Source organism: Echeneis naucrates, chromosome 3, assembly GCF_900963305.1.
Source record: "Echeneis naucrates chromosome 3, fEcheNa1.1, whole genome shotgun sequence".
Taxonomy (NCBI): Eukaryota; Metazoa; Chordata; class Actinopteri; order Carangiformes; family Echeneidae; genus Echeneis; species Echeneis naucrates.
The window spans coordinates 9,037,115-9,180,119 of record NC_042513.1 but is presented as its reverse complement, the minus strand read 5'-3'; the positions used below and the strand labels follow the sequence as shown (position 1 = coordinate 9,180,119).

Genomic DNA, 143,005 nt, shown 5'->3' with positions numbered 1-143,005 from the left:
AGCGGAAACACAAGTGCCGTTCGGTCTTGTGAGAGTCTCATAGATTTGCAAATACATGAACATCCACGCGCAGCACAGAGATAGCCAAGAGTGTAAAGGTCGTTTTGCTGTGTGCTGTTTGCGACCTCGTCAGTTATTTCAAGTTTTGTCATGTTGCAGGCTGAAATAAAATATGTCAAAATCTGACAGTCAGTACTGTACCATGATTAATGAGTGATAAAAGTGCACTCACAGCCATTACTCATTCCATCAGTGGACAGCCTTTTTCAGGTCTTTGCAGGTCCATTCAGTTGGGTTCAAGTGAGGGCTGTGGTCAGCTGAAGGGCTTTAACAAAGGCTTTCACCATATGGCCTCAGCAGGGTGCTGGGAGGTGAACCTTAGGCTCAGTCTGAGGTGCTGAGTGCTTTGGATCAGGCTTCTGTTCAGGTTGTCTCTATTCAGCCTTCCCTCAAGCCTGACCAGTCTCCCTTTTCTGCTGCTCTTTTCAAACTAGGTCCAATCATCTAATCCAGCACTGGTGGACTCTAATCAAGTGGAGGAGCAGCTCAAAGATGATCAAGACAATGCTCTAGGTATATGGCAATAGGTCAAGGTTACCTACTTCCAATGGCTCTAAAGTGCGATACACTTCTTAGATGTTTTCTGAAACACTGGTAAATCCAAAGGGAGTGGGGAGGACAGCCTTTCTCTCTGCCCTGCTGTGTGTGGGTGTAAAAAGGATTGAGGTGATGTTGGAGAGGTCCTCTCTGTTGTGGAGGAGGGGTTAAGGGCAGACGTACGTGTGTTTTTTTTTCCTCGATGTGAAGGTCTCTGGTGGAAAAGGGAATATGTGGGTTGAAGTGATGGTAAGGTGAATGTGTGTGTATGTGTGTATGCGTGAGTGTGAGGCATGGTGTGGCTGTGTGTGATGGATGAGGTGTGCTCATGTGGTCTCTCACCACAGATATTATGGTCAAACAGACAATCCATCAGTGCATACTTGACTAGAGGATTCCTCCACACCCACCACTTCTGTGCACTGCAAAGTATGCATGTGCCCTCTATACACTCACCATTCTAATAAAAACAGGGTACCATGTCAAGTGCTTTCCTGTGTTTCTACAAGATACTTACAATCCATTTACATTTATCTCAAACGTCTTCAGGCATTTGGCAAGTGTTAGAATAAATGACAAAATGTTATCATGATTAGAAATAAAACAACTAAAGCACAATGTGTTTTTTATTTATTGCTTTCCTTTTGTTTTCTCAGGTTAAGGAGATATGCAAATGACAGCGTGTTTTGAAAATAAAGTCATAATTCATTATATGCACATATTCTTAATTTGCAGATCTTTTGATTTCTAAAACATGAAGCATTTTCTCTGTAGTAGTTACCCTTAAAATCTGAATTTCCTTAGATGTAGCACTGTTACTTTGAAACGTGAAGGTTGTTACGTTATTTCTTTCATTTGCAATATAGCAATATAGGCCCTGCAACAAACAAGCACAAGACTGCTGTGCAATTGCCAGGATAATGAAGTCTTCAGAGAGACATCATGGTAGGCAGAAGCAGTGTTGTCAGGAGTGAGTCAGGCTGCTGTGCTCAGGTGCCTGGTAGTGAAGGCCAATCATCACAGGGTTGTCTCTGCCTAATGAGGGGATCTCCATGCTCCAGTATCCGGGACAGGGTACCCTGACCCTCATTCACCGATCCTCCCAGCCCCGACCTCCAGCTGTGACCATGCCCTACTGGTACAGGATACATGCATGATTTAACAAAAAGAAGGAGAAGAGAAAAAAAGATGAATGCACACTTTGTTCATTGTTACATGACAACCGTGGAGGAAATTACTACCTAAAGTAAACGGATGCCACGCAAACAATGGAAAATTCAGTTGCCATGTTTGGTAAAGCATATGGAAATAGTGTTGGACCATAATGCAGACAACAACAAATGTGCTGATCAGATCCGACAGTTTGAAACAGCAGGGTAGATGTGTCTGAGAAGGTGAGTGTCTTCTACTCTCCCCTCATCTCCCCATCAGGTCCTCAGCTTCCTGAAACAATAGCGAAATTGAAAATATAAAATAATATTATATTCACATGAATGATTGTAGATTTAGTCCTTGAAATCCACACAGGGAGTCTCCTCTGAGTCTGAAAAATTAATTAACTTCAGCTTGGTATCTTTTGCTTTTTAGACAGTTGCTTTCTAGATGGAAGTCTTCATCTTCAACCACTTTTCCGTTTCCAGGTCACAGGGGTTCTGGAGCCAGTCCCAGCTCAGACAGGTCAGCAGTCCATCACAGGGCCAACACACAGAGACAGACAGAGACCAACAACCACTCACACTCAGACCTACAGACAATTTAGGCTCACCGGTTAACCCAAACATGATGTCTTTGAATGGTGGGAGGAAACCCGCGCAGGCACGGGGAGAAGATGCAGCCTCCACACAGCTAGGACCCAGAACCCGCCATACAAGTATTTTTTGCAATGTTTTACAACCAACCTTGAAACTACTATATTACAGGAATGGTTATTATTTTTGTTCTTGAATACAAAAGTCAAATTCTTTCTGAAAAGGAAAACCTTGAGGTGCTTCAGTGTAGGGAGGTTCATTATACAGTTCAGAGCATTCACCTCAGCTCAGAAATGTAAGATTTATTCACCATTCACCGTGTGGTCCTTTAATCAAACTGAAATTACCTTACAAAAAAATAATCTTTTACTGCAGCACATGAATAGGAAGAGAACAAGTGTGTGAAGCTGCATACACTTTCTCTTTTCATTCTTCTCAATGTCAGTGTGTTTGTCTTTGTTCAATTATTTTCAATTATTCCCATTTCAACAGATCTTTAAATAGGAATACCTATATGGCAGCATAAGTTTTCATTCACTTCCATACACACCTACAGTATGTGATTGAACAATGAATTCAAATAAATTTTGACTTTCAAACTATACATATGGTTGAGGTCTGTTAAAGATTAAACAAATGAAATGCTCTTAAAATAAAAGGTTTGCCATGAGATGCAACTTATGAAATGCAACATCTCTATCCTCAAAATCCCCAAAAACATCAATATGTTTGCAGGTTTTGTTGTATCAGTAATTATGAATAAATATTTTATAGTGTTATGATACGACAAAATTCACATTAAGAAAGTGCTGATTGACTCCCATGTGAATTCAGCAGTTTGCAGCCGTGTCACTGCTCAGCAAAGCTTAACCAGGTTATTGTAACAATGACAATAAAGATCATGTAATATTGAGGAAGTAGTTAGATTCATCCAAATCACAATCTTTTCCCAGACCTTATCAAAGAGCTCTGGTGTCTAAATCTAACATAACCATGACTGTGTTAATTTACCAATGGAGGGAAAGGAAATGCTGATTGCTGTCAAGGGGGAGCTGTTTCAGGAGATTCAGAAGCATCAGGGCGTTGAAAAATCAAACAAAACAAAACAAAACAAAAACCCCAAAACATTAACAAACCAACAAGGGTCAGTGTGCCTCTATAAAGTTAACTGCAGTCATCAGGCTGCAGAGCATGGGTTAACTTTACAGAGGGAACTGGAGGTCACAAGTTAATGAGTTTGTCAGAACCTGAAACATATCTTATTTTTTAAATCCCTATTCAGTAGAAAGTGTGCTTTAGATTTTAGTGTTATATAAATGTTGTGCCAGTTTCAGAAGGAAAATCTATGGCGAAATGCAAACTGCTACACTGCAGTGCTGCAGTCAAAAGCTCTGCCTTAAAGCAAGGTGTCAGGACAATAACTACCAAGTCATGAACAAGATTACAAGACAACAGTGCAGATAGTTAACAGGGGCACAGATGTTAACTACTTTTTTGGTATTAATTTGCTATTTGCTTTTAAGTTTTAACTTTTTTACTATATAATACTATCACTCAGTTACTGTAGTATTCAACCACCTGATTGTGGTTTTAATGTCATTTTATTTGTATTGCCTCACACACCATGAACTACCACAACTAAAAACATTTGATACAAATAAACCTTCTTTTAACTAAATAACCAGCTAAATAACTCAATAAATAAACATCCACTGAATAAAGAGGTTTTTATTGATGAATTTTATAGATCCATGTAGCCTTGAAAAACCATTAAGACCCATTCATTTTATGTAGTTTTAAAAAGCTGGCATTAGACAGAAGTTGCGCTGTCATTGAACAAGTTTGAAGGTTAGACAGACAAATCCAGTTCCCTCCAATATAGTCAAGTTTATCAATACCTTAACCTTCTAATTCACTTTCAGACATAATGATTATAACCTGAGCATAACTTGGGGCATAATCACAAATGCGATATGTTACTCAGAATGGTCTCCAAACAAAAGCAACACAAAACTCAGCAACTCTTTTAGAATGGATATATAACTATATTGAGCCCTGGTGGTTTGAATGCGAATTTGTTACCACCTTTATATACAAATGCAGTGTGAAATACATATTTGATCACAAACCAAGCTGGATGGGAAAAAAGATGACACCGATGATGTGGTGAAGGATTTATTTTGTGTGCTGAATGAATGCAATCAGCAGACACACACAAAAAAAAAAAAAAAAAAACACACACAAAAAAACAACAAAAACAGTTTGTTTTGTACTAGCTGGGGCCGCTGGTTTAAAATCAAATCAGCAAAACAAATCAGCTATATGATGCACAGGCTTGCTGATTGCTGCTGTTTTCTTCCTCTTCTTTTTATTGGCATTTTTTTTTTTTTTTTTTTTACCTCACTCTCTCGCTTTCCTCCTGAAGTTGCAGCTTTCTCACCACGAGGGTCCCTGTGGACCGGACCAGATGTTCCAGGCAGCACACTTCCCCACTCTCTGCCTCATGGAATATTCATGGGCAACCAGGCACCGCAGCACAGCAGAGCAGAGCAGAGCACAGCACCACGCCGAACAGACCAGAGACCGCTTATTCATTTATTTATTTCATCACCCTACCGCCTGGCTGTCTAATGCACAACAAGAGCTCAACATACGAAAGCCTCTCCTCACCTTCCAGTTTCACTCTGAGTCACCACAGCCTTTTTTCCTCTGTAGTGGCTCATATCATTGATATATGAACATTACTCTGATGGACCCTTCCCTGTCGCGCCCCTCCTTTCTATCGTTATTTTACCCTTTCTCCTGAACTCTTCTTTTTTCTCTCTGCCTCAGTTTTATTAGGCAGATGGGTGGGGAGTGTGTAGAGTGTTGAATAACTGATGTTTGTCTGTGAAGCCTAATGGTAGTGCTTAAATAGAATGCCATTATTTACAACCCTGCCTAATGCATTGGGACACTTAAATTCTTTGTTTGGTGGTGATAATTGGGCTAAATGCTCTACAGTAATGCATCCTGTTGGGCTGTTAGTGGCATGTTTTCCATGATGGATTGGCTGTTTGGTTGTTGTTTGGACAGAGGTTTAGAGGCCATTACTTATAAGAAGACGCCCAACTACCATTTATGATTTGCCTCTCTGGCCAAGTAATAGCAGCAGGAATCAAGGGAAACATGAACATATTGTTCCCCTAACCTTGATTTGGTTGAAATAGAGTGGTAAAACCGCCAAAGAGAATCTCTATTTAAGGAAATCAGGGTCAAGAGGAGAAAGTAAAAGAATGGCTGAAGCATGAAGAGCTAATTTTCAAAGAATTGGAAAAACAAACCAGCTTTCCGGGTACAAAAGGAGACAGGGAGGCAGGGAGCCAGGCGGTACCTCTGCTCCACTTGACTGCGGTCCAAAATGACAGCTGACGGCTGCCGCGCAGACATCATTGATGAGCAGATGTGGCGGCAGCTTTCCAAGTGCAGCAACACTTCATCCCTTCCCCTCTTACACTCTATTTCCCTCTCTTTCTCTTTCTCGCTTCTTCTCTAGCTCCAAATATATTTGTGCTGCATGCTCGTCTTATTAGCTCAACTTTAGCCCTGTGATTTTGCCCCCCCCCCCCACCTCCCATGTAGCGAAAATTGTGCCAATAAGAGGTTTGCATAATAATAATAATAATAATAATAATAAAAAAAAAACCTTTTCTGATTCCAAGCAGTTGTTTGGTTTCAGAGACTGATCTCCCCACAGCCTCCCAGCATACACCTGTGGTAAAGAGGCTATTTAGCTCTCTCCCAGCTGAGGCACAGCTGACTACTCTCTGACCTATATCTGGCACAATTTCCTTTCTAGATAATCAAATTGCTGTTACATCATCTTTTAATTCAAAGGTAATATAATTCTTCAGTTATTAGATCCCCTTAACATTTATTTTTTGAAAACTGGGAGAATTCTAGCCTCTATTCCTTACTTTCACTTTCTCTTCATCTTTGCAAGCATGTTTATCTGTACCTATTTAACTCTCTCCAGGTAGACTTTATTCCAATCATTCAGTGTTTTTATGGCCTCCTCTGGTCCTGAAGATAGTAATCCCCACACAGCAGCAGGGAAAGCAAAGCAGGGTTCCTCAGCGGGATGAGTTTATCAGGAGTGTGGGTCAACTAGGCCAGTTAATAATGCTGTTATCTCGGAGGCAGGGAGCACAGGGAGGAGGGAGGGAGAGAGGCAAGGATTGTGAAGATGAGGGGTAAGAGAGAGAGGTGGAGGCAAGAGTGTGAAGAGATAACAAAAGTAAATAAAAGGAAAACAAAAATTCAAAGGGGGGACATGAAGTCAAAAGGAGCTGTGCCCACATAGAGAGAGCCCTGCTGGGTCCATGCAGGGAGGGCAGGTGGCAGTCTGGAGGACTGTGTGTGTGTGTGTGTGTGTGCTCATGCATGTGACTGTTTTGTGTCTTGTGTAGAGTATGCAAAGGTAGGTCTGCCATATTAAATATTCCTGTCAGCCTGGACTTAGAATACCGAAACAACTTGTCTCAGAGTATACAGATGCTCCTGCCTCTCTACACCTTCGCACCTCTCCTCCTCCTCCCCTGCTCTGTTTTCTCCCCTCAGTCTTTTCACACATATGGCCCACCGTTTTGAGCGCTATTCCTCTGGCAAAACTGATATTTGTTTGTAATGGGGATTTAAGTTTGAATAAAACATTTGTTTTAGATGATCATTGATGTGTCCTACTAGATGAATTGTTCTAGCACTGCATTTTTTCTAGAGCAACATAGATCTCAGCAGTTGCACAGATGTTGCTTGTTGTAACAGATACAATTCACACATTTTGATCTTTGTCAGTGCTGGTGAATGGAGACAAAATGCTGTCTGTTCCTGAAGGCACAACTTTGCAGAGATAAGAAAGTAACAAGGTTTGCAATCTCTTGAGTAAAACCTGGAGAGAAAGAAACGGCACTTTTGGATGTGTTTTGGGCTTCTATCTGCTGCAGATTTGAACATGTGTGTGTTGGAATGGGGTGTGGGGGGCATCGCAACACTACTGTCGATTTTTCTTTTCTGCTCCCTCTCACATTTAGACAAACCTCATAAGATATGCTTGTAGTGTTGAGAAGAAGGCATGCTCTGCAGAACAAATGGTGTTAATTTGCCGCGCCTCTCTGAAGCTGCACATTAGAGAGAAGCCTTCAGGGAGAGAGGGAGGGAGGAGGAGATGTGGGGCTGAGGGGGTGGCTGGGGGTGGGGAGAGGATGGAGGGTGGAGGAGGAGGAGGCAGCAGCTGTGCTGGAATTAATGTCTGCATGCCAAATTAGAAACACCATGCATCTCCGTCAGAGATTAACAGGAAAAAATAAATAAATAAATAAATAGAAAAATTAGGGAAGGCTAGCAGGGAGAGGGACACAGACAGATGTGACAGATAGATAGATAGATAGATAGATGGATAAATAGATAGATAGATGGATAAATAGATAGATAGATAGATAAATAGATGGATAAATAGATAGATAGATAGATAGATAGATAGATGATTGATCTCATAAGCAACCTTTAATCCTCTTGTAGCACTTTGTCTCTCCGCAACTGTACCAACAGAATATCCATCATGTCACAGTCACTCCAGTGTGTTGTTTAGGTATGCGTATCACATGCCTCTGTGCTGGCAGGCTGGAAAGACAAGTATATATGTGTGTTGTTGATGGAACACCTTTACAACAGCAGATCAGGGCTGGTGGGGGCCACTGGTCCCAGTGGTGCCCCCTAGGGAGAGAGCATGCATAGCATTATCAGGCAGGGGATCAATAATGAGAGTACAGGCTCTCTCTAATGATAGCTGCAGGCCACAGGGCCAAGGGCCTCGGGGTACAGAGCTGGCAGGATAGCCCTCATGAATACAGGATAAGATTGGAAGAAACTGTATGTGTGTGTGTGTTACGTACAGGTTGAGTGTGCCTGTGTGTATACGCCTGTATGGGCCAATATGGGTGAGAGGTATGTCAGATGAAGGACACAGAGAGCAGATGGCTGGCTGGAGCTGTATGAGCACCTCACCTCATCACTCCCTGCCTCTGCGAATCATTCAACCTTTTTTTCAGGACTTCTAACCTCTACAGCATTGAGCAGTGTATCTCAGCATTCACCAATTCAACATTTCAGCACCAACAACCCCGAATGCTCCAGGAACCACACAGAAAGTGTAACCTGTGTCGCACACAGTAACTCTGATGTCCTGAGGTTGTCTGTGAGGGACAGTTTTCTAAAATATGTGCCAAATATACCCAGTTAACAACTTTATGTACTGTTGGAGTGCAGATGTATAGTTAGAGAACTATTAGACAGAATTAGCATTGTTGTCCTCCTCATCACACTCCACAGACACACGCTGCAGCAGGTCACAAAGCAGAGCGACCATATAGAGCGACAACAAGAACAACAACATGCTCATTAGCTCATTTCTATTTTTTCTCTTTTTTTTTCCTGCTGAGCTAAATTAACCATCCCATTTCTCTTCTTTGTGTGTCCTCTGCAGAAACAAAGCCATGTCCCCCCATCACAGCCCTCCTCTATATCACCCCTTCCTCCCTCCCTGCTTCGCTTCCCCTCCCTACTCCCCACCCATCCTGTCATTGTAAAGTGTGCGTCTCCTGTCTGACCATACTCTCCCCCAACACACGCACACACACACACACCTCACACCTCCCTCCACACCCAAACCCCCTCCCCTCCTTTCCAACTTACCCCAACCCCCTTCTCCCCCAAGCACACACCCAATCTCTCGCTCTCTTCCTCTCCCACCCTGCCTTCCAATCACCCCCCGGGAGGTGACATCTGCCGGGATGCGCTCTGCTGGTTCCAGATGCACCACTGCCTCTTCCACCACCACCACCACAGCCACCGCCACCCGAGTGCGTGAGCAAGCGAACGACACCCAGGCATTCATTTCAATTTCATCACCCTCTTCCAATCATCTTGGCTCTCCCCAGTGCAACATTAACGAGCCTCTTTCATTTGAATACATAATTAGCCGCCCAAGCACTCTGCTTCACTAATTTTGAGACAAAAGGATGGAGGAGATGAGGGGGGTGGGTGGTGGGGGTGGAAGGCAAAAGGGTGGGGGTGGCATGTGGGATGAAGAGGATGAGGCAAATGATGATAAAAAAATAAATAAAAAAAAAACATTTGCATTTTAATTTGGAAGCAGAGGGGGAACAGTTTTTTTTTTTTTTTTTTTTTCAATCAGGATTTTTTTTTCTTTGTCTTTGTCTCCTTTCTCTTGCCCTTGCTTTTGCCATCATCTGTGTTTGGGATTTTACGATTCATTCTCCTCTGTCTATAATCTCACAATATTTAACTGGCACTTCTGCCATTAGGTTTATCTTTGTGTGTACTGTTTGTGCGTGTGTGTGTGTGTGTGCTTGTGTCTAAATGACAGTGTGTCTGTGAATCCATCACCAACCCTGAGGGCATGTGGCACTCCCAAGCCAAAATAAACCCCACTTACTCCTGCACGATAAATCATTCTTCTCAATGAGCTGAAGCCAGCTGAGACGCTCTTTAGTGCATTACAATATCATCTACATTCAATAAACATCACTCCTATTGCCCTCACTGTGGGTGATTTCAGTTTGCTTGAAGTAATGGCCTTGAGGCTTTTCCGGTGGACTGAAGGCACATTCAAACAGAAATGAGCATGCATCAGATCTGCATCATATTGCTGACTTCCATTCCCATATTGAACAGCAGCCGCAAGACCTTTACATATATTTGAGTGTATATGTCTGTAAGAAAGGCGGGAAAGGCTGAGAGACATGAAAGGAAGAATGGAGATCAGCGACAAAGCGGGAGAGAAGTAATACTTAAGGGAAGGCACAACAAAGCACAACAAATTGAAAAGATTTTGACCACGTGTACTCATGTAGCCTGGGAAAGTGATGTTGTCTCACTTCCTTTTTGGTGGTGTGCCAGGCCTGGCCTCCTGTCAGCTATCGTGGGAGGCAAATGATAGCTTTGATCCTATTAGGATCAGCGCCAAATCAACACTTTGCTCATTAGGGGCTGCGCACGCCAGCTAACAACGCACCCGCCCTCTATGCCGCTCTGTAGTCGACCCTCTGTGCCAACCAGCCATGCCCTGTGAGTGCCAGGCTCACCTGTCGTCATTGGGTAAACGCAGCAGCTCAGAAGATACGCTTTGCTTAGTCAGTGCCAACTCCACAGATTTTACATAACATGATCTCTGTTTGCCAAATAAATAATATCACACCAACTGATATCTTTGGCAGTAACAGATCATTTGCTAATGTAAGATTTTTTTTTCCCCTTCTTCATAGTATATAATTATACCTTTACCATTATAATTTAACTGTTAAACTTTCAAAGAAAAAAAAAAACACAGCCATTAGGGGTTGTTGGTTTCCCTGTGTGGGCATCAGAGAGGAGAAAATTTGTGTGATGAAACACTAGGTAGTGCAAACCGTAACAATTACAAGCAATAGTAAAAAAAAAAAAAATGAAATCTGAAGTCATTTTTGCTGTGTCAGAAGGAAAATCAGATTTCCTACAACTACAGATACCACAAGAAAAAACGCAGAGACAATCCATACCAGGAAAAATGCTGCCAATGTGTTGTACAGGAAACCAAATAATAATCCTTTTTTTGATCACACATTTCTGGATAAACTATGTCCCAAGGAAAAACATTACCACGGCTCCCTTTCAGAAATAAACTCTGCACATACAATCTGAGCAGGAAATGAATGATCATGTAATTATTAACGTACATGTGCATGTCGGTGTAGGCGAGAAGCAGATTGTGTGAACACGGAACAGCAGAGGTAGTGTTAACTGCACAACAACTGTTGGCAAAGACAACGAGGTTAGAATCTGTTTTCCATCTTGCAGTCTCTACTAGTCATGACGGATGGGATCGAATCAGGAAGTTTCTGCATCATTTGTCAAAATCTCCCTCTCTGCCTACGAGGACTATAACACCACCCTGAATATTTCCAACTAAAACGCAGCAAAACATATTTGTGTTCATGTATCCTATCAATACCTTCGCTTGACCTTCTGCATAACGTTCCTCCAAACTGTCCTTGGTCAACAATAACCCTTCTACCATCCATTCCCAACTTGCCTTGCACACATAACTACACACTATTCCAAATGTACTCGTGACTACGCTCAGAGCAAGAGATGCAAATGGCTCGTGGCCATCCAAGGGATTTTAGGTTATTGTTATTATTATTTTCAGGCACACTAAATCCTTTTTCCTTTGTTCTAAGTTATAAAACTGTGTAAGGTAACAAACAATTGAACTTTAAAATAAGCAAACACATACTGCAGAAAGTTAGATGATACCAAAGGCTTAGTTTAGCCTGTTCACACAAAATCAAATTTGGGTTTTGGATATGGAAAATGTCTTCTGATGCAAGAGACCGCCAGAAGTGAGATTTAACGATCCAATTTAGCTGACGGAGTTAACTTGTTCAAAAGTAACTCAAAGCCTTGGTCATACATACCAGTGTGTTAAGACGCTCAAACACAAATACCGGCACTCCAATGTGATCTATCCACCAATACCCCCACCATCCAATGGAACGCTCCAGGTGACCGCATCATTTATGTTATTGGCTATTGACAGGTTGGGAGCTGGGTCAAGAGGGTCAAAGGGCAGAGTTCAGGTTGAACTTATATACTCCTGGGAGACCCACACATAGGCACACACTGCAAGCTCATCGCATCTTATTTACTGTTTGACCCCAATCTGTGTCTCTCACCTTTGACCTCTACCTGGGGAATATAGTTATGGATCCTTACAGCTTCGCTGACTTATTGAGCTGTACACATTCCTGCTGAAGTCTGGACACACGCATGCATATGCATAAACCAACACACACCCATGTGTAAAAAATAGGACACACTCACCCACGTGTTTGCACACAAGTCTATAATACACATAAGAGTTAAGATAAATGGAACAAAGTAGCTATAATTATCGTTATCAGCCAGCTTTATACATATAAACGGCTGTGTCAGTGAAGTGTATAACTGCGTCACAGTTTAACACTTAACAATTACTTTTTCAGACAGGTAATCTTTGCTGGTTTGGAGTTTTCTTTGTTTACAAGTCTGACTTAAGGGTTCCCTGTATTGGTAAGAAAGGGTTAAGTCCATTTTCAGTGTGTTGTCTGCTCCGCATCGATGTACATTATGTACTCCTAATTTGCATATTGCAGCGCGAGCTCAATTAAAATGAACTTTTAATTTCTTACAAGTAAATTAGTTTTGCATGCGATGCGTGCAAATGTCGGGATAATGGGTGCTTTTTAATGAGCTCACAAGCTGAGCACGCCCGATCAACTCCCAGGGTAGAGGAGAATGACGCAAGGGACACAGCATCCAACCACCTCACCTCGCTATCACCCACCCTCTCTGATTCTTGGCCCTATCCTCTTAAACTCTGTCAAGGAGCCATTTTTAGTTTTCCTCCATAGCCTTAAAACTGTTCCTAAAAACTTCAGCCCTTCTTCACTCCACATCTGTCTCGCCGTGACTCTCATTTAAGCCTTCAGCATCTCTTGACTATCTCTCACTGCTTCTCTTATCATCATGCGCACTTTACATCTGCTGTCTGCTTCTCCCAAAGCCCTAATTCACTCTCCCCTCCTGCTGCTCCCCTCCAGGGCTGCAGAGGTGGTCTTTGTATGCTGAGTGCTGCTGATGTGGCACGACGGCTGGGCAAACAACCACGCCGGAGGTCTGTTCTACAGTTCTACTGCTCACAGATACTCACATAACCAGCACACTGACAAATAGCTGAAGAACACTTCCACGCACACAGTGGTTTCACCAATCACACACACACACACACCAGAAAGCAAAAAGCACTACTAGACACAGTGTCCCCACAGTGTGGCCCTTGCTGTGCGACACATGCTCTCTGTGTGAACCCCTACATGCCAAGAAGGTGCTGAGGGATTACAGAGCTACTGTCCACATCGCACCTATTCTCTCTCACACACATGCAAACTTTGTGCCCACAAAGGTTTTAATCTCACACTGTATGTTAGCCTTTTATCCATTTTTTCTCCACCTGTCTTTAGTCTCCCTTTGTTTCCATTCTCTTTCACCTCCACATCTGGTTTTTTCCCTGTCCCTGTCTTTGTCTCACCATCATCCAGGTACAGGTACCCACTGTTTCTCCTACTCACTATCCTTCCCTCCACCTCTTTCTTCATTCTTTCAAGCCCTTTTCCAGCTTTCCATTCTGTCCCCCCCCCCCCCCCATCATTCCAATGTGCTGCACAGATGTGCAGAGGCAGATTAGTGTGTTAGTACCTGTGAGGCAGAGGCATGGCAAGCTGCATGCTAAAACCCAATCAGCTAATGTTGATAAAGGAGGTGGGTTATGGACATCTGTTCACACAAAACACTAAACTCATTTGAATCACAAGATAAAATGACTCACATCTGCTGAATTGGAAAATATCTTTTTGCCCTCCTTGTTTTAATTTGTGGGGATGTGGGCATACTCCAGATGCCAGGGTGATGTGCTGAGTGACAGGCCTCCAGGAAAGCAGAGGAATATATCCGGGTGTGTTTGTGCATCCATATGTGCTTTTGTTTTAATGAAAATACCAGTTTCTAAATGCAAAAATGGATGTGACTGCACAATTTAGCAGGATGAACGTGGTTCCCATATTGAGGATTAATTGGTATTCCAAATGTGTAGCTCCTCTACTGAGCATAATCTGGGACACAGATTTACACAGGATTGAAAGAGTAGTTGATTTTGATTTAAAATCCCTCTCATATACCATTTTCAGACCCACAAGTGGACAGTTACAACAAAAAAGATCAAGCCCAATGGACTCCTCCTTTTTTGGGGTAGTAAAGGAATTTGGCTGTTGAGCAAAAGGTCACACAGGTGGGATAAGCTTGTTTCTCTTTCACGGCACACACCCAGATTTCTGTCCTGTGTGTCAGCCAACTGAAGTCAAGCCAACTGAATCATTGTGAAATATTATATTCCCAATAATTGTTTTTTATACCTCTTTTTTTATATGTATGTCTTTGAACCTCCTTCAGACAGAAGACTGTGCTAAATAAGTCAAATTAAAAATCATCTTGGTTACACCTGACCAAAGGCTCTTTTAAGCCATTCAAACATACACAACATACAGGAAATCTGTACAGTGGTACTGGACATTTTGTACATTGTAGCACAGCGTAACACATTGAGTGAACTTTGAAAAAGGCAAAGCTGTTTTGTCTGGATGTGACTGAGGAGCAGTGCTTGCTGACAAACAGGCTGAAACCAGGCTAGTGATGACGGCTTTTATAAAAAATACTTGCAGTCTGTTTGTGAGAACATTTATAACAAATGTTTGTCAGTTTCTGTGGTATTTGAAGAATAGCATTTTGTGAATGTTTTTCCAACTGAAAAATCTCAACAGTTGCCATAACTGTTGTGAGTAATGCTTTTATCTCAACAGGATAATGTTTGATGTGTGCAGTGACTTGAACCTGCTCAAGAAGGCAGAATCTGTGAGCTGGTGGGTGTTTCATTGCTGTCACAGCAGATGTTAGCATGAAATGTGTCTGCAGATGTTTTGAAACTATTTCAAAGACATTCCCTTCTTTAGATGTTTCTATTAACACTGAATTCAACTAAATATGCTTGTACTGCTAAATTATCAATGAAATGAAACACACACACATATATCCATAGCTAGGTTGAAGTTTGGGAAATTAAACAAAGTGCAATCAACATATTTGTGTTATTTTCACAACTCCGTTATTCCCCTCAGTGATTGATTGAATTTGTTTTGGTGCCAAATTACCTGCAGTAAAAACAGATCTAAATATCTATAAAATTGTACAAAAAATAAAAAAAATATTGAAACTATTCCAATCATCCTACAGTATTGCACATTACTATGCAGTGTGGAAGCGTTAAATAAATAATGAAATGTGCCAACAGATGTGCAAACTGATACACGTATGAAAATTAATTATAAATATTTGTTGACACATTACTTATTAAAACTGAATAAAGTATCACAAATGGGTGAAGTTCAAAATTTCCCAACAACAGGAGTATGAAAAGGTTAGAAATGACAGTGGTCCTTTAAATCTTTGTTTTTTCATGCGTTTTTCCATCAACCATTGACATTATAGAGATCTTTAGGACCTTGAACTAAACAATTAAAATGAAAGACAAACACGAAAATGCATTCCTAAATACAGGCCATATGAAAGGCCAAAAAAAAAAAAAAATAATAATAATAATAATCTGTAGCATTGGGCTGTAAATTGAAATTGTAATGAATTCATATTATTTGACTCTTTTTCAAATTTTCATATCAGTGTTAATACTTGATGTCGTAGCCTTAGAGTAATTTTACTTCATTCCTGTTGCTCTAGGACTTGTATGTTCATGCATCAATTTTTGTGCATGTTTGTATCTGTCTCACTTCCGATAGTCTATTTATCTGAGCTGCTCCCCGCGTACCTGCAGCGGCTCCAGGCATACAAATTTTCTTTGTATATGAATGGCGATTAGAGCGGCTCTGCCAATCACTATAATTTACATTAAATTTGAAATTAATTTCACACTTTTTTCTCTCTGTAATTATGTCAACAGCTGCTGTGAAACCAAGCTGCAGACATGAATTTTAATAGTCGTTTCTTTTAAATCCCTCTGAACTTTGGAGAGAAAAACATAACATTATGGCAATATTTCAGTTATAAGCTCATGTGGATTTAGAGTGAGCAAAGAGGGGATGAAAAAAAAAAAGAAATTGATCATTACGTATCCCTGGCTTCAGTCTCACAACTCCACAGAATTGTCCCTCTATCCATCTGCTCAGCCATCTGTCCGTCAACCACTGAAGTCAAATCTTTTTTGACAAAACGAATTTTTTGTTTAAGCCATGGTCACGTCATACTGTTCACTGGTAACAGAATTTTTTTTATCTCTCAATTTAATATATATGAACTGGAATGATGGAGAAGGATTGAAAATTATTTAAATCCAAACAACCTCTCCACTGCATCAAACCATGCTTGGTTTCTTTTATGATATTGAAACCTGCTGCCTTGTATTAGAATATGAAGCAGCCCTTTGAAGTGACAGTGGTTACTGTTTGCTGTATATATCTGAATATCCATTTCACTGTTAGGCTTTAAAGATGACACCTAAAAGGGCCCACACACTCCTGAGCATTTACTAATTTGGCCTGACCAGCCGCAGCTCTGCATGTGGCCATCTCCCTGCTGGGCTAAACATTTGACTATTTACCACAGACAGCCATGTGTCTGTACAGTCAGTGCAGGTTTCACTGTGAGGGAAACAGGGACAATAATGGGGGTGGGGTGGGGTGGGTGGGGGTGGTCGGGTGGGCAAAGGACAGAAATTTATATGGAGTTGACAGTAAAAGTGGGAGAGAGGGACAGTGAGTGAGAAGAGAAAATGAGAGGTGGGATGAAGGGGTCAGGATTGAGACAGTCAAGCTCTCATCTCCACCCAACAGGGTCCCACAACCCCCAGCTCTGCAATTAGCCGGACACAGGGGGTGGGAGGCCCAAACCGAGCTTTACAAGCTGCAGCGTAAACCAAGCCCCCTCCAGAACACGTGTTAGAATAACAGAGACTAATGCTGACACTAATGCTGATAAATGAAAACATCTTTTTTGATGTTTTCATTTCACTGTAGCTTTAGTTTTATGGTGACAAAATGCATTTTCCAGTCTTGTCTCTCATCATGTTGTCCAGGTTATTGAAGGACATGAAATTTTTGGCCACAAATTGAAAACAATTTACAAATTAGTGCCACAAAATTGCCCACGAAATTGAAACTCTTTCTGGTCTGAAGCTCAGGGGTGCCATCAAAACCGTCCAAAATGATAACAAGTTATAATGTGAATCTAAATTATTTTAAATTTGTAAACAAAAGAACAAAGACCCGCCCTCTGGCGGTCCTGAAAGGAGTTTCACAGATGCCTCTTTTCTTCTTTCCTTGAAGAAAAAATATTTCCTTGGCCGAACTGCCTTTTTTATTTATTACTAAATAAAAATGCAATAAAAATGCAGCTGGTCACTGAGACAGTATGCCATCAAGACTGACTCACCATGCAAAATCCATTTCTGTTACGGTTAGACATGTATGATACGTCCCATAATACTGACACCATAAAGAATCTGTGGAAGTAGCTTACAGTGACTAATGGCCCGTTTTTAGATGTCACAGAAACTAAGGATTGGCTAAAATAGCAGACCCGCACTGTTGGTTTCTTGCCTTCCTGTGGCTGACAATCATAGTTCTGACTTTTGATATGAGAAGTTAAATATGATCAGATCAAATTTGACATCTAAATCATGGTTTTTGGACACATACTTAACCACTTTTTGTCCTTTATTTATGTGAACGAGCGTAAAGCCAGAAGAGGAGGGATATCGATGTGAGGTCAGCCGATGAAACAATCAGGTCATCGGCTTCTTCACAACTGCCTGGTCTGCTTGAAGACTCAATCGTACCCAATCAGACCAAAGATCTATTGATTAGCAGGGTAAGAAAATGAAGCGCTGCTGGTGAGTGGTGTACAGGGGGGTTGTGTTGCAAGCAGCAAAGCAAAGGTGATAATGAGTGTGGCCTCCTCTGCTGCCCTTCTGCGCACACACACACACAAACACACCACCCTCTGTGTGTCTCTCAAAATTAGTCACACTTACTTTCACAGAAATAAAGTACCAAGAACACTAGTGTTCCCCCCTCTTTAATCAGATTGCTGTGTCTTTAGATCACATCATAATCTCAGCCACAAAGATTACAGCGTGCTTTCATGTCTCAGATGTTACACACCAAAGTGACCCTCTAGCTCTGGTAGTTGGCTTGGATGTTGCTTTTGCGTGAACGTGTCACTACAATGTAGACAAGTCCCCTTTGCTTTTAGGGTTAGGGCTAGGTTAAATATTTAAAGGTTGATGCTGGCGAGCATGGCACCTCCAGTTTGGTGCTGACATACAACCCATTTGTGAGTTGTTGGTTTGTTTTTTTTTTTGTTTTTTTTTAATGCAAACTCCACACAGAAAGGCCCCAGGCTGGGTACTGATTCCACGACCTTCCTGTTGTGGGGCAACAGTGCAAAATACCATACTGCTATGCTGTCCCATTTTACATCAATTATAACAATTACATTAATATAAAATTAAATCATCTGCACCCTATCCATCTTTTACAATTTGTGGGTCGCGGGGGGTGATGGAGCCAATCCCAGCCAATGTTTCGAGCAAGGGCAGGGTACACCCTGGGCAGATAATGACAGAGACAAACAACCACTCACGCTCAGACCTACAGACAATTTAGAGTCACCAGTTAACCCAAGCATGATGTCTTTGGACGGTGGGAGGAAACTGGAATACCTGGAGGAACCCCCACGCAGGCACGGGGAGAAGATGCAAACTCCACACAGAAAGGCTCCAGGCCTGAGAACCAAACCCGCAACCTTCTTATTGTGGGGCGACAACACTAACCACTGCGCTGCCCCTCTGCACCACATTGATACATCTACTCAGGTTTTTTCAACACGTCCAGCAAGCAGGAGACCCAGATGGAGGAGCAAGAATGCTGACTACAGTCATCCTCATAAACATTAAAAACAGTACAGCGCAACAAAAACTTGTCATCACCAACACATAGTCCTGGAAACAAGCTCTTTGTGCTGCACTTGCATTAAGGTAGCATGTGTGCACGCGCACGTGTATACGTGTGTGCTATTGTGGTTTCCCAAATGATGCTCAGAACACCAATGGATCCTAAAGGAGTCAGCTCTTTGTTAGAGACAATTAAACTAAGCTTTGCTCTGTGTCCCCTGTCAGACAAAAACACATTTGCGCAGATGTACGCAACCCACCTATGCACACGCACACGCACACAGACACACACACACACACAGGACAATGGGTAGACATTGTAACCATAGAAGTGAGGTTCAAATACCACTCAACCTCACAGGGGAGGCTGGTGACCTTTACGACAGCAGCACAGTCGGTCCCTTTGCCCCCATCATTCTGTGGCTCCGTCTTGCCCTCCCTCCTCTCTTTTCCCTCCATCACTCCTCTCATCCACATACTCCTTATCAGACTTCATCATTGCTCTGTCTGTCTCCCCAGAGAGCTCTGCTCCTCCCTCTGTTCCACAAAACCCACCCATTCCCCTTCATATCTCTGATTTATACCTTGGACCTCTCTGACAGTAAGGGCAAGTTTTCTTCTATCAATCCGTCACAGCTGTCAGCATCACTTTAAACCCACCAACCCCCCATGTTGAGAAAAGGAGAAGCTGAACAACGAATACTTGTCATACGTATTACATAGTATGGTTTATTCTACCACATCACTCATTCATCTTCTACCACTTATCTGTTTCCAGGTCGCGGGGGGTGCTGGAGCCAATGCCAGCTCACACTGGGCGTGGGCGGGGTCACCATGGACAGGTCACCAGTCCATCACAGGGCCAACACACAGAGACAAAGACCAACAAACAGTCACACTCAGAGCTACAGAGAGTTTGGAGGAAACCTACACAGGCATGGAGAGAATATGCAAACTCCACACAGAGAGGCCCTAGGCTGGGAACCAAACCCGCAACCCTCTTATTTTGGGGCAATATGTCCCTGTGCTGCCCACCACATCACAGAAGTAACAATTAAAACAATGTAGTTGTTCCATGTTGTTCTCCCAAGTATGGCAGTTTGACACTCCACATGGCTCTGATAGGCTGGGATTTTCACACTGATGTGTTTTTGGTATTCCAATAGATGAAAAGTCATTCGTGTACACACGTACACACGTGTGTGTACGTGTGTGTGTGTGTGTGTGCATAGCTGAAATCTGAAGCTGTAAGCACACAAGAAATTAAATGATACGCTAACGGATTAACTAATTAATTTAGATTTTATTTCATCTTTAGGAATATATGAAATAAATACTATATAGTTTAGATATAAATAATATAAAATGACAACTTAGAAAAAGGATATTTCGTCGTTCTTTTTCTTACCCTACAACACAGAAATCAATTTCTACAGTTAACATGAACCGGAAGCAGTGTTTCCATGTCTACAACAAGCAACACATCGAAGTAAAAATGATCAGTGATCATAAAGTGAAGTTGTGCATGTTTGCCTGTGTGTAAAATTAAACCATGAGACCAACAAAGAAATTGTTGGACAATAAAATATTTAGCCTCTTCAGCCGTGGATATTCAAACAGATATGGTGACCCAACTCACACTGTTGGGACACCCCTGGGAGCAGCTGAGGCTTCCTCCTCTTTTCCTCTGCATGTAAACCTGTAATGCAGCCTATGGACAATGAAATGTAAAGAGAGGTGTAAGAGAGAAGGAAAAGGCAGTCTGCAGAACTGAAGAGGCTGAGAGAAGATGACAAGAATTCAGACATAGGCAGACAGCGGGACACTGTGCATCGAGGAGGTTTTGGGAGGGAGGAAGGAGAAGGAGTTGATAGTTTGAGGGGTCGAGCACCACCTGGTATTCCTTTACAACCACGGAAAATGCCTAGAGAAATGATAATAAAATAGAGAAAAGTCGCAGAGCCTTCTGTTGCTGACAGGAGCTGTGTATGTGCCCTGAGAGAGATGTGTGTGCATTTGTGCAAGTGTGTGCGATGAATAATTCATGGTGGTTCATTAAGGAGAGAAAATGTGAGTGGGTGATTGTGTGTGTGTGTGTGTGTGTGTGTGTGTGTAAACCCTTCGTTGCTCTGCACAACGTCGCCTGCCTTGTGGATGCCATCTGGCTTCATGCCATCCGAGTGCCACCCTCCAAAGCCCTCGCTCTTGCAAACATGGCAGGAGAGGAAGGGAAGGGGCGGAGGTGTGGGTGTGTTGGGGGCGTTGAGAGGATACTGTATCCAGAGAGGAAAGGACTGAGGACAGAGCCTCAGACTTCTCCATTTCTCTGATATCATGTGACATCTACAGTCTGGTAAAGAGAGATGCGCAGTTGGATGTGAGGAGTAATGACAGGCAGTCACATACTGTATGATCCAAAGAGATGCACTTTTTCTTCACTTAACCTAGACCTTTGCTTTCATTTCACATTGTCTCCGTCCCTTTTGAGTGTGCTGTTGTTTTGTCCTTTGACCTGAGGAATATAGACCTTGTATTGATGGATCAGTTCTTCTGCTCTTTAAAGGTTGCTAATTAATGCACGTGTCCAGTGGATCACCTCGTTTTATTAGCTGGTTGTAGACATAATGGAAAAAAGTCCTCAAGTCACCTGTGAGCCTGCAGATGTTTTGTCATACATGGAACGTAAAGAAGTACTGGTTAAAGCATGTATTACGGATGCACAGGTGTAGATTACATTATTAAGGATATTTGAATTCTCTTCAGTTCTTCTTATGTCAGGCTGGTGGTGTTGTACACGCTGGTCAACACATCAGCTCTAAAAAGGCCTGTGCCAAAAAAATTAAAAAGAAAACAACAATCATCCACAATTTTTGTGTAAACATCCATCACTCCACTGGTTTATTGCACTTGTGTACAGTTTCCCTGAGCAGTAAGAGATTATTGCCCACATTTCAGGTCCTTGCACTTTAAATTCTATTGCCAAATAAAGAGGTAAAAGCATCTGGCTGCTCCACAAATGTGAAACCCTCACTTTTTTTTTCTCAAAATAAACTGTAGTCCTTTTATGAATTTGCTGCGTACACACTCTCACAGGCATACTAGTGATGTTTGCAAAGGTAACTTGTACGCAGATATGCATGTACCTTTTTATATCATCCATCGCTTCACCTTGTCACCCTGCCAGCTGTAGTTCCTGGAGGACTGTGTCCTCCTGCCGGCACATTTCCCTCTGCTCACGTACATGGTGATTGGCCGTGGCACATGATTGAGCGTTTTTAAGGATGAACTGTATGCAATATGTGTGTACTCAACACAAGCAGTTACGGTTGCAATATAGTGTCCTAAAATGGGATGCCGTGTGTGTGTGTCCATCTGGAAGGGTCTTTGGGGTCACAGTAATCTGGCACAGCAATCTTGCACTGTAATCATCTCAGTGCTCAGCAGGTTGTCCAACAGAAGGCTGGGGAGAAAAGTTTCTGCACATTTCCTCAACCAGCCAAAGCCACGCTGCTAAACAGAACTGTGACCGCTTACACTGAAGACTAAAATGTGTTAGTCTATTTCTTGTGAAAAAATCGTAACCAAATGAAACAGGACACAATCATGCATATCTATAGATAGACAGACAATTTTCATATCACATTACTATCTGCAGCAGTGAGACTGACGTGTTGACAGTGTTGTTCCCAGCTTCAGAGCGCTTGACACATTACCCGAGGCTTCTCAACATGCGAACAGTGCCAACAGTGTTGAAAGGACAGCTCAGCCAGCTCAGAGAATACAGCAGGAGGTGCATGTAAGCAGGGGCAAAAGCATCATTATGACATGAGGTGCAACAGAGTGGCCTGACTATATCAGAAATCACATTTCCTGATAGTTGTTTACCTCTAGGATGAAAGCACCTTATTCTCCTGTAATGGAAGGTGACAGATAACAGAGCAGAGAGGATAATGATATACATTCTACCCCAGGTTCCTTTCTTTCTATTTAGGAAGGTCTTCACGCAATACTACAGCTATTTCAGGAGATCTAGGTCTTATCATGCCACCGCACACAGGGAAAATGAACTTGTCGTATCCTGGCACATTAGACACGTGATTGTGAGCATGGCTGTACGTGTGTGTTCTGTTTTAACTCAAGAGGACAACCCGTGTGTTGTTACGTGATGATGAGGGCCACTTTGTTATGTATACCTGGCACCATTATCTCATCTGCACATGTGACACCTTTCAATAACCCTCAATCCCCACTTTTCTCTCCCCTGCTATGCTAAAAATGGGGCCCAGAGAGATAATATTTATGTGTGTGTGAGAGCAAGCACATGCACATACATGCCATAGTTAGTAGGAGAGAATAAAAGTTGTGTGCAGAAATAGAGTGAGGAAAGAAAATTATATCAATATGAAGAGATCCCAGAGCAGCAGCAAATTACCAAAGCATATTTATGTGAGTATGAGACTTTTTTTTTTTTTTACTGTATTCATGTCTATCCATTTTATATATTTACTCTTCCTTACAGACAGGATGAAGAGTCTTTAAACTTGTAAAGAGATGCAGTCACATCACCAATGTCCCATGGAGGAGACAATTTCTAGGTATTTAATTTGTTCTTAATTTGAACCCATCTCACACCTCCACGACACATACTCACCGGCCACGATAACCACAACTGTGCAGGTGACCGTGCAGTCTAACACAATCCAATACAACCGCCTTCCAATAAATTATACATGAATGCAGCTCATAATATACAGTGTCCGCTACCTTGTTGGAAATGTGTAAATTCAATTCAATTAATGCAATATCTTTTTCTTATCTTCACACATGAAAACCCTCTGAGAACAATGCAGCCCAGAACAGTATACCACCACTAATTATGACCACAGTGATAAAACATGTGATTTAATTACTGCCTCTATCAATGTCAACAAAATGGACCATTATAGGCATCATAAAAGTTTATGGAACAGTGGCATTGGACTGCATTGTACAGGTGTGCCTAATAAAGGGGCTACTAAGTACAGGCACTGTATATCATTATACAGTGCCTGTACTTAGTAGTAGTAGTAGAGAAATGTAAAAGACAAGGTTAAGCCATCTCCCTTTGTATTTGTATCCACTACATTCATCTTTGTTAACATGACAGATTTATATTTTACATAAAAACAAAACAATAAGAAACAGCAGCTCATACAAAGATGTTTCAGTAATAATCTAATATGTTGTCAACATGTCCAAGTACATGTCCACATAGAAAAATATGGTTATTAATATTATTAATAGAGTTTAAGCCCATTTTTTGTTGTAATTTGACCATTAAAATTATTGACATTATTGTCAATAATTTTAACACAAATATCAGCAGGTGGCATGGACATAAAGCTGGTCCGACACTTCCTTTCCATAAATTCAGCTATACAACTCCAAGTGGTTTATCTTGCCATTCACTTTTTGTACCCAATGACAGTTGAAAGACTGTCATCCTAGCCACCAGGAACCATAAAAACAGGACCCAGGTTACAATAAACTAGAAGTACCCAAATCCAGAAAACTTGTTTATGTAGCTTTATTTGTGTTTGTTTGGTATATACTTTCAGAGTTGGTAAAGTGTCTGATTGCTTTTTCTTTACTGTAGTAGGTAAAATAGGACAGAATGAGCAGAGAGAGAGAGTGAGGAAGAGGCAGGAAAAGGTAAGAGAAGTCAGAGGGCTAGCTCTCAGGAGTGTGAATGGGCAAAGTGTAGAGCAGAGAGCCAGGTCTGTTGGCCAGTTTCCAGTGGGGATAGTGGGTATCCCTGTGCCAGCTGGCAGTCTGTCTTTCCCATCTGTGGAGCCTAGGAGAGTTTGCAGTAATCTCCTGGAGACAGCGGCTCAGCTCAGGCCAGATTTAAAGGGATATGGCCAGCTGGCCAGGCATGGACAGGTCTGCGCTACGGAGAGAAAGGAAGGGCAGGAGAAGGCCACTGAGAAGGGAGGGGAAGAGTGAGTGAGCCGTGATGAAGCAGGTCAGGTGTAATGGTGAGGATGATAGGGGAACTAACGATTGGTGGCCAGGGAGAAATAAAGAGCACTGGTAGGAATGATTATAGTCCAGCTGCCAGAAAATAATAGAACAAGCTGAATGTAATGTCCCTGCCTTTAACTGTGAAAACTACAGCAGGTCTGTGCCAGCTGCAGTGCAGAAGAATTACCTGGCTTTTGTAAGGCTCTACAGCCTCACCCCTCTGTGTCACAACTAATCAAACTAATTCAAGAGAGCACTCTATGTTTACTCCAGCAAAAGAAAGAGAAGAAGCTCAAGGATAATCAGGTCTTCTCTTCACTCTTAATGAACTCCTCTCTGTGATTGTTGCAGATAGTAGTCACAGCCTACAAGGCTAGTTGATGCAGCTTGAGGCCAACATTTATTCATTCATTCATCTTCTACCACTTACCCATTTTGAGGTAGCGGGGGATGCTGGAGCCAATCCCAGCTCACAGGTCACCAGCCCATCACACAGAGACAGACAGAAACCAACAACCACTCACACTCAGACCGATGAAGAATTTAGAGTCACCAGTTAACCCAAACATGATGTCTTTGGACGGTGGGAGGAAACCGAAGTACGCGGCAGAAAAGCCACACAGGCACGGGGAGAAAATGCACAGAAAGGCTACAGGCCGGGAACCAAACCCACAACCTTCTTATTGATGGGCAAAAATACATATATCAAGGTAATATTAATTTCAGCAAGTCATTTTAATCCAGCATTCACCTTTATTTATTAGTGGGAAAGAAGATTTCACTAATCCCAGATCAAATCACTATCAAAATCAAGGAACGTTATCTCCTCGGCATTTACTCTTCTTGTTAATGAAATATTGTTATCAAAGTGAAACCTTATTGAAAGTAAAAGAATGAGGAAAATACCTGCAGCTGTATTATGCTCTAGGTCACCTGCAATTTTACTGAAAATGTTGGTCTTGCAAGGAAAAATGTCTTGTTAAGGTGCCTTTTTTTTCTTGTGCGGGTGCCAGGTGAGGGAAGCAGGATGTTAAGAGGGAAACAGAGACAGATTCAAACCTACAGCTGGGTCCTGATTCCATATGGTAATGTGCGAGGACAAAAACACTGCACACAAACATGCTTGAACACACCAAAACACCTTTTGCAGCGATCAAAGAATAGTCATACATGCACATCTACGCACATGCATATCAGATATCTTGGAACAATATCATGCGCATAAATGCGTACACAGGCGTACGCAGCTCACACACAAACACAGGAAGAGCCTGCGGCAATCAAACAAGAAGAAGTGAAGCAATGCAAATCCCCAGATGTGTAGGGAGACAGGGAGAAGATGAAGAAGAGAGGATTGGGAGGAGGAGTGGAGCTGGGAAAGAGGAGGGGGGCTCTGATGGAGGGAGGAGGGGATGTGGTGGGGAGGGATGGGTGTTTACTACTATTTAAAAGGCAGTGAGTGTTGTGTGCAGATTAATAAACAGGAGGTAATAGCAGAAGGACTCTATATTTATTTTTTATCTTAAATGTTGCTTGTTTGTCGGGCTGGATGAATATTGACTGTGAAATTGGGATCAGGGTCGACACATGCCAGTGCTCGGCCTTATCTCTGGGATGCAGGCAGGCCTGGGGCTGTTATCGCCGTGCCACAGTGGCGTGCCGGCACTCCACCGCTCTCAAAGCCACCACATTCCCATTGTATCTGCCTGGAGAAGCCTGTTTACCTTTCACTGGCTTGATATTCCTATTAGAGCCGCTGACTATTTACTCACTGCCTCCTCCTCCTCCTCTCCCTCCACTAGGCACTGTGCTGTCTCTCATTTCTTCCTCTTTCGGTGTCCCCCTCTCTCTGTTTGGCTATGCCTATCCTGCTCCTTTTTACCATCTGTCTCTTTACAGTATATCCTTTTGTGCTGCTGACCTTCACTATGACATAAAGTTCTGGTGTTGCCTACCAAGAAGTAAATCTCTGTGAACCCAGGGGTTACATTTATAGTATTTTTTACATAAACAACAAGTGCACTGCTTGACATCATCAACAGCAGGGGATGGTCCTCACCAGTAAATGCCAGCAAGGGGCCATGTGTTTAATCACTTTAAACTTTTCCCTTTCTCAAATTAATAGTGAACATGTTTCTTTTAATCTTAATGGTGACATTTTCCTGACCTTACCCAAGTTGCTTTGTTTCCATAACATAATCAAGCCTTAATTATAGAAGAGACAGACTAAAAAAAAAATAAAAAAACATTCAGAAGTTCCTCAGTCATGGAAGTGTACAACCTGACCAGAGATAGAGCTAATAATTCAAAGTGCCGGCATCCACGCACCAATGCAAATTTTGACTATATATGCATATATATTAGGGATGCACCAATAAAGATAGCAGTATGGAGTATTGGTTTGATGAGTAATCGTTCTCAAAAATTTGCCGCTAGTTATGGGAATTTATAAGATTTTTCCAATTACAATTACATTTTCGATTCTGCTTAACGATTCGGTTCTTTATCATTCTCATCTGGAAAAAAGAAAAACAAACACGTCGATTTGCAATTTTGTTTTTAGTTTATAAGTAACATGACCCTACAAACCCAACAGGTCTTCAGAGGACCATTTATTTTAAATTCCACAGTATTCCACAGTGAAATATCCACTTTGCTTTCGGGCGGTTGCGCCGCTTGGGTGCCATGTTTCTGGTGAATGACGTCGCCACGCACGTTGCGTAGCTTGCGTAGGCCACGCAACGTTCGTGATTACGCCATTCGCGCCTACCGGACTCGATAAGGGAATCATTAGCAACATTGGCAAGCGATTCCAAGAAATTGAAGCACTAGGAACCGGTTCTCAACACGTATTTCGATTCCCATCCCTAACTGCCACCAATACCACTTTACCGCAGCGCGCGGTTTACAGAACTTGACTGCAAGGCGGGAAGCGAGGAGCCACATCAGCAGTGTGGAACTAGTTTCAGGTGAATGAGAGTGACTGAAACAAAGCAGGATGTGTATGTGTGACAGTGCCATGTTTAAAACACTTTTGTTGAATGTCAGTATGGCACAATTTTGTTAAATTTGTGTTTGTCGCAAGTTTCACTACAGTATAGTCAGCCATGTACAAGAAAATCATCATGAGGGATGTTCAATTACAAAAACAGCCATCTTTTTGGAAAAAAAATAAATAAATAAAAAAAATCAAAGTGACTTTATGTGTAATGGCGCAAGTACTCATACACTAGTTGTATCAGTGCAGCCCTAATACACACACACACACACACACACACACATATATATATATCTGAAGGGGAAACTGAGGAAAAAGTTTGATCTATTGACTGCGTGCCTGACTCATGTTGTCACTGAATGTATACATTTTTTAAACATTGCGTGAAGCCCACTACTTTGAGGAGTCTGGGTTTGGACCCAAAAGCTGGATGCCACTGACCTAAACCAGACTGGCAGGGAGCAAGCAAGGAGCAGACAATAGGTAAGGTCAGATTCAGAAGACTGGTCAGTTTTCCAGGTGAGAGACAGGCACAATTGGTAATGGTGGATCCGGCCAGTAAAGAGTGATAGGACGTCTTAATAAGGGGTAAGAACTAAATTGCAAGAAGCAATTGACCAGGAGAAACTTGTATACCAAATGACTGGTGATCAGGACCAGCTGTGTGCAGCAGGTTAGGAAAATAGTCCTGATGAGGAGGGAGCAGAGTGGCAGTCAGTTCAGGCGAGCAGTATCTTAACAGCGAGTGCGACAAGTATTTACAATTAAGAGTATAATCCTCAGGCTTTCGGTCCTGTCAGCTGTCCTGTTCTGTGACATTGCCATATTGTTTTTACTAATTGGGTCATGTTTTCCAGGAAAAGGGGAACACATCTGTCAGCTGTTTATGAAGGAGCTTTCAAAATTGAGGAGTCCAGTGACGCAATCGGTTTAATAATGCTGCGTCTGAAGGAGGTGACCACTAAAATGGAATACAGCCAAGGTATGTGATTTTTTTTTTATTTTTTTTTTCCCTAAGAAACTTGACCTAATAAAGTCTTAAAATGAGTAAGAAAGTAGACTTCAATATCAAGCAGTCCGGTGCTTTAATTTTTCACAATAGTGCAGTTTCTATCTTGGGGAGACTGCTCAGTGCTAGTTGTACATGTACAAGGACACATCTTGGAAAAGTCAGCTGAAGTGTAAGCACCAAGTAATAGCTTTAGTTTTTCTTGAACTGGAGGAAACTGCAACAGAAAAATCTGTGTTTGAGTCAATTACAGTGACAAAGTATCAGTGACACAACAAAACACAGCAGCTTTTCGTGTCCAACAGTCTCCTCACCTCTCCTTGGGGAAGGGCGCTCAGATTCCTCCAGTGATGCCTGCCTCTGCTGCAATCTTCTTGGCAGTTTTTTTGTTTTATCTTTTTACTCCATGCAGGCTACACTAAGGGGCTCGGGGTGAATTCCCCCCGCATGCCATGCCATGAGGTAGGATAAGGAGCAAACAAACACATGGCCAGCACTTACAAACTCTGATCAGAGTGTCTGCCAGGGTCCTGATAAGCTGAGAGTCAAGAGAGGACAGTGAGAGGTGGAAGGAGTAGGTTGTGGGGATGTAAGGCTCTTGACATTGCAGGGAGCTCTCCTTCTATAGACACTAATGTAAAAAAAATAACAGCTCCTGAGAATACATATACACATTTTATTGCAAACAAAAAGAGCGGAGTTGTATGTTCATTTGTCCCTGAAATACAGTTTCATAAATCAGTGAATTTTGGTCCACAAGAGGTTCCACAACTGTACAACCATATAGTCTGCAGAAAATCATCATCGTTTTTGTAACGTGACAGTTATACAGTCATTGTCCATAGGCTGGCCCACAGCATGATGAGCTTGCACCCTTTCTGTATTTTGTTTTGATTTTTCTTTTAACAACCCAACTCCAAGGACTCATTTCCATGGCAAAGTTGAACAGAAAAATTCTTGGATAATTCTATATATTGTTGGACGTCCGGAAGCCAATATATATCTGTGTTGCTGTCGGCAAAAAAGTGATGTCAGAGAACTGTGGCTGAAGTTTATTTTTCTGAAATAGTGGATTGTTTTAGTTCGAATGTGACTGGCTTATTTATTTATCAGTTTTTAGGATCAGTTGTAGGCTTCAATCTGTTACCTGTAGTTGGTCCAGGAGTGTGTCAGAGAGAACCAGATGGAACTATGAGAGGAGATATGAAACAGTATTGAGATGATCAATACATTGCATGCTTCAAAGCGTGCATGTTTCACATTAATCTTTTGTGTCTGTTAGATCATCTCAATACATTTTTGTTGAGATGAGGTGACATTAGCTCTTCCTATCACTTCCTCCTTTACCTGAATTTGACCCCAATTTAAAGTTATTTCTGAATCAAAATTATATATAAATATAATGTAATGTGTGCTCCAGGATGAATATAGCATGACATGTTTCGTTTCATGGTCTGGCTTCTCCCTAACCAAAAATTGCATTTTCATTTGATTCAAATATTTGAACATCTGCCTGTCTTTTGATAGTTGGTCAGTCCATCTGTCTGTTGATTAGTTAACATCTGTCTGTCTATCCAGCTGCCAGCTTTTGGAGCCAATCTGTATGGGACAGAAACATTACCATCATTCTGTATGGCAGCGGAGAGACAATGGTGGAAATAATGATGAAGAAGATGAACACAGTGAAACAGAGAGTAAATCTGAACACTTAGATATCACTTGAACAACATGTTGACCTGGCTTCATCGAAGAGAACAGGTTGCAAGCCACACAAACACACTGACCTGAAATTTTATCTTGCTGTCACAAGACTCAAATGGATATTCAGATAATTATTTTTAGAGTTATTGGCAAATATTTGAAATTCACTAGTTACACTACACATAACCAATTTATTTGCTTTTTTTTTTTTTTTTTTTTTTTTAAAGCTAAGATTACCTCAAAATCTGGCCAAGAAAACAAGAATATATTTCCCTGGCTATATAATAAAGTATTTCATATAATGATGGTGTTGTTATCAATATTAAATTATTAATCATTGATACAATTTCCAGGTATTGTTACTTGCTTGACAGAAGCTAGACAAAAGTAAGTGTAAAACACTGAGTTTTTACTCAAGTGCCTGGAGATATATCAGCAAAGCATTTAGTTTCCAAGCTGAATACATAAAGCACATATTTGCAAAGATTTTACCCAAGTCTGTTTACAGATCTGTGAACCTTAATTGATGCTGTCAGCCATTGCTCATTTCCAGACTATCCTTTTCAATATGGAGACAGTAACGACATTATGGTGCTCAATAGCTCATATTCCAATGTGGCAGTAATATCTAGATCCCGCGTACTTTAAGTGCAAATCAATGACGTGAGATGGCCTTTGGCTTAATTTCTCATCTTTACTATTGATTAATGTTCTACTCTGGAGTGCACAGTCAGTCCAATTACAGAGAATTTAATTGATTTTTTTTTTTTTTTTTTTCTTCACAAGCCGGGTTAGATTGGATCGGTTTATGCAAAGCAGATCAAACAAAAGCACTCCCTGGACTCCCTTCTATGTGTAAAATACAGCCCTAATGAGCAGGAGCACCCTGACACTTTGTATATCCCAGCCCATTCTCTCTGTTACTTTCTGTGAAAGAAAGTGACACATATGTGAACACACTCTCACACTAACACATGCACAGAAAATAGTTCAATATCACCACAGCAGCAGTAATTATTATAAGAATCCATTTTGTTGATTCCAATAATGTTACACTAATAATCATCTTCAGTACACTCATGCATTTGCTAAGAATTACTGTGCTCAATGGAGTGGATGGCTCCAAAACATCCACTGTTGTATTTTCTTCAGAAGGAGTTTAAACTTGGGCAAAGAGTTGATAATTCATATAATTATATGTGATGAATAAAGCAGGTGTCTCTTCATTTGAAAATTCCACAAGGACTTTAGAGGAAGCCTCCTCTCATGAAATATACATGACCCTGAACACAATATGTCACACAGCTAGACAGGGCTAATTAGCCACAGGTAAATTCTGAAGCCCTTGCACGCTCTTTTGCGTTTCCTCTCTCTCTCTCGCTCTATGTTTCTCACACAGACACACAAAGACATACTTTGATCAAAGCTGTGGTGTGAGCTCACATCTCTGTCTTGGACTTTGTAGTTGTTTTGGTTGCAAGCTATTCTCAGCTTTGTATTGAAATGATCCAGAGTTCCACCTAAATATTCATTCATTCGTCTTCTCCCACTTATCTGTTTCATGGGGGTTGCTGGAGCTAATCCTAGCTCACATGAGGGTGAGGGCGGGGTACATCCTGGACAGGTCGCCACTCCATCACATTACTAATCATATAAGCTGGCCGTATGAATCTTGAAAGGCATAAATGATGGGGGTCAAAACTTACTCACAAAAAAATAAACTGAAACTGTATACTTAAGTGAAAACAAAACTGGCTTCTGAATTAATTTTTTATTCAGTCTTTATTTAAACAGACAGAAACACCAAGACTTGAGGAGCTTGAAAAAAACGTGTTAACATTCAGATAGAACCCCCCCTGTCCATTTCATGAGAAATTCACACTTCACTTACTTTCATTCCCCGGAACTTGAGCTCTTCTCAGTCCTTCCAAGTCAAAGTTTTGTTTATATACAAAAACGGTGATGTCAATGAGTCACTGAGAAAATAATTGTTGGAAACTATCATTATTGCTAATACCACTAATACTAATATTAACACTACAATGGTCACAATGGGACACTTCTCCAGCACTGTACATCTCACTTCATTTCCAATTCAGTTATTATTGGCTGGAGGGCAGTGGGCTAATGTTTAATGTATAGATGTTTAGGCCTGTGTTAGCATATCTGTTCGTTTGGTTGCCATAGAGCAGGGAAAATATGTTGTGTCTATTGCTTGTCTCCTCACTTAAATGTCTACTTTCACATTCCTGGAGGCTAGTATTGGAGCTAACACTCCTCCTCTTTGCACCTTCGCACAATCTGCAAGTGTGTGTGTATGTATTTGTTTGTGTATAGCTGAGTGTGTGTGTCTGGGAGGGAGGGAGGGATGCAAGGGGTGAGATGGAGTTGGTGCTGTCTTCTATGTCTCTGGGTGCCCCCTTGCTGAGCTGTCATCACTCCATGGCACCGGGTACACAGCACAGCTGCAGGGGAACCACTCTGCAGGGAACCTTCGTTTCCATCTGTCTCCAATTCACAGTGGCACCTATTTAGAGCAGCGGAGCGGCTGTGCATGCCATGAGCCACAAGAGAAAGGAGAAACTGAGTTTAGGGGGGTCAAGTGAGGTGGTCATCAACAGATCACATGTTTGAGTTTAGGGCAAGCAAAATTGTGGGGTGATGTTTGACAGAGGCATAATGAACTTGTCTTACATGATGTTATCACACAGCATAACCCAGCAGCCTAAGCATGGTAACACAAGACAATAGAACATATTGCATTTTTCATTCTATTTCTGATAAAATCAGGTTGTCATCGGCTGTCAGATTTCTTTACCCAGTGGCGCAGAAAAGAAAAAATATAACCCAAACAAAATTGTCTATACTTGTCAAGCAGAGTCACACATTGGCAGTATTAGTGTTGAACACAGGTCTATTCTTTGTCAGATGATCAACCAGTGCATACACTAGACTATACAGACATTTATATTTCAAGTTATTACTTGTGAATTGGTCAAGGAGAGAGAGAAGGTGACACGGGGGAATGGTCCAGTTTGACAAAGCCCTCTTTGTGTGTGTTATACCAGGTGAGCCACCAGGGCACCACACATTATATATTTTTTATCTCCTTTTTGCTAATAAGATTTTCAAACTCCAGAGTAACCCTATCAATCCATATCAATTTAACATCATTGTGCACATATAACAGCATCTGTGTGTGCACACAGATGATTATGTGCGTCCATTTGTGCACATGCACTGCGTACTACTGAGCTTGTGTCTGCGTGTATGCAAGTATGAGAGTGGGCTTAATTTAGCAGGTGCGATTTGACAGTTCTTGAATGAGTGCCAAGTCTGCCGTACGTAGGCTAAGAAAGAGGAGGTGCTCAATGTGCATCTGTGTGGAGCTCCACTGCGACAGATGGGGACGGTTTAACTTATAGAGTTCTGTTAAGATCTGGAGGTTTTTCTGAAGCTGTCTGTGCCAAACAGGTGCACAGTCTAAAAACACCACAGAGAGAGAAGGTGAACAAGTCTCAACTGGCTTATTTATCTGGTTATGGTGTTTCAACTGATACAGCTAGTTTTCTAGTGCATACAGTTTTTTTCAGTTTGTTCATTATTTGTTTTTCGTTTTTTCTTTATGTTGGTCCAAATTCACTGCAGTAACTACCAGAAGAGATATTACTCTCAAGCGTCCTTACGCATCCTTAATTAATAAAGCCAAAAGGAAATAGAAAAGTGCTGTCACATCAATATTCTTTGGTGAAGTCCTCCATGAATTATTGTTTAAGCTTTCAAGGACATTAAGAGATGCTTTAGGATTAAAACATTTTAAAAATGGTCTGTGAAACTTTCAATTCTGCATCATCCAAACAGAATCAGCAGTTTTATTCCAGTCTACAAGTAACAATTCAAATATCAAAAGCTTCTGAAGTCATTCAAATAATGGCGAGCTGAACACATGTATCAGCTCTTGTAAAATGTTCATTACCACAGTTACAGGTGGCACTCTTAGTTACCCAAGTTATTTCCTATGTTCCAATTTTTTTCAGCCCATAAATGTGTACAGCCAAGAAAAATATCCACGCAGTCCCTCAATCTGTGTTAGAATCTAATGAATTAGCTGCTGTACAACTGTGGTGCATGCAGCGGCTTTCAGGGCAGCTACAGAGTTGAAAAGTTCAGCCAGTCAGTGGTGGCCAGGTGTCGCACAGGCTGGCAAGACACTTCACCATATGGCTGCTTCTCACCACCAGACGACAGCCGTCCCAACCATTGACTTTCACATACTTCACTTTTGTTTTACAAGCTGAAAACTAGTTTCTTCCCCAAACCCTGACCAACATGGTGAATGAGTTATTTATGCCTTAACATGCATAAGAGAGTAATGGTGGGACATTAACACAATTGATAAACAAAAATGGATGCTTTTATGAATCTTTTCTGGATTCCTGAGATACCAAAAAAGTTGCAAATTATTTTGCATCTCTCCTGCATCCTTATTGGAGTTTTAAAGATGTAATGAAGTCCTGGTGGGTCCTCCTGCTGGGTTTGTATTTGGCGAGGGGTGCCTGTGTGTCGCTGATAGAGGGATCTCTCCGACACAGTGGCTCTGGCCCGCTGCATCTGGGAGCCAGTAGTGGCAGCCGCTGGGGGGAGATAAGGCAAGGCTAGCCGTTCGCCTGTAACGCACATTTTGCCCCCCTGTGCCCTGCTCTCCTCTCCTCCCCTGCTTCTCCCTCCACCCATCCTCCCTCCCGTCATCCCCCTGACCTTATCTCAAGGGAGAAGGCACCACTGGGTTGCTGCTGTGATAGCACCTGCCAGAACTAGAGCTGGCCTCTGGTGATTATGGAGGAATCATTATCTCTCTTTCCCCAAAAACTCATTTTATACCTGCCAACATCTGAAGGGGAGGGGGCCCAAAGGAGCAAAGGCCTCTATAGCAGGTAATACAGGGAAAATCATGTGTATGTGCGTCTGTGTTTGGATGTTCATCAAGACCAGGTATGGGCAAAGGTATTTGCGCTAATGCATTCTTCCATGTAGAAATGAAGTTATTTGTAAATGTGATAAGACAAAGGTTATATGTGATAATCTTACTTTAGTTGATGGTTAATGATCATAAAATAGATTTGAATGTAAATTTTGTAATTTTGTACATTTAAATTTCTACTTTTAAGACCTTCTGCTTGATGATATGTTGGATACACACATTTTGAATTTAAATTCTTTATGTTTGTTCACTTACAAATTTGTTCCCACTGTCATCCCCTGCTCCAAAAATGAAAGAAGCTACACTCCTGTTCTCCTGTTTCTGTTCATATTTTGCCCCCCCCCACCCACACACACACACATTTATCTGATCACTTGAAAAAGTGTATACTCATCCTTGGTGGTTTACCTTGTCCTGTGTCACGGTGCCTGTGATGAACATTGCCTCTCCATCTGTTATGCTTTCGCAGCAGCTCATTGCCTACAAAAACTTTCATTTTCATTCATGCTGCTGCTTACTGAAGTTACAAGACTCTCCCAGTTAACTTGGAAAGAGTCTGTGTCTAAATTTGGGAATTCAAATTCTGAATAAAAATGTGATCTGGACTTGGATAGGACTAAATGCGTGAACTTGTAAATATGGGAAATCCCATCGGTTTAGCATCTGAGAAAAACACCTAACCGCCCATGTGCTGTATACACTGTGGGTTTATAGATAAATCTCCCTCCCTCTCTGTCTCTCTCTTTCTTCTCCCCATCCTGTGCACCCAGGGACAGAGAAAGCAACATGAGTTTCTCTCACTTCCTCTCTGCTGATGACCATCTGTGTGTTGGTTTCAGCCAGGCACTTGGCACATCTGTGTACTCACATCCCCTCTCACTTCTCTCATCAGCACACTTTTTGCACCAACAAAAATATGTAGCTGTGTGTGTGCATGTGTGTATGGCGGTTGGGAGTATTGCTGTCACATACACACCAGCCACGCTGTCTGGTTTAGGGGTTAATGAGTCCCGGGGGTCAGAAGTCAAGAAGGTGACAGTAACAATCTTTCTAGAGTTTCACGAGAGACACTTTCAGCTGTCTTAGCTTTGTAAAGTTTATTTTGGCATCATTGATGCCGTATGTGGGATGGCAATGTTTTAGCATATGCTATTTTGTCTTTCATTATGAACAGGCATTTGCCCACATGCTATCTCTCTATTTATAGGTAATTGCTTGCTTTAACCTACATGGTGCTGTATGGTTGGGGGTTGGATGGAACTCTAAATGCCAAACGACATTAGAAATTTGAAATGATATGAACTTTGATTAAAGATGACAGCACAAATCCATCACAAAGGTCACCATCCATCATTCCTACAGACAAGGTAATAATACAAGATTTATGTGATCATCATCAGCTTTTCAACAAACTCTAATGCAATTTGAATGCATTTTGTATTGATTATGTCAATAAAAAGATACTAACAGAAAAAATTATATCTATACAGCTCACATTCCACAATTTCTGAAGGTGTTTTTGAAGGCAGCATACAGATTTTTAAAGACATCATTGAATGACTGGTTTGTTTCAGTGTCAGAGAAACTCAATTGGCTCCTAATGTTTGTTTAAAAGGTCTTTCAAGGGGAAAAACAGTTTTGGTGTGTAAACAAAACTTTGACTTGGAAGGGCTGAGAAGAGCTGCCCACATCAAGTTCTGGGGAATGAAAGTAAGTGAAGTGTGAATTTCTGATGAAATTGACAGGGGGAGTTGTATCTGAATGTTAATAAGTTTTTTTCATGCTCCTCAAGTCTTGGCGTTTCTGTCTGTTTAAATAAAGACTGAATAAAAAATTAATTCAGAAGCCAGTTTTGTTTTCACTTAAGTATACAGTTTCAGTTTGTGTTTTGACCCCCATCATTTATACCTTTCAGTATTCATACATTTGCTCTGCAGCTGGAGGGCTGGCCCTTGGCTATGAATGTAGTGAATACTGATTCTTCCCACCGTCCAAAGACATCATCATCAGTGGTATGGTAGATGTATGAATGAATGAATGAATGAATTAAATTTGTCACTCCGTGTAATGCAGTCTTATCTTCTGTATGCAGTAATGTAAAATTGTACATCAATATAATGTAATCATATTTAAAATATTGAGAATCCAGGTGACCCAAAGATTTATGACAGCAACATTTCATACAACATCAGTTTGTGATAGAATTATTGTACAAAGAATTAGTTTATCATTTATTAGTCAGTGATCATCATTTAACTATGGCAAAAAAAGAAGAAATTGAACAATTCTGCATGCTAGCAAAGATGCATTAAGTTGGAGTAATGGAATATCAGACAAGATGGACTATCAATTTGGCCACCAGGCTAAAATTTGCAGAAGTAAAGGACTCTGAAAAGGCAGTGAGGGGGTGGGTAACCGAAGGGGAAGGATGTAAGTGGGGTAAGAGTGGATGCCAGCCACAGACACAGCTGGTTCCTAAAAGAATAGGCTGGGGCTCTGCTGCTTGCTGCCCTCACCACACCACAATGCTGCTACCTGGCCTCCCCAGGGGCTGCAGCCCTGCAACAGGGCTGAAATGGTAACACACAAAAACACACTTCTCCTTTGAGTTTCAGTGGCGGGCAAGGCAGGAGGAGGGTTCAGATGAGAGCACAGCCCCTCAGCCAGAAGCCACAAGGCAAGCTGACCTGCCACTGACATAGACTAAGTCACACATACACACACCCACACACACACACACTCCCGGCTGGCTCATACACACTCTGCTTGAAAGGAGAAAAGAGCGAAGGAAAGAGAAGATAAAAGGGGAGATATACAAGTAAGATATGTCAAGTATAAGGAGATTGCAAAACAGAATTGTGACTGAGGAAAATGAATATTAGTTGTGAACATAGAAATATCACAAATCTCTCTAATACAGCATTGAATGCAGACATGCATAGACAAACACCAGAGGGATCAAGAAATTATACAACCAGGAGGACACTCTTCAAAAAGAAGATGAAGGGAACAGACGGAAGTAAACACTGTTTGGAGCTTTAACTGTGGCTAAGTTATTTTCCTTGCACGGTAGCTCAGTGACTCTTATAAGGATCAAATGGTGTCTCAAGGGCAAAGTGGGAGAAAATTATGAGACACACGGAAGCATATTTGATGACTGAGAGCATCTAGCAGAAAAATTGACTATCTGAACCTGGATTTTTGGGGTGGTAGTTACCTGCTGGCCAATAAGTTTCTGCTGCCAAACTTAGACGTACTGTTGGCGGACTTCACCCTAATACTGCTTCACCGCTTAAACTCCAAGCCCCCTCATTTCACATTACAGCTGCGGTGATTTGGAGTTTCCAAAATGTCTGCTGAGGTCCATTTGGAGCGTCTGAAGAGCGCCGACCTGAGAGATGGGTCTTCTGTTTCAGCGTTTGCCCCACATGTGCCTACAGTCACACTGATCAGCCACCGAGAGCTGAAGGAGAAACATGCTGCCTACAGGCTCCTGTCTGGGAGGACTGAACACAACCTGGCAACCAGCAGCCACTACAAATGTAGCGAAGGTAGGAACTTGTCATTTTGAAGAACCTGTTTCATGAAATGTTTCGGCAGTTTGTTACAGTGATGAGTGATGGAGGGTCCCGCAGCTGTCAGGTCTGCTCATTAAGTTGGAGTGATTGACGGATAATCAGTTTGTGTTGACTTAGCACCACATGCTATGGGGGCAATGTGAGGGTTCTTCATCCCGCTTCTAAGCCTGTTATTTAATGAGAGAAGCGAGGCTTTCAAGGTTAAGATGAACTCAAACATTATCATCAGAATGATGTTTACATTTCATGTAATATGATTATTACATGGAAGAGTATCTCAGTGCAGATTAAATGATTTTATGTGGCAAAAAATTTTGTTTAAAACAGACTCACTTTCGTCATGTCAGGATTAAATGGGCTACCAAGTATAATTACACTCATCCCGTTGCTATCAGGTAATATGGTTCTCATATAAGCTGTAAGGACTAAATCAACGTGTAATAGTTGTTAACAAGCCCAGTGGAGAACATTTATTCCGTGGCACTGTAAAGGAAAGGGAAAATTTCATACTGGGTGGGTGGGAGGGTTTTCCTCTGGGCTTCCCCAAACAGCTGTAGTGGAACAGAACTAAGTTCGGGAGTTTCACTGTTCAGCTCCAGTAGCTTCAAAATGTACAGACAGGTGAAGAGCGTGCATCACAGCGAAAAACAGAGGGAGAACCTTCAAGGAGCATTCTGCTGAGAGATGAGGGATACTTGAAAGACATCCAAGAAAAAGGAAAGAGAAGAAAAAACGTAATTGATTCTTAAAGCACTGAAAACACTGAAGTATTGCCTTTGGCTAAAAATGAAAACCTTCACTTAAATCAGTAAAGTGTTTGAGGAGAAAGAGAGATGCATTAAGAATCAGACATTAAACGCCTAATTTTATAGACTCTAAATATGTAGAAACTGTAAGCCAGAGTGAGGACTAATCCCCAACGTAGTGAATTACCTGCAGCGCCTGCCGTCTCTTGGCAGTAATGAGCTTTGTGAACGTCGCAGTGATAAGGCCTCTATAATTAGGCTTAGTCATAAGCATCCCCCCTGTAATTCTGTGATAAAAACCCAGTAGAACTCTGCTCCAACCTATTCGTCTCACACGCACATACACAAACACACAGATATATACACTGAGGAAATCAAAATGTGTCAGTGCGAAATGTAAATACTGCTCTTTGTCTCAAGTCGTTCACCTGATGTTGCTGTAAATTTGTTTGTGTGTATGAGTGTAGTGGGGATGGGACGGTGCTAGATATAGTCCAGCAGTATATTCAGACTATGTGGTGAAGCAATAGTTATTTGTGTGCTCATGCATGTGCGTGTGTGTGTGTGTGTGAGGTGTTGTGAGCTGCAGCATAGGCTTCCTGTGAGGGAGCAGATGTCGCAGAGCTCAGGCACAGCTGCGACGGGCGATAACCACGGTGGCAAGAATATGTCGGCACACTGGCTCTTCTCTCTGGGTCTTATCAGCCGCACACAGAAAACGCACACACTCACACACACACACACACATAAACTCCACAATAAGGAACTGCCACCCAGCACTAGCACACCCTCACAGCAGGCCCTGACAGAGGGAGGAAGGCAGTGAGGGAGCTGGATAGAGGAAGGAAAGGTGGAAGGACTAAATCAGGGGACTTTGATGGGAAAGGCGCATTGAATCCTAAACAAAGTCTTGGCTCGTGTCTCATCTTATGTCTGCATCAGACTTAACAAATTTTGCACTAATTTTTATCTAGCTACAAAAGGCTAAGATTTGCAGCTGTATTGTGCAAAAGATCACCACCACCAACTTTTATCTAAGGACATTAGCTCAGAACTTTGTTATCTTCATTTTCTTCATAACACTACAAGACTTTAGATTTTATAATTCAAGTTTTGCAATTTGGTGGTATCGTATATACCATATCATCAGTTGTTCTGATCACTGTCAGCATGACCATACAAAAGTGATTTTGGAACTCTACTGTATCAGTGAAATGTAATGTCCACTTTTTTTATATATACATATATATATGCACACATTGTTTTCACACTGGTGTAATGATTGCATCACAGCACCGCTACCACGTACATGTGACAGAGATCCACAACAATATCAGAAAAGACAAATGCAGATGATGATAATGATGCAAAAAGGGAAAGAAACCAAAATAAAAAGAGAGGAGAGGCGAGGTGCTGATGCTGAACAGTCGTGAGTTAGAAGAAAGTGTAAGAGAGAGAGATAGAGAAAGAGAGCACAGTTATGCTCTGTGTTTCCTCAGCACCAGCTTTGGGGTTTCTATGAGGAACAGATGTTCACAACTTGATACAGTGCCTATCCCCCTTCTACTCACTATCTCCAACACCAGCAGCGCCAACAGTCTGCAAACATGCAGACTCACACATATGTTGGAAAACAGTCACACAGAGCAGCGGCTTTCTTGTGTGAATGTACTGAGATATAATCACCTGCGTGTTGAGGATTTTTTACTGCCCATTGCTGTCTTCAGGCTGCATATCCTGTTCTTGAGTCATCACTTGATGTAATCAAGTGCTACTTCCTCCTTTGTCAGTTTGCACTTCTGTTGGTCAGCTGTGACACTGCCAAGTGCTCTCACTCTGTCTGGAAGTGTACACCACGTGTAGCTCTTCACTTAACAAGCCCTGGATTAAGCCTAACCACACCAAACAATGTGTAGGAACTTAAGGTTTGGCATGGATTTTACAAGATGTTGGAAAGTTTCCTTTGAGATTCTGGTCTACTTTATCATAATTGTGTCTCTCATAATTCTCAGCTGCATATTAATGGGCAAATTTCTCTTCCTACTCACCACTAAGGTACAATATTGGATTCAGATCTAGTGGCAGTGGACACCACTGTAGTCCACTGAAGTAAGAATCATGTTCATGTAATTGACATTTTCTTTGTGACATTGCACTTTATCACACTGTAAGCAGACATTAGACAATACTCAGCCTTAAAAGCAGGCATACTGAAGGGTTTTGGGTTCATACTATTGTTGATTAGTATTAAAGTTCCAAAAGCACGTTAAAGAAAAAAGCATCCACATTATTACAATCCCAACACTGGCCCAAAGTGAAATTCTGAATATGCCATTTGTTTTTGTTTTCTCAGAAATGAAAATCTTTGACAATTTTAAGAAAATGTAAATATAAATTAGGTATCACAATATAGCAGTAACTGCAAAAACCAAATCAAGCAAAACACAGAACAAAAAAACAGAACTTCCTGAGCTAAATAAAAAAAAGAGAAAGTGCTTTGAATAGAAAAACAGTCAGCCATGTTGGAACAGCAATGGTAATGTATTGTGTAGTGCTTTTGTTAGAGCTGTTTTGTGGCAGAAACAACCCTGGAAGTCAAGTATTTCAAAGGACATTATTCTTTCCAAAGAGCGTGGATTGAATTTTGAATTCCCATCATGTCTGGATGATTCAAACAACTGACACTTTGCTGCTCAATTGCAAACAAAATGTCATGGGGTCTATGGGTGCAATTTGTAAAAGCAGCATTCCAGCATATGTGCTTGAGTGGGTGGGTCAATGATCCGTTACACTATGCTGTATTACAGAATATCTCCCTCTCACTCCCTCTTTCTCTCTGTCTCATCCTCTTAACATTATAGAGGAGCACACCATGCGTACGCTCGACACACACACAAGATGTTAACAGCCAAAATGAGGGAACAACATCCACTTATGCGCTTTATCAGAGAAAACTGTGTCAAAACTACAAAACCTAGACTCTGAAAGGATTCATGGGACTCGCATGAAAATGTCCCAATCGGTGCTCCAATCAGAATGAGACAACCAGTCACTTTTCTCAGTTTTGATCAACTGAGATATCCCGTTTCCCCTTTCATGACTAGATAGGTCTTTGTAATGGCAACTCCATAAGTGTTGTCTGTTGAATGTGATTGAGAGAGAAGAGAGAAGAGAAGCGTAACACAATGGCTCTAGCATTCCTTTCAGTCGGCTCAGGACCTTATCTCCTTTCAACACACTAGCCTGTGACTGCCACTATAGGAAAGGATTTACTGTGTGTGTGTGTGTGTGTTAGAAATGCTGCAAACTTCTCTGCTGCTTTTTTGCTTTTACACTGACATGCGCACAAATGCTCATACATGCACAATCACACACACACAGAAAAATCATAATTTCCATACCAGCATAATAAATAAACCTAGTTCCTGTACCTTAGTGAGTTCTCAACCATCCAGGAGATGCTGGCAACATAATAGAAACCAAAGCAGGGTGGGGGTGTATTTATGAGCTGACAGAGAAGATAGGGGAATGAAAGAAAGACGACACAAAGCGGTTTTTGTCATTAATGCTGTTATAGGGACTTCCAGTCACAGGTATTACAGAGAGTTCATTGAGGCGTAGAGAGTTCCTACCTCATGTGCGTGTCATTGTGCAGTTTATCGGGCTGGCCACATGGAGTGTCAGAACCAACCCAGTGACCGCTCAACAAAAGGACAAATTAAGAGGAGTGAGAGGCTGTCGTACAGGGAAGCTGACAGGTTGACTGACGCCATTTCCGAGTTGAATAGCATCCTGTCAATCTTGGAGCTGTCACCTTGACAGGAATCCTTTCTTTGGATGCAACCCCCAACCGCCAACCTTTCTGTCACTCAAGGCCACACAGACACACACCTCTTCCGTTTTCAGCATTCTGCAGAGGAAACAAATAAGCCGCCTACTGCCCATACTAAGGAGACACATATATACACAGAAATGTAACGCTGCATGTGTACAACGTTACCATGACTCTGAAAGAGAGACAGATAATTATGAAGAATGAGACTCAATAACAATCCTCCATCTCCTTGACCACCGCACTTCCACCATCGTGCACCTCACTTCTTGCCCCCTGACAGACCCAGTTTGTAATGGACAATGCAACCGCCTATGCTGTATGTATAAAGTTGATTCACTGTGTGAATGTGTCTTTGCGTTTGCTCTGATTACAGCAACACCTTCACACTAACTGTCCTGACCCTAGACCCAAGGTTACCTGAGGTCATTTCTTTAATGAACCGTGCAGAAAACTGTTATTCTAACTCAAAGAGCTCTGGTGTCTGGGGCTGGTTCACCATTACTGAAAAAGCTCTGAAGCATTTCTCGGCTAAAGTCCACCCAGCTATGGAGAACTATGTTTGTGTTGGAGGTTGCATGGCAAGGCTGGTGAGACTGGAGTTGGGGCAGAGCAGCTGTCCGTGTGTACTTTACAAGCTGGTTCTGTTTGTTCTGTAGACACAGGAGGGGTCGGGAGGGTGTCAGCTCCGTCTTCTGTCCCACTCCATGGTTGGAGCGTGCGTGTGTGTGTGGGTGTGAGCGTATGTCCGCTAGAGGGAGAGAGAGAGAGGGCAGGTGGGTGTGGAAGCAGGACTAACAGACCAGCCTGGACAGGTGGAGGATTCTCACTATGAACAATGTCTCTGTTTGTTAACTGAATCCGTTTTAGATGGCTGGCCAGGAACACTTAACAATTTGAGGACATCATCTTGCCAATTTCCTAGTGTTTTATAGACTAAAATATTAACCAACCACTCAATAATTGTTGGATTAATTAGTGAATGAAATAATGCTGATTTGCTGCCTAATGTGCAGAAGGCCCATATACACACCTGAAACAGCAGATTAAATAGGATGTAAGCATGGTGCAACAATAACATTATCAATGTTAAAGATAATAGCATCGCTGTGCTACATTATGGGGTTGTAATTACAGCCATAAGCAGGAGTTTGTGGTACATGGCAGTCAATAAAAGGGAACATTAATGATAACAGTAGGCTTTTACTGTACAAGACAAATGCTGTCCTCCATCCATCTCTCCATCTTCACAAGCCCATGCAGCTGACTATCACATCCCATGAGCACACAAAGAAAGCGTTTCACTCTTTACAAGCTATACAACATTTACAGATGTGTGTTCATCTTCAGACAGGGGGCATCATTTTAGTTTCGTCCTTTCGTCGTGCTTGTATTTTTTTTTTTTTTCAAGTGTTAAGTAAATCAAGTGTGTAGTCTAATAGAGTCAATTGTGCTTCTCTGGTCGGTGTTGTCCTGATATGAGGAAACAGCGCCCCCCACGGGCAGACAACAGCACAGTGGGTGCAACTGTTGTTTTATATCCAATTCACTGCTTCTTCATTTGCCTGGTTTGATTTGTAAAATTAGACAGAATCCAATTCATTTTAATTTTTGATTTGTGTATGTTTTTGTTTCTTGTCTTTGTGCTCCATTTGAGAGCAACAGACCTATTAATTTATTTATTCATTTATTCTATCACTTGCACTATCTATAAATGATGGGCTTTTTTAAAATTATTGTTATTTTTTTGCTAAGTCTGACCTATAAACTCCATTCGCGGTGATGAGTTTTTGTATATTGAAACTTGAAATGGCTGAGTGCTCATCTTTTTTTTTTTGCACTGGGGTGCTGCTCAGTTCGGATCCCCTTTAATTCAGCAAGGATTCCTCTACAATAGCTGCCAGCTCTTGTCTCTGATGGTACCCGAGAGAGAGAGGAAGGGAGAGAGAGAGGGGGAGAGAGAGAGAGAGAGAGAGAGGGAGAGAGAGGTTAGGAGCTCCAGATGGTGTTTAAACGCAGACAGAAGGCTACAGCGAGGACAGAGAGAGAGAGGAAGAGGAGAGAGCCGCGGTTACTGCGTACAGAGGGCCAGCCAGCTCCACTCATCAGTCAGGAACAAAAACAAGTCTGTATAACCCCTAACTGTCAATCCGCTCTTGGTGTTGGGGTGGGGGGGGGGGAGTGGAGAAACTTTAAAAAACATGCTCCACCGGCTGTGATTTTCTTTGGGAGTAGTGCATATTTTTTCCAGCAGCATTTGAGGACAGTTCGGCGGAGGATCGGCTCGTCGGGAGGAAAAAGGAGCGTACAGAGCGAAACGTGGTCCGATCGCAGGCTGTGAACAAACTGTTTTTGTTGCTGTTGTTTTTCTGTTTGGGATTTATGTGGGCTCGCTCCTGACACTCGGACTGTGGCCGAACTGTGAAGTAGAGAAGAGGAGGCTGTTAAAGTTGTCACAGGGGGAATAAAAGACGCACCCTGCAGACGACAGGAGCCGCATCTTCATCATCCGCGTCTGTAGCCTACATGGGACACAAGGGGATCTGTGGACTATTAGTCACGAAATATAAACCGGTTCATAGTTTTCTTTGCTCCAAAAGCCATTTTTTGCAGCCGAGACTGCGTTTATTTCCTTTTATTTCTTCAATCTAGGATGGATAAAATGAGCAAGAGAGCGGATTTACTTGACTGGGACAAGTTGTGATTTTTTTTTTATTTTTATTTTTGTTGTTGTTGTTGCTGACATCAACTTCAATACAAGAAGCTATTGTAAAACAACAATAACACAAACTGACTGCAAAACCAAAGACTTCAATGTTCTTAAGGATCCAAGAGCCCTGGTTTTGATTTTTTTTATTTCTTTCTCTGTCAATATAACTGAGAAGAGAAATACCTCATAATTTATTAAACCTGGAAAGTCAACATACATTTGGACTTCCAAAGGAAAGTAAACGTTTTTCTTTTGTGATAGACTCTGGCTTCTGCCTATCATTCTCAATATCTTAAAAACAAAAAAAGGGGGAATTTTCCACACTATTTCGCAAAGGCTTTATCCCTTTTTCCCCCAGATTATGAGGATTGAGATGGTATAAAAGCTGTTTTAGAAACTACTTGGTGTGGATTATCACCGCTACAATTACCTCAGCTTGACCTCGGCCTTCACAAAGTAAGTGCAACCAGCAAACGCACCTTTTTTGAAGAAAATCGATTCATTTCCTATTGCTGTGACTTGCTTTGAAATGCACTCAGGGCTTGTATTAGATGTTTGTAATTGTCTTTCCACAAACAATTTGTTACAGTAGCAGTAGTGTGTGAAATGTAAGGCTTTGCACTGTTGATAAATGCAGATTGTGGCCAGTATTACGTCTGAAGCTCTGTAACTCTGTCCACTTCACCATCACTCCCTTTACACGTGAGGGCTTCAGGAGTTTAGGATAAAAATGCAGAGGAAAACAATATGAATGTTTTTTTTTTTCTGCAAGTTTCCTAAGACATAGCTTACAATTTAGTTGCTTATAATGAATGTGTTTTCTAACTTTAATGTTATGAAAGTGAAAGACCCAGGAAGACATGTAGTTTGAGAGAGGAAGAGAGAGAGGCTTTAGGGGGCGTGAGGTGGTGTGAGACAAAGTGATAACCAGCACTCTTCTGTCTATGAACTTGGTGTCCACCTGGTCTGGATGAAGGAGATGTGTATAAAGGGATCAATTCAGACATTTACTCTGAACTGAACCCCTTCATTAATCAGAAGAGTCTACTCACCTTTCCTATGATACAGGAGGGCAGATTCCAATCTCCTCCTCTCCACACACTCAGAAAACTTGAGGACCAATCCCTTCTGCTGAGTGCAGGGTGTCAGGATTGTTCTGTAGTCGGTGAGGCCATTAAAGAAAAAGGGAAAGAATGAGTTAAACAGAAATTCGATGGCAACTAATAGAAATGAAAACAACTCATACATGAGATCATGCTATCTGATTTATAACAACCCTTGTCACTGTGGTGACACTCCCTGAGAAGAAACAAGTCCAGCCAAAGGTTTCAACCCCCCACTTGAACAGCCTCAGCAGCCCACTCTTCTGCCTGTGAGTGCAACAGTAAAACACTCAGGCAATTTTCTCGGCAGGACACGGCCCTGTATAGTTGGCCCTGGTAAATATCATCTGAATAATTGAACAGCTGATAATAGTCTTGAACAATGGATGGGGGGTTGCAGAGGTGAAACCGCAGTGCAGACACCCTGCCTCACCGCACATTATAACTCCTTCACCACCAAGTGAGCATCTCTTCCTCTGTCCTTTCAGTCGTTGGCTGCCCCGTCGTCCAGACCAGCCAAGCCTTCCTGCTAAGGCAGATGTCCCCACTTCATCATAAAGTAGCTCTCTTAAAAGGCATTCATTAGGACTCGAGCCTACCCAGTTCATTCATAAACCACAGTTGCAGTGATGGGACTGCCTCTTTATTATATACAGAAGAGAACATACCACAGGGCATTTTGGAAATAGCACCAGACAAAGTCACAGGCTCAGAAACAGACAGAGTTTTTCTCTTTCTTTTTTTTTTACCATCACGTGTATCTATTTGAGGATCAACATGACCAATGTTTTACCATCAGGGCAGAAGATGAAAAGCATTGTATGTTTCTGCACTCTTGCATGTACCAGTGTTAACGAGGAAGTTTGCAGTGTGTTTTATTTAAGGCAGTTGATGGAGGAGAGGCAGGAGGCAGTCATTTCAGTCTAACAGTGTCTGTGTCATCCGGTGCAGGTGAAAAGGCTCTCTCTGTGTTGTGACTTGATGTTGCAGGATCCGGGCACAGCTTATGTGTTCATTGTATGAGTGTGCGGGCTTGTTGAGTGTGCTTCGTGCGTGTGTGTGTGTGTGTGTGCGCGCGGTAATTATTGTGAACTAAATGCAGGCAGTGCAGGTGAAACTGGCTATCTCCTAATTAATGAGTGGAGCAGATGGCCTCGGGTGGGTGGGAGCTGTGAGCACTTTGAGCCGGTCAGGTGGTCAGCACAACACAGACACCTGGGCCATCACAAACAAGACAAGCCAACAGGCTGACACAAGCCAAAGACATCACGTCTGTTTGTGCATGTGTTTACACGTGTGTGTTTCTGTGTATCTACAGCCTTTCTGAAGGCTATGTCAACAGAGTACACAGTTATATGTGGTATCATGTGACCTTTTGAAAAGGATCAAAAATCCACCTCATCATGTGTTGTACGTGCGTTAGCTGAGGACGGCAGAGCCAATTTTGCTACAGAGGTAAAACAAGACAAGGAGAAACATTATCGTTACACAATTTTGTGATCAAGTAAATGTTTTTTCTTCTCTCTCTTTCCAACCAGTTTAATTGTCTTTCTGGTGTTATACACAGTGTGTGTCTATCCTATTTATTGTATTTATTATTTGTGAGTGACTTCCACATAGTGCCATGGTGCTAAATAAAAGACATTTCTGATTAATAACACTGTGTACATAGAGGAAAAGTTAACCAAAACAAGGTACTATGCGTGAAAGCATGTCTCATTTCCAGGTGTCAATTAAATAAAAGTGCTGTTTATCCACATTTTCACTCAAGAACATTGGTCTATTTTTCTCTGATTATGTGTTCCACTGCCTCCAGGGTGAGAACCACAAGCCTCAACAAATAAGGACCATTCTAAATAAGGTTTGCGGGGGTACACGCTCTTTGTTTAGTTTATTTTGTAGTAAAGACACAGCTGCAGTAGAACAAAAACTGCAGGAGCTGCAAAAGCCACAATATTTATTAACAAATGCTTTGTAACCGCGTCCACCCTCTGTCTATGTGTGCAAGGTAAAATCAAAACAAGCGGAGACTGCTAAACCGAGGATGCTTCGACATCTGTTTTCAGGAGGAGAAATGAGCGGCCGCATCGATGCTCTCAGCAGAGAAACAGTATACTTATTGTTCAGTCAGTTCAATGAGATCAGTGTGTAAATTTGTGTTTTTTCGAAGATATGGGAGTCAGTGATGAAGTGACTTTCCAAGTGCTGAATTGCTATGGTTTCACTGCTGTTTATCCTGATACATAGTCCAAAAGACAAGTGTGGTTCTGGCCACCTCCTACTCCATCCTGTGTGTGTGTATGTGTGTGTGGGTCTGCTCTGCCCTGGCCTGGCCTGTTCCACATGTGTTTGACATTACTGTGACAAGACTGCCCAGCCTCTCTTGGGAGCTGCAGAATGTCAGAGAGCAGAGGAGAGAAGCAAACAGCTTCCCAACATCTGATGGAATGAGAAACACACTCACTAGATGGTTGGTCTGCTGACGCCACAGCGTGGGAGCAGAGCAGAGGGTGGCGGCCAAACAAAACCCCAAATGTGTGTGTGAAATATTACTCTTGCTCTCTTTTCTTCCCTACATGTACACATATCCACACTCAACAAACATACAGCAACACCACCATATACGTACACATTCGCACACATACACACACGCACACACACTTAAACACACATCACTGCTTTAGTACTAGTCATAACACCGTTATACACTGCATCCACTAGAATTATCAGGTGTCTTTTCGTCAGTTTGTTGCATGCAGAGATGAAATCCTCCAATTATCTTATCCGTGACATTCAGGGGTGAAAACTTACCGTTTATCATGGAGCATCTCTGAAAATCATTTGTTGAATTGATTTTTCATTCTACTAAAATTGCTACAACATATGCTGCATTGACAAAGTGCACCCTCAATTATGCATTTCAAAAGGGAGGCACAACAAATTGAAAACAAATTTCACAACATCAGTAAATTCACATGTACAGTAAAGCATAATTCCTGACAGCTACAGCCAAGAAAAAAAAGCCCCTTCCTCCTCCTCCCTTCCTTGTCTTGTGCCTATTTCACCTCCTGCTCTCCTTCCTCACTTGCACACTGACCTCTGACACTCTTTTGACCTTCTCCTCTTCCGCGGCCCATTCTCCCTGTGGAACCCTCTCACCTCCCACCACCTTTTCTTCATGGTAGGAAGTGTGTTTGGATCAGAGTCTGACACAGGAAACAGCTGGGCTAATCTACAGTAGCACTGAGCCCTATTTTAATCGGGCCAAATAGACAGAGGCGCAGAAAGAATGGGAAGTGCATATCGCCATGGTTACCTGACATAATGAATCCCTCCCTTTCCTTCTGCCCCACGACGAGGCATTTATCACAGACAGGGAGTAAACAAGCACAAAGGAACACACACTGTATTATTAAGGCTTCCACTTTAAAGCAGTCCTCTCTGGAGATCCAGGGAAGTTCTGCCATGGAGGAGCGCGCAGGCACAGATTGGTAAGGAAGGCACATCTTGCACTGACCCTCTCTCTCTCTCTTTCTCTCTCTTCCTATGTGTGTGTGTACAGTATTTGTGAAATTAAAAAGGCCGTTATCTCCTTGAAACAAATCCTGTGCCACACAGATGGTTCCGTCTTTCTTCAAATGGTAGGCTGAGCCTCTGAGTGCGGTGGTGTTACCAGTTAGTCGTACAGACGTTAATCTTGGCTCCAGCCTTCCTTCCTCTGCCTCTCTCCACACACACCCGAACATAGACATAGACAGACACAAACATACAGACAATTTGTACTCCCTCAGATGCAGGCACTGCCCGTGTAAAGTGTAATTTTTTTTTTATGATGAAATCGGCATTAAAGAATCCTAAAAGCATTTGAGGTGAGAAAAGAGGAAGGTCAGAGGACTTCCTGATGTGACAGAGAGCAGTGGTCCCTTGGAGGAGCGAGTTGTCATCTAGGAAGTCACTAGGAGCCTTAGCAGGGTGTAGGGGTGATGTTTGATGGTCTCCACTCAGACTTTTAAGTTTCCATTAGTCATATGCCCTGCCCACTCAGTTATTATTTCAGAAGCTGTCATTACAGACCTCTGTAGGCTTTCAGATAAACTGGAGTGTTGTGATATTGAGATTGTGTGTTTTTGGAAATAGCTTATATGGCACAGGGCCAAGCTTGCATATAAATCACAGTCTTGCTAAATTTCTTGGTTATAACTCAAAATGAAGAAATGAAGTTGTTAAATGTAGTTGTTTGCTCACATGCTCACATAATTCACAAAAGAACAGTTTGTGGTGCTCCTTGTCGTCCACTGACTTTGACCATCCATGACTTGACAGCGGGTTGTCTTAATTTGCCAATTAGCGCACATAATCAGCATGTTATTGGCGCTGCAGTCACTCTCTTTCTTCTCCCGCTGGCTCCGTTTTTGTGGTGGCGTCCCGTAGTCGGCTTGCGTCCCAGAGGAGTAGCTGGTATTTATTTCGGCAGCTTCCAGCATTAGATGGCTGTAAGCTAAATGGAGAAACTGTCAAAGCTTCCCTCTAACCTGTCACATGAATGGACCCCACCACACTTTTCAAGTGGTTTGTCTATGCATATGTGTGCATGTGTGAAACCTATGGGCTCCTGCAAGATAATACAGAACACCCTACTCATGTCTGGCTAATGTCAGAAGCTATTGTTATTCTACCTGCAGGCCTAATGAAGAGGTATGAGTACTGGCAGGCTGGGAAGCAGTTCAGGCTATAGATGGTTTTGTCAGCGCTGACAGCTCCACAGTGACGGAGCAGACATTTAACACCAAATGAAATGAAATACAGGAATGACTAATCTGCTGTTTGTTTTCCTATCTTAGCGGTAAGTGACAGCTCAGTGTCAGGTTTTAATACTGCACAAAGCATAAGAGCAAGAGACGTGGTAAGAGAATTAGGCAACCACAATTCACACACTTCATTAGCACAGACACATGCAAAGATTTCAGGGCTTATTAAGAGGAAGGACAGAGATGCTGTAGTTGCTGTGGTATTCATGTGTATGCATGTGTATGTGTGTGTGTGTGTGTGTGTGTGTGTGTGTTGCCAGGGTCAAAGCTAAGTCTTTTGTGCTCCATAAATCAGCAGGCAGCAGCAGTGACGTGAGAACAAACAGAGCTGCTCCCTGCTGCAGCTGGCTGGAAAGAGGGAGAAACGGGAGAGAGGAACACAGAGCGGGAAAGAGAGAGCAAGACAGCAGCTGTCAGGTCTCCATTGCGCACCTGTCACACAGGAAGTGAGCCACTGGCCACTGTTTCCTCCATACATCTCCCTAACACTGCTCCTGGAAGAAACTGAGGGAAGGATATCTGCTATTAGGGTGAGGCAGATAGACAGACAAGTACACTATAGGATCAATAGATACAGACATTGGCAAAGGATAAACAAATGTAATCTAAGGAGGAAGCAACTATAGAATTTTTATGCCTGTTGCCTTTTTCACATTAGCTGCCTCAGAGTCCTGTTTGCACGGGTGTGTGTCCACACTGTGCGCACTTAAGAGGATGTTTGTGTTATCGCACAGCACCATGACAGACAGGTCACTCTGTGGAGACTCAAGCCCAACTCTCCCATAAATACAATAAGCCCACATGCCCCAAACTTAACAGTGGGACATTCCCACGCTTGCTCCTCTCAGCAGCCAACCCACCCTGTCCACCCACCCCACTCTCCTGTGACCAATATGAACTAATCCAGATGTAGCGTAGCTACTCACAGATGTGCAAATAACTCTCTTTACATGGCCCCTCCTCCTCTATGTTGCTCTATGTCTCTGCTTTCCCCAGCCTCACTCATCCGTCCCTTTGTCAGTCTTGGACCCCATCGCTAACTGATCAGGGCAGGAAGTGATATCACTTGGTGCTACGGTGATGCTGATGGAGCACTTGGACGTGTTGTCTGTTGTGGTGCATCTCCTCCCAGCCTCTAGAGCTCCTCTGTTGTGGCTGCTGTTGGAAGAAAACCTCCTCTTTGTTTGTCAAGCTCATCAGACTGGGTCCTCAGGAGGCCCCCCTTATCCTATTCTCAGGCTGCCCTTCATGCTGCCTGTATGCAATTAACAGAGTAATTAAAAGCTTGATGAGCTAATTGGTGCTGGGTGAGGCTGCAGGTGTTTGGATCGTAGAGCTTTTTTATGAAGTGCAGTCACTGTGAACATCCTCCTTGGGGCAGGGCAATTTTCAATGTCTTTTTATTATTTAAAAATGTGTGTTAAAATGTCTTATTGAAAGTTATTGGTTATTGATTAAAGCAGTCAGAGCAGTAACGTTCTGCTAATCAGATAATCAAAGGCAGGATTTGCATGAAACCCAATGTGATTTTTTAATTTACTCATGGAGCTGTGCTGCCTAACATTAAACCAGATATTATCATACAACTCGAGTAATATTTCATCAGAAATTTTTCTTCCTCATTCTTGCTGTGAATATCACTCACAGCCACCCATGCATTGTAAATAGATATGTATTGCTCAGCAGAAAAAGGGAAAAAGCCAGACTGTAGACAGTATGCTATATTACCTCCTGAACTAAAGTAATCTATATCGAATAAAACTAAATCACTTTTTATATTTCAGGTTGGACTTCAAATCTGGCAATACAAGACAGGTTTAGGCAGGTGAGGTCTTAAAGACATGAACAAAGTTGTAGGCTTTGCCCAAAACTCTTTTTCATCCCAGTGTATCAACAGTGGATGTTAGGCTGAATTATGTCATTTCTGATGGAGCCCACGAACAAGAGAGAGCTAAGAGGAGAGATGAAAGAAAGTCTGATCTAATGTTGGATCGTGGAAGCCTGAGGCTGAGCTCTCAGCTGGCAAAATTAGGCTCACAGCTGACAGGACGAGGAAAAGAAGATGTAGATGAGTGGGAACAAAGGAGACTTAACATGCAGGGGAGAAGCTACATGCAAATCCTTCTCTCGGCTCATGTCTGTCTGCTTTTTTTGTCTCTCTTACCCTTGCCGAGATGCTCATATAAAGGCACTTCCTTAAAATGTGCGTCTTTTTCGTACCTCCTACTTCCTCCCCATATCTCTGCTGTCTATTGCTCTTTCTCCCTCCCTCTCTCTCTCTGTGGCAGCTGTGCTGGTGATGGCTGTGTGCCCATGGTGCAAGCTGGCTGTGGGGTCCCAGGTGGCCCACATGACAGTTATTGATGTTCAGGTGTTCAACTCCTCTCACACAGAGACCCTGGAGCCACACACACACACACACACACACACACACACACACACATACACACATGCAAACACACTTATACGAGGCACAGAGGCATGCAAAAACACACAGATAAAATATACAATGGAGCACAACCCACACAGACACGGATGCCCTCCATTGTAGAGCACACCGATTAAACATGCATGTAGGCATATACTTGTGTGATTCTGTATGTATACCAGATATTCCTATATTGCTTTCGAGGAAGTTTAAACAGTACAAGGCAAGAGAAAATTTGTGCCTATAGCTTCTGGTCTGTCTGGAGCTACAGTTTCCACAGTTTTCAGTGTGAGACAAAAACACGAAACTTTGTGAAAATGTATGCAGTCCAGGTCATATATGATCCCTATGGCCCAGTATTGGTGACTGTTCTCTGTGTATATATCTGGTGGGAGGGCTAGTGTTGGTACCAGTGCCCAGAGCAGTCCTAAAACACTCCAGATGTGTCTGGTTGGCCTGGGAGTTGTTCTTGGCACAGTATGCCTCGGCTGAATGTCACAAATTCTTTCCTTTATTTAGGAATGGCTTTGGGTTAGTGGCTGGAGACAAAGAAGGAGGGTAGTTAGGGAAGGAGGGAATAAGTATAAGGGGGGAAAGGTAGATGAAAGAGCAGAAGAAATGATTAGCAAAGTAGATGAAGGGGGAGAAGGAGGAAGACAGGGCACTGAGAGAAGAGATGTTGAAGGACAGAAGATGGAGAGGGAGGAGGGAGCGTGAGGGAGCCAGGCAGAAACAGCTCCAGTCTCGCATCTGGATTTTATTAGCAGCCATTGGGAAAATCTGAAAAGGAAGTTTTTTCTCTGTGAGCATGTCTGCAGCAGTGATATGCTGCACATAACCACTTCACTGCTGACAAGAGGAGCCAGGCCCTCCCAAAGGAGAACAGATGGTCGCTAGAACTTCAATACAATTACATCAATAACAGCTTTCACAGATATAGCACTGTATGACAGGATCCCTGCAGCTCAGAGAGGAAGAAATACAACTCCTTTACCCTTAGCACCTCTAGCCCTCAATGAATTGCCTTTAATCCATCCTTACTCTCTGCTTGTCCTCGAGGTATCCTTGCCAGTTTACCCATTAAAAAGGATGATGCTTTTTGATTTAGAGAACCTGTTGAGTAATGTAACCCCCCTCCCGGCCCTGATTACTCACCTGTTGGAGCATGTACCATAAAGGCACAATCCCAACCACAGTGGCCTGGATTAGAGTCTTTGGCCATTTGGTGTATATCATCCATCGTCTTTCTCTTTCTCTTTCTTCCTAACTTTCCTGGCTCTCTCTCTCTCTCTCTCTCTCTCTCTCTCTCTCTCTCTCTCTCTCTCTCTCTCTCTCTTTGGCTATCAACATATTGCAATATTACCAAAAAAAAAAAAAAAAGAAAAAAAAGAAAAGAAACTTAAAAGATTTTGTCTTGGTAATATGATCAAAGACAGGATGGCTTTTGTCAGTGCTTATTAAGGAGAAGCACCCTCCTGTTTGTTTTCTGTTCTACATGTTTGTTCAGCCGGCACTGCATGTGTACTATCACAGAGATTCTCAAGTAACATAGGCGGAAATATGAGTTTGTGTCTGCAGTGTATACATGCTGCAAATTTGTGAGCACATATGCATGTGCCTGAGTGTCTATTTGTGTGCATGTTTGTGTATATGTGTGCGAGCATGAGTGCTCTGTACAGGCCTGTCTCCCACCCTGTCATTAGTGAGGGTTTTAAAGCCTCTGAGCTCTAAATCAGTTTAAGATGAAGTGGAGTCTGGGCTCTATCTGCAGAGACAGCCTGTTTTCTGACACACAAACACACACACACACACTTACTCTTACCTGTGTCATAGTTCAGCCCTCAAACTGATAACAAGAACTATGTGAAAATGTAGAAGGTATGCTCTTTTTATAAATTGCTCTGGGGTGACATATTGGTTTTGTGCTCCAAGATGTCAGCCATCTCTTTCTTTAGAATGAGCAAGGGGCTTGTAGTATGAAAATTAAGGGCACTGTAGGTGACGAATCCCCAAGTTGAAGGTCCAAGGAACAGGGCTACAATCCCCATGTTTTGATATGAAGGCCTGGTGGGGGCCAGGGGCTCAGGCTCTGTTTGTGTGGACTCCTCAGCAGCCTGATAGGGAACAGATGTGGGAAGGCAGGAGGCTTGGCAGCCAGCCAGAGCAGCTGGGAGAAATTAAAAACAACAGCATTCCTGGAGACTGGGGGAATTACAGTGGGAGGGAGGGAGCGAAGGAGGTATATAAGGAGCGAGAGACAGAGGGAGAGTTTTAAGGCCATGTGGTCACTGGCAAGAGCCTCTGTGTAATGCACAAGATTGAATAGACAGGGGGGATTTAAGGGGACTGTTCTGCAGTGGTTAGCTAAAGCTAAATTAGTTGCAGCTGTATTTCCAGTGGAAGCACAAACAGACATTCACTAACACGGACACACGGATATGCATGCAGTCAAGTCACAGACGTCTGCCAATGTGACCAATGAGACCAAAATGCACCTCCAGCAACTGAATGGCCTGCCAATGGCTTGCCCGCACATGCTGCTATTTAAGTGTGTGTTTTTGTGTAATGGAGCTTTTCTGACAGTGTATATCTATATATGTGTGTATATATATGTATACATTTTGACAAACCACTGCACTGTTACCAGTTGGACAGTACATCATGTTTAGTTTTGTGTGTCACACAGCGAATTGTTTTTCATTGTATTTCATCATTGCACAAGCAGAGAGTAGAAGACAGAGAACATTTTTAGAACTCAGACTCTTTGGTGAGCAATCTTTTAGCCCCGGTTACGTCACATGTGCAGACATACAGATGTTCAGAGAGTCAGAGAAACAGACAGACTGAGACATTAGCAGTGGGATATGTGACAATCTTACTGTGTTATTTTATTTGAAGTATGATAATCAATAGTGAATGTTTCGCACAGCAACATAGCTGTATATTGGGCAGATCTACTCTCAGCTGTTTTGATCATAAAGTGGCTCTTCTCGGAGATGCCTGTGGGGTGAAATGGATCAATTTGCAGACCTTAACCTTAAATGCTTTGACCAATATAACAGTCTCTCTGTTTATGTTTCTTCTTTTGGGACAAGTGTGTTGTCCTTCAGCACAAAACACAATGAAGGGACAGATGGCCACAGAGGGGTTTCAGACCAAGCAGAAGTGTATTAAAAGTGAAATCCAGAGCATGGTGCGTATGTGTGTGCTCTGTCCCCGTAGCTGGTCAGATTAAACAGCTGTCTATAATCCCACAGTGGGGGCAGACAGACGGACAGACAGGGCAGCCTCCCCCTCCTCCATTCCTACTCCTCTTCTCTCCTCTCCTCTAAGAATTGACAAAAATAGATGCATTGTGCATGGAAGTCACAAAAGTATTTTCTTTTTATGTCACCCTCTGGATCTTCATATTTTTTTTATTCAGATATATGCATGCCCTACGGTACTATGCATAGAGCGGAATTGTAAAATGTGATCACAGAGGAGGCTTACTGAACATATGGCCACCTCTCTACAGGAAGAAGCATTCCAATTCAGAAGCACGGGGAGAGTTTGTTTGTGTGTTTAGGGCTGTATAGAAGAGAATGGCAACATCTATTTATATCAGCAGGGTGCGTCAGCCTCTATCTACAACCTTGTGTGTTTATGTACAGAGCGTCTGGCATGGGACAAACAGCAGAGCGCCCCTCATGTTCTTGAGGATCACTGTGTCAATGGGCTTCATACACCATACTCCGGAATGGCACTCTTTAAATACTGACATCAGCTGTTGAATGCCTCTATGCAAGCTCTGAGAAATAGGCTCACATCAAGGACTATGGCCAACTGACTCATAGGTTTTTGAGGAGAAACGCAGTGGGTTCATCAATGAAAACCACATTAATGTGACAGTGATTTAATGCTGTAGGTGGCTTCATTATATTAACACTGCAGCTGTAAATTTGGGTAAGGATTTATACAAGCTAGTGCTGGACTTCAAGAGTGGTGTTTGGTTGTTTTTATTCATACAAGTATAAACGATAATCACCGGCTACAAAGTTTCCAAGGACAATTGTTTTAAGGCATAGAGTTTTATTTTATTTTCTCCTGTGATACATTAAGAGGCAGCCAAGAAAGAGCAAAGGAAAGACAGAAAGGAGAGAGAGAATCCTCGGAGAGTTATTAAGAATCAATGAATGCCACATAAATCATACAATGTGGTTTACATCTGCCTTGGCAGAGTATAGAAGAGCGCATCTCCTCTCACACTTCAATATGTATGTACATGTGCGCTCTATATAATAGAGTTGGACTTGAACAGAAAGATACACATCTCCGTGCTGATATATGAATTGTGCTGCCTATTGATTTCATTGTTTCTCATTGCACAGTACACTTTTATTGCAATCTCTTGCAGTTGTACACATAGACACCCTTAAGAGAAAACTTCTCACAGGGTGCAAAAGCCATCATACCTGTCAGCCCAGGTTTACATTGCAGAGGGATCTTGTTCCAGCAGCTGCTGTAGCAGACACACAAACAGAAGGCTAGTCCACACAAATTATCTGATGATAGACCTGCTGCTTGTGTTTAGTATATATTCTGTATTGATTTGCTGTTTTGTGCAGTGTCTTTTTTACAAGAAGTACTGTGTATGGATGGCTCCAATGTACTCTGCAATGTAATATGCAACATGAGCCAACAGCGCCTACACATGCTTGTGGTTTTGGCACATCCACTCTCTGTCATGTTTTCTCCCCAGACCCCTTGCTGCACCATTCATTCCCTTCACGATATGGAGTCTGGCTTTGCCTTGTTTGGTCCTGGCAGGCTGTCTGGCAGAGGACAGTGGAGCCCCTAGTAGCAGGACAGACCTCTGCTGAAAGTCAGTCCATAGTGATAGACAGCAGCAGATCCAGCTGCACTTGTCACTAGCTGTCAAGTCGGCTGTCTGAACTAGGGGACGAGAGCGGACAGGCGGGGAGGAGTATGGATGTTTGTGTGTGCATGTGAGACTGTGGGTTGGAGGTTATAGTATATGGACACTGATTGGGATGTCAGAGCTACATGGAGTATTGTATGTGTGAAAGAGAGAGAGAATGAGAGAGAAAGAGAGAGAGAGAGAGAGAGCGAAAGAGGGAAGTAAAGGGGGGATTTCAGTCAGCAGCAGCAGCTGAGCAAGTGAGCAGGTGTTACTGTATGTCTCCCAGGCCCATGAATCTCCAACACAATACAAGTTTGGATTCATTTCCACCCTCCGCATTGATTTGTTTTGGTTCTTTTTATGGGGCTTTTGGTTTAAGGATACAATCGATGGTTCCCAGGTGATAATGTCAGTGCTCTCCTCCTTAACCAGCTGTCTCCACTTTAAGAGTATGATTTTTTTTTTTTTCTTGAAGGAACACTGTCTTTATGGCTGTCTCTGTTTCCTTTTTCCTTTTCTCCTTACACGTCTCAGGTAGCAGAGTGCAGAAGGTTGGAACAATGCCAGATTCACCTGCGGATGTGAAAACCCAGCCCAGGTCCACCCCACCCACCATGCCTCCACCACCCCCGGCTGTCAGCCAAGCAACCAATCGCAGCGCTTCATTCACCCCCACCACCAGTAAATCAAGTAAGGATCCTCTCTATTTTCAAATATTCTCTTAAGTCAATGAGATTCAAAGTCATGTTGTTATAATGAGAAAAGGATATTTATAATTAGTGTAATTTCTACCTTTACTTTAAACTCTGTCTTTTATGCTATGAAATGTCCTTCATTTGCCATGAATCATGCATCTTGATGCATCACATCAGCTTGGAAGTTATATCTGTATATATTTCACAGTAAGCATTGAGTAAGAGAGCCATTGTTATATCTAAAGAGCAGCAGGTAATGCTTCACTGCACAGCAGACATGCAAATCTCAACCTTGATTTATAACTTAGTGAGTCAAATGCCATTTTCATGTCCGTTAGTTTAGACTGTACTAAATTGGATAAAGTCCCCAGTCCCCTGGTCTCCATCTCCCTGTTCTTCTGTTCAATGTCAAGTAAAAGCAAAAATCTAAAACTCTTCATATAATCGTTTTTCTCAAAATCTAGGCCACATGTAATGCGTCTTTAAACAGCATGTCACTCTGTTTTGTCAAGACCATGAAAATTAAGATGTCTGTAATAAAGAAAATAAATCAATACACCTTTGCAATACCTCAGAGACAGCTACCGTCTTTACCACTCTTAAGTCAACTGTTACCAGAATTTTTACATGAAGGGAAATTCCAAATATGTTTTTCTTCCTTCTTCTGGTGAACAAGTGATGAAGTCACTTGTGTGTCAGGTGTATGTCACTGCAGGCATTTAACATTGTGTTATAGTTTGTGCCTTATGGTGCGCACAATGTCCTTGCTAGTGGGACAAGTGTCTTTGAATGCATGTGTGAGTGTGTCTGTGTTGTTTACCAGCTGGTCAGGCGGTGGTGGATAGAGGGGACACCAGGCAGGGTGGTGTGTAGACTACTTTCTTCCCTATATAGCAATGACAGGCCAGGGTGTTTCACCTGTTGTGGCAGGCGGTCAGCAGTGAAGCTCTCTCCTTGCGCCTCTCCCTCTCTCTAAAGCCAGAGCCCAAGCACTGCCTGTTGGGATCACATGGGTTAGTCCATACGGGCTCAGGCCCTCGACCCGCAGTTTAGAGCAACAAGCATACCGTCGAGGAACCACAGCAACTAGTCTACAACCAAGCTGCACTGTATATAGTCTTGTTTACAAGTATGAAGGCGAGATATAGCATTACAGTCCACAGAGACCCAATGCTGGTGTCTGTAAATAAATTTTGACAAGATTAAGTTGCTGTTGCTACACAGATGTAATGCATTCAAATATATATTTATAGAACAGGATTTACAATTATGAGACAATTAATACTTGTAAATAGTGTCTGGAATTTTAGTTTGCATGTATGTTGTGCCATTTGGTGATTTGGCTCAGATGTGAAAATAAGAAAACAGAGGAAAGGTCATGTGTGTGTGTGTGTGTGTGTGTGTGTGTGTGTGTGAGCTGCTGTGTATTTGTGAGCTTGTTTGTGCCTGTATTACGATGTGAATATGTTAGTGATTATACATGTGTATGAGTGTCTATTCTGAATCCTAAAGCTGCAAATCTACTTTCAGCTGGTGGACAGGTGCAGGTCCAGATTCGGCTACACACCTGCTACTGGAATAAAAGTAACATGGACCACAGACTATTTTTGGCACCTCTTTAACAAGTTCCTCTTATAGTTGTGTCCTAGTGAGTGACTGAGGGGGTGAGGGTGAGGAGCAGGATGGAATAAACTGATATGGGGGCCAGATGGAGTGGTGGAAGGGGTCATATGTACTAATGTACCACTTGTGAGACAGCTGAAGTGAGTGCAGACACATACAAACACTCGCTCAAAGTGCTCAGTCAAACTCACAGAAAACGACATCATAAACTATTGGCATGGTGTCAAAGTCAAGTCTATTGTCCGCTTTGCCTATAATCAGTCTGAACTCATTGTGCCCCCATATCTTTCAGATGCCCCCCCCCCCCCCCCCCCCCCCAGGAATCTCAATACTGACCCATTTCACGTTGTCTCTTCCTTCTGCCTGTTTATCTGCAGTGCTGAATGGGAGCAGCCACTCTCCTACATCGCTGAACGGTGCTCCATCCACTCCTAACGGCTTCAGTAACGGGCCAGCGATGTCCTCAACGGCCTCGCTGTCCAACCAGCAGCTCCCACCAGCTTGTGGGGCCCGGCAACTCTGCAAACTGAAGCGGTTCCTGACCACGCTACAGCAGTTTGGCAACGATATATCACCTGAGATTGGAGAGAGAGTGCGCAGCCTTGTGTTAGGACTTGTAGTAAGTTCTGATTATACTCAAGATGGGAAATTAGTTTGATGTCTATGGGAAAACGTGCTATAACATTTTCTTTCTTTCCAACTCTTGTGTCCACTCTCTAACTCTCCCTGCTGTCTCGGACAGAACTCAACCCTCACAATTGAAGAGTTCCACTCCAAACTTCATGAGGCAACCAACTTCCCTCTGAGGCCGTTTGTCATTCCCTTCTTAAAGGTAAATAGCTACATGTGACAAGCATATAGATCAATGAAACTGTCTATAAGAAAAGTCCTGAAATGTAGGACTTTGTGTATATGAAGTTATGTATTCCTGTCCTCTGTGATCCTCCCTGTTCTGCCTCACTATACACACACAGAGGCAAGTGGGGGCAGCTTGTCTTGGTCAAAAATCAATGGATCGATCCTGTCTGCACAGCACTTAACCTTGCGGTATTAGGAAAACGTGAATGTGCTTTAAAAATAGTGTATATGTGTGTCACACCTCCTGCAATGATCTTCCACATCTTGGACATTGCAGCAATGGCTGTGTTATATCAATCGAACAGGACTGAGTGAGCTATTTGACACCAATGTTAGGCGCATGTGCATGCGCACACAAATACAGCATACACACCAATGCATCCCAGAGGAAAAAAGACACATGGCAGAGGAATGTGTCAGGGGACCTGCCTTATCTCATCCTGTCTCTCCATCTGTCAGTTTCTTTACAGCTGTATCACGATAGCAGGCTCCGCTCTATGATTGCGAATGTTTGACTGACTGAATGAACCATTCCTTCACCATTGGTCAGCTGTATGCCACATGACTGAGTTGGAGTATCGCCACTTCAAACTTGTTCCATTAGCTGACATCAGAAATGCATATAAATGGGCTTTAAAACGGCTTTTAATGGGAATCCAGCTGTATTAAAATATTTTACATGTAAGCACGGAGAGTAGAAGAGAGGCAAACAAACAAACAAACACCTGAAACCAATTGACAAAAACATGGTCTGAGGATTTCTTCTTTTAATAGCAATTCCACAACAGCTTTCAATTACACTGTCAATTTCAAACATCAGCCGTAACCCTAAACCTGCCAGATAGTAAACTTTGTTTTTTTCTCACTTTAATACGACATTGCTTTATTCTCACCACATCCATCTCTTTTTCTACTCATCGTTTGTCCACTTGAGACTCATTGTCATTCCTGCAGCAATTTACTTTATTCCTAATCCAGATGTCTTCCCTCTTTTTATCACTGAAGGCAAACCTGCCTCTGCTACAGAGAGAGTTGCTCCACTGTGCCAGGTTGGCCAAGCAGACTCCAGCTCAGTATCTGGCCCAACACGAGCAGCTTCTCCTGGATGCCAACGCCAGCTCACCACTCGACTCGTCTGAGATAATGTTGGAGATGAATGAGCACGGCAAGCGAAGGACCCCTGACAGGTAGTTTCTCTCCATTAATTACATGAAAAAACACACATACAACTAGACTTCAGAGGCGCACACACATTGGTGACTCACACAGCGTTATAATTTAATCCTTTTTCGGGAATTTAAGAATGCCAAGCAAGAACAGGAGGCTATAAATCCTCTAAGCAGGAGTCAGAAGCCTGGGCAGCCCTGATGCCTGACTGGCTTTCCCAGCTTACCAAGAGGGACGGCTGAGATATGAATTGTAGAGTAAGAAAGTTAAAAGAAATGTTGAGAGAACGGCGTGCACTCCACACACAGAGCCAATATTTGTCCCCAGCACTCTTTTTTTTTATTTGCCCAGCTAAGAAGATGTCAGAATCAACAGGTTTTTCCTTCCATAGTTGTTTTTTTTTTGTTTTGTTTTGTTTTTTCTGATCGCATCTTCACCCCTCTCTCTTGCTTTCTTTCTCTCTCTCTCGGACTGCCTGACCTGCAGGCTCCTTGCAGCTGTCCATATGTCAGGAATGTGTCCAGATGGTGATGTGCTGACTGTAACACTGAGCATATCCTGAGCTGGGGGTGTGTGGTGGTGTGGATGTGACGAGAGTTTAAGGCAGAGCGTGCAATCCCACTGCAATCTGCACACCTCTGCCTCCCAACCCCTAGCTTATAAACAACAGGCAGGCCTGGTGTTTGGTTGGGGGGGGGGGGGGGGGGTCACACTGGGGCAGGCCCTACGGTGTGCTGATATGTCAAATACTACAGCCAGGGATGTTTATGATTATAGTTTACATGCACAAATATACCCGAGTAACAGAATGAGCACACACACAAGCATTAAGACACGCAGTCACATAGGCAAGCACAGCAGTCATTCGCCTTTGATCCTCATGATGATAAGGAGTGATTTCCATCCGAATGCTTGGCTATTGCCATCCAGCTAAACAGATTAATATCAACACTCCCATTTACAATGGTCCAGATGGCTAAAAAAACAGGCTCTCTCTCTCATGCACACAAACACACACACAGACAGTTTAAGCACACACACCAATGAGTGTCACTAAACATCTGCCAAATACACAACATTCAGCCCATATTGCCCCTCAAGCCTGACATCAGAATGGGAGGGAGTGAGAGACATTCAGAAGGATATTCAGATTAAGAGCTTGGAGACGCGTAGTGTACAGTTGGACTTGGCTTTGTTTGATACATATGGTGTACAGCTGTGCAAAAGCTTTGGCCTTACTGTAACTGAACAACAAGCTGCTCACAGCGAGGATGCATGTGCTTGTGTGTTTGTGTGTGTTTGCATACACCATGTGGGAGATGTTGAACTTTCAAAAACAAGTTTGTGTTTCTTTCTCAGGTCTTTTCAAACAGGTACAGTCAACAACACCAGATGTTGTAATCTTTGGAAATAAATTATTATGACACTGCATGGTAAACTGAGATTTTTCATTTGACAAATTATCATTTCACCACAGCACTTATGCCTCATAATTTGCCACTACTGTTTTATAAATACAGAGATACTAAGGCAATAATAGCTTATCCAAAGCACATAGAGAAGCAGTACTAGACATCAGGGAGTGAATCATATCTATTTTTCCTTATATCCTTTCTTGGTTGGCAGTTAAGGGCAATGAGATCTTTGCTGAGGTATGTTTTCCTATATATGAATTGATATTCTGGCATCACAAAGCCATCCAGTTTTCACATTACTCATTACTCACGTTGTGGTCTGGCAAAGCCATGGATGGACTAGCTGGCGGAACATGGTAACAAAAAAACTGTTCATGGATAAAGAATGTGAGAAATGAGTCATGTTGATGCAGTGTAGTCACATTAGCAACAAAACTGTATAATCTAAAATAAGTGAATTTATTCTTACATAGTTTTTTGCTGAATAACAATAATAATAAATATTGTAGAGATCTGTCGTTCTAAATCCCAATATATTAACCACATGCTAGCACACTTCCCGCTTCTGGAAAAACACTTTGTTTCCAACCAGTTCAACTTACGTCTCATGAAAAAAAGTAGTCAGTATCTGTTATTGATCCTTCTGGTTGCTATGATGTGTTAATCTGTTTTGTTTTGGGTTTTTTTGCTTTTTTTGTTTTTTAGAGAGAGAGAATATTGAAGTAGATAATGTTGGAGTGTCATAAGGAATTGAATATTGGACCCCAAAACGCAGACAAAAGAACTCTGGGGGCACTTCTCGTGAATCAACAAGGTGGTGGATTTATTGAACAAAAGGGTAGAGAGGATTCCAGGATTCAGAGTCACAACAGGAGTACAGCAACTGGCGACTTGATTGCAAAAGGATAGCTGAGTTAGAAACACAAAGCATGAACTCAACGCAAGCATGAAACTCATCTGAAGTCAAGGTCTGGTACATCCTGGCAAAGCAGACAATCAGGCGATCAGTAGTGAGCTGAACCAGGCTTTTATCCAGAGAGGAGAGAAGGTGGCTTGATTTCAGATGACTGGCAGGTGTGCAGGTGAGTGGTGACTCCAGCTCTGCCCAGCTCCAAACAGACACACAAATAAGACAACAAAAGAGGAGGGAAAACAATGGAAACACTATGATCCTGACATGGACCTGTTGCCGCATTTACGAGTAGCATGACAAACCATAACTCACTTATTATTAAACTCTGATATGTTTAATGTTCAATACACAATTTTTATCATTGGCTCATGTTTTAATCTACCCCGCTGTCCTCTTCCACAGGACCAAAGACAGCTCAGAGAGAGAAGGGTTGCACCCAGACCACCTAGCTAAGAGGCCCTGCACCATCAGTCCTAGCCAACGCTTCAGCCCCAGCACGGGGCTTCCAGCTCATCCACCTCCCAATGGCATCCCTTCACACCCTCCCAATGGCCTGCCCCACCCACCCAATCCCCAAGTGGGACCCCAGCACTATCGTCTAGAAGACATGGCCCTGGCACACCAATATAGAGATGCTTACAGACAAAATGAACATCGTGATGTCCGAGACAGGCACCGGCAGACAGGTACAACCGCTGCAAAACATTTGCATGAGAAGTTAAAGCTGCAGATCTATGGTCACTTAGTCCACAGTTATATGGCCAAGAGTAACTGGGCTTGTGTATACCTCACTGGCATGTATAAGAAGAACAAAGGCCAGTTGTCACTCCAGTGTGTTAATCCTTGTGGCAGTGGTGCTATATATAAAGCCCAGCCGTACATGCCCATGTGTTACAACTATGGCAACCATATATGCCTTCCTTCTGTTTTTCCCAAAAAAAGAGGCAAATCATTCGCCACCCACTATGTTGTTAAAAAAAATAATAATAATGATAACTGTATTGTGTGTGTATTTAATGCTTTATGATGTTTAAGTCTCACATGTAACACAAAGACATTGTGGTTATAATTAACTTGAAAAGTCTTCTAAAGACAATGTAATTTTTTATATAGCATGTCTCATTTCACATATACTTAATGTGTTTCATGTTGAAGTGCATGCAGCAACAAGAAATATGTAGAAGAAAAGGAAAATTATAAATCAAATCAAATTACATTTACCAGATTCATGCGAGCAGTATGATGAAACAGGGTGGAGAACTAAGGCAACAATAAACATAGTATTTACTGTCTTTGTCAAATAACACTGTAAAAATGTTAACTGCATTGTATACAAGTTGCATAACAGATCTGTCCTGCTTTTGTTGCAGCAGTGCATGGAACCCGCCAAGAGGAAGTCATCGACCACCGGCTTACAGATCGAGAGTGGGCAGAGGAATGGAAGCACCTTGATAATGTACATTGAAGAGTGAATGTTGGGTTTATTGTTTGTGATTTCATCCACATTTTTGTTCCATTCATAAACATCTTGGTGGGGGAGAGGGGTTAAGAGATCAGCAGGTGATTAAAGTTAGTTTCAATGCTAAGGATGGCATGCAGATGACAGGGAGGGGAATTGATGACAGACAGATGAGCTTCTGTCCCATTTGAGTTAGCAGTTGATGGACAGCTGACCTTATGAGGTCCGTGTGGTGGCTGAACAACAGACAGATACCTATCGAGCTTCCTGGCACCAAACTCCACAAAGACAAATGCATGCACACTATGCACACACACACAGGCGCGCGTACGCCCACACACACACAAACATGTACATAGAAACAGGACCCCAGATGGAGCTCAGGACCTAGCAGAGAGAAGCTCCAGCTGGGCAGAGCAGCTGAGACAAGAGCTGCAGTCATGGAGAGAACCGGCCAGGCCTGGACCCCTTCCAAATTAGAAACACTTCACTGAAATAAATATAGCAACCTCAGAGGGGTGGGAGAGGGGCAGAGAGACAGAGGCAGGGATCTCTATAGCAATAGCTATAGAGGTCCATTGATTCAGGGCAGAGCCCCCAAGTCACTATTGTTATTACTCGCATTTATTAGTGCCTCTGGGCCCTGCACTGAGTCTATAGCAATAGCCACAGAGTTCAGTGTCTTATCATTATTATTCCTCTTAAATTATGACTCGCCACTTGTCCTAGGTTTGAGAAAAACCCAGCAAAGTAGATATCAAAATATGTGGCTTGGTCTTGATCAGTGTGCTATCTATTTTCTCTACCAGATACGCATTTTTGGTGGCCTAATGTTATGCTATGTTTGTGTATTACTTTCCCATACATTTAGCTACAGACTTCGTTCAAATTTGAAAACGTTGACAATAATCTTGTCTATCCATCACAGTTTTCAGCTATTTCATATCTTTTATACTTTTTGGGCAGTAAATTAAAGTTCAGGTATCACACTGAATTTGGACAAATTTCCACTTTCTAATGGGTGTGTACCGCACAGAATGCTCAGTTAGACGGGCGTGCAGAGCTGAGCAGAAAATTATCAGCAAAAATGTTATTAAATCATCCTGAAGGGCACATAGTATGAGCTAGCACCACAGTTTTTTTCCGAAGTTGTAGAGATTCCTGTCCCGTTTCAGACAGTGTGTCTACTTTAACAGTGAGCGAAACAGAATTTGTTCCATGAGCCTCAGGAGGAAAGCAGAACAGTTTCTGTGTGCACACTGCCTCAGGAAGATGTTGTGGCGATCACTGTCTGATCAGGTCTCTGATAGGAGTTACTGTTTTGAGGGCTTCACCGAGCCAAAGATCAGCTCGTTCAGAGCTCTCTGCCTCTCCTCTCAGGGCGTTGCCCTGGTAACCCTACAGGTGACAGCTGCAGGTGTGTGTGTGTGCTGCAGGGGCAGACTGCTCTGACTCCTCATACGCACACAGACATACAACAAAAGACATGGAGATATATACAGTACAGGCCAAAAGTTTGGACACACTTTCCTATTCATTTGAATAAGAAGGTGTGTCCAAACTTTTGGCCTGTACTGTACATGTAAATATACACAGAGATATTCACACACACACACACACACACACACTGAGTGGCATACACATACTTATACACATAGAGTTAATGTCCATGTAATTCATTTTGTTCATAGATGACTGTAGGACAGACACACAGACACAACAGCCCCCTGAGGCACTCTCAACATTTCTGTGAGAACATTTTTTGCTTTTGACTTTGAGGCTTGAGAAACTAAACATCAAATGAATATTAAGCTTCTCCTCTTTTTTTTTTTTTTTTTTAATCACTTCTTTGATCTTAACGTTCCTGCTGTCCCTTGGCAGCTCCTGAATTGCATCATGGACATGGTAGAGAAGACACGCCGCTCTCTGACTGTGCTGCGCCGCTGCCAGGAGGCCGACCGGGAGGAGATGAATCACTGGATTCGGCGCTACAGCGACGTTGAGGAGATGAAAAAAGGTGGGAGCAACGGACAGCACTGCCTTCTTCCTCCTCTTCCTCCTCCTACTCCTCACCACAACTCCTCCTCCAACACAGCTAGCAGCAGCGAGTCACTGCCCATAGGAACTTCCTCGGCTGCTGAAAGGCAGACAGGCAGACAGACAGGTAGACAAACACACTCAGGGTATGTTTCGCAAAGCAAAACACTCACAACAAGGTAGAGCTTATTTTAATTGCTGAGAATGCCTGATTAAAGCAATTTCAACACAAAAAGCCAGTTAGATAATCTCTTCTTTTTTTTTTCCAAATTCACACCCTGGATCTTTAAACGAAAGATAAAACTCATGTTTCCAACATGTTAATTTACCATTAAGATTCAAATTCATTTCTAATGCCCATCTTTCCATTTCTTCCCAGAAATGGTTGAAAAACTTGATGGCAGCTTATTTACTGACATTTTCAAACACATATTTTGAACTGGTTCCAAAAATAGAAGTGGAAACTATAGGTGAGACTTTGGTTTTGTGTGTTTGTGTAGATCAAGATTCTGTCATTGTGTGTGCGCGTTTGTGTGTGTGTGTATGTGTGTGTGTGTGTGTGTGTGTGTAATTGAGACTGAGTGTGTGCTTACATGTTTGTTTCAGAGATCCACCGAGACTTCTTACACAGACCTCCCTCGGGATACCTACCTGAAGAGATCTGGAGGAAAGCTGGTAAGAGTCCAATATCCCATTTTTTTTATGATTATCGCAAAGTTTGACCCCTACACAGACTTACAAAACACACACAATATCACCAACTATACACCCGCGCTACTGAGGTAGGCAGAAAAAAGCTTTTGCAGCCATAGATCCTTCAGGCCAGAGGATTGGAGACACTCTGTGTCATTTGGGCAAAATCGTCTCCATCTGTCACCACTATGAAAGGCCACTGCAGTTAAAGCTGCAGTGAAAATGCAGTCACCTGACCTAAGGCAGGCCACAGCAGTGCAGCACAGCTTGGAGCTCAACTTGTCTCCATTTTCCTGAGAAGCACATGCTCTCAAGTTTTATTTATACCTTCGTTCAACACAACTGTTTTCTCACGTACAGTGAATGTAGCCTGAAGTGAATTGAAATGCAGACATTTAGATATATAGACAAAAAAATCTGGACTGTGGTTATTGTTTTGGACTCAGTTTGCAGACAAATGGAAAGGTTGGGGTGTTGCACTGCATGGGCCTTCTTGTATACAGCATGTTAGATGGAGCCCATCCCAGGAGTCATCTGGCTCAACCCTTGTTCCACCCCAGTCCCAGCACTATTATGTTTTAGTCATAGTCCAATACCCTAAGGAGGAAAGATGCTGCTGCTGTTGGCAAAATAATGTGCTGCATTTTCACCAGCAGAAAAAGCTCTTTTAATTGCAGTTGTTTTTCATACAGGTACTACCAGCATCCCGCTCTCCCCAGCACTAAAGCACCTCCAAAACAAGCAGGGTGAGTAACACATGTAACTCCCAGAATTTCATCGCTAGTTTTTGTGTGCGTGCGTATGCGCATGTGTGTCTGCGTGCTTCTGTGTGAATGTGCATTTGCCTGTGTGTGCCACCTCTATCTCAGCCGCCAGGTAGTCTGCCTGATAGAGCTGCTGCACTTCTTGCTTTTAATTAAAACCAGACACATATTCTCTGGTCTGGTTAAGGTTGAGAGACTGCAATGCTTTTGAAAAATAAGATCTGAAGTGTAAAAAAGCCGACAGAAATAACACATCTCAGGGACTTGCCAAATCCCTGTGGAATTAAAACGTTAATACTGCTGCCCCCATGTTTTCCATTGAGTGCTAATTGCCCCAGCATCTGCTTTGCAGTCTCCTTGATAAGAATTAATTAAATTTGCAAACTAATCTTAGTGGTGCATGCGTTAGGTCAGATAATTGAGAAGCTAAGGATAATGCAGATAGTGTCGTCAAGTAAGAGAAGAAAGAGGAAGAGGGGTAGAAGAAAAATGGAAAAATAGGAGTTGAAATGAACTAGAGGATAAAGGTAGAGACAAGAGGAGGGAAAATATGGAGATGTGTGTCCAAGTGTGACTGTATGTTGACAGGCAAAAGTCTCGTTTTTTTCACATATAAGCATGAGAATCAGGCACCAGCATGCAATTTCAACCAAAACATGCACACATGCGCCCATATGTATGCCGCCTATCTCTTTGCACAGTAGTTTGAAACAACTGGTGTGAAGTGGAGGGGAAAAGTGACAGTTATTTATGAGTTTTCTCCCAAACACTGACTGGAGGAAGAGGAAGAGCACCGGAGAGAACAGTATCAGTCTTGCCTCCTACTTGAGTGGGTTCAAACATCTGGAGAGCCACTTGTATGTGTGTCATTAGTGTTATAGTGTCTGCATGTGGGTGTGCGAATGTATCTCTACCTGGCACATCTGTAAGAGGTTAAGAACAAAGATTATTTACTCTTTAAAAATGTTTCTTGCCATAGATGGCAAAATAAAACAGCATTGTACAGGAATTCATACTTTATGATCACAACATCACTACATTAGCATTTGATTAATAAATGGTGTATATATGGCAACCTATTTCTCACATGAAAACCTCTAACCATATTTTTGTTGTGCACCGTTAGGCTGATAATGAAAGATAGCAGAATGTAATCACTCCTGCCTCTTACTGAAACAGGGCAGAGGGAAGGTTCTATTTTAGACTGCCATCTGGAACGGAGTCTACACACCTGCCTGTTGTAAAAAACACAGCCTCCTCACTCATCCAGTTCATGCATTTGCTAGAAGAACAAAAGGCCAAACGATAAAATCTACCATGTAGGAAATTCCCTAGGGGTGATATGAATGTCTACTGGAAATTATTCATGTATTAGTATTTCTCTGTAAACTCTGTCTAACAATTCCCATTAAAGTTATACTCATGACAAGATGAGAATTGTGCAAAAAGATAATCCCAGGATGTCAGATGAACAGCCAAGTTGGTGATAAAACTTTGGAGACATCTGCTGTTGTCAGCACTGGAAATTATTGTGGCCAGACGTGTTTGAATTAATTATTGAAGTCTGGCTGTTTCCTTTTTCTGGCAGAAAGTTTTAAATCTTGGATGATGTACATCTGTTCTCTGAGACACAACAAGATGGCAGCTTAAAGAGCTTCAATAAAGGATGAAGGAGCAGGCAGAATGGGACAACGGTCATATATGCTCACACCTGTCTTTCTCCCTCTCTCTCTGTTCTTCTCTCACAGAGGAGGCTGTGAACGAGGTAAAGCGACAGGCGATGTCAGAGCTGCAGAAGGCGGTGTCAGACGCTGAGAGGAAGGCTCATGAGATGATTTCGGCTGAACGCTCTAAAATGGAGAGGGCTTTGGCCGAGGCCAAGAGGCAAGCCTCTGAGGACGCATTAACCGTCATCAACCAACAGGAGGACTCCAGTGAAGTGAGTACCACAGATCCCCTACTCACCTTTTGCCTCATTCTCTATTCAGTCAAATCGGTTTGGGATTCGTTTCGTGATATATTTTCTAGCTCCGTCCATTCCACTTATTTTTGTTCCCCTAAACTATCCTGTATTGTGTAATCCATACAGCTGGCTGCTCTTGGTCTGGTGCTGCAGCAGGTTGTCATCATAATTGCAGAAGCAGTCCAGTTGTCTTTATAAATAAAAGCAGACTGGCCCAGATGGTTGGAGCAGAGTGCCAGGCTGAGGCCATTACAGAGCAGTTGACCACCAGCTGCTGGTAATACAAACCAGTGGTGATGAAACACATCTTAAAGCCTTAAAACAAATATCCATGCAAAGAAAAAACAAGAAAACATACAATCGATAGTAGAATTGACTTATTTCAGGTTGCGCGCGTGTGTGTGTGTATATGTGTAAGGAAAGAAAGCACTGACATATCCTGACAAAAAAGAGACTTATTTTTGTCAACCCACTCTCTCCCCACTGTCTCACCAGAGCTGCTGGAACTGCGGGAGGAAAGCCAGTGAGACATGCAGCGGCTGCAACACAGCTCGCTACTGCGGCTCCTTCTGTCAACACAAAGACTGGGAGAAGCATCACCACGTCTGTGGTCAAGGCCTGCAGGGACTGCCAGGGGGCAGCAGTGTCCCTCTAGGCACCCCTTCCTCCTCCTCCACTTCCTCAGCATCCTCCAGCGCACCCCCCACCCACTCGGAGGGCACCCCTCCGGGACCCCTGTCGCTGGCAGGCCAGAGCAGTATTGCGGGGGGGACTGGCAGCGGCAGCGGAAGCGTCTCCGCCAGCCCAAAGGAGAGCAGTTCCAGCAGTGCCTCTCGCTCCACAACTCCAGCCACCCCCGCCCTCCTGGATGCCACCTCTCGCTGATGTCTGACCTTTGTCCCTTCCTTGCATACTGATATGACAGTGCCCGCACGCCACACAAAACCAAACTGAGGAATCTTCATTGCACATTGCTTCCTAACGATAGACTCAACTTGTCACTTTCCTCCCAAAAATAACTTTTATTTGTTTCTTTCAAAACCGCGTACAAAGATTCCAGCCTGGGGTTCAGTGTAGTGTAAAGCATGAAGTGCAGTCTCTCCAGTCTCTCTAACAGAAACATATCAGACATGTTTGCTGAGAATATGAGCTTTGATGTAATGTAACCATGGTAATTCATGTCCACACAAGGACACTAGACAAGGGCTGTATGTGCACTACCAGTCCAAACAGTTCCCTGATCGGACACTTCTTTTACAGTGTCCTAACGGAGACAGGTAAGGAGCATAATACATATTTTCAAATGGATGACGGAAGAGAACAAACCTGTGATGTGATTAATTCCTCAGAAATACAGCTTAATATTTATTAAACATTTCTTTTTGGCTTTAAGGGAAAATAAAGAAAAGTCCAAATATTCTAAATAAAGAATAGTAGTGAAGCTAATGATGATGATGATGATAATGATATGAAACTAAATAAATTTTAAACTGCAAACTACCTTGCTAGCGAGCCAAGAAAATCTACACCGGACTCACCTCTCTGCACCATTGTGAACCCAAATGAATTCAAAGATGAAAAATAAAATGATCCAAACCTTTGTATTACACTGCCAAAGTGAGTAAGTAAGCGAAAAGGAGAAGCACTCATCTTATAACCAAACACAAAGCAACATCACCTCCTCAGCAGATAAGCCAGCCCTGAGAGGACCAGGCTGCCGAGAAACTGCAGAATGGCACCCAGAGATAGTCAGACATAAATATGAAATGAAAAAAACAAAAACAAAAAACAAACAAACACAGAAAAAAAAAAATAAGACTGTGACCCGCTTTGAGCGGCAGCTGCCTCCTGCAGTCTCGACAAAATTACAGCGATTCCTCAGTGATGGCCCAGACTAGTGAATATGGACAATGCTGTGAACTTGCCTATGAGAAAGACTAAATGAAATGGATAGAAACCCTTCCACAGTGTGATTTTTTTATCTTTTATTTTAAAATTTTTCGTGAATGGTAACAGAGAACATTGAGGAAACAAATAAAGGAGGAAGGAAACAGGAAGGAAAAGCTACGGGGCCTCAAAGGAGATAAAGACAGATACACGGCAACGGAGCTGCCTAAAAACCTCAAAACAAGTTTGAAAACGTTTTCATCGTAAGCATCACTTAGGACAGTGACGCCCAGGAAGGTTGTTTCTATATCGTTCTTTTTCAAGCTCCACAACGAGGAGAATTCTAAGGAATTGCTGTTACCGTTACATTCACTCCGTCCTTTTCCAAAGCAGGATGAACAGATGAAAGAGCCGAGCAAAGGGTGGTGTAGACTTGATTATCCTCTCTCTTTCTACCTCCCCTCACCCCACACCTCCCTTCTAAGCTCTTCCCTGACTACTTGACTCGAGTTTGCGCCTAGCCACAACCTGCTACGGACAGAGCCTCAGAGCAGTCACATGGAAAGGGTTCGAACCTGCTTGTAGATATTGTTCCTCTTCATTTTTCAATTATGTCTCTTGTCGCTGATGTCCACATGTGCTGCCCTTGTGTGTATCCAAAAAGATGGACTTTGTATTTGCTTCTGTTACCTTTCGTTTTCTTGGGCTGAGCAGTCAGAGCAAGGACACTCCTTTAACAAGAGGATGTCCCACATTGTACTTACTTATTCTTTGATTTCTTGTATCTATATTAATGAAGATGAGATGAAACCCCCCTTGTAGAATATTTTGTATTGCTTGCATTGTAAGACAGTGAGAGAACGGAGGTGCAATATGAAGAGAATTCAGCTACTGAATGGAACCGCAGCAACTGCCCATAGGGTGTCATATAATATAGATACATATAAATATATTTAAAGTAACATCGGTAACTTAATGTGAATGTACATAGTATTTAAAGAGGTCCAAAAATGTGTTTGCCAAATAACAGAAACCTTTAAAGTCTAAGTCCAGAATATGATTTTCTCACAATAGGCCTACATGTCTTTCTTGAATTTATCTATTCTTTTTTTTTCTCCTTTCTTACAAGCTAAATAATTGTCACTCAAATCAAGTTGTCATGTGATCTTAAGTGGAGGTGACTGTTGGTAACGGAGGTGAAGTGGCTCCATAACAGACCACAATGCGTGCAGCAGAAAAATTTACGTTTTTTTTTTTTTACAAAATATTTTCGGCCATAATTCTCCATTCCAATACGTCAAAAGAAAAATTTGATATTTATATCTCACTAGACATTTTTTGTTTTGATGTGATTGGAATGGCCTTATTGGGTCTCAACCCTGTTAATGCCATGCTCTATCCACCTCTGCTCAGTTTACATCCTGCAGGAGATGATTGCTATTGATTTAAGTCAATAGTTTAGAAATATTGGAAGATAATGTGGTTTCTTGGTTTCAAATTTAGGTAATTCACACCAAATTTAGGAACTGTCCAACTTGAAATATCCCGTCAAGTGTTTCTCATGATTTGTGCAGTTCCATAGCCACTGTGACACTCTCTTGGTCCTCATCAACCCATGTGTGTGTGTGTGTTTGTGTGGTTAGGACTGTCTGTTTCTCCCCAAGGTGCAGAACAAGCCAGTACTGTACAGTAAAGTGATACACCAGTGTTAAGCTACAGTAAACTCCAAAGCCAAACTTAATGCCCAATCTTTGAAATGCTTTTTTAAGTGATTATTTTTCACGTAAAGATGCAAAGTGAGCATAGGCATGAGATCTAGGTTGAGGCCAAGAGAGATACATCATCTCTTTAATTTTATGTCATTTTATATTTTTCACCCTTTCCCACATGGTCCATTAGAATGAACCCTTTTGTAAACAAAATGCATGTTGGAACAGTCTCATGGTCTCAATTCATCAGAATTTGCTCACGCAAATTTTGTATTGATTGTTGTAGACGCTATGTGGTTGTTCTCACACACATTTGGACCAAAATTTAAAAGATATTAAACATTTACTTTGTTTATTGATTGGCATAGGAAAAACAAAACTCTACTTTTTATTCATCAACACATCCAGAGTTCATTTTTGGGGACTATTTGAGATGTCATTTAAATGGGAGGCACTCCGACATCTGTGTGCAACATTTATGCATTTGTGTTATATATGGTGTAATCTGGTGTTGACCTTTTTGTGTCATTCCTTGTCTAATTCCTTCACTTCCACCACAGACTACTCTTCACAACCCCTTCTCAAACAAGCTACCTCCTGTGACCATACAGCTAACCACCAGGAGAGGTTGACCTGGACTTTGAAAAGCTGGGCTGAGAGCAGACATGGAAATGCACGTTCAAAATTCTGTAAATGACAAGGGAAAAAAGCGTTGAAAGGAACTGCCATTACTCAAGAGGTTTAAGAATATTTATCACTTTTTTGATGACAACCCGCTATCTCAACTGATACTGCTTGAATTTATTAATCCATTACCCTTATTGTAACAACCTGCACATTACCAAACTGACACACAGAATCAACCATGACATGCCATTTGTTGTACAAAACCAATAAAAGCACATACCAAAGTACTCCTGCTTTGCCACAGCAGGCTTTGACACAGTGTGTATTGACAGACCAGAAAAAAGGTTAGACCTTTACTGCAGCAGTTAACCAAAGTGTCTGATACACACACACACACACACACACACACACACACAGCGCAAGAGGGAAGGCTGCATTTAATGAACTGGCTGAGTTTGAAATGTGTAGAATTTCTATAAATGCAATCAAAGCCTTTGCTGTCTACATCCTGAATAGTGCTCCTGTAAAAAAAAAAAAAAAAAAAAAGGAGGCATCTCCTTGGGGAAAGCCTACTGCTTGCGTGTTCTTACAGTTACAAAGTCTTGCCGAGATAAAAATGAATGGGAGGTGGAAGCGTGTGTTTGTGTGTGCATTCTGGTGTGAGTTTGCTTTTGTTAAAAAAAAAGAAAAAGATAAAAAGAAAAAATAATCCTTTTTCTTTGTGTCTCTGTACAAACTACTTGAAACCTTCAGAGCTTTAATCCAACATCCCAGACAGACTATAGGGGAAGACTGATTCACAATATGTAGCAACAGCTTTGTGCAGTAAAATGTTTGCATATAATATCCACACCCAAACAATATTTTAATGACAGTTCCAGCTCTTCAGCTTCAGCTCTTCAGTGCTTTGAATGTGCCTCTTTGTCTGCAAGTAAGCCCTCACATAAACTAAACAAAGCCAAACCCAGTAGACCACTTAAAATGACCAAAATACAACCAAAAGCTACAACTGTCTTCTTTAAATTTCACTATTGTTTAAGTTTTTGCCTTTTATTCCAGCACCAGAGAACTTCATATGTTCCACAGTGCAGTGTGGAACATATGGCTGAAGTCCTACAGAAATCAGATCTGTAAAGATAGTCCCTCCGGACGACAAACTGAGGTTCTATTTAGCTTCATTAAGTCATGAGATAAATGATATTCATGTTGAGGTGTCATATACTTTTGCCTATGAAGATATTATAGATGGCAAACGCATAAGGGCTCTGATTTTGTTGATACCATCCAAGGGTCTCCGAACACTTTGCATCAACCACTTATCTATTTCTTTGATTATGTACATGAAATGGGCAAAATGCATGTTTAGAAAAGACAAATTTTAGCAGGTTGCCATTTTTCTCTCCCTACCCAAACCAGAAACTCTATCAGTGAGGTCTCAAGGCTCATCTGGTGTGAAGGTGGCACGTCCTTCCTGTGAAATGGGCACTGATGAATAGCTACAGTGGAAAGCTATTGTGGCAAATAAAAGCCATGGCTCAGGATGGTCTTGTTTTTACCTTTACGTAAACTGAAAAAAAAAAAGGTTTATGGTTTTATATGTGTAGGGACACATTCTATACTGTATTGTGCAATACATTATTACAGAAAAAAATATGTTTCTGTAGGAAAGGTTGGCGTTTGAAGATCTTCCTCTTTTCGCTTTATTTCCCTCTTCAAAAAGTCCTGTTACCGTTTTTAGATAAAGTAAACTGTGCCAGAAGAATTCAATTCTAATTTGTATTTATTTCTTGCATGCTTTCCTCCCTGTTGCTAATACCGCTCTTTAACTGTTCGCTCTGTTGGATGTGTGAAGCTGTAAAACATTCTAATTCAGGTTATTGTCTGTGTTGAACAATGTAACTGTGTAATTAAAACATAAAATTAAGTATTCATCACCCTTGTTGCTTTTCTTTTTTAATTCTGAGACAACATGGCAAAAAAAATCTTTGTCATTGTGTCTTAATCATTACTCCAAAAAATTTATGATGTAAACTTTAGATATCGTACTGTGTCACAGCTTTTTGCTTAATCGACAGAAATTGGTTAAGCAAAAATATATTTCAACAGTCTCATACTACAAAAACATCACACATACACACAAAAAAATCTGCAGTTCACTCCATGTTTTTCATGCCATCTTACTGCTGCAAGTGTTACACATTAAAATATGATGCACAGTATATCAATACACTTTTTCTGCAGCACACATCTGCTAAGCGATAAAAATTAGAATTTGATTTGATTATATACATTGAACTTCCTGGCCAGACTTTTTATCCTCATTACGCCCAAGAGTCATTCGTATTTCTCCTCCTCCTTATTCCAGTCAAATTCCTGCTGTGCAACAACACCTAGTGTTGTTAAACTCACAGACTTTTTCCCCCTTAATGCCAATGTCAATCCAAAAGAACCACAATAATCTCAAGAATATTTCCATTTTATAGAATACCATAGAATAATGGGTCATGAGTGATAACTCACTGAGGATAAACATCATACATATGATTTAGTGATTAGTAGATTTAAATAAACAAATGACACTTAAGGATACTTAAACTAAACGAACAATTTGGTTCATATGTACAAAATTTGAACCAAAAGTCACTTGTTAAAAAAAAATAAATAAAAATAACTAAATATTGATAAAAGGAAGCTGGATGTCAAGATTTGTTATTATTTCTGAGTATTTTAGCAGCTCGGTGTTACAGCTGAGGTGCTATGGGGTGCTGTGGGTGGCTGGGGGGGGCCCGTTCGGTAGATACGGCCCTGAGAGAGAGAGAGAGAGAGAGAGAGAGAGAGAGAGAGAGAGAGAGAGAGAGAGAGAGAGAGAGAGAGAGAGAGACGCCCTCTGTCAGCGTCCCTCACGTGCGCTCCGCTGTCAATCAAACAGCTGGCCATGGCTCTCCTTCACAGGTGATATGTATTAGCTTACGTCATTTGCCGTCAGGTGTAGCGTCTGCGGACCATCAAACCCGCTGCCCTCCTGTGAGCGGAGACATTTTTTGGCGGTGTTGTTTGGCGAGCTGCGGTCGCCTTTGCAGATGCCATGTTTCAGTGGTGAGCATGGCGGAAAATCATCTCGAGTACGGCTACCTGGAGGGCGAGTCCATCGGGGAGCGTTTCGCCGAGGACCCGGTGAGTGTCGTGATGTCGGCGGAGGATTAAGAGGTCGTTTGTTTGTTGGTTGGCTCCTTCGTACTCGCGTCAGGAGGGCGAGCGACCGTCACGTTGGACAAACGGTGCCAACATGAGCTGCTAGCTGCGTGCTGTCATCACCGCTGAGAGCCGACATCAGTTGGACTGGCTAAGTGATCAGACGCGCGGCATTTCCGCCCTCAAACGCCGATCTCCCGCTGAGATGCTTAAATTTCGGTGTGTGTGTTATGCACCGACATCTTTTCCTCTGCTGCCCGTAAATCTCAGGCCGCGTCCATGTAAAACTAAATGGCCCTTAAGTGGTCAACACTGGGCACTGTGGCAGATTACAGGATACTAACTGTGTGAACGTCGAGGGAAGCCATACCTGCGTTGATATTATCAATCTAGGCAATGAACAGTATGTGGCCAGCTATCCTGGCCATGCAGGCCTTCAGGTGTTTTAAGTCAGTTGAAGGGGAGTTCACTTCAATTTCTAAGTTGAATGTGAACCAAAAAAGTGAGAATTAGAGCTCAGTGGCCAAAATCAGAATATTTACTGTGAAACCATAAATGTATAAAAGTTTGTGCATCTATAACATCACTGTGATCTACAGCGGCTTCAAGTGCATGTTTCTGTTATTCCCCAGGAGCTGGCTGCCATCAAGGCCAGAGTTCAGGAGCTGGAGATGGAGGAAGAGGCGGAAAGACTGAAGGAGGAGGAAGAGAGGTACGATGCATCGGAGCTGCAGCTGCTGACCAGCAGTCCTCGGCCTGGTGAGACAACCTGCACTTCCGATCCACCTCATTGTTTATTATCGTGCCACATTTGTGTAAAGCTAAACACTGATTATGCATTTGGGAAGCCTCAGCAGTGTATTTTTTGCCAGGTGTGTGGCATCACTGCCTCCAGGCAGGTGAGGTAACCACATCCTTCACCATCTGGCTAACACCTGGGGCACTTCAATGTGGTCAAAACACTGTTCACATGTGCCTCATCACTGCCCAATGAGACGAAGCAGTGAGCCTCAGAAAAACAGAAGGGTCCTCCTTACTGCCTTTGGCTATTTTCTGCCTCTGTGCGTGTCCTCCTCGCCATTACCCTTCCTTTCCTCCCTTATGGTCCTTGTTCTGAAAAAAAAAAAAAGGAATATATCTCAAAGATAGTTTAAGAAATAGAACTTAAAGTAATTGCTTGATTTAATGTTTTGCAATTGCAAAAGTTGTGTATTTACTTTTTTCTCTTTATAGGACCTTTCTACAATATGACTCCTGAGGAGAGGATAGATGCAGACAACAGATCCATCTATGTAGGAAATGTAAGACAACTTTTTTCTTTTCCCTCTGTTCATACTGAATGTTGTTACACCCCTAATCTGGTATACTGTCAAACAAATCCTAGGTAGACTATGGAGCCACTGCAGATGAGTTGGAAATCCATTTCAATGGCTGTGGGCCTGTCAACAGAGTTACCATCCTATGTGACCGCTTCTCTGGTCATCCCAAAGGGTAGGTTTATAAAGCCTGACATAATAGAGTAGTTGGCGTTTTGAAGTTCACGTCTGGCTATATTGTCTTTGTTTCAGTTTTGCTTACATTGAGTTCTCAGATCGAGACTCTGTGCAGAGTGCCATCGGTTTGCATGAGACCTTGTTCAGAGGAAGAGTCCTGAAGGTGAGGTGCCTTGAACCTCAACATCATGAAGTTGAATTGAGAGTGCTGATTAGTTGTGTGAATTGCAGACAGTCTTTCACATAGAAACAAACACAAAAGGAAATATAATTTGACTTCATTCTCACTTCAGTAATTTAAGGACAAAGCCTTTTTTTATTTTAATGTAAACACTGGGGTTGGTGTTTCAGAGCCACATTAAGTTTTTCTCTGTAAATGTTTTGGTTTCATCGCTGTTGCATAGCAAACAGTTGCTCTAAATGTCACAGTAAAAGGTTTCCTTTGGTGTGCAGGTAATGCCGAAGAGGACCAATATGCCAGGTATCAGCACTACAGACAGGGGTGGACACAGAGGAGGCCACACCAGAGGAAGAGGCAGAGGTTACCGCCCCCCTAGATACAACAGCTCTCGAGGCAGGTTCAGGTACCAGTCAACCAGGCCACAACATCAAACACCTCATCCTTACTATGGCGGCTCCTCAGTGGGAAAGAGACAGTGGGGACACATGGACTACCATGAGCAGATGCCAAAACGCTACCCATGTCTTCTTCTTATCACGCCACCATCTCAGGAGTTAGGGGCAGGGTCAAGTGGACAGCACTACCCCCAACAGCGCTAGCACTACCCACAGCATACATCCCATGTGTGAATAGAAGCAATCATTTTAACTAAAAAGGAAAGTGTTTCCAGGCAGTAGTGAGACATTCAGTATAACTTGATGGGTAGAGAAAAGACAGCAGAGATGACTTAAGTCGCACCTCTCATCAGTTCTTCAGTTTGAGTTGTGAAGAATGCATACTGGGGTTGCATTATAAGCTTATGTTGCTGTGAATGCATGGGACAATCCTCAAATTGTTATGCAGCTGCATCTCAATGTTTTAAGATACTGATGCGAATGTTTTGTCACTGCCTGCAATGTAATGTATAAATCCCATTTATGTATAACTTAATTTCTTTTATGTATGTGAATAAATAAAAATGATCTGGAGTTTCACTCATAGTGAAATGACACATGTACCGGGATGTGCAACATAAGGTTTTATTACAGTGATGCATGTCAAACAAGGTAATATGTAGACAAAGGATTAAGGACACTATGTACAGTAGAGGTTCAGCAGGAAGAGGCGAAGTAGATGTCAGCCAGTTTGCACCATCATTCCAGAAACAATTCCATCAAAGGCCCTGGAGAACAATCAGTCAACAGTTACCCTTCCTATCTTTAGTGTAAGCCTTCCACATGAATCAAAGATGGAGATCAAAGATTAAACTCACTTGGACTGAATTGGGTCCCCAGGATTATGGAATGGGTTGCACATTACATCAGTAAAGGAGTTATGCAATTTTCTAAACATCTGAAACAGGAAAAAAAGTTAGACACTGAATTATTCAAGATAATGCGAAACGGTACATTTGTTTCATTGAGAAGTATTCTTACTAGTGCTGCAAGTCACGTGTGCATATGTATGCTCATCCTAAATTGAGGATTCCTTAATATTTTGTGTTATATGGTAACTTTTCATTTGATAATGACTGAAAATTTACAAAGGGTTTTTGTCTGTGTCCAATTATGATGTATCGATGAAAATTTTATCTTGTTTATATATAAGCTACGCTATTTGGTGTTTAATACAGAACATGTACATAATGTACTGTATATCTGTATACTTACACTTCTTATTTCATTGTCCCGCAATGATGTATTTGAAGAGTCCACAACAATGACAAATTTCACCTTGGAGTTTGTCACATACCCATATCTGTTTTAACAGTCAAGGGTATCTCTTTCTATTTGAAGTCATGAAATAAACATTGATATTGGAAATCTAGTGTAAATTCATTCATGTTCCTCGTTTCCGCATTTCACCACTTCTAAAATGATTCGACCTCCCCTTTAAAAAAAATAAAAATCTAATTAGCGGATTGGTCAAGCCCTTGTATTACACGAGCCCCTGACTAATGAACAGGTGTCTGAAAAACAAAGGATACACTTTGTAGTCTTCAGTGGGATAGAGCAGGCCCAGGTACAGCTCTCTCTGGTCTCCCAGGGATTTGCCAACAGTTGAGACCTTCTCCTCCACCACATCCAAAGAGGTGTGCACCGTGTAGTGAAACTTCAGCTTGTTTTGAGTGGGAACACTGCGAATGTACAGCGGGTAGTTCTGGGACAGCAAACAACAGAGGATAGACACACGACAACAAGTCAGTTGAGGGCATCGACTTTACACAAAATCATCGCCACAACAGCAGCTCCCCTCGAATAATGCTAATATTGTTAGCTCTGCTGGTGTATTTTAAGCTGCTCGGACCTTCTGACGTACAAACAAAACACAAGAAATCATTCGGACACATTTAGAAGAATATTAGAAACGCGTTGGACGCTAAGAAACAAGATGTGGACAAAATCTGGAGCATTTAAAGCAACAGACGTTACCTCTTTAGCGATAACTGCTATGCACACCGCCATGTTAGTGTTCCGCCTCTGGGCTGTCAGGATGCTGTCACGTGACAAACTGCATTCAGACGCTCTAGGAAAAATACACGAAGGTTGACTTCCGGGTATTTCCACACTCAAAAAACTGTTAACGGGATAAAAACAACGATCATTAACGTTGTACTTCTATAGTGTAATAATATGAATTTTTATCTACGTGACATTTTTATCTTTCCGAACGTTTTTTTCACCGCCTGTAAAACATTTCAGCAAATTCATCAGTACATCAAATGTCAAGAAACAGATCAGTTATTAATTATTTTAACGATATATTCTAAGTATACAACGCTCCCACGTCAATATGTCAACGAAATAAAAACATCTGTATATAAGCAGACGCCAAAATGACGACGCTACTGCGCATGCGCAAGTGTTGCGCGTGACGACAGTCAAAACACTTCCTCAAATCGGACGCTCACATGACTGCAGTCCTGCGAGTGATGTCTGCTCTAACTCTGACTCTCCTCGCTGCCTCACTATGTTGTTCTTTGACAGAAAAGCCATCAAATGTCTCGTCTCCAAACATTATCATCATGCTGATGGATGATGTAAGTTGTTTATTGTGTGCTTGCGGCTCTCGCAGAATAGAAGCTGTTGTTGCTGTAAATATCATGAAACAGTAATAACCACCGGTAACATTTAAGTGTGTGTTCTTGAATTTGTCTGTGCATGCTGGACCTGGTAATAAAACACCCCTCCGCCTCAGATGGGTTGGGGGGACTTGGGGGTGTTTGGCCAGCCCTCTAAAGAAACCCCTAACTTGGATGCGATGGCTGCAGAGGGGATGTTGTTTCCAAACTTTTACACGGCCAATCCCCTTTGTTCACCATGTAAGTAAGCGTTCCCTGTTGTGAACCTGTTTCCACTTGTTTTTACTGTCATATCATCAAAATCTTTTGAAAGCATTCCCATGTTAATACAAAAGTCCTGATTTACCTTTCGTACAGTTAACGCTAACTATGCTAAAGCAAAGCTCACACATGTAATCATTCAAATACATGCAAAACAAATTACAGGAAAGAAGTTAAAAATTACAAAATAATGACATAAGTAATTTTAAGAATAATTATGGATTTTTTTATTTTTAATTCCAAGCACCAAAAAGTAAGAAAAAAGTAGTAGTAAAGATATCTCCTTGAGACCTCTTCTTCAGTGGATCTGTGGCATTACAGGTTTTCACCAGATGACTGAGTAGTGTGATTAGTGTGCACACTTAAGTTGGATTTATTCATTAATAGCAGTTGATTAATAAGGTTAATGTTTGTCATAATTTGAAGAAAAAAATTCCACAGCAATCTGAAAGAATTTAGTTCACACATCAAAACTGATATAAATGTCTGAGCAGTTTTTGTTACTTCTTGTTAAGTATAAATTTTGATTTTGTTTGTTTAACAACCAAATATAGAGGACATGTAAGTGTTAGAAACACCAACACAGAAATTCTAATGATTCTAATAATGTTTTTTTTCTTCCTTGCCATTTCAACCACAGCCAGAGCTGCACTTCTGACTGGTAGGCTGCCTGTCAGAAATGGTTTCTACACCACAAACGGTCACGCCCGAAATGGTACACTCTCAATTGTATATCTCTTGTCATCTTGCAGCAAATGATTTCTTACGTGTTTCCCAGGATGTTGAAGTACACAGTGTGCAGTTAAGTCATGGAAAATGTTACATTTTCAAAACCCTTTTCAATAGCATACACACCACAGGAGATAGTGGGAGGAATCTCCAAGGATGAAATTTTGTTACCCAAGATGTTGAAGAAAAAGGGCTACGTCAGCAAGATAGTCGGCAAGTGGTGAGATCTTTGACTGTACTCCAGCTTCCAGTAGTTTCCAAAGGCTTAGAGGTTACATGCAGCGGTGGAAAAGGATTAAGATAATTTACATAGGTAAAAGCCATACCACATTATGAAGTCATATCCTCTTTCAGTGTTTTGTTTTGTCACCGCAGGCATTTGGGCCACAGGCCACAGTACCTTCCCCTGGAGAACGGTTTCGATGAATGGTTTGGTGCACCAAACTGCCACTTTGGCCCATACAACAGCAGCATCAGACCAAACATCCCCGTCTACAACAATTCTGAGATGCTTGGCAGGTAGTATCACATGCAAGTACTCATGTACTCAACAGCAGACACAGGAACAGAAGCTGAAAATCTATAAATATCTTCTTTCCCATGACTCAGAGGAATAGTTTTGCTGGCTGCTTCTCTAGATGAGTTGAGTGTCTCCCCTCCTCTTCCTGCTCTGTACCAGCTGTGCTTGTGTATTCCATTTTCCGCCCATTTGTTTTCCCCAAAACAGCCATATGTGTATTCAGGGTCATTGAAACTGGCAGCCGGGCGTGTTTTTGCGCTTAGCCGTGGGTTTAATCAGCGCTGCATACCTGGGCCCTGGGCAGATATACACACACATAGACAAAAATACACAAAGACACACATACGCCCTCAAGAGACGGCAGGTTGCGCTGGCTCTGTGCAAGGACACCTGGAGGAAGTGAAGTGTAGGAAAGAGAGATGCCTGTCACTGCTTCTCTGCTCGCCGCGTCACGCTTCAGCAACAGCTTATATCCATTCCCTCTGCTCAGCTCTACTGAGACTTCCCAAATATGTCTTTCACAGAAAAATCCACAATCCACAAGAGAGAGAATTTTGCTTTCCTTTACTTAATGATATTGTTGACAGTAGTTTTAGTCAATTTTGAAAAATTCAAAAGCCCTAATGATACAGCCAGGTAATCGTAGAAGAGACAAAGTATGCACGTCTTCAAATAAAGGTTTATTTAACAAATTATGTCCGCCCACTCATTTTTTAGATACTACGAGGAGTTCAAAATTGATATAAGGAGTGGAGAGTCCAACCTCACACAGATCTATCTGCTGGTAAGTTAAGGCTCACCTGTCCTTTTCAAGGTTTTCTCCATCTCAGGTGGTGCAGCTCTCTCAGTGCAGTTACAACAAGCAGTGTCTTTGGCATAAAGGTACAAAAAGCCTGATTTGGGCCTTTGATCATTGCCAGTCTTCAATGGATTGTTCACTGATGTGCTCACTGGCACTGATTATCTGCATCATCTACATCAGCCCTTTCCATTCTATTCTGCTTGTGAGGTGTAATAAGTCATCTCACGAAGAGGACAGATCTCACAGGAGCTTTATAGAGCTCAATTTAGCATGTCCTGTGAGACTAAACTGGTTTCGGCAGTGCAGTTATTAATGCAGCTGATTGTTTTGAAAATGAAACAAAAGTAAAACTTTGAAATCCTAGCTAACATGTCTGATTGTTGAAGTTTGTTTTTGCTCTATATTTGTGCAGAATTTCCATGCCTCATAGGACGTACTTGTGTTAGCATTAAAGAAAATAGTGTGTCACAGTTATGTGTTATAAAAATACAACCATCACTGATACTATACATTTTGCAAAGTGAAAAACTTTGTATCCTGTTGACTTAATAATTGTGTAATAAGTGTGTTCTGAAAAATGTATACTGTGCAATGGCTCATTTTTTAAAAACATGACACCAAATAGAAATTAAACAATGCCATTTTTATTGAATAGAGTCGGATGCTTTTGCATTTCTGTCTTTCACATAGATGTACAATACTTTTTCACTGGCTAATGTAAAGCCAGCTACAACTGATGCAGTCTAATAAAAATCAGCTGCAACAAGATCATTATAATGTTAACTGTTTGTGTTTTATCTGTATTGCATTTTACTGAGAAGTGTTTCTAAAATTAAGTCATCATTTATATTGATTAGGGATGTGTGCAAAAGGGTAGAAATGCAACAGCACCTCAAACTGCAGCCTCTAAAATTTGCTTAATGTGGAATCAATATGTGTGTAACGCCATTCAAACGAATACAGAAGATTTTAACTCTCATGAGTTTTTTTTTTTTTTTGGACTGTATGCGGTCACATTTCTCTCAGCTAGGTGTCCGGTACGCAGGCCGCAGAATGTCCCACACACTCAAAATATAGTTAATATCAGTTTTTGACAAGGAGAAAAGAGGTTTCATGGTTGCGTAAAAGCTACACTAACTCTTTTGACAGTGTTATAATAGTCTGTTGTACCTCCCATCTCTTACAGCAAGGCCTTGAATTCATACAACGTCAGACTGAGGCCCGGCAACCTTTCTTCCTCTACTGGGCCCCTGATGCTACTCATGCCCCAGTCTATGCCTCCAAGCAATTCCTAGGGAAGAGCCAGCGAGGCCGGTAAAAAGCATGCTACCTTACTGACTCTTTTATTGACACACTGCCCATCTGATGCACATGATTATTTCCAATGATAGATTTGAGCTGTGATTGGCCGTGTCCTGTAGGTATGGAGATGCAGTGATGGAGCTGGACCACAGCATCGGTCAGATCTTGTCATGGCTGAAGACTCTGGGCATTGACAATAATACCTTTGTTTTCTTCACCTCAGACAATGGAGCTGCTCTCATATCTGCCCCAAAAGAAGGCAAGGACATTTTTTTTTTCTTTTTGAAACCACGTTTTGATGCCTAACTCTGACACTCTGGCTCCCTTCTCCTTTCTATGTGGGCTGGAGTTGATAACTAATATTGCTGCTGACTCTTAAGGTGGCAGCAATGGGCCGTTCCTTTGTGGGAAGCAGACAACTTTTGAAGGAGGCATGAGGGAGCCAGCGATTGCCTGGTGGCCCGGACACATCCAAAAAGGCACAGTAAGAATAAGCCCAGGATCCTGAGCCTGTTTTTAATTTTACTTCAATTATTGTTGCTCCTAATGTTCTTCCTATCAACAGGTACCCAGAGCTGCAATGTTCTCTGTAAAGCTGCAGGCAACTTCTGTACTCTGGATCAGGTTCAGCATAAAGACATAATCATTTCACTAATCCCCTCTTTTGAATAACTGTGTTGTTTTGTTTCATTTGTGTATCATTTATCACTTTACACGTTCATACTCTGACCCAGTGGTAAAGCATTCAGTTAATTTGTTCATTTGAGTTTCTATTCAGGGGCTGAACTCCAGAAACAGTGAAGATAAGATGTGTGATTTTGGTTATGAAGCTTGTGGGCACTCTTCTCGCCCCACTGTTTCCTTGAATAGTTTTGGCTGGAATTAATGCCCAAACTCTCACCCCCCCCCAACCCCCCCACCCCCTTCACTCCCCCCACCCCACCGTGATCCCCTAAGCCTGTGCATTCTGCAAATGACTTTTAATTGTATTAGGGGCAGCTGTGACACGGGGCTGTGACGCAGAGGGATTTGGTGGAGGAGCGAGCGGAGGCTGCAGTCTGCAGTAAGCCTTGCCCCTGGCTCATCTCACAGGGGTGTGCTGGGGCCTGATAGTACAGCAGAATAGCGAGGGAGAGGGGGATTGGGAGCGTCTTAAGCGGCTAATCTGTTTGTGTGTTTGCTGAGGTTGGATTGAGCCGTAATGAGGACTTCAGTATCTGAATATGCCAGGCGCTCAGGATAAAGGGACGGGAGGAGTGCAAGAGGGGGTGCAGGGAAGGAAGCAAGGAGGAAGTAAAAGAGGCGCCTGGTGTAGAAAAGGAGGAGTACTAAAGATGCTGGCAATGCCACAGTGCCAGGAATTTTGTGTTGCTTTTGCAGGGTTTAGCTGCACCTGTGCCACATTATAACTAGCCAGTGTGTGTATGTGTGTGCATGTGCCAGTGTGGAAAACATGTCTCTGTATTTTTTGTTGACCCAATATGCCTACATACATAGGCTTGCTTTTGAATGTATGCTGGATTACTTGTATGCGTGAGAGACATTTCAGTCCAGTGGAAGAGACATGAGAGTAAATACTGCTGTTAGAGTGCCACAAAACACCTGCACGTGTTTGTATTTGCTGTTGTGGCTTTACTGTGAGAATGGGGGTCTGTAGATCCTCCCTGAAGCTCTCTGGGTTTGTGATGACAAAGCTGCTTTGTTGGAGTTACTGTACTTTGTATCCCTGGATTCAACACTCTGTGTTTTTGGGAGCGAGGACAGACCAGACCAGACCCCCCCCCCCCCCCCCCCCCCCCCCCCCCCCCCCCCCCCCTTTCTAGTGCTCTGAAATCTCTGTTGATCTGTGCAGTGACAAGTCCATAAGCTCATGAAGAAAAATGGTGGTAACAATAAACAGCTAAGCAAGCCTTTGTTAAGCAGGTTTATTGTACCAAATGAGCACAGCTTAGTCTTTGTGGTATCAGGACTTGTTGGTGATAGGAAAAACCACTTCAATATATATTTGAGTGTAAATGAGTGATGAAACACAAAAGTTTAACCTGTGAAAAAGTGCACCAGATATCTTTTTAATTAGTCAAAGGGGATGGGTTGAGATGTGCTGGAATGACAGAGCACAGTTGGTCTTAAGCAGGTGCAGATTCAGCATTCTTCCAGTGGCTGAGGAAGAGGAGGGGCGTGATGATGAGGAGTGGAGGCTGTAGGAACAAAGGTACCGAGGCGGGTGGGATGTTGGCCACACAACATTCTCAAGCGTCACAATGCCCCTTGTTGGGTTTTATCAGGCAACAGACACATGGGCAGAATGGGAAGAAGCACTGCCTCCTCCAGCAACCAACATGACCGCCCACAACATAGTAAGAAAAAGAGATTGTGGCATTAATGGAGTCTGATGAGTCAGACAAAAAAGAGGAGAGGAAGAAAGGGGGAAGACACAGTTAACTGCAGTACAGACAGCAGCAGAGGGCAGAGCTAATAAAGGATGTAAATGAAAGATGGCAACTTATGAGAAAGAGTACAAAAGTCTTGCTTTGTCATGCAAGTTGTTGAAACTGAATGCCAGTTTTGCTTCTTGTGTCCTTTTGTCCTGTCTGCTTTAATGGTTTGTTTGTGTGTGTCTGTGTGAGGGGGGGACTTAAAAAAAATGAAGTGAAGGACTGAATCTGTTTGTGTTGTGCGTGAGGAAGTGTCTGGATGTGCAGATAGATCGTGGAATGCATTGTGGAGTCTTTTCTGTGGCTAGTTCTGTGGATACAGAAGAAAAGGGAATTCATTTCAGTGCTTAGGAGTGTGTGTGTGTTAGAGAGAGAGCGTGTGAGTGAGAGTCTGTGTCTGAATGTGTGTTGGCTGCCGATAGGAGCACAGCGGCACATAGCAGTGCAGCTGCAGAGGCCTGATAGTGCTATCTGATTGAGAGCGTACCGTCTCCCTCTAAGGCTTGCTCAGGAGAGAATGCAATGGAAGATCAAAGATGACAGTGAAAAAATGGCATTTTATCTGAAAATAGTTCAAAGTTTATAAATAAAATAAAGCTTTTCACTGCAACTGGGAGAAGGAGATAAAACACCAGCTCGCTCCAGCTGCCTGCTTTCCCGGGCCTCGTCCTCTTCTTACTTCCTCTTCTATTTTTTTTTTTTTTTTTTTTGCCCCTCTCTCATTTAGAGAAGAGGCATTTTGGAGGTTTTATAATAAACCTGCATACAGAGATTAGAAAGGTGACTGGAAAAATGCACCTCTTTCATGCACATGTGCACACCTTGCTATCCATACATGCATATATCCTGTCATGACAGCACATTGTTAGCTTGTATTCGTTCATGCATGAAGAAAATCCAGATTGTTGGGCATGAAACAGTTCATTCTTCATTTGGAAACTGTTTTAAATTATTTTCCATTAATCGCTGAAACTAAAAGTTAAATCATTGCAAAAAGAATAAGATCAGGACCAGACTAGGTGGTTGATCTCAACATATAACAGTATTTTTTTTTTTTTTTTTAGCAAAGCCTTTTAATTTATTAGTGTGCAGCAATTTGACTTATTCTCTTCACTCAGAATTATTCATGCCAGATGTCTGGATTGTGCTATATGTGCTTGTCATCTTACAGACAGATGTTTTGTTTTGTTCATTCTCTGTCTTTTTCAGATGAGCTTCCAGTTGGCCAATGTGATGGACCTGTTCACTACCAGTCTGGCTCTGGCTGGCATCAGCCCTCCTGATGACAGAGCCCTGGATGGACTGGACCTGACACCAGTGTTGCTGCAGCACACGCACACACTCCAAAACAGGTCTGAGTTTACAGCATTTTACCAGAGATTTGGCTTGTTTGATGTCTTTACTTTGGGGCTTCTTTTTACCTTCATGGTCACATCTGTGAGTGATAATGGCCAAAAAAGAAAAAGCACAAAATAATTTTCATTAATATGTAAGTGCAGAAGCTAGAAATAATATGGTAATAAAAGTAAGCTATAAATAAGAAGCAACAAAACAAAAATGTGGAGGCATTCAGATTCAGCTTGTCGGTTAAAGCTGCTTCAGAAAGCTGTCACAGGAGTCTCTGGATCAGATGAGTACAGGGAGACGCTTTGAAGTTTGAGTGCCACACCCAGGAGAGCCAGTATTTTTGATGAGTAGACCTCACAGCCTGATTCATTGGATGAGGTCAGCAAATATACTGTATTTGGACCATGTAAAACTTTAAAGGTGAACACGATTATTTAGATTTTTTTAAAATTTGATCAGGGGTTAGTAAGTAAAAAAAAAAAAAAAAAAAGAGAGGAAAACTGGTGTGATAACATGCTATACAGTAGTAGCATAAACCGAGGTCAGTTACTCCAGCCCTTTAGTTTAGGATTGACCTGAAACCTAGCACTTATTTGCACGGTGCATGGTTAATGCAGCCGAATGCCTGACTTTGTCTGTTGGTAGTTTTGAGTGAGACATTTGACAATGGTAAGGTTTATAAAAAAAAAAATGTCTGCATCATTTTGAGTAAAATCACCTGTGAAGAAACAATTGATCTGAGCAGTATTCCTCCTTCCTGTCACTCACAACAGGCCAATCTTCTTTTACCGTGGGAATGAGTTGATGGCAGTGAGGCTAGGACAATACAAGGCACACTACTGGACCTGGAGCAACTCAAAGGAGGAGATGAAAATAGTAAGGATCCCTTTTAACACAGCAACTCTATCCCATCTCTGCCTCTTCAAGCCTTGATTTACATTGCCACCTCCTCCCTCTTTGTCAGTCTTAATCTGACTCAAACACACTAACACTCTCACTTTTGGTGTTATCTTGAAAATGGCTCATCAGTTGACTGCTGCGTACATCAGAGCATAATGAATATTAACGAAGAGCCCCCACGTCAGCAAACTTACACCATTAATCAATCAGTTGACTTGTTTGTTATAACTCCAGTGGAGATTTTTCCTCCTCTCGATTCACATGCCATCCTTCCCTGCTGTAGGCTTGTTCTTTTGGCTTCATGCTGCTTAAAAAGAGGAAAGAAAGAGGCAGATGCCAGCAGTATCCCTCGGCTACAATTAAATCAACTCAGTGTTGATTAAATATTATCAGGAGAAATGTGAAACCTGACACTTGAGAAAAAGAAACGTCAAGTTCGTCATTCTCTCTCCCTGTCCATTAAAAAATGTTCTCCTGTCCTCCCTCCATGGTGCTGCTTTTCCTGAGATCCAGTTTGTTTTATGCCCCATCGGTCTCTTAAATTGCTCTCTCCTTCAGGGCCGCTGAATCAATAGCAGCCTCCTTTATCAACTCATGTGAACTGAAGTGGAACTTCACAAATAATGGCGTCTGATTGCCTGTGAGTTGCCTATCGATTGATGTGTGTACAGAGAGAAAGGACAGCAAAAAGCATGTACTTGCATGTTCAATTCTCCATACAGATGTTTGTCTTTGTGTGTGTGTGTGTGTGTGTGTGTGAAATAATGAGTGGTCATTATCATTGAATCTTTATCAATTTTTCTTTTGTATCTCACAATGCATTTCATTAACATGAAAAATCTGATCTGATCTTATCTTTTGTAAATCAGTTTTAACGGAAAAAATGCACTTGTGCATGTTTTACCTTCTTATTCATACCTTTCATTCACTTATAAAATTGCATTGACCTGACACCCCCCCCTCCACACACACACACACACACACACACACACAAACACTCAGATCCAAGTTCAGCCTGTCTTTCAACAGAAATTCACGATCAAACCCCTTTTGCAATGTTTCTCTGCTTGCTCTTCCTCAGCTTTGGTAATATTTTAAAAAATAATTTGGTTTTCTTGGCTCATGGTGAAAAATAAACAAGGGAAGATGTATGTCTGTGAAGAAGAATGAAATTACAGGTTAATAGGTGGGAGATGTATTGCTCTGTCCTGGCTGCGTTCAAGCAGTTCAGCCATGGGGAAAATGAGAAATTTCACAGGCTTAAATGGCTCTTATCAAACTCTCTTCAGGCAGCATAGTGATGTTAATATTGCAAAATGCAGTTTGTTGGAGCTGAGGCTCCTTTGTATTTGGATCGTTGAGTAACATGAGCTGGAATAGGAGCTCTGTGACAGTTGGGATAGTTCTTTTTACCTATGCAACTAATACTAAATACACAGTCATGAATGAAAACCAACAAGGGACCTGTTTCACAGACTCTTAGTTATTCCTTGATATCACATTTGTTTGAGACACAAAATACATCATGCCATAGGTAGTGTACTGTAGTACTGAGGCAAAGTAGACAGACTACTTAAGTGAAAGTACCAATGCAACAATGTGAAATAATTATTGTAATAATAGTTTTTTTTTTGTTGTTGTTTTTGTGAAATGTTGCTCATTTAGCTAAAACAGTTGGCTGCACTATATTTTGTAATCTCATGTGTTTTTATGTGAAATCTTAAAAGAACTAATATCTCCAGCTGTTAAATGAATGTGATAAAATGACAATTGAAACACTAATGTATAAGCAGCTTAAAACTGTATATAAGAATCTTCCACTGATCTGTTGCATTTTGTTGTCAAATAGTCAATACATTGTTTTAGCCAGATCTCCATGAATTTATTGTTCTTTCTTATCATCCCTTTTTTTTCCCAAAATAGGCCCAAATATGGCTTTGTTGTACCTTATCTTGTAATAGCGACTGCTCTGCTCAAGTTCGAAGGCAGCCTCCTTGTATCCATAACATTAGTGACGAGCGAGATATGTTCTAGCTGTCATGTCTTGGGTCGGAGTCAGAGTCGGAGAGATATAGTGCACACAGCAGGCCTTTTTTTTTTTTGTTGCCTCTCTGGGATGATTTTTTTCCTTCATTCCTTTCTGCATTTCTAAGATGTTGGCATCAAAAGGACAAGGCTGGATTAGAGAAGCTGTGCGGGCCGGGGGGTATCTATCGCTCTCACTCTCTCTCTATCTCTCTTGTCTATATGTATTTTTAGGTGCTCAGAGGGGGGCAGCAAGAGTGCCTTACAGATGAATGCTTTCTCAATATTAGTTGTGCTCATCGAAATCTGTGTGGTTTGGGTGTGTGAATGCGTGTGTGTGTTGAAGGAGGCGAGAGATCTCCAGGGGGTTGTGAAGGAGTGACTGACTCAATCAGGCTCAGATCATTGCCAGGCTCATGAGAATGAAGTCAGGGGGCAGAGACGAAGGCGTGGAGAGATGAAAAGGGAGGCAGGAAAAGTCCTCGATTTTACGAATGACTTGATGTATCAGCAGTAACTACATAAATAACAAAACAAACTTGGAGATGGTGATGATGTACACATAGAGCATACCACAAAGAAATTATGCATGCAGCACAGTTCAGTGCAGTATATATTGAGACATACATGGAAAAGAACCAAAACGTGTAAGAGAAACAAACATAGGCCAATAAAAAAGACCAAATGCAACACATATCATAAAAGAAATAGAGGCTCAAAATGAGGAAATTATGTGTGGCCAGAAGCAGATTTTCTCATGAATGTGTGAAGTCACCTTCATATTTAATTTAGGGCAGTTTTACAGTCAAATATGGCCTATAACATGACTTTGGATCATACAGAATCACAGAGAGACTCTCTATACTTCTCTACACTCAGTACTGTGCGATCAATGCAAAGTCCTTAACCTGTAGCTGAGACTAAAATGGCAGGCCATCCTACGTACTAGTCCATAAGTGTGTAAACCAGATGGGAGTTTTGAAAATGTCTGCCTCAACACGTTTTTTGACACTGATTCTCAGATTTACTTCAAATGTAGATAGAATTTCACCAATGTTTCTGTTTTCTCTCACAGGGTATCAACTTTTGTCCTGGTCAAGAAGTCCCAGATGTGACTACTCATGACCAGAGAGAGCACACGCTGCAGCCAATCATTTTCCACTTAGGACGAGATCCTGGAGAAAAGTACCCACTCAGGTCAGTCACCTGGAGGAGAAGAGCAGGCGGCACAAACAGAAGAAATGAAATAAAACGTAGAGGAGTGGTGTGGCAATAGGAAGGTTGTTTGCCTGTTGGTAGCACAGACTTCTGTGTATGAGATCAATGTTGATTCAGAGGCATGAAAAAGGAGGCAGTGGATTGATCTGCTCAGCCAGAGCTCGCCTGATTACACCTTTCTCTTTGTGATTTCAAACAGCTCCTTAAAGATTACTATCTGGCCCTCAACCGTCAGGTGCATCACTGCAGGTTATGATTGCAAGTTAAATTGTTCATGTCTAAATTGAGAGCGAGTGCTGTTTAATGGAGTTTAATGTGTCTCTGCCTCAGCTCAGAAAATTATGAAGAAGAGAGCGGCACCAGATGACTAATACAAAGCATGATTGCAAAGATAGACTGAACACTGCCTATACATATGTATATGTATATGTATATGTATATATATATATATATATGTGTACACACACACACACACACACATACACACACACACGTATGTGTGTGAAACCATGGCTAATACATTAAGATAATCTCAAAATAACTTCTCTTTTGTGCACATTGATGGCTTTGGATGCCACTTAGCAGGAAACCTCGACTGACCTTTATTTTCCGCCGTCTCCAGCTCTGCCGCTCATTCATTCATTCTCTGCTCTGGCTTCATCTCCTCTTTAACTCCTTCACAAACTCCTTTCAGTTCTGAAGTGAGATTGGATGATAAAACATTCATGCTGTTTTTCATTTGCCCACCTTTTAGCCTTGCCATTCACTTGGAAGAATAATAAAAATGAAAAAAAAAGAAAAACAATCAACATGCAGCCATGTGTTGTGCTGAGTGCACACATACACAAACCAAAAATCCACACTTCTGCACACATGGGTCATGGAGTGTGTCTACAAGGTGCCCCCCCACCTACTTAGTGGTAGGGCGAGCTTTTTAGCTCACTTCCCACCATTCAGCTGCTGTCCCTCTTCATCCACCAGGCCACTTGTATTCCATACTAGTTATGTATCTGTGTCTGTACACTCGTGTATATGTGTGCGTTTTGTCCATGCTCTCCTCGGTTCCCCTGCTGAACTGGCTGCCTGGCCATCATTAATCTCTGTCTACACCTAAAAAGCCACTTAAGATGATGTAGGGCCTGTCTGCACACATACCTTCACTACTGTCGCAGGCTGTGATACAGCAAAGAGCACACACGCACACACAGAAAGTGTATATTATAACTGTACAATCAAACAGAGAGTTTGGGAAATAACATACGGACATTTTCATATCTAGCTGTTTGTCATTCAACTGCAGGATACAAAGAGAGGCCTTGCTATGACTAGTATAGTGGAGTTAGAGGATGACAGGACCTGCGCTGGTGGTCCATCTGTCTTGGTCTGCAGCTACCTACCTCAGTGAGTTAGAATCCACACCGGACTTGTCCTCAGACTTTTCCTGCCTTCCACTTCCCCCTCCATTGATGTGACCGGAGGCCCTGAGGTTAACACATTCTCCTTTCTCACCACTTACCTCAGCTCGCATCCCCAGAGCCCCAGTCATCCAGACTGCAGTCCCTGCCCTAACACTGCAGGCAGCCCTGCACAGTCTGGCCTCATCTGCTGCCTGCCACCATGCTCTTGTGTCCCCAATCAATAGTCCTCACTGAAGTGCTCAATTTCCACCGGGGAGGAGAAGATGGTTGAGGGGAGGGGAGGGGAGGGGTGTGCAGGACAGATGTATTTCATTGTCCCCTCAATTCCCCCACCTTCTGCTACTGTGGCTGTTGGTTCGTGTGTGTGTGCGCGTGTGTGTGCATGTGCATGTGTTCCGGCAATAGTGTTATGAATCAGTAATCAGAGTGGTGACACACCTGAGCAATGCCCCCATCCCCCTTGGGTGCCATACATTATAAATCAAAAGACTCAATTTGCATACAGCCTGCTTATTATTCCAGATTTTGCCCCTACACCAGTGAGCTAACGGTTATAATCATGATAATGAGGTGTGCTGACTGTGGGCTTTTCATTATTTGTTTGCAGAGGAGGCACAAACAAATGGTATTATTAGTTTTTGATTTAGAGGTCTGCACTGTAAGATTTTCAGCACATATACAAAAGAGCAGAAAACTTTGGGTCTTGTGAAAGTTTCTCAGTATGTGGCATGCTTTGCTTGCAGACTTGTCTGATAAATCTCCTTTACATTTACTTCTGTTAAGTTGCTTCATGGCTTATCACAAAATGAATCGCGATGATCAGTAGTAGGAACAGACAGGAGGAGAATCAAATATCCTTCTTGCTGATGGAGATCAGGCGATTTTAGATAGCTGAAGCAATTTAAAGTGAATGTTTGATTTTTTTATTTTATTTTTTTTTTTTCATACATTTTTTACTCAAGGGAGTAATCCGCTTTATCCCTCTCAGCTAGGGCCACAACATGCAAAAATAGTTGGTTTATGACAAATGTGAAACACAAGGAGAGGGACCAATTGCAGCCAGTGCGTTACCAGTGGAGTAATTGCAGGGGAAAGTAAAGACTGAGAGTATCCAGGAAAGGAGCAGGTGCTGCCTGATGGAGGAAGCCTTGCTGCCCTGTGGGAGATCTGAGAGGGAGGGTAGGTGTGAGCTGGACAGAGCCTAGGGTTATTACTCTAATTGACACTTCACCTCACACACATGCACGTGTTCCCCAGGGGCCAATCAGAGGGCTTGGTTTGCTGTGGAGGGAGGATGGAGGGCTGGCACAGGTGCTGCCAGCGAGTGTATCAAGGGTGTAATTGCACTGCTGATATTTGTCTATCTGTGTGTCACGCCACCAGACGCCCACACCCCCAACACACACACGCTCCCGTAAACACACACATGCACACACAGCCTATTAACCCTACAGGTCCTATTGAGAGCAGCGTTCCTCTGAAAGCCTTCAGGGCCCCTGTGTTTTACACACTGAATATAATAATGCACAGAGGTGCTCTGGCTCACTGGTGTCCAGCAGCAGTAATTGACAGACAGGGGAAGAGATGAAGGCTACATAGTTCACCCTGCTGAGTGTACTCTCCCAAAGGGTACCACAGTGGACAGCCTGTTTATGTTTTTGTTGTTGGAAAAACTGAAGCACATCACCACTGTAATGTAATGAGCTAAACATTAGGACTACTGGATAGTTGTATTATCAGATACAGATATTCACTGCGTCACTCCTAAGCACTACGCAATAACATATAGAGCCATGTAGAGAGACTGCTTTAGTATCATTTTTGTGATTGTACCATTTTCATTTCTTTTTCATTTATTAAGCTATTTGCTCATTACAAACTTTCAATTCTGACGTCTGTGTTTAATTCAGGTGGTGAACAGAACGTAGTGTTATTGAGAGCATCAGATCAGTCACACAGTTGATAAATAATCAGCTATTTTTAACATCTGTTAACCATTTTAGTCATATTTAAAAACACCACCACAGGTTTTTGGACTTTTGTTCAAATGTCTATTGATATTGTTTCAGGCTCTTGGATTTGTTTTTTTTTTTTTTTTTCCCCCACAATATTTTTTGACGCTTTATTTGACATGTAAATATTTTATTCAACATCCAAACAGGTAATAGATGACAAACTCATTGTTAGTTATGAACAGACTGACCATGTCTGTTGTGTGTGTTTGCAGTGTTTTGACCAAAGAGTACCAGGATGTGCTGAGCTGGATCTCTCCAGTTGTGGAGCAGCATAAGAAAACCCTGGTGCCTGGATTTCCCCAGCTCAATATGTGTGACGTGGCAGTGATGGTGAGATATACATACCATAAATAGGTGTATCTTTCACCTTACGCCAAAGCAGATACTGTATGTATTTTGTTGGTTTTTTTTTGTTGGTTTTTTTTGCTTTTTCCTATATATATTTACATTTGTACTTCAGATGAATGAGAAAAAAAATCATAAAATTCATTCTGTTGGAAAAAAAATTCAGTTTAAGACCTATATTGATCTCCATTATTATTATTATTTATTTATTTGCCTGAGTTCATACCAATCCAATTAGTCTTCATTGAGCCTGCAGATTAACAGTGCCCCAATTCAGCAGCTCCTATTTTCATATTTGTTCATCATTGTTAAAATGTTGCTCCACAATGTGAATAATATTTGAAGGAATTATGAATTATTCCTCCAATCTGGGATTTTTTTTCTTCTTTTTTTAAGCAGTAACTAAACTGTGGCTTTGTCTCCCTGATGTCTGAGGACCGTGTGCCATACTGCCTTGGATTGATTTGTGTCATAGCACTGCCCCCTTGTGATGACCAAAATTACAACAATCTATGTCAGTTGAAAGTTGTGTTTGTGTGCAAGTCTGAATTCCAGGGACTTTTCCTGGAAGATTAAAATTTAAATCACACAGGATACGTTAGCTTACCCTGAGCTAATTACTTGAAATGAAGTGAACCAGATACAAAGAGCAGAGGATTGGCTGTAGTATCAACTAAGGCCGTCAGTAAAGGACACAAAAATTATCTAATGCTTTTCATGACAAAAAAAAACCCTCTCAAGGCTGTAATATATTGACAGTAGTTGAATAATATATTTGATACATCTATTTTTTGTGCTTCTTGTGATGGCTGTTCTCTGTTGCAGAACTGGTCCCCAGCTGGATGTGAGAAGTTAGGAAAGTGCCTCAAAGTGCCCAAGTCTGAGCCGTGGAAGTGTGATTGGCCCCACTGAGAACGAAACTTTGAGCTAGACAGAGGAACACAAAACCTCACAAAGTGCCTTTCAACGAACAACCTTATCATTTAAAAGCAGGCTTTTTTTTTTTCTCTTCAAATAGTTGATGCACAATATGGAAACCAAGGGAATTGTGCTGGTAAAACAACAGCACACTGACAGGACAAAGAACTGTTAAAGATGCAAATTTATTGAGCCAACCAAAGTTTTGCTCTGCAAGAACAGCCAATGGATTCACTCATTCTTTGTAGTGAGAGGTATTTATTTGGATCATGCCTTCAGTAATAAATTGTGTCAAGTTGGTTTATTTAATTAATTGTGCATGCTTTTACAATCATGCTGTTTTTTAATAAATTGTTATTTGAATGTGATGCATCCTGACTGGGGTGCTGTAAATTAACAGATCAACATGCCATAGATTTGTCCATTCTTTTTAATGCATTTGAAAATACACATTTTTCAAATTTCTGTTTCCGTTTGTATTTTCTAGTAAAAAAGGGTGACAGCAAGTTGATTAATGGATTCCTCCTTTAGCGGAAGGGTTGCGTATATGCGAGTGTGTACTTTAACTTTACTCAGCAACAGTCACTTCCTGTACAGCTCAAAAGAAATCAGGAAACAGAATCAGCTTGTTTTTGCCATTGAAGTTACACCATCATGTCAGCAGGTAACAATAAAACAACAACTATGGATGTAGACGCCGCTTTTCTCAAATCCAAGAGAGGTATTCTGAAAGCAGCAGAGATGGTGAGATGTTGCATAGCCTCAGGACTTTGTTTGTTGCTGCAGATTTACACCAAAACAGCTAAGAAACAAAGCAATGAGCAACAAGTTTCCCGTATTAACAGCGTTACTAGAACTAGTTTTGGTGACAGCAGCACCTCACAAAAAGTGTTTTCAAGGTTGAAGGAAAAGTTGCATTGGTTGTTTCTTTTTAAATGTAGCAAATCAACAGAGCCGAGAGCCACTTCCTCTTTCTCTGTATGAACTGCAAAACCTGTTTCTACAATGACTCCAGTCATTGTATTACAGCTGAATAATGTACGAGCTATTGAATTTACTGCTGTAACAATTTTGTGTGTATTGTATCTCTTTTTCTGCTTTAGGTGACTCTGTTTGTAGCGTTTGTGTGTTTTGCTGTCGGACCCAGACCAAAGTACATTGCAGCCACCGTGCTGGAGTTTCTGATCACATCACTGCTGATGCTGCTGTATCTGCTCAAACTAAACAAGAGGCTGACTTTCTTCTTTTGGCCTCTTCTTGTGGGTGATGTTTTGCAGCCTAACTGAATATAAACATGAGAATTCAGTGATTTCTAATCCTAGTGAGATGAGAAAAAGATGCTGTGGATGTATTTTAGAAATTCTACCTTTGTCTTTTCTACAGGACTTTTTTAATTCAGTCTTTGCTGCAAATTTCTTTATTGTCTTGAGTCTGATGGCTGTGGCTACATATGGTGGCACAAGCACACTGGTTGGAGGGGTAAGAAAGATTTCTGAATTATGTCTTCACTTTACATCCTGGAAACTTCCTGTATATCTTAACCATAACCTCTGTTTGCCCCCACTCTAACCCTAATCCAAACCAAACTGCCCCATAACCTCAAACCAAGTCTTAACCATAGAGTTCTGTTTTTCTCTCCTGAATTCTTGATTTTTGTCCCCAAAGAGAGGCGCTGCCCCCACAACATGTGTAAAAGTCTGAACATGTACACTGAGCTGTTGTAATGCAGAGTACAGCGCTGTGATGTATTTATCCTGAGCTCTTTACAAATGTGCAGGTATTTGGGCTTATCTTGACCGCTCTGCTCTGTGTGGACGGCTACACACTTTTCAAGAACATCACGTTCAACAAGCCAAGAAGTGACACCCAGAGTCAAGTCACCCAATGAATCAACCTTGTTCCAAGAAGTCATAACCCCCCCTGCACAATATCTTCCAAAAGGTGTTAACAGTGATTTCAGATGCAATTCAAAGTGTCAACTGTTTTGTTTTTTGTTTGTTTGTCCTCTGTATATACGTAAAGCACATTGAATTGCCTTTGTGCACGAAATGCGCTACATAAATAACCTTGCCTTGCCTTGTTTGTTTTGTAAGTGTGAATAAAGGCTTTTGTCTGCGCTTTGGCATCACGGCTTGGTCATTTGCCCTGGAGGGGCTGAGTGGGGCTGCTGTCTGCAGCTGGGAGGGCATCGCATTTCACATCTGGAGAAAGCAGATGTTGCGCTTCGGGGAGTTGGAGCCGCGTTTCCGCGCTGTCATTGTTTCCGTCTCCACCTCCCAGCAGCCTCACGCCCCCTCTTTCTGTCTCTCTTTCTTGCTTTTCTTTTCTTTTTTTCTTTTTTTTTTTTAACTTCTTGCACTGACGCCGTTCCGTTAGTTTCTGGTCGTCTGAAGTTTAAGAGGAGGGGTTTTTTTTTCCAACAATGGGGGACATCGAGGCTCCCGACTCCAACGGACCGCGTCAGACTGTCCTGCTGTCGGTTCTTCCGAGCAAAGAGTTCGCTTCGTCCAGGAAAGGAATGCTGCTCATCGCTGAAGTGGTAAGAAAGGAAGAAATGACCTGAGGGGTGTGCCAGAAAGTCACTCAAGCTCCTTCTCGGCCTTTTCTCTTTCGCCCGTGCGTCTGAAAGTCGAGGCGCGTCGCGTTTCGGGCCGCTCGGTTTGATTAGATTTCCCCAAAGTTGGAGCTCTCTGTTGCTCATATTCAAGAGTTCTTTTTCTTTCTCTCTTTCTTTTCCAGACTTCTTGATATCGCTCAGTCAGATTCTCTCACAAGGTTTCCATTAGTTAAAGGGAGGAGCAGTGAGATCTTATAGCAACGTGGTGTAAACGCCTTAAAGTTAGAATAAACATTTGAACTGGTTCATTTCTGCTTACTGCTGATCTGCACAGTCAGCGAACCTCCCATCGGTTTAAACAGTTGTTGTCCAAGTATGAACTGTTTGAAGGGATCCGGTCAAACACAGAAGGAACTGAAAAACAGTGGGTGATGGTGGCCTCTGCTGAGGGCCAGCATCATGTGTCTCACTTCCACTGACTGTAGGAGCCCTCACATCTGGGTCATGTGACATTCAGCTTATGCTGGGCAGTGATAGAGCTGTTATCTGCCCCACAGTCACATCCTTCATCCTGTGGCCATGACATGTGGCCTCCCCATCCCCCATCTGTACAGTGTAATTATGCTCCTCAGACTGAAATCCATTTGTAACCTGTCTGAAAATCTCGGGGGCCTTGGCTGACAATTGAAAACACAGCCATTTCCTGCTATGTGCATGTAGATCAGAGGGCACGCCTGATTTACACTTTTGCAGAAGAACTACATCAATGCTGAGGTTTCTGACAGGTGGACCATCTATCCTAAAACGAAGTTGACTTATTAGTATAGGTTATGCAAATGGGACATCCATAGAAAAGGTCAGGTCCAAGGAAAACCGTAGAGCTGTGGTTTCACACAGCAAGTGATACAGTTTGAAATGAAGATCGCAGTGACTGAGGTCCTGAGCTACTCACTGAAGTGATTCGATAATGAAATATGTGTTAGACTACACATTCACCTTACCACCTCACCTCGGTGTGTAATTGTGGAATGTCTGTAGACCAGGATTCAGTCAATCATGACTTATAGCTTCACTCATAAGGGCCAGTTTTCACATTCACCTCTGTTGGGATGCATCGAGCTTTGCAGATAGTCTGGTAAATTCTTTCCTGGTGTGGAGATTTAAATCTCTAACATTTCTGACTCAAGTAAAATTTAGGTGAATGGAATGTCATTTGTGCCTTTTCTGCCTTACAGTATTTAAACACTGTGTAAAGCAACACTAAATCTTTGCTGGAACAGTTCGTTGGTGCTTCAAACTGCAATTGTTGTGGCCTCTGTTATGCTCGCAAATAAATAAATTCCATTTAGGGCTTATGAGTAATTAGCACTAATTTCTCTGAGCAAGGGCCAAAATTCATCTGATTCATTTCATTTTACTTTAGTCATGGATTTAAGTCTACACTAGATTTAACCACAGTTATATTACAGCTTGTCTAATGACTGTATATTTCAGGTATTTCCTGCAGGATTTCTTCTGCATATGCACCGTGCGGCTGCAAAGTTCCTTGCGTAGCGTAAAATGTCACCGTTGGTTTGTTATTGCGATATAACTCAAAGCTTTACTGTCAGTGTCATTGAGCTCAAGAGTTGGATGTGACATTTCCCAAGAGAAAACAGTTTGTGGCTCCAGACACTTATCCTGCTGAGCGTGCATTATTCCAAACAGTGTGTCAGACCAGTATGCACTTCTCATTAAGATTCTCAGTCTCAGCCAGAGACACGCCTGATAAGGAAAGTGAACCTATGAGAGTGTTCACAAATGTGTTTTTTTTTTTTTTTTTTTTTTTTTTGCATTGTGTGAGATATTTTCAAAGAGCAAACAAGCTGCTAATAAATGGCACATGGTGCAGACAAGGCGTACAGATTGTGCCTCTTCCTCTTTGTATGGCATACATTGGAGATTGTTAAAATTCTTACCTCACTATGTAATGTGCTTTTGGCCTTTTGGCCGTCTTGATATCAGGGTTTATGTGCACTACCAGTCAAAAGTTTGGACACACTTTCCTCATTCACATGAATATCATAACTCATGTGATCGAGTTAAGCATCTTTATAGAAAGAAGATTCTTGGGCTGTTGGTAAGAGAAATGGATGTCATACTGTGCTCAGGGCTATTTTCAGAGGCACTTTAACAATTTTCGCTATTTCAGTTGTATCATGTAGTGTAGCGGTGGAAGGAATCAGCGATGAAAACAGCCTTTGTTTGCAGCCCCAGCACAGTTCTGTCATGGAAGAGGTCTTACACTTTGCTACTGTGGGGTACCATACTAAACAACGTTTAGAAAAAGGTTGTTTTTCTGATGTGGCATTTGTGAGATCACAGGCATAAAAACGCTGAGTCTAAAAGTAGCCATGGTGTTTTTTGAAGTACAGAAGACTCAGCAGTTTTGGTTAAGTCAAGGGTAGTTCCTGTCCGCAGGCCAACATGGGATGACTGACTGAGACAAAGACAAGATGGCCGGCCCTTAGAGTGTCTTGACATGCATTCTTTTGCACTGATATGCTGTGTCCATCCTCTGTAGTGCACAACGCAGGATCACTTTACCAGCATTGTGACTAACAGCAGAACAACAAAGCACATTTAAACTTCTATAATTATTATAGATCTGTGTCTGCAAATGTTTACACAACTGTGTTTGTGTGTGAGAGAGAATGATTTGAATGTGGTTTAACAGTGCAGATGCCTCTGTGAATAAACAGCTGGATCTCCTTACAGGAAGTGGGCCCACGGCTATAATTCACACTTGTGTATAGTTTTGGTGTATTGTAACATCTTGAATGTAAGATGTTAAAGGGAGCTTCAATTTTATTTGAGTTAACATTTGGATTATACATTTTCATTTGCGTTGAGCTTCAGATAGTTGAACTGTGAACATTGAAATGCCACAAACATACAGTAGATGTTGAGTTATCCCTCTCTGTTTCTTTTTCTCAGGCTCTTTCCTTCGTATCATTTGTGTGCTTTGCGGCATCCACGGCCGCAGCCTTTGTGACTGTCCCGCTGCTGGAGTTCCTGGCTGCTCTCTTCTTGTTATTTGCTTACTCGACCAAATTCAACGAGAGGTTTAAAGGTTTCCTCTGGCCTCTAATGGTGAGAGAATGGGGAATTTTTTGAATAAAACGTAAAACTTTTAAACGTTGCCTTGGTTGTAAACGCATGCTGAAAAAAGATGAAATTGGATTAGATTTTTTTCCTCTGAATAACTGAGTTTATTTCTTTTCTCCAAGGATTTCTTGAGATGTGTGTCAGCTTCCATTATTTTTTTCATCATCTCCATAATTTCCGTGTCCAGATATGGGGGCGGAGCCTCTAAAGCTGCTGGGGTAAATTCATCGCCATAGCCAACGCACCTAACCTGTGTCCAACAACCTCACATCTTATTCTGCTGGTAGTTTCTCATTGCATTCATTTCCAATTTCCCTCCTTTCACAGGTGTTTGGGTTCATAGCCACCATTGTTTTCGCTTTAGATTTTTACTTCATTTTCAATGAGCTGGCAAATTTCTTAAAGCAGGGAAGGGAGTCCAGTGATGAGCCGTCACGGCAACAAGGTAAATTAATCTCTAATCTATGACCATATAAGAACATAAATAAATAATATAGAAATATACTTCATTTTTATAGATAGACATAGAGTTTAATCCAATGTGTTTATAGGTTATTGTGATGATGTTGAAAGGAGCTATGATTATTTTTTATATTGAATATATGGAAATGTAATATGTATGCTTAAAATATGAATTGCAACTATATAGCCTAGTTTGGTTCGTTAGATATTCAAAAATGGCATTTAATACACTTACAACTGCAGAACTGTGTCATTACTGTAACAGTGTGTTGATGTAATGATTTGCACTGTTGTCTCATAAGTGCGACTGTGTGATACCACCGGGGAGAGATGTGACTTGTGTCACTTGTTTTCTAGATGAGTTTTCAGACTCTGATTCAGACTGAGACAAGGACCGACCTTCGCCGGGGGACACATTTGTCCTTAGAGAAATGACCACTGCTGAACTGCCATTTGATCCACATGTTTTGTCCTGCCAAGGTGGCATTACCCTTTACACTGTGTTCAACAACAATCACATCTAGGTCACAATGATTTTTTTTTATTTCTTGCATCTATTGGTAGTTGAGTTACTCTTTGTACAGTTATGTAGGTTTAAAGAGGGAGATCCCTCTTTGAGTGTTTCTTCTGTTGAGTGCCTAAGAATGGAAACTAATTTCACAAATTAATCCAAACAAAACAATCAGCAAGCCTAAACCAAAGTTCCAAGGATGCTGGTATTTTTTAATTTTTTTTTTTGAGATTAAATAAGTAATTGTCATATAATTTGGAGGAAAATATTCATTCCATTATAAATCTCATCCTTAAAATCGTAAAGATATGAAATTTGACTGGGGAAGTGTTGTCTGAAACTGATAGATAATATAGATTTTGGGTCATGTATTGTGGCCTTTATTAGAGACATATTAAACTACAACACTAAATTAATGTCCAAAGTCAATGAATAATTAGGGAATACCAATAATGATATTTGCAACACAGGTGTTTCAACCTTTTTGAATGGAGCTACTAACTTAGCCAAGTCTATATCCAGTCAGCAATTTATCAGGTAAAGCTTTCAGTATTTCTATTATCTTGCCAAACCCATTTATGTAAAAATATGAATTGTTAACAACATGCATGGTGGGTTCATTGCAGACCTGCTGTACTACACTGCATTTGTTTTAAATGTACCTAAGCAGGGTGTAACCAGCATTTCTAAGGATTACAGTATTCCTATTAAAAACCAAACGTGAACTCTGTAGCACAACAGATGGTTTGCAGGTTGGCTGGTTACAACCTCGTTCCAATCGTCCCTACTATTGTAAGATAATGTTTTGCTTACATTCCTTTACATGTGACTCCTGTGGTATGCCGTACTGCATGAAAACCTTTTCAGGGCTGTAATATTCTTTGATTTGCCCTAAAACTGTTATGCAATTTTATGTGAATTTAAGCAATGTTTTCAACTTCATTGTTTTTGGCTGCGAATAACAATGCATTGAAAGTGATATAATGCAGTATCAGTGTGTTGAATGCTAAATATCAAACATGTGAATTGTATTCTGAAGAACATATTTTCTTGTTTTGGTTGAGTTTGTGTTTTGTTTTGTTTTTGTTTGTCGGTTTCTGCATGCGCACTACCAGTCAAAAGTGTGGCCACACTTTCCTATTCATTTGAACGAGAAATGTCTGACTGGAAGTGTATGTTTGATTCAGTTCTTCCACTGCCACTACTGACAATTTAGACGCACTAAAATGCCACAGTGACTGTTTGTGGAAAATAAAGTGCATTACACAAGAGTTATAACAGCACTGTGAACTACCAATAGATAGATATAAGTGGAGTTAGTGGCCTCTGATTTTCATGTAGGATTTCATACAAAATACAAAGCTGAAATTACATCTGTGGATGATTCACTGCTGTGCCTTTTATGGAGGAGTTTTTACAGTTGAGATAGTGAAACTGTTGAAATCATATTAACTTCAACTCAGAATGGTACAAATCTGCACTAGTCAGTATTAATAAATCCAATTCAGAAAAGGGCAGTTATTTATGCTATGATCTGAGAGACACATTGGCAAAGCAAAAAATGAGAGAAAAAAACGTCTTTTATTGATGCTGATGAGGTCAAACTTCATAAATAATGGAACAGTTCACTTGATTGTCACTGGGCAGCAACAAAGTCACCTACACCCATTCAACGCGCATACACAGTTTAAAAATATCCTATGATGAAGATAACACAATTCCTACAAGAGGGCTGTTGTTGAACTATTGTGAGTGAACTATAAAGTCTGTCTTTTGAATTTTATTTCTTTTGTGTGAAAATGTCTGAATAAAAGCCTGAGCTGTTTTCAATAATGTCCAGATCTCTTTATTGAAATTGCCACTATAAAGTGATGTGAAGCCTATTGAGAATGTTTTGAATATTAAAGCACTAAGTACAGCTCTGCGCTGTACAAGACAGAGCTTGATGCAGTCTTTAACAAAGCATAGATTATTAAAAGAAAACAGCAACTTCAGTGTGACTGAGCTTTACACTATTTATATGCCAATCTGGAATCCACAGTGGAAAACTGTTCTTCTCTTTTTCATAAATACAAATTCTCTAACATATTGCAGTGTTATGTTGTACACAGAGAAAGCGGCAGGGGGAAAGGTTTTGAAAAAAATTATTATGGTCAGTTTATGTTATCAAATAGCAAAATGCACTTGCTGTGCAAATGTTCAAGTGAAGAGAATATCACTCAAGTACAAATCCATCAATGTCAGTGACAGACATAAATACAAATGTGATTGTCTTTCCATACGATTACTTCAGTCACCAATCCAAGAGAAGCAGAACACGATATAAGTTACTTACAAAAATGAGAAAAGAGTAATTAATCAGACATACTGTAAAGTGGCACAGTCCACAGCCAAATGCACTTCTGCTCCTTCCCTTACACTTATTGTAGTTACCCAGAAGTGAGTTCACCAGGCACCATGAATACACTCTGAGTGGAGACCAGGAGATGGAGCCCTAGAGTCAATTTTGGCTGCACAAACACACCCAAGCCTGATACACACAGTGTATGTGGCCTCAACAACAAAGAAAACCCCATTTCCTGTTGCTGTATTGTGGTTTTAATACATAAGTACAATGTCAAAAATTAAACAGACTTCCTGTTTGTATCTCAAGGATATTGTACTTTCCAAAGCCAGTTCTGCTTTGTTCTCTGTATGACCGAAAGAGAAATGCAATGATAGAGAAACGATTTAATCATATAAGTAGTGTGTGACACATTGTCCACACGTACACTGACAATACTGTTAACTGTGCCATATTTCCATTCCATTGACTCCGCCTTCACTTGATTGTTCTGGGTTTTTTTTTTTTTTGTGAATTTTTACTTAAAGTATCAGTTAAATGTCATTCTCCATGATAGTCCAAAGAGGAGTATTATTTGGGATGCTTTTAAGAAATACAGCATTGAGGTCGAGGCACTATGTGTTTTTAGTTCAAATGGTCAGAGAGTGAAGTGTGTCAGTACCTGAGATACAGTGTATATGCTAAGGCCATTTATCTTGACTAGGTCACCTAACAATGTTTGTCTCACCATCAACATTTGAGTTACTTGAAAGCTTTGACATGTGCAAAAAAATAAAAAATAAAATTACTGCCTGATGTAAGCTGCTATTTGCTCACAGTGTTCATTTAATTCAAACCTCATATAACTGTTGGAATGCCAGTGAGAATACAGATATATTCTTTAGCTAGATCACTTTGGTCTTTGATTCTTCCAAACGATTTTCTGTTTCTGTGTTGCAAAGAAATAAAAGTTTGTTCCTCATATTCAGATATTTTTGACCTTTTCTTGTGCTGCTCTTTATTGCAGGTATGAATGAGCCTGTACTATTACTAAATAGTTTCTGACATTACAGATCTTATTAATAGCTAAAGAACACGTGTTAAAAGACATTTACGAAGTTAGTGGAGACGAAGGAGAAAAAAAAAAACTGTTCGCATGTGTAATCTTCAGATTAAATATCCAATGTGAGATGTGATCACAGGTAAAAAAAAAATAAAAAAAAGGCTGATATCGATATCTATATAAGGTTGGTAAAGTCATTACTGTACTGTACTTGCATCTGCTGTTTTAATGCAGGTCCATTTCTGGAGCAGTGGCTCTCTGGATCGACAATCACATTTACCACAACAGACTTCACAGACGATGGCATGACATAAGTTAACTTTATAAAGGCTGACTCTTTTACTTGACTTCGTTCACAGTAAAATAAAACGCTCTCAAAAGTCAACATCTTTATCTGAACAGGAGTTGATGCATAGTTGGAGTGAAGTCAGCCTTTTTTGGCTCTTTCTCTAAATCCTCCTTCAAACAAGATGTGTGAATGAACAGAGCCATACAGAGATTACCTTCAATCCTCAAGACTCTTTGTGTAACCTCAGCCAGGATGCCATGATGGACAAAGCCACAGAGGTCAGCTGTGGCTATGAAATGAAGATTTATTCAGCAGCTGAGCATAAGGAAAGCACAGAACAAGTGTTGTGATTAGAAACATAAGATGAGCATAGGCTGGTGTTCTGCCCACCACTTAAATAAATCCCTGTCCTGAGGGCAGAGAAGTGTCCATCTCAGTCAGCCGCTAGCAATGTAGCTTTCCTTTAACCTGTCTGACAGTCTGCCAGTGCTCATGCAAGCTCAGGTCGTGCCTCCATTTCTCCACGAGATGCTGTACGTGCTCGCATATACTCGCTGTTCTGAGGTGGCCCCTGACACCCGTTACCCAGACGCCATCTCTGTACCGCAAGGAAGGTGTTTATTCCGTACACACCGGTCACCAAGAAACCAAAGATCTGTATGCAAGAGAAACAGGAAGTAGAATAAAAATGATTCCATTTGAATGGGAAACAAAAACTTTAATGTTGCATGGAAACAGTTCTTTAAACCTCTAGATTTAATATCGCAAAATTTGGACTTAATCAGAAAATCCTATGAGTTTTTAAGTGTAGGTGCACACACAAACTTACAACCACAAAACCTAGATGATGAACTGAAATGAAGTTAATAGGAAGTAAAAACTTCCAGATAATTCAATCATCTGGTCAGCTCCCAATTAAAACAATCACCTAAGTCACCTTTACGAGTCTTGCTGAGGTCATAGCTGACATTCCTTGAATGCATCAGCAATTTAATATACATGCATGTGCTGTAATATGACAAATACAAACAAAAAAAGAAAAGGTTTGTTATGATGACTCACCACTGCCGCTATTTCTGCTCCAATGTTGTGGTTGATGCAGGCCAGCACGAGGGATGATAAGAAGAAGAAGAAGGTGCTGGCAGCGGTGTTAACCAGATCCTACATGAAGACAAAAACCCCAAAAATAACTACCGATGTGCCACAATAACAATTTTCCAAGACTATCTACCAAGAATTTCACAATGTTTGCAGCAGAGGCAGAATCATTTAAACCAGAGCTACAGTATTCCACCGGCCAGTCGCATTTGCACGTTATAGCTAAAGCTTGTTGATTAAATTAAATAGATTGAATATTGAAATTGATTGAGTGAAATTTATCCAGTTTTTAAGTAGTAAAGAATAGATTGTCTCAAGGGCATCTCTGCACAGCCTGGAGCTGCGGTCCTGCCTGGTGTGGTCCATCCAGGTCTCGGCTGATCTTGTCCTCCTGCTCCTGTGCTGCCTACATCAGCGTCTTTCATCCAGACTTTTTAAGCCACTGGGGGCTTTTTTCAATATCAGCCGCTCTCTCCTATCTGTAAGTTGGGGACAGATGCAGATGTCCTTCAGAGGGGAAGGAACAGACTCTGGATGTTGGACTTGGGGTGAATCCTCCCCCATGCATTGCAAACCAAAGGTGCTTATAATTGTCCTCAGCATCTGGTTTGCTGCCTTCTGGTATTCCTTCAGTTCTGATCATCTCCCTTTTCCAAACTGACCACACTGATGTAGTGCGAACGACATTCAGATGTCATTGATGTACTTCCTGTATGTGAAGTTCTTAGTGAAGTGATGTGGGTGAAGTGGCTTGTGGTGGCTGATGGTAAAAGCAGCATATTCTTAGTATATGCTGCGCTTGATGATCGTGGAGATAACTAAATTATCTTCCAATATCATGTGAATTAACAAATATGGTATTTTACAACTGCTTCAACCAACTTTTAAGTTAGGTCAGATTTTTATAGTAATCAAAAAATTGCACAAAGTGCCATGTATCTGCTACAAAATTAAACATTGTTTTACTCTAAATCACATTTTTAGTCATAACCTTTTTCTGAAGTCACACAGGTCTTCATGAAAATATCAGGACATTTGACGTGTCAACCAAAAGGCGGCGGTAAGAGGGCTTTATTCATCCATGACAAAGTTGAAGAGGTTGACTGACACGAGTTTGAAAAAACTGTCATCTGCCCAGGTTTCACTTTGACTTAAAAACTGACCAAAAGCAAAGACTTTAAAACCAGTTAGAACCTCAAATTACACACAAACACATGCGCCTCCTCCACACACACCACTCACTCCATGATTTTTTTAGACATGCGAAAGAAAATGATAGAAATTCTTCCGTTTGATGTTTTACTGCCCTGTTTTAAGTGCTTCAGACAGTTAGGAAAGGGTTAATATTGAAGTAATCAGCATGACTTGGGCACAGCCCTCGTGACTGTAATCATGGCAGAAGTGGTCTCTCATATGATACACAGGGCTCATACAATGGCCATGTCTATGTCCCATACAATGAGACAGACTCACACTCACACACGAACACACACACAACATGCCACCGATTCTGTGTTTTAATCTGTGACACATGAATACAGAACAATAGCACCACATGCTAACTGGCATAGTAACTGTACGCCCGAGTTGTAAATGAAATTATAATGTCGTCCGCCACATCCACACACATTTCGTTTGCACATTACAAACAATGCTGACATTGCACACACTAATCTATCTTGTCTAACTGGTCAAACAAGGAACACGAGGGACAGTAAATTCATGATCCAGTATCCTGTTCAGGCTCTCTGAGTATCTCAGTCACTTCAGCCGTCCTTCAGTCTCTTTCCATTACTCTCTCCCACATTCCACGTTTTAACCAGGCCAGCACTCTGTAAAACCTTAAATAACACAAGCACAGACTGGACCAAACCACGGGCTCTATGGCTTATTATTGGCTCCTATCAGTGTTTTAAAATCTCTTGCTCTCTCTGAGCACTAAATAAAATACGTTGGTTAAGTTTTAAAGTGAAGTGTCCATTGTTTGAATAGAAGTTGTTGTTTTGTTTTGTTTTTTTCCATGACTTGCATTAATGTAATGAGTCAATTCCAAAGTTCAGATAAGACAAGGATCAGGATTTACAACAGAGAGCAGAACCATTTTCTTTTGCATCTTTGTGCAGAACATGAGGATGCTTGTTCTGCAGCGCTTCTTAACCCATCATGCTTCATATTTATCCTGTATGTGGTGCTTTACTTCTTACTATCAAAATAGAAGTTGAAAATACTTATAGGATTAAAGCTGCAGAAACCCTGGTGCAGGCAGTGGGACACTAATGATGAAGTCTTTGCTCTTGGCATTTGCATCTCGCCACACAGAGCCTAAGAGGCTCATGCAAGAATAAAAGGCCAATGCGTGTTTCAGCTCTATTCCTGACTCTTTCTGTTGGGCAAATAAAGATAGATGCAGAGTATCTTGTGTCTTTTGTCTACTTGGGTGGCATGTTTCAGCTGTCAAAACTAAGAAAGCTTTTATTGGATTCCACTTGAAGGTAAAGCAAATACAAGATTGGTAAAACAATTTCTGGTCTGAACTGATGGCAGATTCATGACTATAGCTAATAATAACCACAACTCTGAGCTCTGTGTGTGGATTCAGCAAAGAGATGTGGGTCATTCTCAGTAGAATAAAATGGGGTCAAACTGAGGAGAGAGAAGAAAAAAGGACTACATTGTCCATATAAAACATACTGAAACTTACTCTTATTCTTGATTGTGATTTTATCTATTAGCATACTGATATTTACGTAACCCTTCACAAAGTGATGTTTTAACACTGGAATGTGTGTGTAACATGGTTGAAAACAAATAAAAATACAATGTTCAAATATTATCAATTACTGCAAATTGATCAAGTAAAAAGCAAGTAAGTGAGTTACTTAAGTAACTGTTGTCCATGTTTGTTGTTTTGTTAGCAGCTAAACTTACAGAACACAGAAAATGCCATATTGTAGTCACGAAACTTCTATAGTATATACAATAAATATATGTTTAGATAGAGAAACATATTGCAGCTTTGCATTACATCCCTAGTGTTTAAGGCTGACAGCTCTAGTCAGTAGCTACAACAGCTCTTCCCTCTGAAGTACCCAATTTAATCAAGCATCAATGGTGATGAGACACTGTCCGCTCACTGAACAAGCCAGCATCGATATATTAGACGCTCACGGGGTATTCAGGCCATTGTCCTCCTTTCAAATAGAGAATAGTGGCACAGACATCTCTTTGCCTCTCTCTTTCCTTTAAGATGGAAATTCGCTTTCCTGTGTGTGTGCCTTCAGGGCTGGCCCATTTATGCCCAAGAAACCCTCAGTGTGGTTGGTGGGTTATTTGGCCATGAGAATTAGGAAAACAGTGCAACGGTTGGTCTTCCTTGTCAGTCTCTCTGCTGCGCCAAACAAGCTTGTTGGTGCAAATTAAATGCCAAAGGTGGAACCAAGACTCACCGAGCTAGCTTTACAACAGGGTCCCAACACTGCAGTCATTTCAGTGTGGATTGGGAGCTACTGGGGTCAGGACCTGTGCTTCCCTTTCTCTGCTACCACAGTCGCCATGAGGACTGAATTTATTAAACCCTGATATTTATTAAACCATATAATTTTACAATCACAACATTCCCTTGAGACACGCTTGTCACAGTATCATACAGTTCACTCAATAAAGCAGTAATGCTGGTGCCAGCCCACAGTTTGGGACTGGTCAATGTAGGAGGGCAGCAAAAGGGTTAACAGCTAGACTCAAAAATGCTTACTCATGTTGAAATTCCCTGAGGCCCACTTTGACTCGAGCAGCTTTGAACTTGATAGACATAAACAGCGTGGGGCAGAGCCAGCACTGTAGAGTGCAACCAAGCGTTTGTTGGCTTGTTACTTATGCCAGCTCTCCTTACAGGGTACAGGCTGTAAAACCTATAAGGTAGCACCTACTCAACATCCTAACCCAAAAATGAAATGAAGATTCATTTTGTGTCATCAACAACAGAAAAGGTTGTTTTCTAAGTATATGGTCTAAGCCAGTTTCCAAGTGGTCCATGCAGTCACAGACACGTATGAAGGAACTTCCTGGTAATGATACATTTCTGTAACTTTTACTCACCTGAGTGGAAAAATTATTAACTAAAATGAGAACGGCTGAGAAGCCTTGGAGCAAAGTTACGTAACCTCTCAGAGAAAAATTAACAGGAGGATTTCCAATCATAAAGACTGGTGCTCATAGGTATCTGGTTAAAGTTCAGAGATCAGCACTCTTAAATGGGCTCTGGCCTCTCTGAGACTGTAAAATGCTTTAATTTGGTGTCATCCTGCCAAAGGCAGAAATCAAACACACCCCCTCCTTTCATGTTTGAGGTGGAATACTTTACTGTGGATACCACACAGTAATCTGATATTTTTGTTTGGATTTGGGCATCTGGTTTAACATCCACTGCTTTATTACAATATGTGCTGTAAGCTGTGTGGCCCCTGGAAATGCAGTTAAAGATGTTTTTTTTTTTTTCTCCACTTCTTTCTATGAAAGTTACTTGGCTGCAGCTCAGAACACAACAATGAGTTTGTGTCGGCAAAACACCCACCGGCTCATTTGCTTAGAGCTGACGATGCATACCGTGGGGGTAACGTTGGAACTACATGCTAGGCTTTATCCTAAAAACTCCTATGTAGAAAGAATTCAAGCAAATGTCCAAAGAAAGAGTGTCTGTCTCAGGAAAAATTTTAGATTGATACAAATTATTGGATACAAAGTTTAGTATGATTATGACATTCAAAAGTAACAAGAACAGACACAGTGACAAAGGATATGTTAACAGCTAATCCAAAAAGAAAACCAACACAGACTGCTACTAGAACTTTTTTTTTCCTAACCCTCTCATCTCATCTACAGTCAGATGTCTATCGAGCGTGGATCTGTGATGGATTATGTCTCACTGTACGTACGGTCATGCTCCAGTTGACGTGGTGGACCTTTGTGTGCAGGTTGAGACAGAAGATTAGGAGGAGGACTCCTGTCACCACGAAGGCACTGCAGCTGACAAACTCAAAGAAGTAGACCCCTCCACAAGGAGAACACATCATGATTGTCTCTATGCAGATGAATCCAATGAGTGATAGGACCTGCAGCGGGGAGGGTAAAGGACAGGAGACAAGAGGGTTAAGTGGGAGAAGATAAAAGGAATATTGTGTGTATTGTGTTTGAGTCCTTGTAAGATTAAGTTATGCCAGAAAACATGATTCAACAGCTGAAGACAGTTATAACCAAAAGCAAATAAGGAAAACCAGCAAGTGAAATAAATGCTTACTGGTCATATTCTTCTGAAGCGTAAATGTTACGTGTAGGTCAAGCCATTTCCGTAACTTTATGTGAGTGTTTGTTAGAATTGAAATTCAAAACTTTCCAGATGATGAAGTGATTGTCCTACAAATAGAACAGAGGCTATAAGCCCCACTCCAGGCAGTCTGTGATGATGCCTGCTTTCAGCCAAAATCCATCAGCAAACCACAGTATGAGAAGAATTCTGCTATTTAGGTGTTCTTCTGCCATCTAGGCCCCGACAAAACCGCATACAGTTTACTGATTGGCTCAAAGCTTTCCAAAACCCAGAGACATAACAGAACTAAGAGAACACCAATGTGACACATTACCGACCTGAGATAACTGAATTCAGAACCAGTTAAGACCAGATCCGCTTGGTCTACCGGTGCTGATATTGTGCATTAAATGCTGATATAATGCATTCTATAACGGTGGGTTTGACTTGAGGGAAGACAGGAAGTTAAACTGTTACAAAGCAAATCCGTGGCGACATTTTTCCTACCAGGCTTATTATGTGCCTCTTCTGTCCCAAACAGGCCGTCTTCTCTGTGCTTCTTACTGTTCTTTACACTTCAATTTTCTGAATTGCCTGTAAGTGTAATTTCATGCGAAGTAAATCAAAGGCAACTTGACTGATTTATAACTGATGCCACAAATGCAAATGGTATGTAATCACTGCCTGAATGGGAAGGAATGACAGACTTGTTCCTACTCTGAAATATTCTGTTGACATATGACTGTAGTGGAAAATCACAACATAGATATTTGTTACAGTTTCAGTTGTTAAACCTGAAATCTCCTTCCTGCGAACCATTGGGACTCAAAGGGAACAGTATTGCTCAGATGCTAAGATGAGTTTTAGGATGTGGCCAGAAAATACTACTTGAGGTAGAAAATCTGCTGAAAATGATATGAAGAAAACAGAAAGATAACACAGGAGAGAATAAATTAAAAGCAGAGAAAAATGAAACCCAGCAACTTAAAGTATGTTCTATACCAAACATTAAAATGTAAAAGGTAGGTTATTGATAGAAAACATGAAATAATGATTTATTCTGCAATTGCCAATAATATGTGACAAGATGCTGCACAGGGACAGTGCAAAGACAGTGCAGTGTGTCTGTACTTCTAATTTTCAGAAGATGAAAACACAAAGTTTCACCAGCTCTATTTCTGGTATGCAAAAGTGGTCATAAATCAAAGTACACAGCTCAGAGGAAACGGGATACTGTTTCTCATTTATATTTTGCCTAGTTTTTTTTTTATTTTAGATGATTTTGGAATTACTTGTTTAACAAGTAGGTGGAATTCACCAGTGGTGCAGGAAAACTTATTTCTAATTTCTGTCTGTAAGGCTTTAGAAATTGGTTGTATCTGAAACTCTGAATCTTGTTTTTACTATAGAGCTCATCTGAATGCAAAGTATACAGTGAAGCCTAATCAAAATTCAGTTCAAATCCTGTCACAGGGAAAGTTGATGAAACCAGAAATGGATTTTCAGCTATTTTGAATCCAAATTGAATCCACCTCTACTACTTGCATCTCATTGCCTGACAGTGCTAAAAACAAACAAATCCGAAACAAAGCCAGCCTCATTTGTAAAACACCCTTCTTCCTCTCAGCGCAACAGCCAACCTGTTTATCCAGTTTAATGAGCAGAGTGCACTGTCTCTGACAAATAAAATGGTGTGAATCGTCCGAGGACAAAGCCCGTGTTTGTGCCAGACTTAACACTGTCCATTCTTCCATGCCTTTTCCTGAGACATCAATGGACTGGGTGCACTTAGTCCACCCATTGTAATGCACAGTAATAGTTAAAACAACAGACAGCAGTCACACTGATCAATGGAACACTATAGCAAAGATGAGAGGAAACAGAACCAGTGGGCTGACCGTCATGAAGACAAACCTTTCATTTTGTAAAGCTGTTGCAGTCTCGTTAGAGCATGTAGTTGGAGAGCAGTTCATCTGTGACTGTAACATGACCAAAAGGGTTACACCCAAACAGGAATGAAGGGCAGCCTGGACTGATGGATGATGTAATGTCTCTTTAAGAAAGCAAATTTCTCTCCCCAAGTCCCTGTGCAGCAGGTGTCGGACAGGCAGTGGGGAGGTGGGGGATCACAAGGCACCGGGAATGATTTCAGTCTAAACCTCACCTCCCTGCAACCTGCTCCTCATGCATGCATAAGTTTATCAACACTCTTTCTCTTTCTGCACACAACCTTATCTTTGGGATTATGAACGTTAATAGTTGCCTTCTAAGGCCTTCTGGACTCAGATCCCCTTCTTAAACACCATCTGTTGTAGGCAGTAAAGTAATTGAGGAGAAAAGAGGCCTCAACTGCAGAGACTATGCAACATTATAAGCCGGCCTAGTGGTGTGATATTCAACGTTGAATGTGCTTCCGCAGAAGCCCACAGTCATCAGAAGCAAGTTATACTTCACCCTGGAGAACACAGAAACAAAACATGCATGCACAACGTTCTTGAAAGAGCTACAAGCTCTGAATAGCTAATATATAACCCAGAGGAGAATGGAGCATATGGTGTCTCTCTCAAGGTAGGAAGTCCTCACTGACATTTGGGAGCACCTGGTAACATCATTACACAACATTCATAGAGGGAAAAAAAGTTGTTATTAAAAAAAAGAGCCAAAACCAAAAATTTGCACACCAACGATAAATGAAATAAGCTGCAATCCTTTTTGGGAAACCCAGGAAGAGTTTGATTGATGTATTGTCAGGCCACAAGGTATCAAACTCTTGCTGCTGCAGGGGGGCATGAGGTGAGTATCATGGTTTCCTCAGTCACGGCACAGAGACAAAGACTAACCTGCCGTTGGAATGGCCACACCTCGGTCGGGTTACATCCTACTGGGGGTTGTGTTTGCTCACTACAGGGTCAGCAGCAGCCTTCTCTATGCATTCAACTAAAACGAAGACTAACTGGCACCTTAAAGCATGCGCAAATGTGTTTTTGCACTCCGGTGTGAAATTAATACAAAAGTCTATCAGCACATTGCACCCTGATCACTGGAAAGGAAAATAAACTTTTCTCAATAACATGGGTCAGTGAAAATGGGTTGTTAACACTACCTTAGTGCAAATAAGGCTTGGGTGTGCAAGTAGTATGCAAATATTTCATTGGCAGAGTAAGAGTAAGCAGAAACACACCTCACATGCTGTCAAGTTCATCTATGCGCTGTAAACGTGAACATGGAAACCTCAGCTGGCACAGAGTTATACATTTAGAGGAGAGAGGAGTAAAAATGTAAGCCAGAGAAACAATTAAAGCTTCCTAGCCCGCCCTGTCAGCTTCCTCTAAGTCAGATAATGATGCAAACTTTCATTAGCTCTGTCCTTGTGGATGGAGGAGATATGACTGGCTCAAACTGGAATGTCAGTATCAGCTAAACAAACTGTGCGAGTAAATGGAAAATTTAAATCGCAGATTAGTAATTGGAGCTGGGACTGTGCTGAGACACATGTATCGAACTTAGCTGTAGAATAGCTGGTATATTTTACAGTAAACGCCGGTCAAACAGCTAGGAAAATTATTTTGTTTATAACTGCATTGCAATGTATACCTGTGTGGTTGCATTGTCTATCCCTGTGGAGTGTTTTTTTTTTTTTATTATTATTTATTTTTTTTTACACACATGGGAAGCAGTGGTAAATACTCTGACACCATTTGGGTGATGTTACTGATGATGATGCACAAGATCATTGATCTTGATGGAAAGCAACATTGCCATGAATGTAGCACTGACAGGAATAAACCAATTACTTAAAAAGCTCAAAGACAATGTTGTAGCATTTGTTGTGAAGCAAATGAAGGCTGTGAATATGCTTCAAACTCTCTCTATGGCGACGATGGTTGGCTTCCTTTTACTAACGTCGCACATGCACGGGTTAATGTCACAGGTGTGTGCCTCAGTGCAGGCTGACTGTGCTCTGCTCTCCAAACACCTCCACACTCAGCCATCCACAACGTGTAACTACGTTCCCAACAGGCCTTTTCTGATCATTTCAAGAATTCACCTAAAGTGTTCACAATGAAAGCAGAGTAGCTCGAATGACGCAGTATTATCTCTCAGCAATTTGGACTTTTAGTTTGTGGAGTTAGAAATAATCATCATTTTCATTGACTCTGTGTTTCTTCCTGTTGTGGAAACTACTTCATGCGTATGAATGAGCAGGCCTATGTCTGAGTTTCTTGGCACCACAACAAGTGAAATGGTTGTGGCTTGATAGATATTTCCTCTGCTGGTGAATTTGTCAGTGCTTTGGGAGTTGTTGCCTCCTTCCCAAGTTCAGACATCTGGTTTAGGTGTGTTGTGTGTTGTGACCACAACATCCTGACAAAGGAACTGTTATACTTTGTTCTTTTTCTGTTGACGACACAGGTATTACTGGTGCATACCAACACATTGAAGGAGTTTGCAGTGGAATGACAGAAAGTTGCACATTGGAAGGGCAACAAATCATTCCTACCTACTTACAAAGATGCAAACCAAAGTTCTTAAGTCTCTTAACACCCACCTGCTGATCGCAAGAGATAGTAAAAATCAAAATCACTATAAAGACACAGTTGGGAAAACTATTTAACAATAGACTGGGGCCATGGAGCATCCTTCAAAATAAAAGTCCAATAGCTTTTCTTGTGGCTGAATTTAAGCTGTGGTCTAACCTGAGCCATTACCTTGGTCATGAGGTCGTAACGTTACTACAAACAAAAACCTGGATGGCCTTTATCTGAAGCTGAAGGTAAACCACCTGTATGCTCATTTGGGTTTTGAATGTATTTACCGTTTTGACGAGGAAAGAAGCAGTGATGTGTGGATGTGCACCATGCAGTGAAGTAGTAGAAGCAGGATCTTATATTTAACATAAAAAGCGCTTATAAGGGTGCTTGTGTCAGCTTAGTGCAGAAAACACACCGATGCGTCACCTTCACGATGCTCTCCGATCATTACAGCAGTGTGTGTCGGCTGCCATGCTCACAACTTACCACTTCCACCACCTTTAATATCCCGAAGGAGGACTTGAGGTACTCCACGTCGCACCGGATCTCCCCCAGCAAGTTCCGCGAGTGGAAGGGCTCGGTGGTGGGCTGATAGGGGCTGCTGGCCCCGGAGATCATGGAGGTGTTGGAGGCCTCGCCGTCAAAGCCCTCCGCCTCTTCGGTGGTCCTCATGGTGCTTTCGGGAGAAGCTGGACTCTCGGCTAGAAAGGTACCGACATATATCCCACAGCCGAGCCGACAGAGCCGCCTCGCCGCGCAGCTTATGTGACGGAGAGCACACTTTGTTCCATGCAGGCTGGAGTGGATGGAGAAAACAAACCAGCCCGTCCGCTTCCAGCCTCCTCCTCCCCCCCAACACCTCCACCTCCACCCCGGGGAGACGGCCGCGGTGGGAGCCGATGGGCTGAATCAGTATCAGAAAACTGTCACCCTGAGGTGCCGCCTGCCGGCTACAGCGTTGAGTCCCTCTCAAATGGCCGCACTTCGAGCAGCTACGTCAGGCGGGTCATTTGTTCGAGTCCCGGTGTGGCACTGTTGCCTGCACGGCTCCAGTTAGTTCTGCTGCACCGGGGAAAACAATGCAAGGCTCATCTCCGCATCCACCTAATGCGGCCCAAAAGAGAGAAAGGGGTCGGTCCGAGTCCCGCTGTGGATAACAACAATACTACTAATAAACCGCAGTGCTCCGGCGACCTGCGGTGAGACGGCCCGTTCCTCCGCGGACTCGGGGCCAGCTTGTCTCCGCCCCTCGAAAAGTGCACATTCTTGTGGAGGCTCCTCGCCCGCTGCAGCCTGCAGACGGACCGGCCTCTGCTGCCCGGAGGGCCCGGCTGTCAGAGTCAGAGTGCTGCAATTGTTTTTTTTTTTTTTTTTTTTATGATATAAAATAAAATTAAACTTTATTTAACTTGAGTTTCGCTGCTGCTGTGAAGGCGAGTCTGAAGTCAGAGAGGCTAACCACGAGAATCACTCCTTCACTGATGATATGTGGCTTATAATCAAAGCCAAGCTGGAGGTTTGCAGCTACTTTTCTACACACTGTGTGATAGCACAACCCTGGGTCCCACCAACGGTGCCAGGGAGGTTTTCAGGATGAGGGATGAGCCTCAGTTTCTGTATTAGTGACTATTGGAGTCAGACTTTACTTGCCTGTGTGTTACTGCCCTCCTGTGGCCTTTAGTTATACAAAGGTTGTCTGGGTGGGAAGAAGAATCCATTTCATACCTGCAAGTTGCAAGCAAATAATTATCTTTAAATCTAGTGCAGAATTTCTCTCCTGTTAAGCCTAGTGTTTTTCTGCATTTTCTGGGAGTAAACAGGTTGTTTAAATGTTTGTAAGCCTCGGACAGGCTGCATGGCTTCAACATTGGGACTTTGGGGAAGTAGGATGGGTGAAGGGACGAAGCCTGTCTGGAGATCACAGAACTCGGTCAAAAGACAATAGACACAAAATTATGTAAGATAACTAAAGTTTGGATTCTTTGTTTTTATTGAAGCCAGGGGTGATAAACATTTTCCTTATCTTTGTAGGCATAAGAAGCTAGAATCCACATGGCAGCTTAGAGGCTACACAATTGTGTTTAAGTCATACAATCAAATTTCTGAATTAACCCAGGACACAAAAATGCAGCCAGCCATGTGCTTACAATGTCTTGATTTCCTGAATACAAAAGGACTGGAAGCAGAAGCTCATAGTCTCTTATAGATGCAGACTGTCAATAGTGGTCGAAGGCAATTCAGTTAGGTTGTGAGGAGACAGTTGCTAACAACTCATGTTTCAGTACAAAAGTTACAACATCTGTTCATTATTCAATCTTTGGAGCAACATCCAATCAGTACAAAGAGCAAGTGCAACTTTGACACCAAGCAGCATGAGAGCACTTCATTCCACTCAGCTAAATGCCAAATTTAACACGTGGCCATGTTTCATTAGGATAAATGAGTGTCGTCTATGAGGTTAAGGTGACATTTCAAAGGAAACAAATGATGAATGGGCAAACCCATAATTAAAATAAAAAACAAAGCATGCTTTAGTAGGATGTAAACACAAACAAAGTGACATTTTATAAAGGGGAAAAAAAAAGAATCTAGTTCAAGACGTCCCAAAAACATCCCTGACAAAAATGTCATGACAGTTATTTCTAAATGTTACATTTACAATACCACCAGCAGAGGGAATTATTCCATTGTTAACCACCAAGGGCACCTTCCATAACTTAAGCAGCAAATGCAGATAAAGAACGCAGTTTTACTTTGTAGGTTCAACTCTAAGCTCATTAATAAGAGGCAAGGCAAAAAGAAAAATATGCATTCTGTATCTTTAACCGTAGCAACAGGGAATCAATACGAGTGTCCAAGGAAAAGTGCTTAGTTCAACAAATGGTGGTGCTGCCCCTGGCTGTTTAATTGTGCTTCACCCATTTCAGCAACAGGCCCTCAGGTGCACATTCCACCGAGTCACCAAAAAAGAAAGGAAAATTAAAGAAATGATGGGGGGGGGGGGGGGGGGGGGGTAAATAAATCAACGAGAGCTCCATTTTGGTCAAAAGGAAATCCAAAACGTGTGGCGTATCATTTTGAGAACAGATCAAATTATGCAGAGGAGGTAAGGTCATTCCCTTACAGTGTAAATAAAAAAGGACAATATTAAACCCTAATCACATTGCATTTGTATACCAGTTTAGATAATATTGCATAATCTACTAGATCGCAATTAGAACGTTTTTTTTTTTATTATTATTATTTATACCAGATATGTTTGAGTGGAGTAAGGCATTCTACCATGTTGATAGGGTGTTATCCAAAAACTGAGTTGATAGGCAGGTCTGAAATGTGGAATGCAAGGGCTCCATGCAAAAAGGGACATAAGAAACAGCCACAAGTTAATCTTATGGATGACTACCAACTGTGAAAGCAGAAAAGTTACTTAAATGGATCTTTGGTTGTTTGTTCCAATTCACTCCAGTTTTCCTTTTGTTGCTATTGTTATTTCAATAGCAAATTGCTGCTCTCCTCACACCATTAATTCTGTGAAAACTACTTGTGTACACTATCCACAAGATTAAGTAGGGCCTTGCATATGGACTTAAAAATGATAAGGTACACATTACTGATTTTGATTAGGTTAAGATGGCATGAACCAAAAAATATCAAATGTCTGATATGGTACAGTATAATGGTTTAAATTTTTTATGAAAAGATAATACATAAGACAATTAAGCAACCCCTTAAGGACACAAATATTAATAGGAGGCATTCCTGTAAAGGCAGGGTGCCCAGTGAGACAAACTGTCGGCTGTACATTGAAGGCAAAGGTTGTCATTTTAAATGGGCACTGAAAGAGACTGAACAAAATAGCTGACTGGACAAACAGTTTCCTACAGCGATGTGTTTCTACAGCTATTTCGTGTAGAAACTGGGAATGTTTTGACTGACATGCGAAATAAAGTGTGAATAAAACGTGTGAAACAAGGAGGAGGACACTGCTGTTAAACACCAAAAGGTTCAATAACTCATTTTGTTCAAACCACAGCTAATCATTATGTGTTTTGGCTGGAAAGCAAATGGTTTTAACCATAGTTAAGTGTTCATCTGGGGGATCCAAAAGTTCCACCATGTGGTTCCTTCTCAGTATCAGCAGCCTTTATGGTTTGCATGAAGGCATTCAATCTATTGCTCTATTGAACACTATCAACTAGGCCACGGGTATCTTATTTCTGAAAAATAACAGACCACAGGCTTGTCATACATTAACAAAAATGTAAAACAAATAAATTATTTGGATGACAAGAAATGGAAAAAAATCTTGGTGTTGCTACAGGGCCTTTCCTGTTGTGGAGACAAGCACCTCTACTATGACACAAACAGCTAGCTGTGCGAGGCACTTAGGAGTTATAGTAGGAAAGATGCTGCCCAACCCCCTCCCCAAATATACACATCTGTAGCTAAAGAAGTGATTTTGTTGCAACCTCTATACCTCTCAAATCTCAACCAGTTTCATTTAGTCAAAGACTATATGCAATTTGGACAGAATCACATTTTATACAAAATCATAGTTAACCTGAATAGATTTTTTGTCATTATATTTACAGGATCCTTCGAGATGACTCGGGCAAATGATATGATATACTGTCAGCTGTCTGGACATGCCATATTAGTGTCATGACGTCAGTGGCATTTTAACATGTTCTGTGGTACAGCTAATTGTTTATTTAAATCAATAAATGGTGCACAAAAAAAAAAAAAAGAAAAAAAAGAAAAAAGTGGAACTTTGTATAAATACACCAGTATCATATCCAACATTTTTTACATACGACATATGTTTGCAAGTATTATTTATCTTTTTTGGAAATATAATTACATTTTAAATAACTTTCCAATTGCAACCAAATTCCTTCCATCAGATAATCCGAACCAGAGGCCACAGAGACAGTATACTTCCACTCTTTAAATCCATGAGGAGAGGGCGTTTTACCCCAGAAACTGGGGGGCCTGCAGCCCAGCACATCTAGCTGGCTGTCAGAGTGTGTGCGCACACATTTCCATTAACTGATATCCCTCACAAAATACAGTAGGAGAGGACAGAAATAAAGCCAAGCCTTCAGCACTTCGGATCACCTCTGTCATCCCTTTCTTCCCATCTCACCAGAACACCAACATCTCTCATAGCATCTGAAACTTGTTTTGGTGAAAAAAACCACTGTGCACGCTGACTGATATAAACATTGAAAATTTGGTCAATTTTTTTCTGCTCACATGTACATGTATTTTTCCAGAGTATTTACACAGTGGACAATGCAGCTGTTTTTGTTGCCTTCATGCTTCGTTCTCTGTCGGTGGTATGTTGTTAGCTGAAACCATGGAGTCTTGTTTGCGAGTCATCCTATCCAGCTCAGCCTGGACATCATTCAAACCCGGCTTCTGCCCTTGGAAAAAAACGGGAAACAAAGCCAAAAAGTAATCTCCTGTAGCTTCTGTGCGTATTCATAAGTAACAGTGAACTATGGTCAGCAAGCAAATAGCGGTTGGATGGTGATATGGTCCCATGCTGGAAATTGATGGCTCACTGCCACAGTTAGCACACATGCATTACTACTTGGACAAAAGGATCATGTACTCATGCCTTATGCTTTTAGCTGGGTCTCAGAAATATTAAAGCTGCTCAGCACTGGAACAAAAAGCATATGTCGATGGCTTCAGATAGAGGGATGAGTTATGCAATGACAACCTCAACATTTCATTGGGCACAATCAGATATTTCACAAGCAGCATTTGACTTTGTTATATCTAACCAATAAATAAAGTTAAAACTAAAAAGAGCATGCTGAAGCTGAAAAAAAAAAAAGAACTGGTGACATGCAAATCACCTGAGGTTACATAACAAAAACAGATCAATTATTTTAGCAGGAGAGCAGTAGGATATTACATGGAGTGAGTGACATTAGTTTAATGGGGACAGATATGGTTGGAGCTTTGGTACATACAGGTCTGTCGAAAGGTTCCTCAGATGACAGAAGTTCAAATAAAGAGAATAACTTTTCTTTCTTTTTTTCCTGTTTCAACCTTCTGTCTCAGGCTGTAAAAATACAACTCCAGAAAGAAAAAACATCCACAGCCTCTAGCAACAAAGGGTCCTGTTTCTAAGTGTTGTCTTTAGAGTGCATGAAGTCTACACTATGCCATGGAACTGAATGTATAGGATGGTAAAGTCAACAAAAATGCTTTAGGTCTGGTTTGATAAGAGAACTGCTAACCTGTAAAAAAGAAGGATTGATCTCAGTGAAAAACAGCCTCACTATTTTAAGAGGCAAGAATGCTGGAACAAGAAGCTGTACCTGTTTTCTTGGCAGGCCCTTGCACTCCAGCTCCCACTGCTCCAGATCCTGGGCTCCCTGGGGCTCCAGTCTTTTTACTCAACAGGCTGTTGAAGAAGTTAGCAAGCACTCCCTCATTTGCAGCCCCCCCTGTATGAGAAACATAGCAATTTGTCATTAATTAGAGTTCGTTTCAAGTTGTAAACTAGAATAGCAGCCATCACCCCCCATATATTACTAATGAAGTGCTTTTTAACTTCCAAAAAATAAGACTACAGAGAACACAGGATGATTGCTGTTACATTTTCTTACATTAATGCCCAACATCTGATTGTATACTTCTTTTACATATAGCATTTAACAAAAACCCTTCATTCATGGCTCATATTATCACCTTTCTGCAAATAAGACTATTGGTTCATCTAATGATGTCCTGTTCAGCAGCTGGCACAGGCAGTATGAATGTTCCTGGTGCCTTGTTGTGCTGAGCTGAAACAGTTTTAGTCTTCAAAAGAGGAGTCTGATATACTCCTGTTGCCATCTGTGTTTAACTTTATTGGAAATGATATTTGTTTATTGATAAAGCTGAGGCTCAGGAGTGGAAACAACAGAAACAGGTTGGATGTATCAGTTGTGTACCTTGTGTATGTATGTGTATGCTACGGTTTGTCATTGGATGCTGTGGGTAGCTGACTGTAGATGACGTGGGGGGCTGGACCAACACACCCCACGGCCCAGAATAGCAGGTAGGTCAGGACCAAGCCACCAGGGCACCCAGCAGCCCGCAGAGCACAGGGGGCCCCAGGCCCAACCCATGCAAGAACCCACAGGAAAACACAGTAGCAGCAAGCCCCGACCAGAGGCAGCCCACAGAGAGACAGGGGAGACAAAGGACCCCAGGCACGCTGAGTGCACCAACCACAGCACGAGCTAAGCACAGGGGCACAGAACATCCCCAGCCAGAGTCCTGTCCAGACCCCTAGAAGGGGGCCCGCCACATAGGGACAAGGACGATGCCCACCCAAGCCCAGATGGGGTGAGCCACAGCCCACCACCCCCATAATCCGCCAACTCAATCAATGATGGCAAGAAAGTTGGTATGTCCAGGAAGTGTGCAAGTCTGGTAAGTACATTTTATTACTCATTACCACCTGGGGGCAGCATTACAACATTTCCGGAGAAAGGTGAATATATATCAGCCAAAAGATCTAAGATGGATTGAAATGATTCGATCAAAGTGGCTTTTTTATCCAGTGGTTTAGCATTTGTTTTACTGACTGGGGATGATGAGAAACCCTGAAATCTGAAGAAAGGGCTGTACTGCTGAGAGAAGGGAGTGGTGTCTTTCTCAATAAAAATTGGCATCAAAACAGCAGTCAGAGTCATCCTACCTTTCATGTTAGGATCAGGCTTTTTGACTGCAGACAATGGTGAGCTGCTCACTGTAGGTTGTCCAGCACGTCCTGCAGGTCTGGGTGACCCTGTGGCTGGCCGTCCTGGAGATTCCTGCAGCACAGAAACAAGTTGTGACCATAGTTTATCATTCCATTACTAAGACCCCACATTGGAAAGATATTAAGACACTTACTGTTGCCCCTCTTGTTGGTGTGGCTGGTTGCTTTGCTAACAATGACTGTAGTAAAAAGAAGTTATTTAGTTAGAGGGTTTATTCCAAGAACAGCCTCCTCCCCAAATGACAAAATTGACAACTGAAATTGAACAACTACGTGAAAATACCAGCGTAGAATCCCCATCTATCCAAGTAGTTACTAAGTTTCAGTCACCTTTGCTTACAATTTACCTACACTTTTATCTCATCAAGTCAAACAAGAATAATCTCATTAAATTGTTTCAGTCATTCTCATTGGCTAAAGAGAAATCTTGAAATATAAAGGAAAATAACACATACCTGCTGCTTCATCAAGAACACTTGCTCATCCTCTGCACTTATCTCTTTGTCGTGAACAAACTGTAAAGAACAAGGGAGCAGAAAAAAGGAGATTGTTGGCTATCAATGGTAATAACTCTGAAGTACATTCATTTTCAGGTTATGGTGTCATCCTAAATGTTTACATTTACCATTTTTAATGTTTGAATTGTCATACCTTCCGCACTGGAGGCTTTGTGATAAAATCTTCAAATGGATCTTCAGGTCTGACTGTTGTGAAGTTTTCATGCAATATTCCAATTTTCTTGTCATTATCCCATCCAGAAGGACTGTCATTAAGGGAGAAACTGTTCAATTACACTGGATACAGTGACAACACTTATGCTTGTAATTATGTGCCGTATTGAGAATTTAGATATTGATATGTCCACAAAACTGAAAGTTTAAATGTAACAACAGTACATTTTTGTACTAGCATATTTAATTCCGGACAACAAGTAATATATAATAACAAAAAAATAAAATACATGAACAAGCACATCCCTAGTTTGACTTACATAAACACTGCATCCTTCTCCACCACTAAGGCAGGCGTGGTGAACTTGAAGTCATACATCTTATGTACTATATATTTGTAAAGCAGATCCAGGTTCTTCTCCTCTTTGACTGAAGTATAGATCAGTCCAGCTCCATCTTTTTAGTTCAGTTAAGGCAGCAATTCATGGGGTAAAGACATTGTTGGTAGATTGATCAACTGACAAATCAAACATGATTAAATAACAATTGAATTGGATCAAAAGTTTTAAATATATATATATATAGGATACACTGTAAGCAAAATCTCCTGATGTGAGACTGGATGAAATCAAAGTGCTCCTCTCTGTAGTCGTGCTCCTTCTCTAATACAGCAACTGCATCACACTGAAGAAGAAAAAAAAAAAAAAGAGTGGGAAAGGGATTAACATTTTAAATAGACAATAAAATGTTTGCATTCACACATGTGAAACATTGTTCTGATTTGTTTCCAGAACAAATTGATTTTATTCCTAGACACCAAAAAAAAATTCACAAGAGATCTCACTGACTAGAAGATAGGCAGGTGCACTGCAGGATATATTAAGTTGTGTTGTTGTTATGCTGCTAGAGTTCAAGTAATAAAAAATGGTCACAAAAATGTGAACAAATTAATTTTACTGTATATATCTGGTAAAAGCCATTTGGTTGGTGGATGGTTACATGCTGCGGACACAAGGTAGGAATTGGTGTTTCTACTTTGACAGTAATGCACTACTCAAGTGACAAGTCTGTCTGTCTACTGAATGGCATTACAGCATTAAGAGGAGCAAAATATAGTGAGTTCACTCAGGTGCTGGTTTAATATCAGACTGAAGCCAGAGCTATTAAATACTGATGTTTCTGGCAGAGTCATTTAAGAGAGGATAAAAGATTTCACTTTTTCACATCTACTGGTGACAAATAAAAAAAAAAGAAAGAAAAAATGTAAACATTTAATTGCCTACTTCTGTAAAGCCCAGTGCTCTAACAAGAGGCAGATAAAGGCAAGAAAGATGAAAAGGTCCCATTCACCATTTTGTAGTTACAGCAAGCATGTGAAGTTCTGCTGTTTGCAACACAGTGTTTTTAACACTAGTCTTTGCCTGAAGGTTTAACAAGCAAGTATAATGGCAGCTTTTTATTAGACAATACCTCCTCACAAAGCAAAACATTAAAGTACTAAAAAACAAAATGTAACAGCAGGGAATGCACAGCCCATACATTGGGTCTAAGCCTAATAGTGCTCATCATGGATGAAACTCAACAATCCATAAGACGCAAATAGCTATAAAAACACCTGTCAAGGTGATGAATTAGGCTTTCAGTGGAATTTCATCTCAGGTAACTCAGGACTAAGTCAAGAGATGCGCCCATTGACTAAAACTGGTGTGGCAGTGGATAAAAAAAAAAACTGCAGGGGGTAAAGTTTTAATTTAGTGTCAGTGCAGCTACAGTCAAAAGTTGCAGATGGTCAAAAGAGGCTCTATAATATAATTAAGGAACTAAGGAGAGGGTGACAGGACATTACTTAAGGGGTGTAACTAATGACCTTAAAATAATATGACTCATTTTCTGAGGATAATATTGAAGTAAAAGCATTTTGAGGAAGTTAAACCCAGTAGACGCGCTGTTGGTACAGAAAAAAGTGACTCTTTGGGGAAATTACAGGTATAATTTTGAATTTCTAAAAATAAACTGTTGCAGCTGTATGAGCAAATTGTGATATTGTTATTCTACTGCTTGATAAAAACTGCCATAAAGATTACAAGTTGTACTACATTGATGAAGTTTTAGAAACAATCAAATATGATTAAATAACCTAATCAAGTACTTCTGAAAAGTTTTGGTAAACTGATACAACTTTTTACAGTAACATCAAAACACCAGTTGTCTCTAGATAAAGTTTATGACTACACATGCCAGACTTTTAGAACTGAAGGAATTATTTACCTTTGTGCAAACTATTAGCACTGGAATACCCAGGTTGTATGTGAGTGTGTTGTCCCCAAGCGGTAGTACAACAGCCTCGTCTTCCCCAGCTGTTGGGGCCCGTCTCTGTGGGGAGGATTGGGTAGCATCCTCCGGTTCTGTGTACTCTTGGAAGACCTTCACCACTAGTAGAAATACATAGGTAGGAAAACAATGTGACTTTGTATGGGCCTAGCAAAAGTATGATTATTTCTGTTGTCTTTATCCATGTGGTTTAGACATACATTAGAGTTCATACTGATTAATGCACTGATTTGATGTAATTGTTGACATTTTCGTCAGGCACATGCTAATGCTATAGTGATAATAAATTATTCTTTGTTTGTCGATAAGACAGGTTGCTGTGTGCAGCCATCTACTATTTTAAAGCAATAGAATCAAGGATTTTTGGTAAATTTTAGCCTTTAGAAAAAACATGCATAATACTTTACTCTGGAGACACCCTCAAACATAAAGTGAATATATACTGTATGTGTAGTTGTAATTTCAAGGGGAGAAACTAGTGTTGCCAATTTCCATAGGAGCAATCTTTTAACAGAAGACACATCACACCAAAGCCCACAATGACTTCACTAACACAGAGGGAAAGAAATGGGGAAAAATGAGAACACTTCATTAGGTTTTACCAGTAGGCAGACATAAAAATCATAAGCCAAACATACTCATGGCAACTTTCTCCTTTGCATCCAGTGAAAATTTCTCTTTCCCAACATTGTGTTCCAACATTGGTAACCTTTGTATGTTCTTTCCATGCATCTCGAGCCATTCTAAGATGCATTTATTACAGGTATAGTATGAAAAAACATTATTATGCAAAGTTAAAGTTCTTGCTGTCTCCCCTTTGTGTCCCTGGCCCAATATTTCATTATCTTGGTGGCACCTTCATTAATGCTACGGAGCTACCTGTAGCCTCTCCAATAACCCTATTAAAAACTTTGAAACTGGATTGATGACTCAGTATTATAGTGTGTTCAAACCTTCTGAAAGGCACATGCACAGAGCAATGATAAATAAATAGCATTTCACATTTGCACCAGCTCTCCAGACAGTTACAAAGCTGTGGTGGGAGATGGAAGTGGTGGGGGGTTTATACGCAGGAAGCTTTGGCCTCCTTCCTCATGAGCTTCGGGAATGCAGTTTGGGACAGCCCACAGGGCAGGACAGATTCACAGACTTGACCCAACTCCTTTACTCTGGGACATGGGATTTGGTATATGGGACTAGAGCTGTTTACAATTAATTTAAAACCATCATTGGATTCTGGATTACACAAGATAATGTGTGTATTTCAGCAAAAGGCCAGAATTGAAGATGCTTATTTAACACCAACAACCACAAGACTTTTGGCCCAAATTGAAAAAAAAAAAAACAAGAAGAAACAACATCTTAAAAATAACCCCAAATTGTAATTTAGTCCTCTTCAGCACTGAGACTTTAGATGAAATTCAAGGTCTGCTTGAACATTATCCACTCCACGGCACCACATCTCCACTACAATGTTGTCTGAAGAAGTAGTTGAAGGAGAAATGGAAGGTTTCAGTAATTTGTTTGGAGGTTTGATACTTTGTTCTTGAAATGAAAACATCAATCTCTGGGATTTGATGCCATGGACATACTTGGGTGGATATCACTTTTAAATACACAGTGACCGAGACAAAGGACAGACTTTGACCCAGTAACAGCTATTTTTATTTCGAACAAATAAAGGATGGGTCAAAATTTATTTCTACACATAGCCAATGACTACAAATTAAATCTACTGTCTTTAAAGCCTTACACCATACCTTAAAAAAAAAAACAACTGTACAACCACTTTTTCAAAGCACAAAGCAATAGATTTGTAATTAACATTGAAATCTTGAATATGTATATTATTTTTGTATACATGTTAATCTACAAATAAATGTCTCTTTTCTGTCCAATAAAACTTGAAATAAGCAATTCTGGTCTCACGAACTTTTGTAAGAAAAGGACAGGTTTAAACACCAGTCTACATGTTTACTTATTATTATTGTTGGGTCATTATTTTTAAAAAAAGAAATGACAGTTGTCCAGGTTTTTGTCTCAGACCTACAGACCATAGCGAAACATAATACCTATGACATTTGGTTACCAATGATTTTTAAATACAGTGACTAATACAAAATCCCAGTCTTGTTATTCTTACTAAAGTGAAATTGTTCTAATTACACGAGTACGAGTAGTCTAGGCAGTAAAAGCCTGATCCTGCAATTTGACTTGAGACTTAGCAGCCAGCCGACTTCAGTTACAGCCCAACAGGAGTCGGAACGTCCAGCCCACTAACTGTTTTCAGACTTGCTCAGTTTACTTCCCTTCATTTCCCTGGTGCTGCTGTTGGAGGGGAGGGAACCATGATGCAAGACGCCTGCAAGACTCTGGACAAAGGCTTCTCATGCACACTGCTAGACAGTCTGTCAGGCCGTCTTTCTCACTGAACCTCATGTCCACAAGTATGTAATCCGACAAGGTCTCACCAATGTGCTACTGACGTCACATGATCATGGCAACCAGTATTATGTGGTAAGATGCGTTATGCACCAGCTGAACTGTAAACCTAACCATGTAAGTAGGTGGGGTCAAAAAAAAAAAGTTAGTCTTAAAAATGTGCCAATTGTGAGGACAGACACATACACACACAAAAAAACTCCTATAGGAAAAAAACACTAACACTACATATTTAGAATTTTAAGGAAAGCCCTGGCAACTATTCAGCTAAATACAGGAGTATACTGACTTTTTTTTTAATGCAGAGTTTGCAAAATCTCTTTCACCTCAAAACCGCAACTGCCATTCTAAGTAACTATACTCAATGTTAATAATTAACCATGTATTTTAGTCATCACTTGGCTGACAGACATTCACATGTTTTCCAGCACACTAATACTTGTTGCCACTTGTCAGTTTCAATGTTACATTTTTAGACCTGTTCTGTCAAACTCTATCTGCACAAATGATACAATTTGACTTTGACATAAGCTATTTCAGAGTTATAAAATCAACAGCAGTCATCAAACTTTGTAGGTAGTCAAGAACCCTCAGCAAAACCCTGCAGGCTGAATGCAGTTTTCTGAAACGAAACAACCACTCCAATAACAAACAAACTGTTCATGAGCAAGAGATGATCATTTCTAAATTTAACAGGATAAAACCATGAGTACATCACACACTGATTTGCAGAGCTTGCCTCCAGCCAGAGCACACAGCTGAGTATCATGGGCCTCCCTGATGATGACCTAGAAATATCCATGACAAAGTATAATGCAGTGTAGTGCTTCTACTTCTCCACAGTGACCACTCTCTCTTTTTTCTCAGCAGCCAGTAACCAAGCAGTCTTGCACTCTTGTTACATAAGATTCCGATTATTTCCACCCCAGGATGCCTCAGGCACATCTACGTACTGATTCTTCCCTCTCTTGAGATGACAGGGAGTGATATGGATGTCATATTTCCAATGATGTCTAATATGTATGCATGCCAAAACAAAATGACTTGTGAAGACTCCATCGATAAAATTCAATTCAGGTTTAAGTCCTAATATTTCAATGTTCGTTTTACATTTGTTGAAGGTTCACATAGTAAATGGGCTGGATCCATAATAAAATGTGGACATTCTAATGGTGGTAAAGCAAAAACAGAGATTGCCGCAATAAACCACACATCTTACAATAAAAGCCTGTGCTCTTCTTCCAAACAGACACCACTGAAGAGCTACGAAATTGGTTCAATCTAATGCCTTCATAATGCAAGACACCTTTTAATGGATAAAAATCAACTGTAACTTACTTTTCTGTTCCATTTCTCTCCTTTCCTCAGGAGAGATTTTCAGTTTGTCCACATGGCCACGAAGCACACTGGCCCACTTCTGTAGTGAATCCATAATGGTCCAGGGCCGGGACATGTCCGCAACAAACACAGCTAGACAGTCAGGTAGCGACTGAGCTGAGACAGCAAACTTAAGAAGGCCCTTGTGGTACACATCCCCATCTAGGATCCACACATTACACCGAGTAAGGTCTGCAAAGGAACAGCAAAATATCTGTTAATGCAATTGTTGTTTTATATTGCTGCTATTCTCTTAAGACCACAGATGCAAAACCAGGACAGACAAAAGTACCGGAGGTAAACTTACCATCCCTGTCCTCATCATTGACATTTAAGTACAGATATTCCAGTCCCCTCCCTTTCTTGTTGTGATCAGCTCCTTGAAGTTTGGCCATGAGTGATGTTTTTCCTGAGCCATCCTCACCTGAAAAAATTTTGATTTATGAGCCTAAATACAGTCAAGTATTACCAACAGTGGCAATAGAAATTATGAACAAACACCATTATTGATCATTTTTATGAATAATGCGTAAGATGCATAATTGTACCAATGATATCATCATTTCATCTTACTCCTGAAAGCATAACTGAACAAACTCTTTGACTAAACATACAACATTTTATGGCTGTCAAAGACTATAGTTGACATTTACATTCCCCAGACCAAAAACATTTTTTGGAAATCCCACACAAGAAACCCCACCCAGGAAGACAAGTCTGTATTTTTATGTTGACTGTGTATGCTGCTCAAAAAAAACTCAGGAACCAGATAGCTGAAAGTGCAAGTTTGAAAAGTCAGAAGGTTTTTGCTGTGCTTACAACGTTTTGTGAATTCACTGTCATTGAGCCGTCACCACTCCCCTCAGGGTGGGCTGCAGAAACACAGACTTTCACACATGGGGCTTCACATATACTCACCAAACACGAGGATATTTTTTCCAGATGGCAACTTTGAACTTGATCTAGTGGAAACATCACTCAGGATCGATGTCCTACGAGAAATAATAAAAATAGAAAAAAAATTACAAAAAAAAAAAAAAAAAAAAAAAAAAAAAACACTGGTAGACAGAGGTACAGCCATGACTGCCTTTCTGTCACTGACAGCTCCCCAGCTCAGGACACTGGTTGACACCATAACAATAAGTTCACAGTTAGGGTCACTTAATAACTACATGTACTTGTAACTCAGTGTGAGCTGTGGTTGTTTCATTTACCGCTGTCTCAGTGGAGTGCTAACGACAAAAAAAAAAAAAAAAAAACAGGAAATGATAAGTCATCTCCACTGACCGGTGCGATAGAAATAAGTATTTACAACTAGCTTAGGACCTTAAACCATGAAACCTGAAGTTGAAACCCCACTAAAACTGCATATAATGACAAGCATTGCCTAAAGCCAGCATTACTTTTCCTCATACATGTTACACTGTTAGTCGCTTTAGGTCAGTTTATGTCCCTGTTAGCTTGTTGTATCATAACGGGGCTAACTGGTACTTAGCTTTTGTCCTGACACAAGGTGTCAAAGGCCCTGATAGTCTGAATAACTTTCTTAAACCTCACTACTTAATTCAACAACACTTCTCAGGTTAATAAAACCTGCCATTAGACATTATTGCTTAAGAGCGATGTATCTAAGCAGCAGCGGCGGCGGCTCAGTTAGCTGGGGTTAGCAGCGTTAGCTCACAGTCAGTGCTAATATCGCTGCTAGCCGGACCGGTGTCTGATCGGGATCACCCGGCAGTGACAAAGCAGAACCGTGGTGGCTGTGCTCCTCCACGGAAGAACCTGGAGTGCTTCAGGGGTTTCAAACAAAAAGCACAATTTACCAAAGATTTTGCCCTTCTTCCTCTTCGCTGTTATTCTCGCCGGCCCCGGCTGCGCCCGGGAGCTGTTTCTCCAGAACGGGAGCCATCTTCTCTCTGTCCGACCACAAAGGCAAGGCCCTGCTGCTGGGCTGCTGCTGGGCTGCTGCTGGGCTGCACCAAGCCCCACCTTCACCCGGCTGCACAAGGGTACGCTGCATTCATTGGCCGCGACGTCCCGACGCTCCGACGCCGCGGCGCGCGCGTGTGTGTGTGTGTGTGTGTGTATATATATATATATATATCTGTAATGTCTGTATATGTGATGTTGAAACAAAAGATCCATCTGGTAGCATGCGAATAAATTGTGTCATTATAAGTTTCTTTATTTTATCAGCTCACTTTGGGATGGCAGGTGCAACATGCTTGAGAGGGGACGTGTGATCCTAGGCCATGCAAACACACTGTGGTCTTAGCGCATTTAACACTGAGTCCTCGTGGTCAGTTTCAGATCATTTGTTCAGGTGCCATTTTGATTGTAGCAATGTTTTGTACTTCACTTCTGCTTTTCTCCGCCACACCCAGCAAAGAAGCCAGAAAATGGGATTTGAGTGGTGCATTCAAATAAGCATATAGCTTCAAGGGGTCCAAAGACACAGGTGAAAACACACACACCACCGATTCAAACATTTGTTGATATCAGTGGATTTTGATCAAGAATTGTATAAGCCATACATAGAAGCAACTATACAACCGACTAGGGCCATGACATGATCATACATCTGACAAACAAGGATTATATTTCAATTACTCAACTTAATTTTGAAACGTGTGCTTTATTTCATTGGAAGATACTACATACATTTCAAGTTTCACAATATTGTACGCATGATATGTAAAAATTTAAATGTTGCTCAATGGACATAAAAGGATACAAGAGGAAAGTAATATTGGGGGAATATTGAACCTACTTTTTTCTAGTTTTGATAGGAGGCAGGAATGAATGATGGCAAACCCAGCTGGTTTTAACCATTTACTTTTTGTTTGTTTTTGAGTTATTCATTGGTCTTTTTTGCATTCATACATGACTATCAGAAAAGTTTAAAGAAAAGGTCTCCAGCAGATGGTGCCATTCATACATTACTGAAAGCTCAATTGCCTGAAATGTGTCCTCTTTAGTAGGAGCAAAATTTTTATATTAAAATTAAATATGAAATTTCAAAGTGAACTTTTTACCTCACTCTGATATTTGATACATAAATGTACATGTAAATGATACCTACATGTAATGGCACACAATGAAATGTTGAATGTTGTTGTGATGTTCTAAATTTATAGTTTAAGTCATTCATGTGTCGTAGATTTAAACCATTCAGATTATTGTAATTTCATACAGAAATATGATTGTGAAAAATAGCATCATGCATAATATTTGAAATACTATCATGAAATTACCTTTGTAGAAATATTTGTGATACAGAAGTAAAGAGCCCAATATTTTTATACGGACAATATTTTTCAGAGCAGGAAAACCAATAATGAGCCATCTAAGTCTCTCACTTGTAGATGTATTTTTGTATTGCATGAATGGACATTGTAAATAAACTGTTAGTATGTACATGTGTGAAATATTCTAAAAATTACATTTTCTTAACGTCGGGTTACTTTTAAAGGGTGATAGTGTTCAAGATGACCCTTTATCATGTTACCTGTGCATTGAAGTTAGTGCGCTGGTGCCATTCTTCAAATCAAATCCGATTTATTTGTGTAGTGCCAAATCATAACAAAGTTAAATCAAGACACTTTGCATATAGAGCAGGTCTAGACCAAACTCTTTATGAAATTATTTAAAAAGACCTAACTGATCCTCCAATGAGCAAGCACTTAGTGACAGTGGGAAGTAAAATCTTCCTTTAAAAGGCAGAAACCTCCAGCAGAACCAGGCTCGGGGGGGGGGGGGGGGGGTGGCGGCCATCTGCCTCAACTGGTTGGGTTGAGAGAGAGACACAGAGACACGTGGCGGGGGGGGCAAAGTTGGGTAGCGTAGGGAGAGAATGAGAGCAGGAGGAGGGAATACTCAATGCATGTGCAGGCGGGAAATGGCATACAAATGATGCTGTACGAAGTTCATAGTACAATGATATTATTGCTGACATTTTCAGCTGCCAAGGTAGTTTACTGTGGCTACAATTATTATATTATACTATCACTGTGAATTCAGTTTGGCACATTCCTGCACACACTCATTCTTATGCTGAACTGTGAACTGTTGGTCAGTAGCATTGTTGTGTCACCAAGTCTGAAAGGCCCCTCAGTCACCCAGGTCATAGGTCATCCAGCTGAATCTAGAGACAACTTTCTTGGAGCCAAATCTCCATACAGCTGTTTCTCTCTATCTCTACAGCCTACTTGTGTCAGCTTTAGAGACAAATTAGTCTCAGATATTAAAATTATGGTAACCCTGGGCCCTATCCCAAGGCCTTCACATGTGTCTGTGAGTCGTTTGTCTAAGCTGAGCTGAGTTGTTGGCTTGGATGGTGGTTATACTCAGAGGAATGCATTCCAGAGCTTTTGCATCATGAGAAACTCAGCCCCAGCTACCCTTTTGTCACTTTAATCTGTGCTATCAGCTGGAGAAACAAACAAGATTGGTTTCTTTTATTGTTTTTCTTTAACTTCTGATTGATAGCTGTGGAAAAGAAACATTAAACGTAAGCGAGTTTAATAAGTTATCAACAAAGGTTCATTCCTTGTAATTAATGTCCGATATCCCATAGGTAAACTCTCTCATTATATTTGATCAAAACATCAAAACTGCATTACTGTGACATAGACATTGTCTATGATGTTAGTCAACATTATATTAGTAACCGACAAGTCGTATTGACGCCACGTTGTGCTATCAGCTCTTGCAACGAAAGAGGGCGCCGTCTCCTCAATAATACTGGCGACCGTAAATCTTCGGTGTTAAATTAGTTTATCCAAAATATCGTTACAAGGAAAAACACAAAAATGGGAGAAGAAAAGAAACGAAAAGAGAGGAAAAGAAAGCCAGTGATTCCATGACATCCAGCAAAGAACATAGACATATGCTGATCTTACAAATGTTTTACACGAATACACTTCCAACATGTACTGTGAAAATGTCTTGCTCTAATTCCATCTGAATATATACATATGAATATAACAGGACAAAACTAACAAAAAAATAATCGCGTTTCAAGGCTATTTGTGGTTAAGTATGTGGTTGATGGGTATTGAGTGATGTAATCAGATCATCAGCTCATTTACTGAAGGATTTTCAATGTCTTCCTTCCAGTTTCAGTCTGAAAAAGAGAGATAATTGTGCTTGTGTGAACTGTTGAGGGAACACCCAGTCTCACCTTTCTTTTGACAAACAAGTTGACTGCTAAAAGGAAACAATATGCCACTTTCTGGCTATAAAGAAAACGATACTCTTGGAGTTCAAATGAGAACTCAGCAGGTGAGTAGATGTGCCGTTGTCTTATAAATGAATGTTTATCTTCCTGGAAAAATGTCTTACATTTTTTTGCCCCACCTTTATTAG

General features: G+C 41.5%; 7 protein-coding genes and 2 long non-coding RNA genes across 27 annotated transcripts; 5 read left to right on the top strand and 4 right to left on the bottom strand.

Annotated features, from left to right (window-relative positions):
• The first annotated feature begins 26,054 nt into the window (after positions 1–26,054).
• cbfa2t3 (CBFA2/RUNX1 partner transcriptional co-repressor 3) lies at positions 26,055–78,180 on the top strand. Of its 11 annotated transcripts, none has more exons than XM_029497441.1 (13): positions 26,055–26,081; positions 28,852–28,976; positions 60,328–60,483; positions 62,489–62,730; positions 62,854–62,943; positions 63,975–64,156; positions 66,867–67,150; positions 67,835–67,920; positions 69,805–70,087; positions 70,567–70,635; positions 71,346–71,399; positions 73,166–73,356; positions 73,876–78,180. In XM_029497441.1, exons 2-13 carry the CDS (start codon positions 28,931–28,933, stop codon positions 74,263–74,265), a joined length of 2,073 nt encoding a protein of 690 aa, XP_029353301.1. In that variant the 5' UTR covers positions 26,055–26,081; positions 28,852–28,930; the 3' UTR covers positions 74,266–78,180. The 11 variants fall into 11 exon arrangements, with proteins under 11 accessions (XP_029353301.1, XP_029353304.1, XP_029353296.1 ...); XM_029497444.1 differs by lacking the exons at positions 26,055–26,081; positions 28,852–28,976 and adding exons at positions 38,276–38,503; positions 39,102–39,236; XM_029497436.1 differs by lacking the exons at positions 26,055–26,081; positions 28,852–28,976 and adding exons at positions 38,276–38,503; positions 38,606–39,236.
• Positions 35,585–37,671, top strand: LOC115040617 (uncharacterized). The gene is made up of 3 exons (XR_003840576.1): positions 35,585–37,052; positions 37,301–37,395; positions 37,601–37,671. It is a non-coding gene; the product is annotated as an uncharacterized LOC115040617 (long non-coding RNA).
• Positions 37,936–40,215, bottom strand: LOC115040618 (uncharacterized). Its single transcript, XR_003840577.1, has 3 exons — positions 40,197–40,215; positions 39,774–39,957; positions 37,936–39,430 (listed from the first exon to the last, which is right to left on the bottom strand). It is a non-coding gene; the product is annotated as an uncharacterized LOC115040618 (long non-coding RNA).
• A 2,306-nt stretch (positions 78,181–80,486) lies between the features above and the next one.
• Positions 80,487–83,466, top strand: pabpn1l (PABPN1 like, cytoplasmic). The gene is made up of 6 exons (XM_029497888.1): positions 80,487–80,777; positions 81,428–81,554; positions 82,029–82,096; positions 82,180–82,286; positions 82,364–82,451; positions 82,742–83,466. The coding sequence occupies exons 1-6, from the start codon at positions 80,706–80,708 to the stop codon at positions 83,066–83,068; spliced, it is 789 nt and encodes a 262-aa protein (XP_029353748.1). The 5' UTR covers positions 80,487–80,705; the 3' UTR covers positions 83,069–83,466.
• A 6-nt stretch (positions 83,467–83,472) lies between these two features.
• Positions 83,473–85,213, bottom strand: trappc2l (trafficking protein particle complex subunit 2L). 2 transcript variants are annotated; one of them, XM_029497890.1, is made up of 5 exons: positions 84,876–85,213; positions 84,436–84,585; positions 84,119–84,206; positions 83,722–83,801; positions 83,473–83,631 (listed from the first exon to the last, which is right to left on the bottom strand). In XM_029497890.1, exons 1-5 carry the CDS (start codon positions 84,911–84,913, stop codon positions 83,586–83,588), a joined length of 402 nt encoding a protein of 133 aa, XP_029353750.1. In that variant the 5' UTR covers positions 84,914–85,213; the 3' UTR covers positions 83,473–83,585. The 2 variants fall into 2 exon arrangements, with proteins under 2 accessions (XP_029353750.1, XP_029353749.1); XM_029497889.1 differs by having other exon boundaries at positions 84,436–84,608; positions 84,881–85,206.
• Positions 85,214–85,354: 141 nt separating this feature from the next.
• Positions 85,355–103,882, top strand: galns (galactosamine (N-acetyl)-6-sulfatase). Of its 5 annotated transcripts, none has more exons than XR_003840575.1 (15): positions 85,355–85,488; positions 85,647–85,770; positions 86,432–86,506; positions 86,638–86,740; positions 86,896–87,039; positions 87,758–87,824; positions 89,029–89,156; positions 89,264–89,403; positions 89,525–89,628; positions 92,789–92,931; positions 93,700–93,802; positions 96,927–97,048; positions 100,715–100,832; positions 101,673–102,019; positions 102,869–103,882. XR_003840575.1 is itself a non-coding variant. In XM_029497404.1 (14 exons), the coding sequence occupies exons 1-14, from the start codon at positions 85,360–85,362 to the stop codon at positions 101,757–101,759; spliced, it is 1,587 nt and encodes a 528-aa protein (XP_029353264.1). In that variant the 5' UTR covers positions 85,355–85,359; the 3' UTR covers positions 101,760–103,882. The 5 variants fall into 5 exon arrangements, 2 of the variants coding, with proteins under 2 accessions (XP_029353264.1, XP_029353265.1); XR_003840573.1 differs by having other exon boundaries at positions 101,673–102,429; XR_003840574.1 differs by having other exon boundaries at positions 101,673–103,024; positions 103,149–103,882.
• A 241-nt stretch (positions 103,883–104,123) lies between these two features.
• LOC115040601 (CKLF-like MARVEL transmembrane domain containing 3) lies at positions 104,124–110,374 on the top strand. The gene is made up of 5 exons (XM_029497407.1): positions 104,124–104,304; positions 107,299–107,454; positions 107,592–107,687; positions 107,797–107,914; positions 108,289–110,374. Exons 1-5 carry the CDS (start codon positions 104,188–104,190, stop codon positions 108,315–108,317), a joined length of 516 nt encoding a protein of 171 aa, XP_029353267.1. The 5' UTR covers positions 104,124–104,187; the 3' UTR covers positions 108,318–110,374.
• An 884-nt stretch (positions 110,375–111,258) lies between these two features.
• Positions 111,259–124,488, bottom strand: cmtm4 (CKLF-like MARVEL transmembrane domain containing 4). Its single transcript, XM_029497406.1, has 4 exons — positions 123,536–124,488; positions 118,147–118,323; positions 113,180–113,278; positions 111,259–112,772 (listed from the first exon to the last, which is right to left on the bottom strand). Exons 1-4 carry the CDS (start codon positions 123,719–123,721, stop codon positions 112,608–112,610), a joined length of 627 nt encoding a protein of 208 aa, XP_029353266.1. The 5' UTR covers positions 123,722–124,488; the 3' UTR covers positions 111,259–112,607.
• A 1,566-nt stretch (positions 124,489–126,054) lies between these two features.
• On the bottom strand, positions 126,055–139,589 carry dync1li2 (dynein, cytoplasmic 1, light intermediate chain 2). 4 transcript variants are annotated; one of them, XM_029498869.1, is made up of 13 exons: positions 139,462–139,589; positions 138,557–138,630; positions 137,946–138,062; positions 137,600–137,830; positions 133,757–133,920; positions 132,079–132,172; positions 131,809–131,944; positions 131,469–131,580; positions 131,273–131,332; positions 130,952–130,996; positions 130,755–130,869; positions 129,385–129,513; positions 126,055–128,475 (listed from the first exon to the last, which is right to left on the bottom strand). In XM_029498869.1, exons 1-13 carry the CDS (start codon positions 139,545–139,547, stop codon positions 128,366–128,368), a joined length of 1,473 nt encoding a protein of 490 aa, XP_029354729.1. In that variant the 5' UTR covers positions 139,548–139,589; the 3' UTR covers positions 126,055–128,365. The 4 variants fall into 4 exon arrangements, with proteins under 4 accessions (XP_029354729.1, XP_029354731.1, XP_029354733.1 ...); XM_029498871.1 differs by having other exon boundaries at positions 126,055–128,470; XM_029498873.1 differs by lacking the exon at positions 137,600–137,830.
• Positions 139,590–143,005: the final 3,416 nt, after the last annotated feature.

Bases quoted from the DNA above. Each gene is read 5' to 3' on its own strand.
- cbfa2t3 (XM_029497436.1), top strand. From the start codon at position 39,035: ATGTCTGCTGAGGTCCATTTGGAGCGTCTGAAGAGCGCCGACCTGAGA. The intron at 67,151-67,834 runs GTACAACCGCTG...CTTTTGTTGCAG, and splicing joins AGACAGGCACCGGCAGACAG to CAGTGCATGGAACCCGCCAA. The intron at 70,636-71,345 runs GTAAGAGTCCAA...TTTTTCATACAG, and splicing joins AGAGATCTGGAGGAAAGCTG to GTACTACCAGCATCCCGCTC.
- pabpn1l (XM_029497888.1), top strand. From the start codon at position 80,706: ATGGCGGAAAATCATCTCGAGTACGGCTACCTGGAGGGCGAGTCCATC. The intron at 80,778-81,427 runs GTGAGTGTCGTG...GTTATTCCCCAG, and splicing joins AGCGTTTCGCCGAGGACCCG to GAGCTGGCTGCCATCAAGGC. The intron at 82,452-82,741 runs GTGAGGTGCCTT...TTTGGTGTGCAG, and splicing joins TCAGAGGAAGAGTCCTGAAG to GTAATGCCGAAGAGGACCAA.
- trappc2l (XM_029497889.1), bottom strand. From the start codon at position 84,913: ATGGCGGTGTGCATAGCAGTTATCGCTAAAGAG. The intron at 84,609-84,880 runs GTAACGTCTGTT...TTGCTGTCCCAG, and splicing joins TAGCAGTTATCGCTAAAGAG to AACTACCCGCTGTACATTCG. The intron at 83,802-84,118 runs GTAAGTATACAG...TTCCTGTTTCAG, and splicing joins GGGACAATGAAATAAGAAGT to ATGTTTAGAAAATTGCATAA.
- galns (XM_029497404.1), top strand. From the start codon at position 85,360: ATGACTGCAGTCCTGCGAGTGATGTCTGCTCTAACTCTGACTCTCCTC. The intron at 87,825-89,028 runs GTAAGTTAAGGC...CATCTCTTACAG, and splicing joins TCACACAGATCTATCTGCTG to CAAGGCCTTGAATTCATACA. The intron at 100,833-101,672 runs GTGAGATATACA...TCTCTGTTGCAG, and splicing joins TGTGTGACGTGGCAGTGATG to AACTGGTCCCCAGCTGGATG.
- LOC115040601 (XM_029497407.1), top strand. From the start codon at position 104,188: ATGGGGGACATCGAGGCTCCCGACTCCAACGGACCGCGTCAGACTGTC. The intron at 107,455-107,591 runs GTGAGAGAATGG...CTTTTCTCCAAG, and splicing joins GTTTCCTCTGGCCTCTAATG to GATTTCTTGAGATGTGTGTC. The intron at 107,915-108,288 runs GTAAATTAATCT...CTTGTTTTCTAG, and splicing joins TGAGCCGTCACGGCAACAAG to ATGAGTTTTCAGACTCTGAT.
- cmtm4 (XM_029497406.1), bottom strand. From the start codon at position 123,721: ATGAGGACCACCGAAGAGGCGGAGGGCTTTGACGGCGAGGCCTCCAAC. The intron at 118,324-123,535 runs GTAAGTTGTGAG...TCCCCGCTGCAG, and splicing joins TATTAAAGGTGGTGGAAGTG to GTCCTATCACTCATTGGATT. The intron at 112,773-113,179 runs GTGAGTCATCAT...TCTTGCATACAG, and splicing joins GAGCAGAAATAGCGGCAGTG to ATCTTTGGTTTCTTGGTGAC.
- dync1li2 (XM_029498869.1), bottom strand. From the start codon at position 139,547: ATGGCTCCCGTTCTGGAGAAACAGCTCCCGGGCGCAGCCGGGGCCGGC. The intron at 132,173-133,756 runs GTAAATAATTCC...TTTCTTCTTCAG, and splicing joins TGCTAATAGTTTGCACAAAG to TGTGATGCAGTTGCTGTATT. The intron at 129,514-130,754 runs GTAGGATGACTC...TTTCTCATACAG, and splicing joins GCCTGATCCTAACATGAAAG to GGGGGGCTGCAAATGAGGGA.